The sequence below is a fragment of the Sorex fumeus genome, unplaced genomic scaffold, assembly GCF_029834395.1.
Source record: "Sorex fumeus unplaced genomic scaffold, SorFum_2.1 ptg000014l, whole genome shotgun sequence".
NCBI classification, from domain to species: Eukaryota; Metazoa; Chordata; class Mammalia; order Eulipotyphla; family Soricidae; genus Sorex; species Sorex fumeus.
Window position 1 is genome coordinate 705,543 of NW_026606071.1, and position 144,179 is coordinate 849,721.

Consider the following 144,179-nt stretch of genomic DNA (forward strand, 5'->3'; position numbering starts at 1 on the left):
TGTCTTAGGGGTAAATAAATTTGTGGTTGTTAGCTGTTTTGGTCACTCCTAGTGGCATGTGGAGGCTTGAAGGACCCTCGTTGAGAGGTTTGAGGGGGATGCTTTTATTTTTGAGGATTTATGTGCTGGTGGGAAATAAGCATATGGAAATGTAGCATTTGGCTTTATGAAGAGGCATAAAGGTGACAACTGATGAGACCATAAAAAAACTAAAGAAGAGAGAGAATAAAGACTTTATTAATAATATGTCCAGGTTAGAATGAAGTACCATCATCTGTGGAGGAACTCCTAGCAAGGAGTAAAACACTGTTAGAATACAGGGGAAGGAAACACTTTAAAGGAAACACCTAAAAAAATGCCCTTGGAAATAGATCCGAGGGCTTTGCATACAGGAGCCCAGGGTACAATTCCCCACACAATATAGTCTCCCAAGTGCTTTGGAGAATGGCCCCCAGGTGCAGAGCCAGACCTGAGCACTGGGCTGGAACTAATCCTCCGTCCATGCTGGCTGTGGTCCCCAAGCAGCAAACAAACAATGCTGTCAAAGCTACTGAAAATGCAAAGGAGAGAGAACTACCCTGGCAATTAGAGAATTGGGCGGCAATACTTTTAGTTTGTTTGGGGGGGTTACACCCTTTTTTGGGGGGCAACATCTGCTCATGGCTTACTCCTGGTGGTCTTGGGGGACTATATAGGGTGTTGGAAATTGAACATGGATCAGCTGCATGTAAGACAAGCACCTTACCAACTGTACTATCACTCTGGCCCTCTACTTAATTTTTAAAAATTTAACTTTTATTTTTGGGGTCTCTTAAGCAGTGATTATGGGGCCTGGAGCCACTCCTGGTGATAGTTGACCTGGTTATGCACGTCAGATGGTTTAGTGCATGGCCAAGTGATGCAGTGTTGGTGAGGTCCAGCGGTGCTGAGGGTCATCAGAGCCTTATCCAGAGGTGCCCTGCAGAGTGTGAGGTTCCAGTCCTGGTGTTTGGCAGGGATGTACTTTAGCACTCTAAGCTGCCTCTCCAATTTTTTCTCCCCCCCCCCCCCCCTTTCGTTTCCAGCATTGCTCAGGGCTCACTCCTGACTCTGGACTTAGGACTTACTCCTTCTGGGGCTCAGGGGATCTTATGAGGTTCTAGGGATCAAACTTGAGTTGACAGTGGTCGAGGCAGGCACCTTACTGGCTGTACTATCACTCGGTCCCCATCGCTCCAGTCCTTTGGGGGATTAAAAAAAAAAAAGCAAACGATGTTTATTCAACTCAGGAATGCAGATGCCTTTTCTGCAACTGTGCTTTGAGGCTGGTAAGGTATATTTACAGAAGTGGAATTTCTGATTTGTATGGATGCTCAAATACTAGCTTTTTTTTTTCCCTTTTTGGGTCACACCTGGTGATACACAGGGATTATTCCTGGCTTTGCACTCAGGAATTACTCCTGGCAATGTTCGGGGGGCCATGCGTTGGGCCATGCGGGATGCTGGGAATCGAACCTGGGTAGGCTATGTGCAAGGCAAATGTCCTGCCCGCTGTGCTATCGCTCCAGTCCCAATACTAGGTTTTTTTTTTTTTTTTAAGGAATGTTGATATTGCAGTGCTATTCACAGTATCCAAAATTTGGAACCACCCAAATCCTCAAGAACAGACAAGTGAATAAAGAAACTATGGTATATCTGCAGAATGAAATACTGCATAAACTTTAGAAAAAGTGAAGCCATGAAATTTGCTGATACATGGATGAACGTGGAGAGTATCATGCTGAGTGAGTCAGAGACATTCATAGAATGATCACACTAATTTGTGAGAGATAAAGAAACAGTAGGAGAAAAATACCTAAAGACAATACAAATGAAGGCCAGGAGGACTGGTCCTTAGCAGAAAGTTTGCCAAAATTGGGAAGGGAGGTCAGATCAGAGAAAGGACCACTATGACAATGATAGTGGGAAGAGATCACTCTGGACAAAAACCTGGTGCTGAAAGGAGGTAAAATGATATGCATGATACCCTTTCAGTAACAGTACTGCAAACCAGAGTGCCTAAAAAGAAAAAAGTGTCCACCATAGAGGCAGGCTAGGGGGCAGAAAACTGGAAACATAAGTAAAGGGATGGCTCCAACATTGTATGACTGCAACTTAATTACAAACAACTTTGTATCTCACAGTGAATCAATACATAAATTTAAAAAAAAACTATGTTTATTGGGGCTATAGTGACAGTACAGTGGGTAGGTCGATTGCCTTGCATGCAGTGGCCCAGATTCAGTCTCTGGCACAAGGTCCTCTGAGCCCTGCAGGAGTGGTCCCTGAACACCCATCTAGAAGTAAGCCTTGAGCACTGCCAGGTGTGGCACACAAGAAAAACAAAAACAAAACTATTACGTTTATTTACTTTTCTAGGGATCATACCCAGTGTTGCTCAGGTTACCTGGGATCATGTCCAGAGATGCTCCACACAGCAATGTGGGGGTGACAGGAAAACCAGCCCCTGTTGCAATTATTATTTTTTTCATTGGTTCTGGATATGAGATCCGGGGTCTAACAAATACAAGGCATCTTACTTAAACCATACCGCTGTGTGCTCCTGTCTCCTATCCCAACAGTTTCACAACGGAATCTACACAGGAGGCAATACATAATGAATTAAATCAAGCTGGTGAAACAATGGGAACAAATATCTCACTAAGTATCTTGAGATTCTGGGGAGTGACAATGGGACTGGAGCGACAGTGAGGCAGGTGGGGCACTTACTTTGCATGTGGCCAACTATGCTTTGGTCCTCGGCACCCTATATTGTTCCCCAAATACACCAGGAGTGATAGATTGCAGAGTCAGAATTAGCCCTGAACACTGCTGGATGTACTCCCCTCCCCTCTAAAAAACAAAACAAAACAAAACAAAAACAAAAGACAAAATGTGACTGAAATTAGTCTATGATAGCGAAAGAAAGGAGCAAGGTATATCTAGGGAAGATTTTTGAATACGGCAAACTTGGTTGGCATATTGATATGGGCAAAGTTTAATAGCAGTTTTGATCTTCATGTACTCTTTGATTTTATTACTTTTTGCATAAGAAATTATTTCCCTTGATGTGCTGTTGATCTAAAATCACCATCCTGGGGCTGGAGCGATAGTACAGCAGGTAGGGTGTTTGCCTTGCATGCGGCCGACCCGGGTTCGATCCCCAGCATCCCATATGGTTCCCCGAGCACTTCCAGGGGAATTGTAATTCCTGAGTGCAGAGCCAGAAGGAACCCCTGTGCATCACTGGGTGTGACCAAAAAAGAAAAAAAAAATTAAAATCATTATCCTGTGAGTGTAGTGGGAAAATTAGGAGAATATTCAGGTAACTATAAGCTGGACCTCTGAGTGACCCATTATAGGAGCTGGGTAAAGATGATTTATGATCACAAATTATAAAGTTATAACTTGAACAGAAGGACCAGACCAACCTGGTTGCCTGGGCAGAAAGGGAATGAGGCCACAGAAGTAATTGATAGATGTCTATGGAATTTAAACAGAATGTACTAAATACAAAGATTCTTAGCAACAAGAGCCCCCTCTACATCGTCCATCATGTACACCCCCAGCCTCCAAGTATTTGCTGTGAAGCTTCCAATCAGGAAATTCTATTCTTTTCTCTTTTCCTCTTTTTCCCATAAGGTTGCTTTGTTGCTAGAAATTTTCTTATATTGTATCCTGTACCCCTGTTCAGAGCTATAATTTCAGGCAATTATCTAATTGGAGTCTGTCGGCATTGATTAAATTTCCTTCCCTTTTGCCTTAAGATCTCTATGTGATTAAGTGAACACCGTTACAACAATATTTGTAACTTGATAAAGAAAGCCAGTTGAGGGGTGGAAAGATAGTACAGCAGTTAGGGTGCTTGTCTTGCAAACGGCTCACCTGGGTTCAATCCCCAGCACAACATATGGTTCCCTGAAAAAGAATAGGAATGATCCCTAAGCACAAAGCCAGGAGTAAGCCCTGAGCACCACTAGGTTCAGTTTTAAAAACAAAAACAACAAACAAACAAAAACAAAAAGAGAGAGCCAATTGGAAAAAACTGCAAAAAGATCAAAATGCAAATGGAAAGGAAAATTCATGAGTTTTAATTTGAAGAATGCCAAAAATAGTAAAAAAAGTCCAATAATCAGACATTAAAAATTACATAACTAAAGGCTATTCATAAACTCCAATTCATAAATGCCTCTACATCCCTATCATCCCTGTCAAGAGTTTGATAGAAATTGTTTTCCAGCTTATTCCTTTATTTAGATAAGCATTACCTCTTCTCTGAATTTCTATCCAAATATACATTTTTGTTAAAATAAAATAAAAATGATTCCATATCTGTGTTTTCAAACTGTTAATCTCAGAATATTAATCATGGAGACGGTTCCAGGTCACACACATACCAAATCCATGTTGTTTTTATCTGTATAGAGGTGAGAGAATACAGAGGCAGGGTTCTGGCGTTGCTTGTGGTTGACCCAAGGTTCAATCCTGGCATTGCATATAGTTTCTGGAGCCCCACCTGGAATGACACCTGAATTCAGAGGCAGGTGCATCACTGGGAGTGACCCAAGAACCAAAACCCAAAAACAAAGGCATTGTAATATTTTTTCTTTTGGGGGGGGCTGACTTGGGGGGCACCATGATTTACACGAACTTTCTTTCACTGATGAACCTTTCTTGATACCTTTTACACGAACTTTCTTTCACTGATGAACCTTTCTTGATACCTTAATTCTAAATAGGAATTACTGGGTGTGGTTGATTGAATGACCTACAAAAATAAAAAATAAAACACACTATAGACTTTGGAACCCTACAATGCTTGACATGTGATTATTAATCACCAGAACTAGATTTCAAAATAGGGAGATTATCTGAATGGGGCCTAAACACAACAGACACACACCCTAATACTATAGAAAAAACCATGTTATGACATAAGCAGGAAGAAGCAGTGTCAGATCCTATTGGCTTTGAAAGGAGAGGTGAGCATGAATTTAAGGCATATGTTTTGTCTCTAAAAATTAGAAAGGGCAGATTAGAAACAATGCTCTAGAGCTTCCAGACTCAAGACGTTTGTTGACATCTTGCTTCTGAATTTCTTTTGAGGTAACCGATTTTCACAAAAATGAAGTAGCATTTTTTTGTCATTTTGATTTGCATTTCCCTCATAATAAGTCATAAGAATTATTCATGTGTCTATTGACCACCTGTATTCTTGCTGAGTTGTCAAACTCTTCCAATTTTTTATTTTTAAAAATTTATTTATTTTTTAGTTTGGGCGGTGCTCAGCACTTCCTCCTGGCTCTTCGCTCAGGGATCACTCCTGGCAGGGCTCAGGTGACCTTATGGGGTGCTGAGGACCAACCCTGGTGGGCTGCATGAATGCAAGACAAATGCCTTACCTGCTATACGATCTCTCCCACCCCTCTTCCACCCCTTTTCTTGTTTTTAAAATTTGTTATTTTCTGAGTTTTTTCTTTCTCTTTCTTTAAACTGGGGTTTGAATTTAGATATATCCCAGGCAAGGCAACCACTGTTCAGTTTTTGCGTTCTTGTGTACTTTGGGCCCTAGCCCTTTTTTGCCTCAAGTATGGCTTAAGCATACTACGTTCATAAAATTAGTGACCGAAGCTAAACAACCACAGCTGCTGCTGCTGCTGCTGCTTCTTCTTCACCTTCTCCTCCTTTTCTTTCTTCTTCCTCTTCCTCCACCTCCTTTTCCTCCTTCTTTTCTCCTCCTCCTTCATTTAAAATTTTTCGCATTCACGTGAAGTGTGTGTACTTTATATTCGCTTGTATTCTAAAGAAATACAGAATAATAAATAAAGAAATAAAAGAACTGGCAGAGGAACCCAGGTGTGTGGGACCCGGGGCTGTGATCTCCAAGCCTGCACGGTTTGGGACTGGACCTGCCAGTAACTAGACAGTTACACCCACCAACTGCCGTGTAACTACAACAACGTCCAGGATCCAGAGATTATCACACTCAGCTCCCGGGAGAGAACAAGGCAGAGTCTCCTACCCTGTGCCTGACTGTCTCCACCAGGGCCCAACAGGTGAAGACCTCCGGCGCCCAGCCAAGGCCATGCTGAGACCACTCTCCACACACTTGGATGAGCCTCACGCATAAAAGAACTGGCAGAGGAACCCAGGTGTGTGGGACCTGGGGCTGAGATCTCCAAGCCTGCATGGTTTGGGACTGGACCTGCCAGATTATCACACTCAGCTCCCAGAAACGCGCGGCCGCAAATGCGGCCGCGCGACATCTTATCATCTCATTCCTACTTTGGACAAACTGGCAGGCTACCAAATGTAACCTGCCCACACGGCAGAGTCTGGCAAACTCCCCGTGGTATACCCAATATGCCAAATACCAGTAACAATGATGGGTCTCATTCTCCTAACCCTGAAAGAGCCTTGAATATGGCACTTAAAAAAAAAATCTCAGGGCTAGAGAAGACGTTACTGGGGCCTGCTCGAGGCAATTGACGAACAACAGGGTGGTCGTGATGGAGGGGAAGTGGAGACAGTGATGGGATAGGTAGAAACGCAGGGGATTCCCGGGTGAGTTGAGTCCCCGGGTTTATTCTTGGGTTCCGTTACTTAGTATCTTTCATTATACATCGATACATAGTAACGTGTGAGGGATGCATGTTCATGTAAAATGGTGCCTATGTCAAACAATCAAATTTCATTTTCATTTCATTTCATTTCATCATCCTGTTATTCGTCGATTGCCTCGAGCAGGCCCCAGTAACGTCTCTTTCATCCTAGCCCTGAGATTATATTCAGGGCTCTTTAGGAGAATGAGACCCATCATTGTTACTGGTATTTGGCATATTTGGTAGGCCACGGGGAGTTGGCCAGACTCTGCCCTGTGGGCAGGCTACATTCGACAGCCTGCAAGTTTGTCCAAAGTACGAATAAGACAATAAGATGTCATAAAAAAAAGTTCTAGATTTTATAGTCTCTGAGTCTTGGCCGCTGATGGGATTACACGGCGCCAGGGAGCCAGGTGGTGGGTGTGACCCCCGCCTATTGGAATTTGGAGGATCTGGGTGGAAGATGCTCAACTCCATTCCGAATAGGCTTGGAGGTCTCGGCCCCAGAACCCACGTGGCTTTGTCCCTCTGCCAGTACCTTCATGTGTGCGGAGAGTGGTCTCAGCATGGTAGTGGCTGGTCCTGGAGGTCTTCGGCTGCCGGAGCCCTGGTCGGGGTGGGGAGGAAAGCTCAACCCGCTCCCCTCCAAGGGGCCCCGGGAAGGAACACCCAGGCGCGGGGGGCAGAAGACTGCACTGTTCTCGTCCGGGATCTGGATTTTATAGTCTCTGAGTCTTGGCTGCTGATGGGATTACACGGCCCCAGGGGGCCAGGTGGTGGGTATGACCCCCGCCTACTGGAATTTGGAGGATCTGGGTGGAAGATGCTCGACTCCAATCCGAGTAGGCTTGGAGGTCTCGGCCCCGGAACCCGCGTGGCTTTGTCCCTCTGCCAGTACCTTCATGTGTGTGGAGAGTGGTCTCAGCATGGTGGTGGCTGGTCCTGGAGGTCTTCGGCTGCCGGAGCCCTGGTCGGGGCCGGGAGGTCTTCTGCCCCCGCGCCTGGGTGTTCCTTCCCGGGGCCCCTTAGGGGAGCGGGTTGAGCTTTCCTCCCCGCCCCGACCAGGGCTCCGGCAGCCGAAGACCTCCAGGACCAACCACCACCATGCTGAGACCACTCTCCGCACACATGAAGGTACTGGCAGAGGGACAAAGCCACGCGGGTTCCGGGGCCGAGACCTCCAAGCCTACTCGAATTGAGTCGAGCATCTTCCACCCAGATCCTCCAAATTCCAGTAGGCGGGGGTCACACCCACCACCTGGCCCCCTGGCGCCGCGTAATCCCATCAGCGGCCAAGACTCAGAGACTATAAAATCCAGATCACGGACGAGAACAGTGCAGTCTTAAACAATCAAATATTTTAGAGAAAGTAGGAAATATGCCCTGAGACTATGGAGTTCTAAGCTTTAAACCCAGACAGAAAACGAGATTGGGAAGGGACCCGGTTTCAAGCCAACCGGGAAAGGCACGATCAGAAGATCTGACCGAGAGCCGGGTACACTGGACGCTACTTATGAAAGCAGTAAAGAACTTGTGCGTCTGAGAAATGCAAGCGCAGCTCCACCGAGCACCTCTGGGCCCCTAGCGGCCAGCAGCGGGCACTGAGGCTCAGCACCGGCGCGGGCGCCCTTTGCCCGATTCCAAAAGGGCGCGCCGGGGCACAGTTGGGGCACGGCGCATGTCCGGAAGTGACGCAAGCCCCGGGGGCGGGGGCCTCTACCCGTGGGGAGCGTTTCCGCCATTTTTGAAAACTGGGACCGTCCGGTGCTTCTCCTGGCCGCCGAGATGGCAGCGTTCGCCGTGGAACCCCAGGCACTTTCGTTAGGTGAGTTTAAAAAAAAATAAGAAAGTGGAAACTTTTTATTGTTTTTGTATCTATCTGGCCCGACCCTGCGGCCGCCGACTGTGGAAACGGACACTGCCCAGCGCCGTCTTCCAACTCCCGCGGTGCCAGTTTCGGTCGCGCGTCGCGTGTCCCAGAGGGGATCGGAGTGTGGGGGGCCGCCGCGTGGTGTCCGGGCTTGAGTTCGGGGGGTCGTCCCGGGGACCCCGCCCGCGGGCCCGACGCCAGACCCGGGAGAACCCAGCGGCGCCCGCGGGGTGGGCGGTGCCCCGGCTCCGCTCCCGTTTCCATGGAGCCCGGGTCCCGCGGCGCGTGGGGGGTGGGTGGGTGGGGGTGGGGGTGGCCGGCCGGGCGCGTGGAGGTCGCCTGAGAAGGAACCGCGGGGGCGGGGTCCTCGCGAGGGGTCCGGGACTCGGGTAATAGGGACCCAGTGCTGGGGGGGAGGTTTCCCCACTTAACCGGTCACTCTGGCGGTGGGGGTGGGGGTGGGGGGATGCTCCGCGGGGGGCGTGTGGGGCGGGTCCCGGGTGGCGATGGGCCCTGAGGGAAACGCCTGCTGGCCGCGCCTACGGGCTGTGTGTGTGTCTGCCCTCGCCCGGGAGTTTCGGGACCCCCGCGGACCCGCTGAGAAATTCAGGGCGGAAAACGGTTACCAGCCCGCGCTCGTCGAGGAGAAGACCTGGGGGAGAGCCGCATCGGGATGTATTTCCGTAGGAGTTTGAAGCCAACGCCCCCGTCCGTTTCGGGTACAGAGGGTTTTTTTTGTTTTTTTTTGTTTTTGTTTTTTTTTTGCTTGTTTGTTTCTTTTGAGAAATTGACTTGACCCGAACTATCTAATAGTATGAGAGCGCAGGCGGCCAATCTCATCGGTGCAGATAACTCCGTTGCATTTAAACATTTACGGATTTGGTCTAAGGGACCAGTGTTTCTTTTTATCTAAAAAAAAAAAAAAAAGATGAGAAAACATCCATTTCCAGTTCCAAAGTTTAAGTTTTCTCTGCGGGGAAAATCAAGCCGGGGTGCGTATTTCTTGTCATTACAAATGTGTCTATGTATTGTATTTGCTGTCAGAAATCTGACGTTGGCCGATGCTGATTTTTTTTTCAAGCCCACATCCTGAGAAGTAGCATTTTCGAGCCCCTCCCTAATGGGGTATTAAAGCTAAGAGGTTTTGGAGCCCGAGGGATTGTACAGCGGGTAGGGCGTTTGCTTTGCACGAGGCCAACCAGAGTTCGAGCCCTGGCATCCTGTATATGGTCCCCGAGCTCACCTGGAGTGATCCAAGAGGTGGTGCTAGGAGTAATCCCTGGTGTCGCTTGAAGCCAACCAACCAGACAACCTTAGAGGTATTTTCCTTGTGCAGACAACATTACTTAGTGTTTTGGGTGCAAACAGATGAGATTTAAACCTTTCATTATCATCGGTCCAAGCTTTCCCGTGAAGTGAAATGTAGCACTGAAGGTGATGTTACGATGAAAAGGCCTTTTGTGCTTGCCTCCCCTGTGCGTCTTCATAAATGCAAACAGTAGAGCACCCTTCCTTCCTTCCTTCCTTCCTTCCTTCCTTCCTTCCTTCCTTCCTTCCTTCCTTCCTTCCTTCCTTCCTTCCCCCCTCCCTCCCTTCTTCCCCTCCTTCGCTCCCTCCCTCTCGTCCTCCCTCCCTCCCTCCCTCCCTCCCTCTCTCCCTTCCTCCTTTCTCTTCTCCCCCCTCCTCTCTCCTCCCCTCTCTTCCCTTCCTACCCTCCCTCCCTTATGGTTTTTGGGTCACACCCAAAAATGGTGCGATGGTGTGATGGGGCTCAGTGCTTGCTTCTCTGCTTAGGGATCACTTCTGGCAGGGCTTGGTAGACCATATAGGGTGCAGGGTATTGAATCTGGGTCCAGTGCTTGCAAGGCAAACGCCCTACCCCCTCGCGGTACTATAGCTCTGGTTTCCCAAGTGTTTTACTTTTTTAAAAGAACAGTTGGCTTAGTGCTTGAGTTGTGGTGCTCACTGGACTTTGTACACTTTAGCTACCCACTTTTCCTTGTGTGGTTCAGGAGGACAGTGTTGCTGGGTGGCACTGCATGAGTGGTCAGTGCCATGCTTGCAGCTGACTGCAATGTGAGTCTAGCTCCCTGCCCTTTCTACATTTCTTGACATATTCCCACTGGGGTGAAGCACACTGAAGGTAGTTGATGTTGCCTGAAGTTTTTAATTTACTTATGTATTTTTATGGATTTCTAAAATTATTCAGAATATGCTTTTTCAGAATTTTGACTTGGTTGCACTGTATGTTCTTTGGAAGTAAGACTGTCATAACATGGTAATTAGCACCTTAATATAATTGTAATTATAGTCCTTTACAACTTATTGAATTCCTTCCCAGTGTTGTTCTGCCTGTTCCTCTTTTGTACACTTGTTTTATTATTAGATATCTGTTAAAGGAAAATAAGAGAAAGTGTGACTGATAGCATTAATAGCAAGAAACTTGGAGACTGGAGCAATAGCACAGCAGGTAGGGCATTTGTCTTACACACCGCCGATCCGGCTTCAATTCCCAGCATCCCATATGGTCCCCTGAGCACTGCCAGGGGTAATTGCTGAGTGCAGAGCCAGGAGTAACCTCTGTGCATCACCGGGTGTGACCCAAAAAGAAAAGAAAAATAGCAAGAAACTTGTGGACAGCATTTGGATTGCAAGAAAGAAAATTCTCCATTTTCACAATATGATTAATAATAGCCAGTAACATTAACTATTATAAAAGCTTACTATAGCTAATAATTTAGTTAACAATATAAGTCAGTATGAGCTATTAGTAGTTAATACTTAATGGCTAATAGTTTTTACTTTTATTAGATACTTTTAGAATTATAGTAAACCGTTTTCCAAATTTCACTATTTTTTTCATGAGATACTATTAGAATAATAATGTTAATTTTTGCTGAATGCTTACCATATTAAGCACTGTATCAAGTTCTAATCAAAACTATGATTATGCTCATTTACTTTGACTTGAACCTAGATCTCTGACTTCAGAACCTTGTCTTCATCCTGTGAATTATCTTGAAATTCAAGTTATAGTCTCCAGCCTTGAATAAAAGTAATCCTGCTTTGTAATTTGTGAAGATTAATTTTGAAATGTTAGCGTAATGTCAGTTTTCTTTTTAATTGGTTTTATTGGAGATCTTTTCTAATTTAAAAATGAATGCGTTTTAAAAATGATTCAGGCATTCATTTTAACAATTTCAGAATTTTCAAGATTGTTTCATTACTTCTCAGAATGCCAAGAATTCATTACTTCTCTGCTTCCTTTTATTTATTTTTGTTTCGGGGTCATACCTGGCAGTATATGACTTTGTCCAGGGATCACTCAGGAGGGGGTCAGGTAACCATACTGGGTGCAGGGGCCTGGGAACCTGGAGTTGGCCTACTGCAAGTCAAATTCCCTACCTGCTGTACCATTTCTCAGGCCCCTCTGCTACATGTTACTTGCTTCCTAAGTCCTTTTGTATGTGTTCAGACTTTTTATCTCCCTCTCCCTTGCATAATTTGAAGCGTTTGTATTTGAGGAACGAAAGAATGACTTACAATGAGGTAAAATACTTGTGTTTGACTTTTTTCGTGCTTGGTATAAATAATGAGTACTTTTTTTGTCTTTATGCTTTTGATACAAAATGGAAATGCAAAGAAACTTTTCGTTTTGTATTAGGGATTATCTTAGAGCTCGTAAACTAAAATTTAAGAATTTACAACTGTTCGTTCTTAAGCTAGTAAAACAAGGTAAAAATACAATATCAAAGATTAATATTGCTAAATGCAAGATGTTTTTACTTTTTATAGAAATGTTTTTTGATTTATTAAGCATCACTAATTCTAAAATGCTTTAATTCTCAACATTTTTATGCTATAGTTTTGCATTTTTTGTTTTTAGATACTAATACCAATATTTTCCTCCCTTACTCTCCTCTCCTTTAGGATCCGAACCAATGATGCTGGGCTCCCCCACATCTCCAAAGTCAGGAGTCAATGCTCAGTTCTTGCCTGGATTTTTAATGGGGGATTTGCCAGCGCCAGTGACTCCGCAGCCTCGATCAATTAGTGGTCCTTCAGTTGGAGTAGTGGAAATGAGATCACCTTTGCTTGCAGGTGGGTAAATTGCTTTTAGTAGGTCCATAGTAATATCAGTGCTTGTATTAGAATATTAGATAGCTTAATAATGAAGCATCTCATTATTAATGTGCTACTCTTATCAGCAGAGTTGTTAAATAAGCGTTTCCTCTACTTTTCATTTTAAGATGTGGAGAAGATCATGAGCTGTTAGAATTCCAAACACCCACTCATTAAAACTGCATCCCGAGAGAGAACAAAGGGGAATGCCCTGCCACAGAGGCAGGGTGGGAGGGGGGGTGGGGGGAAATGGGCACTGGTGGAGGGATGGGTATTTGATCATTGTATGACCGAAACTCAGGCATAAGGATTTGTAAATCTACAACTGTACCTCATGGTGCTTCACTAATAAAAAAAAAAAAACAACTGCATCCCATTTACTCAGATGCCATTGATAGTAAATCTTGAGGCATTATTATTTGTTTGTTTGGGGATCACACCTAGCTATGATTACTTCTACCTTTCAACTCAGAATCACTTCTGGTGGGCTCTGGGACCATCGGGTATAAAACCCAGGCCATGTACAAGTATCATTTACTCTCTCTCCAGCTGGTTTATTTATTTAATAAATTCAATTTTAAAAAATTTCAATTATATTTTCATAAAGTTGTTCACAATAATTGATTACATTCAAAATTTCAACACCAATCCCACCACCATTACACCTTCCCACCACCATTATTTTGAATTTTCCCATCATCACTCAAGCCTGTGATGCTAAAAGCCTACAGGCAGATGCTAAATAAGTTATTTTGTATTACTTATTACGAATAGTATGAGAAACCACGTGCTCCTGGAATTCTAAAATTTTAATTGGGGTCCGGAGGCCTCTCTGCAGCATGCTGCTCTCTTCTGACATTCATTTGTGAGTCTTGCATCATCTGGTTTAAAGTAGTTCATTTATTTATGATTTAGGGGCCACACCTCTCTGCTCAGGGTTTATTCCTGGCTCTGTACTCAGGAATGACCTCTGGCCTTTCTCAGAGGACCATGTGCAATGTCAGGGATTATATGCAAGACTTAACCTCCTGTACTGTCTCCTTCCCTCTTATTTTTTAAATTTTGGTATCGATCAGTAAGAGTTACCATGTATTATATTTGAAATCACCATGATTCTGAACATATTTAATTTTTTTATTTACTTTTCTTTTTTTGTAACATAAGCCACACTTAATAGTGCTTATTATTAGGAACTACAGGAACATGAGCTGTACTCAGTGATGCTGGATGTAATGGTGGGAATAAGTTGCTGGGACCTAACTTAGCTTGACATGTGTTAGGCATGTGCTCTACCACTTGAGCCGTATCTCTGGCTCTGGAAATACATAAATACATATGTATATATGTGTGTGTGTGTGTGTGTGTATTATACACATCATATGTACACACACAACATATATATTTATTTTTAATTTTTTTTACATTTTATTTATTTTTTTTGGCCATACCCAGTGCTGTTCAGGGCTTCTGGCTCAACACCCAGGGAATCCTCCTGATAGGCTTAGGGAACCATACGGAATGCCAGGGATTGAACCTTTTATGTATTTAATTTATTTTCACTTGTTTTTCTTTCTCAGTATGGGGCCTATTCTGGAGATTGTTCATACATAGTTATCAAAGAAGTGCTGTGTGTGTGTGTGTGTGTGTGTGTGTGTGTGTGTGTAAAGCTCAGCCCTCTCAATTTATTTAAAATTGTTTTCCTTTAAGTTTTCAGTTAGACTGATCTGTCCAGTGGTGGGAGTGAGGTGTTAGTCTGCTTTTAGCTATGTTGCTGTTGATGTCTCTTTTTAGACCTATTAGTTGCTTTATATGTTTTGATGTTACTTTATTTGGAGCATATATCTAGGAGTGTGATTTCTTCTGCTGCGCATCACGATCATGATCACGACCATCCTGTTGTTCGTCGATTGCCTCGAGCAGGCCCCAGTAACGTCTCCTTTGTCCTAGCCCTGAGATTTTAAAAAGTGCCATATTCAAGGCTGTTTCAGGGTTAGGAGAATGAGACCCATCATTGTTACTGGTATTTGGCATATTGGGTACGCCACGGGGAGTTTGCCAGACTCTGCCGTGTGGGAAGGTTACATTCGGTAGCCTGCCAGGTTGTCCAAAGAAAGAATGAGATAGTAACATTTCTTCTGGGAGCTGGGATTTATAGTCTCTGGGTCTTGGCCATTGATGGGATTACACGGTGCTAGGGGGCCAGTTGGCGGGTGTGACCCCGGCTACTGTTCCTCTGCCGGTACCTTCATGTGTGTGGAGAGTGGTCTCAGCATGGTTGTGGCTGGTTCTGAGGTCTTCAGCTGCCGGAGCTCTGCTCAGGTCGGGGAGGGAAACTCAACCCGCCCCCCTCCAAGGGGCCCCAGGGAGGACAGCCAGGCACGGGGGCAGAAGACCGCGCTGTTTTCTTCCGGGAGCTGGGTTTTATAGTCTCTGGGTCTTCGCCATTGATGAGATTACACGGCGCAGGGGGCCAGAACCAGCCACAACCATGCTGAGACCACTCTCCACACGCGTGAAGGTACCGGCAGAGGAACAAAGGCATGCGGGTCCCGGGGTTGAGGTCTCCAAGCCTGCTCGGATCGGGGCTGAGCATCCTCTACCCAGATCCTCCATCTTCCAGTAGGCCAGGGTCACACTGCTGTGCATATCCCTTGATTATTAAAAAATGGCCTTAGCTATCCCTTCTAATCTTTTTCAGCCTGAAATCTATGTTGTCAGGTACTAGTATGGCCACCCCGGCTTTTTTTGTTTGTTTTTTGCTTTTTGGGTCACACCTGGTGATGCACAGGGGTTACTCCTGGCTCTTCACTCAGGAATTACTCCTGGCAGTGTTCAGGGGACCCTATGGGATGCTGGGAATTGAACTCAGGTCGGCTGCGTGCAAGGCAAGCGCCCTGCTCCCTGTACTATCGCTCCAGCCCCCACCCCGGCTTTTTTGAGGGAGCTGTTTGCTTGCAGAATTGTTTTCCATCCTTTGACTTTGAGTCTGTTTTTGCTCTGATTGTTCACATGTGTTTCTTGTAGACAGCAGAATAGAGGGTTCAGTTTTTGAATCCATTTTGCCACTCTGTGTCTCTTAATCGGTACATTTAGACTATAGACATTGAGAGAGATTATTGTCATGGGGTTTTGTGCCATCTTTCTGTAGAGGTTTGTTGTACTTCTAGGGGTTTTTCTTATTTATTTATTTATTTATTTATGCTTTTTGGGTCACACCCAGCAGTGCACAGGGTTACTCCTGCCTCTGCACTCAGGAATTACTCCTGGCGGTGCTCAGGGAACCATATGGGATGCTGGGAATCGAACCCGGGTCGGCTGCATGCAAGGCAAACACCTTACCCTTGTGCTGTCACTCCAGCCCCTGTAGGGGTTTTTCATGTCTTACAGGAGCCCCTTTAGTCCTTCTTTTAAGGTTGGTTTTGAGTCTATGAAGTTCCTGAGCTGTTGTTTATCCATGAAATAGTGTATCGTTCCTTCGAGTTTGAGAGTTTAGCCTGGTAAGTATTCTTGGTGAGACGTTCATTTCGGTGAGTTTTTTTCACTATATCCAACCATTGTCTTTGGGTGTGGAAGGTTTCCTCTGATAAGTCTGCTGTAAATCGAAGGGGTGCTCCTTTGTATGTGATTTCCTTCTTTGACTTGCAGCTTGACTAGCAACTTGGAGTATTGCGTCTCTATTCGTGGTGTCCGTCATTCTGATTATGATCTATCTTGGAGTCTCTTTTAGCTGGTACCTACCTTCAGGCTCCTTGGATCTGGATGCCTGCATTCTCCAGCTCTGGAACTTCCCAGCAATGATATCTTTCACTGTTGCTTTTTCATTCTGGTTGCTTCCCTGTCCTTCTGGTACTCCAATAATTCTTATATTGTATCTCTTGAGTTCATCCCCTAGGTCTCTGTCACACCCTAGAGATATTTTGAGGTCTTTTCCCATTGTATGTTGTTGCCTGCTTTCTGTAGTTCATCTTCAAGCTCGTGGATTCAGTCTTCGGTTGTAGTCATTCTACTTTTGAGGGCACCCACTGAGTTTTTTATTCCATCTACCGAATCCTTTATCAGCGACACTTTCTTTGTAGCTTTCTTATTTCTTCTCTCATTTCTTCCTGTAGGGCTAGAGCGATAGCACAGCGGTAGGGCGTTCGCCTTACAAGCGGCCAACATGGCCGACCCGAGTTCGATTCCTCCGCCCCTCTCGGAGAGCCCGGCAAGCTACCGAGAGTATTCGATATGCCAGACACAGTAACAACAAAGTCTCCAATGGAGACGTTACTGGGCCCGCTCGAGCAAATCGATGAACAACGGGAGGACCGTGACCGTGATTTCTTCCTGTATTTTTTTTGCTGTCTGTCCCACTGTTTCTTTCATGTCCTCCTTTAATTTACTGGATGTCTGCTCCATTGTTTCTTTGAGTTCATTGATCATCCTCAGCATTTCATCTCTGAATTTTTTATCGGAGAGATCGTATTTGTGGGTGATCCCTGTTGAGGCTTCTGGACTCTTCATCCACTCCTCGTGGTGGGGGTTTGCACTGTTCCTTCATGCTGTTGTGGTAGTATGGAGTTCACTATCAGTGTACCCCTCTCGCTGTGAGAAAGAATTCTGGATGAGCTCGGTGGATGGTGGTCACTTTTTTCCTTTTCTAGAAAACTACCTTCCTCTTTGGTGCTCCTCGGTGACTTAGGTGAGGCCTCTACTGAAGCTTCGGATGTTGTGCTCTTTTATATTAGGCTTGTTCAGTTTCTTGAGTTCACCGTTACTTTGGTGAGATTGGCGTAAGCCACTGGACTATTGGCCTAATGTGGTTGGGATAGCCGGAATGTTCTCCTCAGAATTAGGTAACGGAGATTGAGATGTGAGTCCAGAGCACTGGGAAGGGGGAAAGGGGGAAAATAACTGCAGCCACCTGAGCGGCAGCTGCCCCGGAGGCCACACCCCCTCCTGCACGGTACCTGTGAGGGAGTTGGATACATCCGTGCCCAAGCAGAATTAAAATTTCACTTCCGATGCAGTCCTAATGCTTGCCAGGGAACCCCTCTGGGCCCGGTGCTGGGGGCGGGCACCTTGGCGGGGGTGGGGTGAGGAGGGGGTTCTTGCAGTTCCCTGGGTCTGGGCATGTGGCCCCCGTCTCCAGTGCATGTATGTCTATGAGTATCTCTGTCCTTTTCTGTTTTAGCCTTTGTTTGGAATTCGTTTTGTTTGATGCCAGTTTGACCGTCCCTGCCTTTTCTGTGTGGCCATTTGCCTCTTTGTTTTTCAGCCTTTTACTTTTTTCGCAGGGGTAGGGGAGGGATGGTTTGAGTCATACCTGACAGTGCCCAGGGATTATTCTTGGGGACCATATGCAGTTCCAGGGATCCAGCTGGGGTCAGCCGAAGTAGCTATGTGCAAGGCAAGTGCCTGAGCTCCTGTACTATCTCTCTGGACCTCAGCCCTTTACTTTGTGCAGTTTCTAATCACTGAAATTTAAGTGGGTCTTAAGCAGCAGAAGATTGGATTTTGTTTTCTGATGTTTAGATCAGGGTTTCTCAAATGTGACTATATAGCTCCCTGCAACCCCCAAGGGTTCCCAGGATATTCTAAGGGGATCACAGGTCAAAAAAGAGAAAACTTGTATGTGATGCCACAGCATAAGACTAGGGGAGTCAGTCTGATTGGAGGGGGCTTTAGGCCACACCTGGCATTGTTCAGGGCTTATTCTGGCTCTGTCCATACTCTGAAATAGCACCTGGTGGTGTTTGGAAGACCGTATGGGATGTCCAGTATTGAAGCCGAGTCAGCTGCCAGCTGTACTGTCTCTCTACACTCCCATCCCCACTCCCCCAATACTTTTAAATGTACTCAGTGTAGTATAAGGTGCTGGGTATAATGGGATTAAGATAGTGTCCTTTGAGGATCTTGCAGTCTTAGAAAACAGTTAAGTAAATTGAGACACTGAGAGGGAAATGACTTATCCAATGAGCCAAATACTTTGAAATGTGGAGCTGAAAAGAGAGCAGGGCATAATTAACGTATTATAAATAAACCATATTGGAAAGAATGCTTCATAAGACAGATAATACAGAATCTCTTGCAAAAAGGTTAAAAACAATCTTTAATTTTCACCATGACTGAATTCCATGTCTTGAAATAAAGGAAGTCATTACCTGAGGCCTTTTTTTTTTTTAAATATTTGGTCCTAGAGTCTTGAGGCATGCCAACCTCTTCGAACAAAATAACTCTGTAAGAAGCACTTAGAATAATTCTGATATATCTGTTTTAGATCCATGAAAATTTAAGTATATGGTATATCTGTAATACTTCTACATTAGGAATTTGACCAAAAAAACAACTTTAACCTGTATGTAGGGTATTTTAGTAAATTATAGATGCTAAAGAAATGGGTCAGTCATTTTCCATATTTATTGGCTCTACAGTGGTAAAATTTTACTTACGTACCCCTTATGTAATATAAACATTTTACAGATATACACAAAGACATCACATAAATTTTTAAAATTTTCAACTTTTTTCCTGAAAACATAACCAATTCCCTGCCCCCCCTTTTATCGAATCATTTCAAGATACACAGTTACAAAGGTTTAAAGATTTGAATTTCAGTCAATTTTCCAACACCTATCTCTCTACCAGTGTGCATTTTCTACCACTAATGTCCCCGTTCACTCCTTTTAGGCATCAGTAGGTCCCTTGGTGATTCCCCATCATTGTAGGTGAACCTCCCCATTTCTTTGAAGACTGGTATTGAGGTCCATGTTAGAGTCACAAATTCCAGAAACTGACTATGGCTAAAAGTTTGTGTGGTGGGAATGACCACTGGGGATTTGTGATCTCAAGTGCCCTGTGATATCTAGCATCATGGTTGTATGAGTCTGTACTGCAAACCAATTTCTGGTGCCTGGGTCTGATTATGTTGTCTGAGTCTGAGTCTTGCTGGCCTGTATTTGGTTCTATTTGGATCTGTGTTTGGCCAGACTTAAGCAAGTGTTGTTCATTTTTCAGATAACTCAGCTATTTGGTTGGGGTGAGTGGAGCTCAAATTAGGAATTGGTCCTCAGATTGTTTTTAATGAGATCAAAATGAAGTCTTCCAGCAAGATTGCAGGAGACTATGGAGATGATTCCTGCTTTTGATTATGACTCTTACATATATCTATAGTCTCTTGCCTCTTATTCTAGTGTTGTGATTGTTGGATTGGGGAGTTTAGTGTTTTGGATAACTTGCCTGTTTTCCAGGCCAGAGTTCAGTTTAGCATCTCTTCCTGAACCTGTTACTACACCACTTGTTTCAAAGCCCTCTATTACTCAGGGCACTGCTTTTTTTTAATCTTGGGTTTCATTTCTGACTGCAACTTCTTATGCCATTCTTGGATTCCTATTTGGTGAGGACATCCCTTGAAAATTTTCTTGTAGACTTTATTATAGATTGTGACATTATTGCAGGAGAATGCTGAAACAGTTCCATTATCAGGTGCTTTAAGCGCTGCTTCCATCTGTAGGAACTTTTTTTTTTTCTAACTTGCTTTTTTTTAAAATAGGCTGGCAGAAGTGAATTGGAGGAGCCAACACACTATCATTTGTACCTGACTAAAGATGCAGTTATTTTATTCTATTCTGGGTATTTCCATGAAGTGGGCTATTTGTGTTTACTTTTTTCTGGAGAGGAATGAAGGATATACTTTGTGAGCAGTAGATTCTTCTTGTTACTGATACACAAATTTCTAGCCATTTTTAATTGGATTATGTTAATTTGAATGTATCCAGTTAGGGATTTGTAGTATTTTCTCCTACTTTATGTTGCCCTTCATTTCTGATGGTTTTTCCTTACAGAAGGATTTTGGTTTGATATCCCACTTTGTTTTTGTGGTCTTTGTTTCTGGTACTAGCATGTATTCTGTAGCAACTAATAAAATTTATATTCTGGAGTCTAACAAAGTGTCTTTTATGGATCCACCAGCGTTCGCATTACCTGGAGCTTTGTCAGAAAAACCATTATCTGGTACTGGAGACAGTCTTGCCTGTGTCTAACCCAGGTTCAATTGCCAAAGCCACATATGGTTACCCTGGCAGTGATCCCTTAATGCAGAGTCAGGAGTAAGTCCTGAGCACCACTGGGTATGGCCCAAAAGACAAGAAAAGAAATGGAAAAATAAAGAAAAAAAAATTTGTAATGTAAAGCTCATTCCCACATGTTTTGCATCCAAATTTGAATTCTGACATGATCCCCAGATAGAAGTTTGAGAGGCACTAGGTGGTAAGATTTTTAAACCAAGGCTTTATATAAATGAAAAATGATGTTAAGAGAAAGATAGAAAATGTCTTTGTTTTAAAAAATACCTAGTTGAACCGGAGTGATATGGTGTGAAAAAATTTGGCTGCCTTGCATGCAGCTGATGTGGGTTTGATCACCAGCATCCCATAAGCACTACCAGGAGTGATTTCTGAGCATTGCCAGGTGTGGCCCAAAAACTAGAAAAAAAAATAAAGATATACCCAACCTTTTTTTTTTTTTTTAATATATTGTAGGTGGATCACCGCCACAACCTGTTGTACCAGCTCATAAGGATAAAAGTGGAGCTCCACCAGTCAGAAGTATATATGATGACATTTCCAGCCCAGGACTTGGATCAACACCTTTAACTTCAAGAAGACAGGTGATCTGTGTACTGTTACCATAGTTTTATCACCATACAATGGAAATTAATACTTTCTTTGGGTGGGGGTCATTCTAGGAGTTGCTCCTGGTAGTGCTCTGGAGAACATGTGGTGCCTGGGATCACACCCAGGCTTCCTGAATACAAAGCATGTGTCATTGGGCTGTCTCTCTGACCCAGGAGGTCAATAGTTTAAGATGTTTCCGTAAGTTTAATGTATCTGTGTTGCATACAGGACGTTTACTAAAGAATATCACCGTCACGACCATCCTGTTGTTCGTCGATTGCCTCGAGCAGGCTCCAGTAAGTCTCCTTCGTCCTAGCCCTGAGATTTTTAAAAAAGTGCCATATTCAAGGCTCATTCAGGGTTAGGAGAATGAGATCTATCATTGTTACTGGTATTTGGCATATTGGGTACACCATGGGGAGTTTGCCAGACTCTACCGTGTATAGAATATACTGAAATTATATTTATTATGAAATGTTAAAAAATGTACTGAAATTCCAGAACTTTTTGAAAAATTGGTTTGGTAATGTGGTTACAGTAATGTTTAATTTACGAGGCCAGAGCCATGGTACAGTGGGTAGGGCATTGCTTTGCCTGCTGCCTACCCAGGTTTGATCCCCACATCCCATAGGATATTCCAAGCACGAGTTTCTGAGTGCAGAGCCCGGAGTAACCCCTGAGCATCTCCAATGTCGCTCCTAAATCTCCCCCACAAAAAACCCTGATAGTGTCTAATTTTATGCTATTGGCGTACAAATTGCCCTACACCAGCAGCAACAGAGTGTCCATAACCCTCCCTTCTGCCTCCTTCCTATCCCGTTCCTTTGTCACCTTTGCTACAGTCTATCTCCACTCCTTGCCACCCCGCTCAGGTGTTGGTTGTTGGTTATGATTTTGGTTCATGCTGAGGTTTACCTCATTTAGTCACCACCTATGTGCTCCAGTAACTGAGGATTCTTTTCTTTAACCTCCCCATCCCCCCCCCCCCCACACACACATTTTTGTTTGTTTTGTTTTAAATCCAGTTAGCAGTGCTCAGGGCTTAGGGAGTCATTCCTGGCAGGGTTTGGGAGCTTATATGGGTGCTAGAGATCAAATCTGGCCCTGAAGATTTTTTAAAAAGAAGCTTAATAGTATTTATGATCACTAATGGTCTTAATTACTTTGTTGCTGGGTAGGCTGTATAATAAAAAAAAGTACAGTACTGAAGTGTTAAGTTTCTTATGTAAAGACTTATTTTTTTTCCCCTCCTTCAGCAAATGTAAGGCGAACGCCCTACCGCTGTGCTATCGCGACTGGAGCGATAGCACAGCGGGTAGGGCGTTCGCCTTACATGCAGCCAACATGGCCGACCCGAGTTCGATTCCTCCGCCCCTCTTGGAGAGCCTGGCAAGCTACCGAGAGTATTCGATATGCCAGACACAGTAACAACAAAGTCTCCAGTGGAGACGTTACTGGGCCCGCTCGAGCAAATCGACGATCAACGGGAGGGCCTTTACCTTTTTACCTTACCAGCAAATGTAATTTGTGCTGCTACTATAGCACATTTCAATTGTTTGAGTTTGTGTGTATGTGTGTGTGTGTGTGTTTTGTTTTAGGTTCACACCCAGTAGTGCTCAGGGCTTACCCTTGTTTCTTTAGCCAGGGACTGCTCTGGCAGGGCTTGCGGGAATATATATGATGCCAGGGGTCAAACTTGTGTTGGCTGTTCAAGGCAAGCACCCTCCTGGCTGTACTATTGTTCTGCCCCCTGAAGAAATGTTTTATGCCTTTCCGCATATAAAATTTGGCATTGTTGGAAAACTTTAAAGCATTAGAAACCATCTTTCAGTCAAATTTAATCATGGCATGTGGTTCTGATGTCTTTGGCTGCTCCTCTTACTGTCTATTTTATGGAGAACTAGCAATCCCAATTTCCCTGCTTTGTAACTTTCTACTGGTAAAGGTTTGGTGTCTTTATAATCTTATCTGAAGTAACAGTATTATATGTATATATAAATATATATGGGCTGGAGCGATAGCACAGCGGGTAGGGCGTTTGCCTTGCACGCAGCCAACATGGCCGACCCGAGTTCAATTCCTCCGCCCCTCTTGGAGAGCCCGGCAAGCTACCGAGAGTATCTCGCCCGCACGGCAGAGCCTGGCAAGCTCCCTGTGACGTATTCGATATGCCAGACACAGTAACAACAAAGTCTCCAATGGAGACGTTACTGGGCCCGCTCGAGCAAGTCGATGAACAACGGGAGGACGGTATGATAGTGACAGTAACTAAATATATGTGTGCATATCTATTTAAAAACAGAACCGTGAGTCCAGAGAAATAATACAATGTTAAAAAACTTGCCTTGTATGCTGTCAACCCTGGTTCAGTTCTCTGCATCATATTTGATCCAGTCCTTAAGTACATGTCAGGGCTAAGCCCTGATCATGCCTGATATGGCCTACTCAGAAGCAGACCAGAGAAGAATAGGTGTTTCTCTTTTACTGTGGGAACTTAGTGATTTAAGTGACTGATACCTGTTCAGATGTTGTGCCTTAGAAACTAATAACAAAAAGTGACGTTGCTTTATTAAAAGTAATGTCTCTTTACCCAATGTAACTTTATTTTCAGTAAACTGTGCTGAAAGCATCTGACGTTTTATTTTATACTGTTCAACTGAAGTAAAAAGAAAGCATTCTTTTGTGATCTAATTAAGTACATTTCTAGTTGTTGTCTGTTGAATGATGCCTTTGAACTTTCATTGTGTTTATGTTATACATAAGTCAGAAATTTGCATTTTTACCTTAATAGTTTCTTCTGTGTTCATGTAGGCAAACATTTCGGTAATGCAGAGTCCTCTTGTTGGAGTTACGACAACTACTCCTGGCACGGGTAAGTAATTCCATTAACACATGATTATTTCTTTACCCTTGAAGTAAAGGCAATATATGATCTTTGCCAAAAGTGTGTGTTGGTTTTTTTCTTTCAAACTTGGATATATTCTCAATATCAGTAACTTCATTAATTTTTAGATATGGTATATTATTCTACCTAAAGTATTAAAAATTTTAGGAAAAAAATGTATTTTAACAGTGTCTTCTGAATTATTAAAAACCAGAAATGCCTTAATTGGGAACCAAAGGAATATGGAGACTGAAAGATAAAGGTGTTTTGTGAGATATTAATGCATAGGTATAAATTCATCTGTTGCCTTAGATGGCCATACTCACTTGGCCATTCTCCCAGCTAAAATTCTTAATATTCTAGGATACTCTCGGTAGCTTGCTGGGCTCTCCGAGAGGGGTGGAGGAATCGGACCCGGGTCAGCTGGGTTGGCCTCATGCAAGGCAAACGCCCTACCCTCTGTGCTATTGCTCCAGCCCATATTTGACTGAATGCAGTGATATTTTGAATCTGTAAAATATTAGTGGCATTTAAAAATTTTTATTATTATTATTATTTTGGTCATACCCAGGGATGCTAAGGGTTCCTCCTGGCTCTGCACTCAGGAATTACTCCTAGTGCTCAGGGGGCCATATGGGGCGCAGGGGATAGAACCTAGTTTGGCTGTGTGTAAGCAAATGCCCTTACGGCTGTACCATTGCTCCAGCCCCTTCAATTAAATTCCTTTTGTTTATTGGTCCGTTCCCAGTGGTGCTCAAGGCTTATTCGTGGATCTCCGTTCCAGAATCACTCCTGATGGGCTTGGGGAACCGTATCGGATACTGAGTATTGAACCTGGGTTGCAGCATGTAAGGCAGATGCCCTGCTTGCTCTTTTATCTCTCTGGCCCCACTCATGATATTCTTAAAATTACCATCAGTTTTATTGACATATCTCTTATATTGTCAAATATTTTTATTTGTTCCTGAGAGGGGTGTGGTTTGGGGCAGTTCTTGCTTTGCCCAGGGCTTAAACTCCTGGCTCTATCCTGAGGGCCACATGCAGTGCTAGGGATCAAACTGAAGTTGCCTTTGTATAAGACAAAATCCTTTTGACCCCTCTGGCCTCAAATCATAGGTTTCACTATATTAAATATCCCTTTAGTAAATATCTGAATACTTGATCTTATGCCAAGTCCTGGGAAACTAAACGAAGTAGGTGTATTTTGCCTTGATAGCACTTAAATTTATTAAAAGAATCAAATTTTACGTGTGGTCCCGAGTCCCACCAGGAGTGATCCCTAAGCACAGAGCCCAGGTAAACCCTGAGCGCTGCTGGGAGTGGCACCAGAAGTAAACAAAAAAAGGAGAACTTTCTGGTCCCTCAACTCTTCTCTTTTGTTTTTTATAATGTAGGGCTGGAGCCTAGCACAGCGGGTAGGATGTTTGCCTTGCATGCTCCTAACTCGGGTTCGATTTCTCCGTCCCTCTCGGAGAGCCTGTCAAGCTACCGAGAGTATCCTGCCCGCCTGGCAAAGCCTGGCAAGCTCCCCGTGACGTATTCGATATGCCAGATACAGTAACAAGTCTCACAATGGAGATGTTACTGGTGCCTGCTTGCGCAAATTCTTGAACAATGGGAGGACGGTGCTGTTTTTGCTTTTTGGATCACACCCGGCAATGCATAGGGGTTACTCCTGGCTCTGCACTCAGGAATTACGCCTGGCGGTCCTCAGGGGATCATATGGGATGCTGGGAATCTAACCTGGGTCAGCCAGTGTGCAAGACCAACGCCCTACCTGCTGTGTTATCACTCCATTCCCCGGAGTTTTAGTTTTATTTAGTTTTAAATCGGATAGTGAATAGTTTTTTTATTTGTTTGTTTTTGGGCCACACCTGGTGATACCCAGAGGTTGCTCCTGCTCTGAGCTCAAGAATTATTCCTGGCAGTAAATGGGGAACTATATGGTGTGCCAAGGAAAAGCTGGCTTGACCACATGCAAGACAAGCCTCCTACCCACTGTATTATCTTTCTGGCTCCTGATTAGTTTTTATTGCTAAAAACTGTACTAGTTTTTTTACTATTTTTTTAGTTATGTTTTTATTGTTAAAAAAAAAACATGACAATGACTGCAGACCTGTCTATTACAGTAGCTGCACAGTTTATAGTTTGGAGATGAGAAGTCAGCAATAGATCTTAGCTAAATGGAAGCTTTGGCCTTCCTTCTTCTTTTTTTTATTTTTTTTAAATTTTTTTATTTGGCTATTTGGGTCACACCCGGTGATGCACAGGGGTTATTCTGGCTCTGCACTTGGGCATTACCGCTGGCAGTGCTCAGGGGACCTTATGAGATGCTGGGAATAAACCCGTGTCTGCAGCGTGTAAGGCAAATACACTACCTGCTCTGTTTTTGCTCCAGCCCCAATAAGCCTTCCTTCTTCATGTAAGTAGACTCCTGACCAGAATTAGTCTTTCTAAGACTGCCCACATTTTTTTTTTTTTTTGCTCTGGTTTCCTTCCTCAATCTTCTACACTGATACTTAGTAACTTTGCATCTCCCTAAGCTTTTTTTTTTTTTGTTAGTTTGTTTTTTCTTTTGTTTTTGGGTGGCACTCAGTAATGTTCAGGGATTACTCCTGGCTCTGTAGGTGTTTGGGGAACCATACAGGATGCCAGAGATCAAACCCAGGTCATCCAGGTGCAAGGCGAATGCCTTACCCTCTGTACTATTTCTCTGGCCCCTTCCTAATCATTCTTATAATAGTTTCTCTCCATTCCTATATTTTTGGGGCTTAGTGGGGCTTTGGTAGGCAGGATAAATGGTACTGGGTATAATATCTATGTCCTTGTACAAATGTAGCATTGAGCCATGTTCCTGGACCTTCTCCTTCTATTATGTTGGGCCGTTCTGAATAATTGTGGATAATCTGTTTTTAGGCCAAGATGACTTATATTTCCATTTCTGTCTGCAAATTTAGATATTTCTTTTTCCTAGAATAGACCATGGGCATCTTTTGGAGGCTGTTATTCTACTTACTATAGAGAATTAGAGGAAAGATAGTGATTACTGAAAATCCTGAACTTAAGTAAAGAGTGGTAATAAGTATTTCAGGCAGGGAAAGTAGCAAGTACATTGACCTGCTTTGGGAATGCCTCTGGGAAGTTTGATTCAGCTTACTGAGGCAAGTGTGGAATGATACGAAGTGAGGGAAAAAACATGGGAAATAAGGTCAGAGGTTACTCAGGTTCACATAAGTCACTGTACTAAATGGTGTTTACCAAATAAGGTGGCAGACAAATAGAAGGCCACTGCCGTGTGGTAAGAATTAGACTTTGGGGAAAAAACGCCAAGGGTGGAATCAGATTTACTGCATTAATCCATGTAAGAGATAATGGTGTTTAGGTATGACAGAAGATGGGAAAGGAGGAAAAGAACACACACACACACACACACACACACACTCTGTGCAGAAGAAATAATTCTGAAACATTTTATTTAAAACTAGCCAAATCACCAGCTGTAGGAACAAAATGTACTAAACACTTCAGTTAAAAGTTTGAGAATCTTAGAATAGTTAACAAAAGCAATGGTCATGACATGTCACTGTTTATACCCCAAGTGTCCATTTTTTTTTTTTGGTGAAGTAAAATAGTTTCATTTAGGAAAATGAAAGAAGAAAGAAAGAACACATTAAAAGTATGAAGCGGGTGGCAAGAGAATGTCAAATCTAGATTTCTTCAACAATGCTAGTCCTTATTAGCAGTGCCCTTAAAGTCTAGATTTCTACTATCAGTTTTCAAAACCTGTTTTGGATCTTTTTGTCATGTTCCCCACATTTTTTCCAGTCTTTAAACCCTGCCTCGTTCCAAAATTATTTCTACACTTCTTTAGCTTTATATTTGTTATAGTAATACCCCACTTGTACCTAAATCTGGTTGGTTTATATGACACCAAAGTGCACTATTACAAACTTAATGACATAAAACATAACAAGTATTTATGTCACAGATTAGTTTGGGTGTTTGGGAACAGTTTTGTTCTTTGAGAGCTCTGATGTCAGTCACAGGACTGTTTTTGAAACTTACGATCAGTTGGCCTCAAAGCTCATGTAGATTATTAACTGAATTCAGTTCTGTGTGATTCTAAGACTAAGATCCCTATTTCTTCGTTGAGTTCATCTAGAGGGTATCATAGTTTTTAGTGACTTACCCTGTTCTTTGACACAAGTCCCCTGCCATCTATAAAGGCATCAGTTGTGGTTCAAGTCTTCTATGTTTTCAATCTCTCTCACCTTCCTCTTTTTTCCCTCTCTTACTTGATTATTTATTCTATCTGTTGCATTAAGTCCACTGGAATAATCCAAAGTAGGTGATTCCTTATTTTATTAGGTCTTTTTTTTTTTTTTTGGTTACATCTCACTATGATTGGGTATTCATCCTTGGAGGTTGAGGGCCACTGATGCTATGATTGAACTGGGGTCAGTCACATGAAAGTAAAAGCCTTAACCCTATATTGTCTCTCTAGCCCTACTTGCCTTAATTCCTTACTTTAGATCAACAGATAGGATAATAAAGGTATTATTTTTATTGTTTAAATAAAGATAACAGTTCTATCTGCAAAGTCTTTCCTCAACTATACCCAGGTTAATATTTGGTTGAATTACTAGTCAAAAGCAGGGTACAGGAAGATATCTTTTGATTTCTGTTTATCACCCAGCTTTTTCATGGTGAAAAATCTGGCATGTCTGCTTTGTTTTGGTTATGTACTTAAGGTGTGGAATGTTCTAAGTGAATTAGTAGATAGATAGCAATGCTTTGTTCTTTGACTATTTGTTATAATATTGACTATTCAGTTACTTAGTTGAGCCAGTGATTCCAGAGACACTGCAAATGAAAACAAATCATGTACTTTTTTGTTTAGAGGGATTTTTTTGCTAGTTTGAAAAGTTTTCATTATAATATCTTACTGTCAAAGGGACACCTACCATGAATTATCTTTTAACTATTTTCTAGTCCTGTAATTTCTTTGAGGCTCTAGTAATTTTAGAAATCATACATACAAATATAAGAATTGTGATAAGAAAATACACCTGTAATAAGTTGGCCACTGGGAGCCACTGCTGCTTCTACTTTGGAGTTTAAAAGAATTTATGTATATAGTTCTTGGGGCACAAGAAGTAGTCCTTGGGGAACAAGGAGGTAAAAATATGCTTAAAATGGTGTGATGGGCATGAGGAACTATCATGTATGCCCCTTAATTAAGTCCAAAGAAGGAAAAAAGGAATTGACTTGAGAAAATAGAGGACAAAATAGACACCTTTACTGATAGCTGTTTTAGTTTCTGTATTTACCACTAAGTAAATAAAATTTTTGGGAATAATTTGGAGATTTTAACTTTTTAAGATTGATGACTTTTATAAGGAGATTCATGAATTTCATACTGGGAGTGACTTTTTTTTTTTACGTTCAGGTCTTTATATTTCGTTTTTAATTCTGGGACTTATTAAAATCTCCTTAGAGCCTTCTTTCTTGCACAAGAAGACTTTGGTTATATGACTGTAGCACTGTCCTCTCGTTGTTCATCAATTTGCTCGATCGGGCCCAGTAACGTCTCTATTTTGAGACTTGTTGTTACTGTGTTTGGCATATTGAATATGTCACGGGTAGCTTGCCAGGCTTTGCAGTGCGGGCGAGATTCTCTCGGTAGCTTGCTGGCCACTCTGAGAGGATTGGAGGAATCGAACCTGGCTCTGCCAGGCCGGCCGCGTGCAAGGCAAACACCCTACTGCTGTGCTATTGCTCCAGCCCTGGTTATATGACAGTGTAGGAAATATGGATTAGAGAATTTCAGAAACTTCCCAATTATGATCGAGAATATTGAATATGTTTCTCCTATCATTTTTACCCCTTAGTGTTATTCTTTCACTGTTTAAATGTTCCCCTTTCTTTTTCTTGAAATTCTTTGTTCTCAAATACCACCTATATCTATTAGGGTTAAATGTTTGTTGGATGTCAGCATATGATTAACAGGTTAAGTGTAACTTTTTCGGGGGGAGTGGAGCAGGGGTCGCTTTCAGTGGTACTCACAGCTTACATTTGGCTCTGTGCTTAGGGACTATTTTGGAGGTGTCCTGGGGACCAGGTGTTGTATGGCAATAGAACAGGGGGCTGGCTTGTGTAAGACAAGCATCTTAACCCAAGTATTATCTTTCTTGCCCTTAAGTTTGCTATTTGGATATAGCGTCTTTTGTCTGCCTTTGTTGTTAGAAACTCAGAATTATTCCAGGAGGAGAGGGGGCCAGTGGGGAAGGACTGATTTGTCTCTGAGGAACCTTTCCTGACCCTTCCTTATTGCTCAGGTTTATTTGTTCTTTGAATATGCTTCTACAAAGCTTCCTCTGGCTCTTCTCATTGTCTATTACTGTATTACAAAAAAATCCCTGATCGCCTTTTTTTCTTATAGTTTCAGTATTTATCTCTTCAGAGTTAGATACAAAAGTGGGCTCAGTAAATGCTGACTGAATAGTTAGGTGGTTGTATGAAATGAATTAAATAGTGACTTCCAAAATGTTACATCTGCACCCCAATCTGGAACCTGTGAATATATGTTTTGTTGCCAAAATTTATGATGAGACTAAAGATTTTGAGAGGAGGAGCTCTCTAGTGTTATGGAGAGAGTTATGGAAAGATGTACAGGTGATCTTGATGGGCCCTAAACTCAACCACAGTTGTCTTCATAAGTGGTGGACAGAGTTTTGGCACATAGAAGACATTTGAGGAAGAAAAGGTGATGTGAAAACCAAGAGGCAGATTGGAGTGTTTTGCGCCAAGTCACCGAACATGGGAAGATACCTGGAGTAGAAGCTACCAAACACAAGCAGTAGACCTGTTTTATTTTTATTGGGACACATAGTGCTCAGGACTTGCTCCTGGTTCTATGATCAAGAATCACTCAGGGTGATGCTTGGGGAGCCATATGTGATGCTGGGAATTGAACCATGGTCTGGCTGCATGCAGGCCAAGCACTGCTGTATTATCTCTGGCCCTAAATTTCTGTTATTTTAAGTCATCTAATTGTAATTTGTTATAGAAGATTTAGGAAATAAATATGTAGTTTTCAGGTGATGACATAAATAAAAGGACTGAAATAATGGAGTATTTGTATCAGACTTTGGAAGGCAGTTATTTTTCTTTTAAAAATAATACTAAGTATATCATCCTAGATTTTATTACTTTTTCATTGCTGGTAAAGTAGATTTTCATAGAGAAGTAGTTTAAAAGAACTTAAATTCTGGAGGTCAAAAGTCTGAAATGGGTGTCAGGGGTCCAATATTTAGAAATTTGGAGGGCTGCATTCATTTTTGGAGCTTTAAAGGATAGTTTCCCTTTTCCAACTTCTAGGAGTTGTTCTATTCCTTGGATCCTGATTGCCTATCATCTTCAAAGTGTGAAGTGTTTATGTGACTCCTACGTCTCTCTTCTCTTCCCCCTTAAGGACTCTTGTGATTTTATCAGACTGCTCGGTTAATGGTTAATCCAGAATAATCTTAAAATCATATTATAATTTAATGTACATCCTTAATTCTTCTTTACCATTTTGTGTATTAAGACATTGATATCTTCTTTGAGCCTGCTGAATAGATATTATGAGCAAAGCTCACCCTCTGGACCTGAAAAAAAGTTACGGACAAGAAATTATCATTGAAATTCAGTGGTGGCAAACATGTCCAAAGAATACTTCAGGGATTTGATCACTTTATGAATCTTATGATAGGTGAATGTGTGGAGATGGTAACAAGTGCGCAGAAGAGTCATACTGGAACGGTGATGATACGAGGATATGTTAGAAACCTTGGAAGGAAGCTAATGTATTAATAGTGTATACATAATGTCTAATGGTTCTTCAGAAACCAAATGCTTTCACATGTTCCTTGCACTGAATCTTTTTTACTGATGTGAAATTGGATTGTATACATTTTCTTAAATGTTTTTAAAGTTTTTTTTAATGTTGAAAAGTAAATGTCATTGATATCTTTGGGAGACCACCGTTTTTTGCTGTCATATAGACTTAAAATTCAGTTACCATCATAAAGTAACAAAATAGGAGACTAACACCCAAGAATGGCTGAGATGTACCAGGAATTTTAACTCCATGGCTTGGAGGCCAGCCACACATGCTAGGGGAAAAGGGAGCTCAGATAGAGAAGGGAGCACCAAATAAAGGGTGTTGGGAGGATCCTCCCGGGATGGGAGAAGCATGCTGAAAGTAGACTATAGACCAAACATGATTGTCACCCATTGCCTCTTTTGCAAACCACAACACCCAGTAGGAGAGAGAGAACAAAAGGGAATGTCCTGCCACAGAGGCAGGGTGGAATGGGGGGGATAGGGGGTGGGAGGGATACTGGGATCCATGGTGGTGGGAAATGGGCACTGGTGGAGGGATGGGTATTTGATCATTATATAATTGAAACCCAAGCACAAAAAATTTGTAAGTCTACAACTGTACCTCATGGTGTCTCAGTAATAAAAATTAAAAAAAAAATTCAGTTACCAGAATTTACTTAGTTTCTTATACTTCTCTAGCTATCATCATTGAATTTTTTCTAGTTATGGTGGGTGTATTATAATTTTAGTTAAAATAACAAGTGCATATAGTTTAATATCATACTTAAAATAGACTTTTTAGATTTAGTCTTTCGAAACCAACCATATTAGATTTTAGAATTCTTTTTAGAATAAACCTGTTATACATATGTAAATGAGATAGTTAAGTTTCCTGTTGTCATTAAAAAAATCACAAATTCAGTGCTTAGAACAATTCAGATTTATTATCCTAATAGTTCTAAAAGTCAGAACTTTTATGTTAATTTAATTAGGGTTCAATCAAAGTATTGGTAGGATTATTTCCTTCTTGAAGGCTCTTGGAAAAAAAAATCTATCCCCTGTCTCCCCTTGCAACTATCTGTATTCTTTGGTTTGTGACTCTTTTTGTCTTTAAAGTATATTGCTTCAATCTTTGTGTCACCTCATTCTCTCTCTGGTAAAATCTCACTTTCCCCCTCTTTTAACACACACTGGATATTGAAGGTCCACTTAAGTAAAACTGGATAATCTTCTCATCTCAAGATTTTTTTTGGGGGGTCACACCGAGAAATGCACAGGGGTTCCTCCTGGCTCTATACTCAGGAATTACTCCTGGCAGTGGAGACCATATGGGATGCTGGGAATCGAACCTAGGTCAGCCACATGCAAGGCAAACAAATGCCCTACCCACTGTGCTATCGCTCTAGCCCCTCAAGATTCTTATAATAATGTCTGTCTGCAGTGTCCCTGTTGCCAATAAGGTAATATTTACAGGTCCTCGAGAGTAGGATATTGTCATTTTGATGGGCTGTTACAGTTAGCCATATATGATTTTTTTTTAATTCTTTATTTCAAAATTTCCTTATATTTATCCTAAGGTAATTGAAGATACTGTATATTCAGTTTCTCATTTCTGAATATATCAAACTGCATTCCTTTGCCATTATTAGGAATATGTAAGCACTGTTTACTGTTAAAGCAAGTAATAGTCATAATTTGTTGTTTTTGGACCACAATTGGCCATGCTCAGGGCTTATTCTGGCCCGGGACACAGGGATCACTCGTGTTGGTGCTTGGGGGACCATATGGGGGCCAGGGATATGAACTTGAGCCAGCTTCATGTAAGCCAAGTGTCTACCTGTTGTACTAATGCTCCAGACCACTAATTCTTGATGTCAAATTTTAAATAAAAATAAAATCTCCCGATTTATCTTTTTTTTCAACATGCTATTTGTTCCTTCTAAACAAATACACTATTGTTATGATGTCATATCTTTCTACAAATACTCAAGCACAGTTTTGAAGCCTTCTGCACAATACTCTGGGACCTGTGGTGTCACTCACTGTGATACTCAGCCATAGTTTTGTAGTAAGGCCCGATGATGCATGGCACTACTCAGATCCAGTGGTATTGGGCTCCTCAAGGATCACCTTGGCAGTTTTCAGAGGCTGCCAAAACTACCTGGTGATGAAGGGACTTTAATTTTAGTTCTAGTATGCAGTGCATGTGCCCATCAGCCCTGAGAGATGTCCCTGGTTCAAACACTTGTTTTAGGGTCTGGGGTCACATATCGTACTCAGGGACTTCTGGCTCTGTGTTTATGGATCATGATGATCCTTTGGGTGGGAGGAACTATATGTAGTATAGGTGATCATACTGGGGGGCGGGGAGGTCAGCCATATGCAAGGCACAAGGTACAAGGCCTGTACTGTCTTAGCACTTTTTGTGTGTGTGAATCAAGTTTCTATTGAAACTTATTTAGAAAGTTAGGGGAGAGAAAGGGAGAAGTACATGTTTGAGAGAGAACATAGGCTTTTCCAGAGTGGAAAAAGACAAGCAAAGAAAAAGAGACAGGCAAACAAGATGTGTTCAAGGGAGAAGAGAGGCTTGAGGAGCAAGCCTCCAACCAAATATTTTAAAACTGAGACATACTCTCTTTTTGCAGTTTGCTATTTCAATATAGTATGCAGTTATTTCTAGGGCTTTCCTTAACAAATTTTGAAGAGTTAAGCTATTTCCTTAATTTTCTTTTTCTTTTACTTATTTTTTTTTTCAGTTTATTTTGGTAAAAAGCATAATTGCAGCGATAGCACAGCAGTAGGGCGTTTGCCTTGCACGCAGCCAACATGGTCGACCCTAGTTCGATTCCTCCGCCCCTCTCGGAGAGCCCGGCAAGCTACCGAGAGTATCTCGCCCGCACGGCAGAGCCTGGCAAGCTCCCCGTGATGTATTCGTTATGCCAGACACAGTAACAACAAAGTCTCCAATGGAGACATTACTAGGCCCGCTCGAGCAAATCGACGGGAGGGCCTTTACCTTACCTTTACCTTAGGGAGGACTTCCTTGGGAATGTGAGGGCTCATGTCTGAAATATTTTGATTTTCTCTCTTCACAGTGTTGCTAGTTTGATCATATTGGAGTACTGGAGGTATCATTCTATTGCCTTAAGCTTCTAGTGTACTGTCAAAGTCATTTGTAGTGATGCCACTAAGCTTTAGTTAAATGTCACCTGATTTTGAAAAATTTGCCATCTCTAGTGTTCTAAATTTCACACAGGTACTTTTCAAATGAAATTTTACCTTTAATTTTGATTTTTCAACTATTTAAAATATTATTTAAGTATTTAATATATTTAAAAAATACTATTTAATAAAATAAAGTATTTTAATTGAATCACTGAATTATGAAGTTATACATGATCTGTTTTAGGCATATAATATTCCAACACCAATCCCTTTACCAGTGTTCACTTATCTCCACAATGAGCCCAGTTTCCCTGCCATCCCCAGCCTTGGCAGGCATTCTTCTTTTTCTTTACTTCTTTTAGGCACTGTGATTTGCCGTACTGTTACTAATAACTGCATATCACTTTACCTCCTTTCAGCATTCAGTTCTTTGAATTCCAGAGTGACAACTTTTCCTAGTCATTGTCCTGGTGATCCCTTCCCTGACCTACTCTTTTCCCTACACACCGCAGGCCTTCCACTAAGTACCATTTCTCTTGTCCTGTTATCTTTGGTATTAGTTATTCCCCACTTTTTATCCTGCATATGAATGAGATCATTCTGTGTCTGTCCCTTTCCCGCTGATTTGCTGATTTAAGTCAGCATCACATGTATTTTGGTATAGGTCTTGCTTTTGTTTTGCTTTGTAGAGGACACTCAAGACACCTATACTTCAGTTCTGGGAGACGTCCATCTATTAGTTCTTTTGTTCTCACTGGAACTCCTTCTGTATGTGTGTTGGGTCACTACAGAGATTTGTAATATTTTTTATTTTTTCTCCCCTATGTTGTCTCCTAAAATTGTAGACTTTTTTTTTTCTGAGAGATCTCCTCAATCTCTTTTGCAACTCATAATTTTTTTTTAATTTTCTATTTCAAAATTAAATGTTTTTTTGTTCTTATCCTCTGAATGTGTCCTTGTTTGATTGATAATAAAATATCTTAGTGAAATTCCTTTTTCTATGTATGTTATTTGTTCCTTTCTAGTTCTTTTACCTCTCCTATATTTCTTTTTTTTTTAATTTTTTTTTTATTAGTGAAACACCATGAGGTACAGTTGTAGATTTACAATTTTTTGTGTTTGGGTTTGATTATACAATGATCAGATACCCATCCCTCCACCAGTGCCCATTTTCCACCACCATGGATAATATCCCCCCCACCCTCTCCTATATTTCTTGGTTGAGGTATAGTTATGAAATGAAGGGGGGATAGAAGAGACCGAGAGAGAGTGAGAGAGCACTGGCGAGAGTGCCTTATCAAGAATGGGGAAATGGTGAAAATAGACTTTTCTGGAAAGAGATTAGACGGCTAGATCTTTGTTGATTAAAAAAATTGATTCCAGTATGTGCAGATCTTATTTAAAAATCATAAAAACAATTATTTAATAATTGACCTTACTATCTAAACTGTCTTAAGTACTATAAGATGTTCTTCTAAGGTATTCTGACATAGAAAGTGAGAAGTCCTTTTTGGTGTGCAGGTTTTTACTTGATTTCCTATAGTAGTTCTCTGTGACTAGATTTATTGAGTCTGTGGCCATTTATATTTCTTTACAGACTAAATTCAAGATCTCTGTTGGATGGGTGACTGCCTGATAGCTAACTAAGATAAGATGGGCTCTGCCATTTTCAACCCTTTTTTTATATGTTTAAACTCGTTTCTCTTGGTATCAACCAAGATCCTTTTTTTTCTTTCAAATTTTTTTTCTCCTGAGACTCTGTAATTTGTAGTACTATTAATGATGGTTTCTTATGCTCATAATTATAATGTTATACCCAACATCAGTATACCCACCTTCCTCCCTTTCCCAAGAACCCCAAACCCCACTAACTCAGCTGTGTGGATTAATTCTCCCATTACGTTTTTTTGACTCTTGTTGCTACCTTTCTTTGTATCTTTAAATCCCATATAAAAGAGGTCATTCTGTATCTTCTGCCTGATTTTACTTAGCTTGATGTGCTCTAGTTCCATCCATGTTGCTGCAAATTGCATGGTTTTACTTTTTCTTACAACTGCGTAGTTTTCTGTTGTGTATATACATACATCTTTTTGGTCCAGTCATCTTCCAGGATCTTCTTTCATAGTTCAGTGTTTTACAAGATTGATATAATCTAGGATTACTATTTATAGGTGTTTGAAAGGAGTAGAGAGAGAGAACGAAAGCATTTTATCATATTTGATTGCATGTTGTACCCACAGTTGAATTTGCTTTTGGGTATAATGAGCTTGCCAAACTGAAAAGCCTGAGGAAATCATTTCTATTATAATACTTTTCCTTTAAGGTATCCGCTGCCAATTTGGGGCCCCCCAAGGCTACTCTTACTTCAGATCAGCTAGCTGTATGTTAGGGGCTCTCAAATTTACCTCTAAGGTTTGATACTTCACTGAGAGGACTTGAAACTCTGTGAATTCTTAGGCATAGTTTATTATTATAGCAAAAAAAGTTGTAAATTAGAACCAAAGAAAGTTGTGTTGGGTGATGTATGGGAGAATTTGAAATACAAAGTTTTCAAGATACATTATTTCCTGGCATTGATATATGGTATAACCTACAGACTATTGCCATAGAAGGGAGCTTACTGGATCAGCCATGTCCAGAGTTTTTATTTGGATTCATTATGTAAATGACCTACAAACCTCTAGACTCTATCCTTTACCTAAAGGTAGGATGATATGGATTTCAAAACTCTGTTATTTTTATCACTTGGTTTGTGCTTATGGCATAACCTGCTTTCACCATGAGTCATCTAATAAGTTTAATTTACTGGAGAGCCCGGCAAGCTACCGAGAGTATTCGATATGCCAAACACAGTAACAACAAAGTCTCCAATGGAGACGTTACTGGGCCCGCTCGAGCAAATCGACGATCAACGGGAGGGCCTTTACCTTTACCTTTACCTTTACTGGAGACTACTCTGAGTCATGGTGCTAGCATAAACTATCAGGTACAGTTGAGGGGTTCGCCATCAGTTGATCACTTGATCACTTGACATCCCATTACTCATCGATTTGCTCGAGCAGGCGCCAGTAACATCACCATTTGTTCCTGTTGCGTGCTAGTGTAGCCCAATGGCATCTTCTCACTCCAGGAACATGAAGAGACTCAAACTGTTTGTTCAGGGTCTTGATGAAGAAATCTGACCATCTTATAGGTGGGCGTCCACGCGATCTTTTGATATCCCGTGGAATCCAGTTGGTAACGGCTCTAGTCCAGCGGTTGTCTCCAAATTGCATTATGTGTCCAGCCCATCTGATTTTAGACGCCTTGGCAAAGGAGACAGCATCCCTGATTCTCAAATCATTGACAGAGGTCAGAACTACGGATTCCTTCTCTCACTTGAGTGAAGCATGATACACAAAGCATAGCTTTTTCTATTCCTCTTTGGGAGACCCAAATAGTGTTCTCATCCTGTTTTCGTAGGACCTAGGTCTCTGAGGCATATGTTAATGCAAGAAGAATGGTGGAGCTGAAGAGATGTACCCAGAGCTGGAGGTACTTCATCCTCTTAATCACTTCTTCGATGCTCTTGAAGGCGTTCCATGCCGCTCTCTTCCTCCTGTGCAGCTCAGCTGCCAGGTCTTCGTCATGTTGAGTTCTCGACCTTGGTATACATAACTGCTGCATTTGGAAATGTTCATTCCGTTGGGAGTGAATGGAACGTCAGGAACGAATCTGTTTCTCATGAACATTGTCTTTGTGAGATTAAGCTGCAGTCCGACCTTTCCTCACTCAAGGTCAAAGTCAGCCAGCATTTGTGCTGCTTGGCTAATGTTTGATGTTATTAGAACAATGTCATCAGTGAAACGGAGATGATGTAGTTGCCAAATATCTATCTTCACTCCCATTCCTTCCCATTCCAGTTGTCGCATGACATTCTCGAGGATGGCACTGAATAGTTTCAGTGAAATGGTATCACCCTGCTGAACCCCTCTCGATGTCAGTGATCACTTTCTTGTAGAATGGTGAAATCCTGGTAGTGAATCTGTAATACAGCTCACGGAGGATCCTGATATATTGAGTTTGAACACCCTGTTTGGCTAGGGCTTCGATGACTGTTTCCCTCTCAACAGACTCAAAGGCCTTATTTATTTATTTATTTATTTATTTTTATTAAAAATTTTTTTAATAGTGAGACATCATGAGGTACAGTTGCAGACTTACACATTTTTGTGCTTGGTCAAAGGCCTTCTTTAAATCAATGAATGTTAGACAGAGTGGCATCTTGAACTCTCGAGAAACATCAGTGAGCTTGGTTACCTTGCACATATGGTCGATCGTGCTGAATCCTTTTTGGAACCTGGCTTGCTGGCATGGTTGTCCTTCAACAAGTGTTCTGCCAATCCTATTTAGGATAATTCAAGTGAACAGCTTGTAGACGACAGACAACATGCAGATCGGGAGATTGTTGCCAATGTCGTGGATGTCTCCCTTCTCATACAGTAGAACGGTCCTGCTGGTTTTCTATTGGAACAGAACCTTGCATTCAGACAGGTAGCGTGTGAAGAGCCAAGCCAGTGTATTGATGAGTACTGATGGCAGGTTCTTCAGGTGTTCGTGCTGTTTGCTTCTTTACCGACGAAATGGTATGTTGGATTTTGGAAGGGAGAACATTGGGAATGACATATCCATCCTGCAGAGTTTGGATGTGGGCAGGTGGACGTGGCTATTGAAGAGATCTGAGTAGAAGTCATGGATAATCTTCTCTATTGCCCTTCTGGAAGATGTGATAGATCCAATATGACGTTGGAGGGCAGTCATCTTGGTCTTGTAGTTGGCAAATGACAGATGAGCATTGCGAATGATTTTCCTGGCTTCCACTGCATCTGCCAGCACTGCTGCCCTTCTCTCTTTGAAGTCTTCCTTTATCACTTCTCTGCACTGCTTTGCAAGCTTGGATGTTTGCTTGTGGTTACCTGAGCTTGCGCCAAGGCACGCTGGCGAATGAGCTCGAGAGTTTCTGAAGACAGGCTTTCTCTCTCTTGGTGTTCTTTACACAATCATGGAGATGCTGAACCAGTTGATTGTATTCTTCCTCAGTGTTGTCATTAACGATGTTGCTGCAATAGAGTCAAGAGCTCCCAGTTGGTGGTCATTCTGGGAGTTCTCTTTTTAAACTTTGCCGCCCTTTCTCCCTGCTCTGTGAAGTAGAATTTTGCACGAAGGACACGATGGTCTGATCCCATTTGGAATTTTGGGACAGCAGCGACATTGTTCAAGCAAAATCATTGATTGAATATGATGTGGTCAATTTCATTGTGGAACTCTACACCGGGAGACTCCCATGTCCAATGTTTAGATTCGGCCTTCTGGGTCTGTGAGTTACCATGGATGGTCTTGTTTGACATGATGAACTCAGACAGTCTCTCACCCTGTTCCTTCCATTCTAGGCCATGGGTCTTTATGTGGAGTTCCTTGGCTGATTTTCTCGGTCCTATCTTGGCATTAAAATCACCAACAATGATCTTGTAGAAGGTGTGGTCTTAGACATAGAAGGACTGCATTCATTGGTGGAGTATAAAACAGCATAACATGATGCTGATTAAGGATAGTAGATACACAGGACAGATTGCTGGAAGCCTGCCTCATGAGTAAAGGGGAGAAGCCAGCTGGAATAGAGAAGGGATCACTAAGAGAAAGATAGCTGGAGGAATTGGTCGGGACGGGAGATGTATACAGAAAGTAGATAAAGGAACAAACATGATAACCTCTCAGCGTCTGTATTGGAAACCATAATGTCCAAAAGTAGAGAGAGAGATTATGGGGAATCATGTCTGCCATGGAGGAAGGGGGAGGATGAGAAAGGGGGGTCATACCAGGGATATTGGTGGTGGGGAATGTGCATTTGGTGGAGGGATGGGTGTTTGATCACTGTGTGATTGTAATCCAAATATGAAAGATTGTAACTATCTCAAGGTAATTCAATAAAATTAAAAAAACCAAAGCATGGTCTATTTTATAGAACTTATCCAGCTCCATGTAGAATTTCTCAATTTCTTCTTCATCTCAGTTGGATGTTGGTGCATAGATGACAAAGATAGAAACTGCCTGCAGTGAGCCACATCTGTTCAAGCGTAAGAGTCCGATTCGGGATGTTAGGCATTGGAATGAATCAGAGCTCATGGCCAAGTTTATGTTGACAAGGACACTGACACCACCAATGCCTCTTTTGTCACATGTTCCTCAGAACAGTTCTTCTCCAGGGTCAAAAGTGGCATGATGTGGTTGATGCCTTCTCATCTCGGTCAGACCAGTGCTGTCATACTTGATCTTCTGCGCTTGCACCATCAGGTCCTCGATGGCTGCTTCCAATGTCAGTATATGTGTTTTGAAAGTACAGTCATTTTAGTCCTTCATTTTGGCAGCCGAGTTCGGCCCTGAGATTTTATCAGTCTCTCTTGTTCCTCCTCCTTAACGCTGCCGTATTGAGGGCTCTTTCAGGGTCAAGGGAATGAGGCCCATCGTTTTTACTGTTTTTGGCGTATATAATATGCCACGGGTAGCTTGCCAGGCTCTGCCGTGCAGGCAGGATACTCTGTAGCTTACTGGGCTCTCCGAGAGGAATGGAGGTTTTTAGGGTGGCCTCTAATCATCCTTATAGGTGTTCCCATGGTTTACACCATATTTGAACCCATCACATATGGCGTGGTAATCTTGGAAGATGGGTGTTAAGTGTCTTATGATGTGTCATGTGATTGCAAAGCTGGCAGGAAAGCGGCCTGGAGCGTGGCAGCGGAAGGTTAATGGAGGTAGTGGAGGTCGGCCGATGAGGTATTTATCTGGAAGCGGCAGGGTGGGGCTTCTTGGTGTGATCTCTGGGTCACTGGAGATTGGTGGGAGCAGACAGAGAATCTGTTTCCAGGTCCTCTTGAGCCTGGAGTCCTAGGTCATAAAGTTCCGCTTACCTGATTCTGTGGGGTTTCACTTACGCACTTCCAGAAAGCGGCCTGGAGCGTGGCGGCGGCTGGGTAGTGGAGGTAGTGGTAGTTTGCCATAAAGAACAAAAATGCTTCTGTTGCTGGAGAAATTTCTGGGGCTTGGAGGTTATCTCTTAAGAATCTATAAATAAGCCAGACCCCACCTCACCTCACCGTGGTTGGAGGCCAAAGCTCTGTTTGTTTCATGTTAAGAAGGTAACTATAGAATGCCAACTGTGTCCCATTTCATATGTCATGTAAGTTTAAAATTTACCACCTTTTGATCTCATTTTCATTTTTTAGTAGTCTGTTGAAATAATCTGTAACTGGCTGTGATCAGTTAATTGTAATTGATGCTGGAGCTGGAGCAATAGCACAGCGGGTAGGGCATTCTTGCACGCAGCAAACCCGGGTTCGATTCCTCCACCCCTCTCAGAGAGGCCAGCAAGCTACCGAGAGTATCTCGCCATCACAGCAAAGCCTGGCAAGCTCCCCGTGACGTATTCCATATGCCAAACAGTAACAACAAGTCTCACAATGGAGACGATACTGGGCCAGCTTGAGCAAATTGATGAACAACGGGAGGACAGTGACAGTGACAGTTGAAATAATAGAATATGTGCCGTTGTTCCTCCTCCCCCCTTTTTTCCCCTCTCCTGAAGTGTTTTTGGGTTATACTTGGCAGTTCTCAGGGCTTACTCCTGGCTTTGCACTCAGGGATTACTCATGACAGTGCTTGGGGAACATGTGTAGTGTTGGGGAATCAAACCTATGTCAGTTGTATGTAAGGCAAGCACCTTACCTGCTGTGCTAGGTCTCAGGCCATAGAATATGTTCTTAATTGAAGACTTTTCATAAGGGGCAATAAAATCTTTTACCTTCCACTTTAAGTTGCTCTTATGAAGTGTTTGAACAGTGATTACCAAGTGAGTCTTCTTACAGTCCAATTTAAGATGATTTGATAGGTACACTTTATTTTCATTCTGTGAAGCATAGCATGTGGATACCAGAGTCTGATTGAAAGGAAGTAAAATCAGTAGAGCAATTAAACATTAACAAGGTGGGGGGCGATTATGCTAAAGTTATGTAAATAGTTTTAGATTATGTAGAAGTAATTATATTTTTCAGAGTAGTTGACAGGGCAAAAATTAGATTGCTTATTCATTTGAGACTTAATTCTGATTTATTTTATTTTTAAAGGTCATAATGGTTGTCTCATTTTGAGCCTTTATTTAATTTCTCGCATGAAGGTTATTACATGATGTAGATAAGTAAATTGTGCCTTCTTAATGGCAAAGTGATCATAAAAATTTGAATTTGCTTCAAATTTTAAAGTGTCTTACATAAAACATCTTTTATGTTTTAAATACTTTTTTGTAGTAAGAATTTAAGACTTCTTCCTTCGTTTTTGTTTGTTTGTTTGTTTGTTTGTTTTTTGAACCACACTTGTCTATGCTTAGGGATTACTGTGCTCAAGGATCACTCCTGACAGATTTGGAGAACCCTATGGGGTACAGGAGATCATGGCTTGAGTGCAAGGCAAATGCCCTATCCTCTCTGAACTATGCCACTGACTCCTATTTAAGAATTTCTTTTCTGTGCTTTTTTTGGGTATCCTTTAGGGATCAGTTAACAAGAATTTTTAAAATATAGATCATTTTGTTACAGTGCATATTCCATTTAAAATTAATCTCGTTTTAGAAATTTATTACATCTTGATTATGCTTTCCATTTTTCTAAAAGTGTTGCTGAATCAGTTTGCTAGTATTTTATTGAGAACTTCTGCACCTTGTATTCATCTGTAGATATTGGTCAGTAGTTGCATTTTCTCATAGAATTCTTATCTTTTTATATTAGTGTAATGCTGACCTAAATGGAAATGGGCATTTACTGAACTTAAGCATGTTACCTCAGTTTGTCTTAAACTATGTTAGCTACGTATTCTATATGTATTGTACTCCTCGTGTGTAAATGAAGGGAGTAGTTTCTCCCTGTAGAATTGATCTTTGCATATGATCACATGCCAAAAAAAAAAAAGTCAAAATAGCATTCTCTGTGTAGTATTGCTGCTTAGTACGGGCCAACCATCATTAACATCATCATTATTAAAATATACTGCATTTTTAGGGATTAGGGATATTTTTAAAATGAAGGTGGAAACAAATCTAATCCAAGATATTTGGATTTTATGCTGTGGGTAGAAGAAAGGAGTTAAAGAATATTTTTAAGAAAGGGGAGCTATAATAAATGTAGATTTGGAAGATGAACCAAAAGATGTTCTGGAGTTTTATTGGATATCCTTAAAGGTATAGGCATAACCAGATACAGTTTCAGATTCATAAAAAAACATTTGCAATCTAAAAATAAATTATGCTCAGTTTTTTCTTAAATTGAATAGTATAAAGAGTTAATTATTATAGTTGCTTAGAATAAGAACTTTAAAATAAAATACAGTAAGATGTTGGTAACTAACTTTTAAAAATATACCAATACAGGACAAAGTATGTTTAGTCCAGCAAATATTGGCCAACCACGGAAGACAACATTATCTCCTGCCCAGTTGGATCCTTTTTTTACTCAAGGAGATTCTCTGACTTCGGAGGATCATCTGGATGATACTTGGGTCACTGTATTTGGGTAAGGTTTATGGGTTATTTATATGAAAAAAAAAAGTCCCCAGTATTTTATAATTAGTATTATTATAAAAATTTTAAACCAAAATCTCATACACATCATGGAGATTCTACAGTTTAAATTTTGCTAGATTTATATATATCCTTGTATTCTTTCATTATTTTATCTCTTTTTTTATTTGTGTATTTCAGATTAAGTTGCAGATAAGTATGTTAATACACATACTTCAGTATATTTTTTTGGCGGGGCAGTAGGGAGGTAGCCCCAAAGCATGATTGGAGAGTTCACAGGCTCCAGGTGACACTAGGCTAAACCAAGGAAGATGTGCTAGAGCTGGTTCATGCTGTGCTCCTTGGTACCTTGAAGGCTAGTACCTTGTATGCTCAGGGGGCCATGCTGTGCTGGGAATTGAACCGAGGGTGATAGCTTGCAAGATGTGCAGTCCTGATCTTTGTGGTGTCTCCAAGATCCTATTGTTTTGATTCATACTGTTTTTCATCTATATTTACCTCTTATAAGAGTTTTTTTTTCTTGACATATTTGCAGGATATTGAAATAAGGTTGCTTTGATTTTGGGAGCTCCAGTATAGTAGGTGCACGTTTATGTGCACATATCATAACAGTTGTTACTTATTCTGTACTTAAAGAATATTGGATAGATTAGTAGTAGTAGTACATGCAAGTCCTAGATGTATTTTTAACAAGCTTTTAAAGCTTGTTAGAGCTTAGAGATCATATTGCCTCACTTATGTATGAAGAAACTGAGGTATAAACAGGTTGAAATTAGGAGGTCTGTTATATCAAGTTTTTAGTAAAATTTGATCAGAAAACCCAGTTTTTGTTTGTATTGTTTTAGTTTTTATTTTCAAGCTGAACCTGTTTATTTACTGTTGCTTCAAGTTTGTTTCTGAAACAAGACTAGGACATTGGGTCCTTAATAGGAAGTCTGCCACAGTGTGGAGGGCAGAGGGGGGACAAGGTCATGGAAGGGACCACTGTGACAATGATAGAGGACAGTGGTTGCTGTGGATGAGAACTGAGTGCTGAAATGAGGCCAAGTGATATGCATGATACCTTTTTTAGTAACAGTATTGCAAATCAGAGTGCCTAAAAGGAAAAAAGAAGAAGGAAAAGTGTCTTCCATAGAGATGGGTTTTGGGGCTGGAAAGAAACTGAGGACATTGGAGGAGGGAAGTGGATGCTAGTGAAGGGATTGGTGCTTGATCATTGTATGGCTGAAACCTAAGTCATTTCTGGAACTTCCAAAAGTGTGACATGTTATACTGATATTGGACATTAGTATGTTTAGTTTTGGAGTTAAAAAAAAGATTAAAATAACAATAGCATCTTGAAGAAAGCTCAAAGCACAATACACAGTATCTGTTAGTGGCCTTTGTGTAGTTTGTGCAATTGAAATTTGAAATTCAAAAAGCAAAATAAAAATAATAAATTATCATGGTCACGGTCCTCCCGTTGTTCATCGATTTGCTTGAGCGGGCCCAGTAACGTCTCCATTATGAGACTTGTTACTGTGTTTGGCATATCGAATATTCCACGGGGAGCTTGCCAGGCTTTGCTGTGCGGGCAAGATACTCTCAGTAGCTTGCCGGGCTCTCCGGGAGGGGCGGAGGAATCGAACTTGGGTTGGCCATGTTCGCTGCGTGCCAGGCAAACACGCTACTGCTGTGCTATTGCTCCAGCCCAATAAATAATAAAAATAAATAAAAATGTTTTCTTAACCACTTTTCTCAACTTTGACAATAATTGCTGTCAGTGTTTATGTAACCTTAAAGACAATGTGTTTTTGATTATGTAAAAAGCATTGAATTCACTGTTTTTGTTTTCCAAAAATTTATACTCAGTTCTGTCCCTAGGCACTGGACTGATTTCCTGTGGGTTTTTTTTAACTTTAAAAATTTTCTTCTGAAATGACTGTATGTTTTTGAACATTGATATCCATTCCCAGGTTTGTTTTGTAGACTCAGTAGTAATTAGCATTCCGCAGTAGGGGCTGAAGTGATAACCTTGGACATAGCTGACCCTGAGTTTGATCCTGGGCACCCCTTACGGTCCCCCGAGCACCACCGGGTGGGGCCCAAAATAAAAACAAACAAGAATTACTTCTGAATGTGATATTTTTTCATGTAGGTTTTAGTGTGTAGGGTTTTTAGTTTATTTTTGTGTAAATTTTTCTTTAATGATTTAAGTTTAAGATTAAAATCACTTATAACAGAAAATCCTGTTTTTCAAGTTGCAAATAACTTTATTATTTGAATTACAAAAGTAATTCTGTCTCAGGCTGGAGAGTGGGATAAGGGGCTTCCTTACCCATTGCATACATGCAGCCCACCCAGATTCGATCTTCAGCATTCATATCGTCCCCTGAACACCACCAGAGTAATTGTTGGGTGCAGAGCCAGGTGCTACCGTTGAGCATCAATGAGTGTGGCCCCCAAACTAATAATGCCTCATTATTAAAAAAAAACAGACATCACGTGTGGGGGCGTTAGGAGCAAGGAATCTGCTCAATGCCCAGGAGAGCTCAATGCCCAGGGTGCTTTCAGAATCTGACCCAAGCGGATCTATAGCTGGACAAGCGGCTGACCAGGGCAGCACCAAGGTCAAAGCCCCGAGGCTTAGGAGAGCTTGGCTAGAGGCAGGTCAGGAGAGTCCTAGCACCTAACACCTAGCACCTAGCAAGCACAATGTGGAAACGGCTTTGTGACTGTGGTCACCCTCTAGGGCTGCAGGTTGGAGACATGCCTGGGGCCGAGGGGTCTCACGCTGGGTCCTGTCTGGTGCTGCAGCCCTGGTCTTGTTGGGGAGGCGGGTCGGGACTCTGCAGGCATGAGAGGAATGGAGGGAACCAGTCAGGCTGGAGACGTGTGCAAAGAGTCCGGGCCAGGCTGTGGAATGGCTGACGGTCACCCCAGCTTTCTGCTCTAGTGTCCAGAGGGGGACAATGGAGGGCGGTGGTTGGTGAAGCAGAATGAGGAATGCCCGGGGCTGTTTTCCTTGGCACAGAGCACCTGTGAAATTGCTATTGCCCGCACAGAAGCTGGTGGGGGGGACCTCACCCATTTCCACAGTGTGGTGTCCATACCAGACGGGCTTTTAAGAAATAAAAAGCGCAGTCATGGCTCAGGAGTCAGGGATCCGGGCTAGTCCAGGGGTCAGAGGAGTGAGGTTCCCCCATGCTATGCTGGTCTGAGTCCCCTGGGCTTCGGAAAGGGAGCTGGAGCCCAAGCCTGGCTTCAAGACAGCAGCATCGTTGTGGCACACAAAGACACAGGCTTGAGGATTGCTCAATATTTTCTCTCAAACAACTGGGCAGAATCACAGGAAGTTGTAAAAATGTTCAGTTAGGGAACGGCATTCCCTTCATCCAGTTCCACTCAATGGCGGTCTGTCTCATGACTGCTGTAGATAACCAAAGCCAAAAACTAGCCCTGAGACTTTTTGGAAAACAATATGGGCATTCCTTTGAAAACTAGAAATCGAACTGTCATATGACCCCTCAATACCACTTCTGGGAATACATTCCGAGGATGCAAAAAGCACAGTAGAAATGACATCTGCACCTGTATGTTCATTGCAGCACTGTTCACAATAGCCAAAATCTGGAAACAACCCGAGTGCCCGAAAACAGATGACTGGTTAAAGAAACTTTGGTACATCTTAAAATGGAATACTATGCAGCTTTTAGGAGAGATGAAGTCATGAAATTTGCTTATAAGTGGATGGACATGGCGGGCATGCTGAGTGAAGTTAGTCAGAAAGAGAGGGACAGACATAGAAGGACTGTACTCATTTGTGGAATATAAAATAACATGGCGCCGTGTAATCCCATCAGCGGCCAAGACTCAGAGACTATAAAATCCAGATCCCGGAACATCTTATTATCTCATTCCTACTTTGGACAAACTTGCAGGCTATCGAATGTAGCCTGCCCACAGGGCAGAGTCTGGCAAACTCCCCGTGGCCTACCAAATATGCCAAATACCAGTAACAATGATGGGTCTCATTCTCCTAAAGAGCCGTGAATATAATCTCAGGGCTAGGATGAAAGAGACCTTACTGGGGCCTGCTCGAGGCAATCGACGATTAACAGGATGATGAAATGAAATGAAATTAAAAAAAAATTAGGGGAGGCACACTGATTGACAAAGTTATTTGTAATAGAGTTTCAGGCATACAGTTTTTCCACCTCCAATTCATTATTAAAATACCCAAACTACATAAAACTTTATATAAAGGGTAAAGTAAAAATTAGAATTCTTTTGTTTAGACATATGCAATTAAAATTTCTGTGATTCATCTTTTTAAAAAGATACTTCGGTACTATTGATAATGAGTACTGACTTTCATTTTTGTTTCAGAATAAAATTTTTATGTGCTCACTGTATGTTATGCCTTTAGTTAAAAATGTTTTCCTTTTTTTTTTTTTTTTTTTTTTTGCTTTTTTGGGTCACACCCGGCAATGCACAAGGGTTTCTCCTGGCTCTGCACTCAGGAATTACCTCTGGAGATGCTCAGGGGACCATATGGGATGCTGGGAATCGAACCCGGGTTGGCCGCGTGCAAGGCAAATGCCCTACCCGCTGTGCTATTGCTCCAGCCCCAAATTTTTTCCTTTTTAATAATCATAGTATTCCTAATTATCTTCTATACATGCATACATAGCAGTAGGGCGTTTGCCTTACAAGCAGCCAGCATAACCGACCCAAGTTCGATTCCTCCGCCCCTCTCGGAGAGCCCGGCAAGCTACCGAGAGTATCTCGCCCGCCCGGCAGAGCCTGACAAGCTACCCGTGATGTATTCGATATGCCAAACACAGTAACAACAAAGTCTCCAATGGAGACATTACTGGGCCCGCTCGAGCAAATCGATGAACAGCGGGAGGGCCTTTACTTTACTTTTACTTTTGAAGTAACAGTATTATATGTATATATAAATATATATGGGCTGGAGCGATAGCACAGTGGTAGGGCGTTCACCTTACAAGCGGCCAACATGGCCGACCTGAGTTCGATTCTGCCGCCCCTCTCGGAGAGCCCGGCAAGCTACCGAGAGAGAGTATCTTGCCTGCATGGCAGAGCCTGGCAAGCTACCCTTGACATATTCGATATGCCAGACACAGTAACAACAAAGTCTCCAATGGAGACGTTACTGGGCCCGCTCGAGCAAATCGATGAACAACAGGAGGACCGTGATGCAACATGCATACATAGCACTGAGCTGTAGCACTGTAGCACTGTCCTCCCATTGTTCATCAATTGGCCCGAGCGGGCCCAGTAACGTCTCCATTGGAGACTTTGTTGTTACTGTGTTTGGCATATCGAATACGTCACGGGGAGCTTGCCACGCTTTGCCAAGCGGGCGAGATACTCTTGGTAGCTTGCCAGGCTCTCAAAGAGGGGCGGAGGAATCGAACCCGGATCCGCAGGGTTGACTGTGTGCAAGGCAAACACCTTACCCGCTTTGCTATTGCTCCAGCTCATGCATACATAGAGTTGTGAAAATAATTTACCAGATTATCATTTCATTCATCTTTTCTAAGGGCTCTCATGATGGCAGTGAGAATTTTAGAGATATGAGGATGGAAAATGACTTGAATAAAAATCCAAAAATATAATTTTAATGTATTTGCTTTTGGGTGATGGGCGGCCATAGGTTTAGCTGATACATGAAAACCAGATGATCAGGGATCTCCTATTAGTGGCAGAGAGTAAAAAAGGATTTTCTCTCTTTTTTAAAAAAAAATCTATTTTTATAAAGTTGTACAATAACTTATTACATTTAATATTCCAACACCAACTCCACCACCGTCATATCTTCCCACCACCATATTGTGAATGCTTCCATCCCCTACTCCCAAACCCTGGCCCAAAGCAGGATTTAAATGATTTATTTTGTATTACTTGTTATTAATAATCTGCTAAAAATGATCCAAAAATGTTTCCTTAGAGGAAAGTGTGTGAATGGTTATATTTTATCCTTGAGCCATTAAGCTTTTGTATAAGAGATTACTAACATGTTATTAAAAGTTTAGCGTCATGTGCTTATATATATATGTATATTTATATATTTATAAATATATATATATATATATTTTTTTCCCCCTCTCCAAGATTGGTTGCTTTCTGCTCTAGATCCCATCAAAGTAGTAGTGTGCTACTCTTGGTACATCAGTGGTATAGAGTGTGAGATGTTGCTTCAGGGATTCTAAAATTTTAAATACAATGATACAGCTGAGGTTAATTTTTTTTTTATTATTATTATTTTTTATTTATTTATTGAATCACTGTGGGAAAGGTTACAAAGCTTTCAGGTTTATGTCTCAGTCATGCAAATATCAAACACATTGCCCTTTACCAATACTTATTTTTTAAAACATTTATTTAAATACTTATTATTATTATTTAAATACTTATTTAAACTGGATGGTGAATTTGGGATCTGGAGGCATCTCTGTTGATCTCATTTTCCTCTTTTCTGAGAGATTTATTTGCGAGTCCCTGAATTAACACCAAGAATGAACTTGTATGGGGCCAGAGGCAGTTCAAGAGCATGACTGCCAGGCTACCAGAAACACAGAGAGATGGGTCGAGGTTGCTTATTCCCAGTTCTGTGTTGGCCTGGAGATTTCAGTCATGGGTCCTGCATGCCTGGTTTTTTCAGCAGATTCACTCATGGATGAGGCTTGTCCGAGCCCGTGAAGATTGGCTGTGCTTAAGCATGGCAGTGATTGAGTTCTAGAGGTTTTCCACTGCTGGGTGGGGTGGGGAGGGGATGTCACCCATCCCCCTCTAGGTTGCACCAGATGAGAAAGCCTAGTTTGGGGTGCAGAAGATTTTCTCTTCTTTAATTGAGGAAAATAATAGTATCATAGTATAGTATTAGCTCGTTATAATGTTTTAGTATGTTCTTTGTTTTCTCCTTTAAGACTCAATTTAGTATTTCATGTAATAATTGTATAGCTGTTACTACATTTCTTCAGTTCTTTTTTCCGAATACTATTTTTTAATAGAACTATAATTGGCATATAACTTTAATTTCAGATATACAATATAATATTTCAATTTTTATTTGTATTGTTTCAATTTTTATAAAGTTGTTCACAATATTTGATTACATTTAATATTCAAACACCAGTCCCACTAGCATTATACCTTACCACCATCATATTTCCATCCTGAACCCCAAACCCTTCTCCCCAAGCAGAACTAAAATAATTTATCTATTTTTTAATACATTGTGAAATGATCACTTTAGAAGATTCAGTTAATGTCTGTTAACTTACATAGTTACAAATACTTACCTTGCAGTGGAAACTTTTAAGGTTTACTTCCTTAGCAACTTTTAAATATGCCATCACTGTATCACTGTCACTGTCATCCCGTTAATGTTAGATTTACTGGAGCAGGCGCCAGTAACGTTTTAATTGCTCCAAGCCCTGAGATTTTAGCAGCCTTTTCTTACTCGTCTTTTCCCAACGATTGGAGGCTCTTTCAGGGTCAGGGGAATGAGACCTATTGTCATATGCTATACAATATATTTTAGACACCATGCTGTACTCTATAAGGAGGGAATTTACTTTAAAATATTTGTGTGTTCAACATTTGTATTTCTTGTGGAAGCTGACCACTTGTACAACTTTTTTTTTTCTTAAGGTTTCCTCAAGCATCTGCTTCCTATATATTACTACAATTTGCACAGTATGGAAATATCTTAAAACATGTGGTAAGGCTTACCTTTTACTTTAAGATTTTTTTTGTTTGTTTGCATATTTGTGTCTTTGTTTATGTGTCACTTAGCCATGCTCAAGAGTCACTCCTGGCTATGCTTGCCAGGTGTCTGAGGTCTCTCTGTGGTGTCTGAGGATTAAAATGGGGTTGTCAGTATGAAAGGCAGATGCATTAACTCCTTTTCTATCTCTCTGGTCCAATAAAAGAAACTTTGCTAGTGAAGTTTAGATTTTTGTGGGGACAAGGGGAGAGTTGGTTTTATTCAGCGATGCTCAGAGGCTATTCGGCTCTGTGCTTGGGTATTGTTCCCAGTGGTACATATTTGCTGGTGAATTTTGCCTATTTTTTGCTATACTTCAGTGTTTCTTTTCTTTCATTTGTTAACTTTTTATAGAATGTATGTGTTTTGGATTTTGAAGGAGTGGAAGTTGCATGGTGGTGGCTGGTCCTGGAGGTCTTCGGCTGCCGGAGCCCTGGTCGGGGTGGGGAGGAAAGCTCAACCCGCTCCCCTCCAAGGGGCCCTGGCCGCGAGGACAGTCAGGCGCGGAGGCAGGAGACTGCACTGTTCTCGTCCTGGAGCTGGATTTTATAGTCTCTGAGTCTTGGCAGTTGATGGGATTACACGGCTCCAGGGGGCCAGGTGGTAGGTGTGTCTTATCAGGACATCTTTTTATGACATCTTATTATCTCATTCCTACTTTGGACAAACTTGCAGGCTATCAATGTAGCCTGCCCACAGGGCAGAGTCTGGCAAACTCCCTGTGGCGTACCCAATATGCCAAATACCAGTAACAATGATGGGTCTCATTCTCCTAAAGAGCCTTGAATATAATCTCAGGGCTAGGATGAAAGAGACCTTACTGGGGCCTGCTCGAGGCAATCGATGAATAACAGGATCGAATAACAGGAAGTTGCATAGTGTTAAAGAGAAAATAAAGGTAGGGCTGGGGAGAGAGTTCAGTGGGTAGAGCACTTGCCTTGCGTGCATCTGACCCAGGTTCGATCCCTGGCCCCCAGGTAATTCCTCTGGTAATTCCAGGAGTAATTTCTCAGTGCAGAGCCAGGAGTTACCTCTGAGCACCTCTAGGTGTAACCCCAAAATAAAAAAGAATAGAAAGTAAATGCAAGAGAATGAAAGTTTTAGGCTTTTTACTCCCTTAAGTAGTACAAAATATCTTAAAATAGATAATTACAAGCATTACTGTTTTTACAGTTCTGACCTTGTTTAGTTGGGGATAAAAGGAAAGGAAGAAGTTATTGATATGAATTTCTTAGGTCTATTCTCCAAATTCACTTTGAGGGATGGAGAAGTGGGGTGGCATTGAGGAAGGTTTGAGCAGAGTCTGATCGTACTTCAGGGCTTACTCCTAACTCTGTTCTTATGCCCATTATTTTCCCTTGTTAGGAAGTTTTTATATATGTTAGTTACCTTGTACAAGTCATAAACAATTTTTTATTGTTATTAAAGAGAGACTTATTTAACTCATGTCAATTCAGATAAATGAAAAGAGTTTTAAAAAATTTCTTAATAAATGTTGATTTGAAGACTTTTTCCCCCTTTGTTTTTGGGCCACACTCTCAATGCTCAGGGTTTATTCCTGTTTTTGGGTTGTTTTTTTTTTTTTTTTTTTTGCTTTTTGGGATCACACATGGCAATGCTTGAGGGTTGCTTCTTGCTTTGCACTCAGGAATTATTCTTGGCGGTGCTTTGAGGACCATATGGGATGCAGGGATTGAACCCTAGTCAGCTGCTTACAAGGCTAATGCCTAACCCAGTGTACTGTTGCTCCAGCCCAGCATTTATTCCTGGATCTGTGCTTGGGGATCACTCCTGGTGCGGCTTGAGGAACCATATATGGTGCCGAGGATCGAACTTGGCTAGGCTAAGTTCGTGGCTATGCAAGACGCCCCCTGCCCTCTGTTTTTTGGGTTTTGGGCCACACCTGGATGTACTCAGGACTTAATCCTGGCTCTTCAATCAAGGATTCTTCCTGGTGGGTTTGGGATATCATGGGGTACTGGAAATCGAAACTGGGGCAGCTGCATACAAGGCAAGTGCCCTATCAACCTATCAACTGTATTTTTCTCTCCAGCCCCTTGACCTTAGCATTTTATAAGAAGTTATCTTTAGAGAGTTACTTAACTATCAGGATATTTACTACCCCTGCATATTCTTTATATTAGAGAGCTGAGATCTAGAAATAACTTACATTAGGATTGGAGTGATGGTACAGTTGATAAGGCACTTGCCTTTCACATGGGTGACTTGGGGCAGGAGAGGTAGGGATTGATCCCTGGCATCCAATATGGTCTCCTGAGCCCTCCCAGGAGTAATACCTGTGAACAGAGCCAGAAGTAAACCCTGAACATGCCAGGTATGGTCCAAAAATCAACAGAAAAAGAAAATTACTTTGATAGTTGATAGAGTTTTTGTTGAATGCTACTTAACAGCTTTTTATAGACCATCAGATGAAAAGTGGCAATTATCTCTACAATTTACTGTTTTGATTTTATCTAGTTTATATTTTTGATATTCATTCTTTACAGATGTCTAATACAGGAAATTGGATGCATATTCGTTACCAGTCTAAATTGCAGGCCCGGAAAGCTTTAAGCAAGGATGGGCGGATTTTTGGAGAGTCCATTATGATTGGTGTAAAACCGTGCATTGACAAAGTAAGTTATCGCTGATATAAAATGCTGAGTAAAGGAGCTTAATGTATGTGAAGAATGCAAGATTTGATACTTTCGTATTACCACTTTTTTCACTGTCCCTTTTTCTTAAATGTGATAATTGTAACACTCCTCATGGAAAAGCAAAGTTACTTAGACACAAAAGTTTTAATTTTAGGGATAAACCATCTGAATCCCTTTATTTTATAAAGTAGAGGCCTAGAGGATTCAAGTAATCTATTTAATGAAAGGTGAAGCCTAGATTCTAGTACTTAAAACTTCTAACTTAGACTTTGTGCAAACCAATATCTTTTTCTTTAACTACTTTAAAGGAATGGTAGCTAAGGCTTTTTTTTAAGTTTTAATTATCACCAAAGTTCATGGTAAGTACTAAATTTGGTAACATCACTAGACACAAGTGCCAACCAGACTTATTTCTTGGAGCTTAACCAGTGGAGTGGATTTTCCCTCTTTGTTTTTGTTTTCAAATTCACTTGGAGTAGAGGTCAAATAAGGCCAAACACCTGTAAGCCAATTTCGGATTTATTATTTTTTCACCCCACTTTTATTGGATGATGATAATGAATCTTAAGTTACGTGGAATTATAAGTGATATGTTGTTCCTGAACCACCTTTTCTTGAAACTTGGAGTCTGTAACTGCTGGTAAGTCTATGCTGAATGTTCATTTATTAGTATGCCAATTCCCATCTTATCTCGAGATAGATCTGATACCAAGCCAGGTTTATTATGGTCACAATTGATTTACTGTGATACTGAATATATGGTACTAAGTCAGTTTCAAAATACATGTATTTTAAGTTTTGTGGCTACCTGCTAATGCATGGTGTGTGTATATACAGATTCGTGCACAAAGCAGACATGACTCTTGTTCTCATAACCTGATATTGCCAGTTGTACAGTTCCATTAGCCTATTGTGCTCTCACAGATATTCACGGTCTAAAGGAGAATTTAGGGTTTCTAGGTACTAGATTGTATTTGGACCATGGTCCTCTACAGTCCCCAAATTCCCCCAATTTCCTTCTCATCTTTGTGGCTTTCCCTAATGTTCTCTTGGAAGATTTCTTTTTGGGGGCAGGAATAGGGAATTCTCCCTTGTGGTGCTCAGGAGGTTCGAGAACTTCACTGGCGGTTCTTGATCTGCTGGGCCGGTGGTTCCATGCCAAAGCTAGAGGATATGATGCTACTTGGACCTTGCAGGGCAGGAATAATCTGTGCCACTCCAGTGGTGCTGGAGATTGTTGGAAGATTCTTTTGTGAGTTTTGCGAATGTTTGAAGTCACTAAAATGAGTTTCTAGCTGAGTGTGTAGTCTCAAATACTAAAGAAGACACCTACTTTTTCTTACGTTGGAAATTACAAAGTATGTATCTCTGAATTAAGTATTATTTGAAAGAACAGTAGAGTGTATATTATATTTATTAACTGAGAATTTCTTTACCTTTTTTCTCCAGAGTGTGATGGAAAATGGTGACAGGTGTACTTTATCATCTCCATCTCTAGCCTTTACACCACCAATAAAAACCTTAGGTACACCAACTCAGTGTGGAAGTACCCCCAGGATCTCTACCATGAGACCTCTTGCTACAGCATATAAAGCTTCTACTAGTGACTATCAGGTATTTGAGGGATTTTATAAAATGAGTATACTTAATTTAAATACTGAAGAAATAAAATTGCATGTTTACTTTTTTCTTTTAATTGGCTAGCTTTTTTATACTATTAAGTAGCACTGTCCTCGCATTGTTCATCAATTTGCTCAAGCGGGCCCAGTAACGTCTCCATTGTGAGACTTGTTGTTACTGTGTTTGGCATATTGAATACGTCACGGGGAGCTTGCCAAGCTATGCCATGCGAACGAGATACTCTTGGTAGCTTGCTGGGCACTCTGAGAGGGGCGAAGGAATTGAACCTGGCTCGGCCAGGCCAGCGGCTAGCAAGGCAAATGCCCTACCGCTGTGCTATTGCTCCTGTTTCCTATTTATTATTTGGAGCCCTTAAATTGAATTTTATTATTGTTATTATTTAGTGAAGGGCCATACCCAGTGGTTCTTGGCGACTGTTTTTAGCTCTGTTTTCACACTTAGTGTTGCTTGGGACATCATGTAGTATCGGGATTAAACTCGACCTTTTCTCTGCAGGGCATGCACTCTGTCCACTAAAGTATATCTTTGGCCCTAAACTCAACAGTTCTCAAATTTGCTGGTCTAAAACTCAGAACTCATGACTGATTAATAGAATACTTGAATTTTTGCATATTTTGCCGTTGGATTTGTTCATTTTTTTTTGGACTTGTTTTTTGGACTTGTTCACTTTTTGGACTTGTTCATTTTCTTCTATTGTATTTGCATACTTAAAAGGTTTCTCTTGTGACTCAGTTGCATGAGGAAATATGAAAGTCCTATTCATAAATTCGATGACCTCAGGTTGGAGTAACTTTGGTTATCTAAAGAAAACATTGAGTAGCTTCCATTTCAGTTTCTCATTGTCATGTTTAAAGACTGCTTTTAAAATATAATTTTAGAATATTTTTATTATTTTTATTGAACAGTGACAGTATGGTGAATTTTATTTATATATTATTGCCCCTACTTAATTAAGAACTATGAACTTTTTGGGCTGTAGGTACAGGCCCTGGAAAATGCATAAAAGACTTGTGCTTTATAATAAGATAGGCAGTAAAATGGAATACTTCCTCTGACATTTAGAGATCATTTTAGGCCTTTCTTTCCTCCCTTTAGTTTTTCTTTTTGTTTTACTGACATTTAAAATCCCTTTTAGTGTCTTGCATTATTTTTTTTTGTTTTTTTTTAACTGACATTTAAAATCTATAGCTTTTCTGTTCTTTTGTTTCCTAATTTTTTGAGCATATATAATTTTCTTTGCCAACAGAATAAAGTTCTACCATTCTTAAAAATATAAAGACATTGTAAGTCCATATTTTAATCTTTAAGCATATAATTCAGTGCTAAAAAATCAATTTAGAATTCTGAGTTTTTAAAATTAGCCATTAACTCTAGAATTTATTAGGCCTAGGCCACTAAGTAAACCATAACCTAACTTTTTTTTTTTTTTTAAATAGGTTGTTTCTGACAGACAAACGCCAAAAAAAGATGAAAGTCTAGTATCCAAAGCAATGGAATACATGTTTGGCTGGTAGCATAGTAGGAGGAGACTGCTACACTAAGACTGTTAGCAGAGTGCTGCTGGGTTTCCTTCGGTTAGTTATATAACCACGTTTGGCAATATTGGATAGCTCTCTCATATTTCCTTTTTTATTTAAGGATATAGCATATTTGTAGCTCACACTTCTAAAATGCTTGAGATCCCTTTTAAAGAATACTAATAATAAAAAACCCTGAAAATAGGACTTTGTAATTTCTGTTTATTAGTGCATGCATATGGACAAGAAACTCAGGATTGATTACTATAAATTTTATAGCTGAGTTTGTTGTGAGGCTTTGTGGTATTCATGAGTTATTGGAGTAAATTTCCTGTTACTTCTAAAGGTCACAAAGATTATAATTAATAATTTGAATTATGGACTTTAAATTTAGATAGTATTAAATATATCTCCTTGTTTATATGTCCTGTCATGAATTGTTACCTTTTAGAATCTGAAAACTGAAATCTTTTTAAAGATCTACTAAAGTTTCTTGATAATAAAGTTTGTTATTTATATGTATGGACTGTTTCTTGAGTGATTTATTTTTTGATATTATGATTTGAGCCGTGCTCAAGGCCATTCTACATGCTCAGATGAGCCTCACACATGAGCAAATGGGCAGAAGAACCCAGGTATGCGGGACCTGGGGCTGAGATCTCCAAGCCTGCTCGGATCGGAACTGGGCCTCCTCCACCCAGATATCCCATTTTCCAGTAGCATCACCCACAAACTGCCCCCGGTGCCATGTAATCCCATCAACGACCAAGATCTAGAGACTATAAAACAAAGCTCTTGGAAGCACGCAGCTGCATTCACAGCTGTGCAGCCTCTTATAGTCTAGCCCACTAATGTACCTAATATACATTCTCTGTCCCTCTCTAAGAGCCCAGCAAGTTATCCTGCCTTTACGGTAGAGCCTGGCAAGCTCCCTGTGGCATGTTCGATATGCCAAAACCAATAACAACGGGTCTCATTCCCCTGACCCTGAAAGAGACTCCAATAAGGCACCATTGAGAAGGACTAGTAAGGAGAGGCTGCTAAAATTTCAGGACTGGGACGAATGGAGACGTTACTGGCGCCTGCTCGAGCAAATCGATGAACAACGAGATGGCAGTGATACAGTGATGATTTTATTAATTTGCATATTTTTTTGCTTTTTGCTACACCTGGGTGTGCTCAGGGTTTTCTTTTTTTCTCCTTTTTTTAATTCACTGTGGTTTACAGAATTGTTTATAATACATTTGTTATAGGCATTCAGTATTCCAACACTATTCCCACCACCAGTGTGATCTTCCCACTACCATTATCCCCATATTCCCAGCTACCTCCCAAGTTGGCAAACAACATAATTTATTTTGCTTCTTGAAAATAAATGGCTAATGAAATTATTGAAAAATACTTAAGTAAAAGAAAATATGTGAACATTTTATATCTCATCATGGGGTCATTAAATCCTTGTCTGTGGGTTTGCCAAGCTGTTGCTAGTTGAACCTTTTGTGTTAATATTTTTGTTTATTGAACTTAGTTGACTTCTTTTACTTCCCCCTGTAATTTGGCATGCTTCTCCTGGGTTGTCGGTATTGTAGAATTTGTCGTGCGGCCATGTGCTCCAGAAATTCCAGAATAGTTCAGTGGGCCATGAGTTTACATGACTCAGTTGTGGGATGTGGGTGTGGCTGCCAGGTTTCTGGAAGTACATAGGGTAGTGTGGGAAGGCTGTCTTCTCTGAGAAGACCCCGGAGTTCTCAGCCTGAAGACCCATGTAACTGGAAGTTTTGGCAGTTTCGCCCATCTGCAGATTCTAGTCATGAGGCCGTGGAGTAGGGCTGTTGGCATGGAGGCAGCTGTGGGGCTGCGAGTGTTGCTGCCGGGGCTTAAGCAGGTGGAAATTCTACCCCCCCCCCCCCCCCCATGTGTCTGCCTTCTCCTGGTCTTGTGATCAGTGACCACTTCCTGGAGGGCCTCTGGAAACCATTTGTGGTTTTAGAGATCAAAGAGCATTGCATGCAAGGCAGTGCTCTATCTGCTATACTGTCTGACCCCTGAGACAGTTAATTCTGATTGCTCAATGTATAATGATACTGAGGTCATTGCGCACGCATAGGCAGAACCTAACATCATTGAAAGTCCTTGTAAGCTTTTTTTTGGGGGGGGCATTTTGTGCTTATTTTGAGTTCATTTTGTTGAAATGTTTTTTGTTTTTTTTTTAAGACATGCAGGATTACACGAGGCTATACCTGGGTCATTCCTGATCTCAGCAATGGCACCTGGCCATGCTTGGGGGATCATGTATGATGTCCAGAATCACATTGGGGTTGGCTACATGCAGGCTAATCACCTTTATCCCTCTTTTAACATCCATCCCCATCGTGCTTTTCTCAGTAGATAAAGAGTATAAACATAATTTATAGAGTTTATAGAGTATAAACATAATTTTTACATACATTGGAAAACAAAAAAAATTGACTGTTTTAGTTGAGTCAATAGCTGGTGGAGGTGGGGGTTGGGGGTGGGACACAGAAGTGCTTTGTGACAGTGCTCTGGGCGCCATTTGCTACTGAACCCAGGCCTTTTGCATGCAAAACATATATTCCAGTAAACTATTCAGCTATCTCTTTGGCCTCTGTGATTTTATTTACTCTGGCGTTTTATTACTACAATTTAAAATAAATTTATAATAAGCCTTTATTCTTTTAAGCTTTGCAACATTCCTTTTTTCGTTTATTTGCTGGAATTCTCGAGCAAAACATTGTTTCATCTCCTAGGCTTATTTGGTTATCATAGAATACTTTCATACTAGAATAGTATGATAAATATCTGATCATTTCTCTATCAGCTTTCAGAACAATTGGGTTCTCGAGCAGTCTCAAAATTGGTGTCTTCATTTATATGCTCAAGACTTGCTCCTGACTGTATGCTCAGGGATCACTCCTGACAGTGCTAGGGTCGGGGGAAGGGGGATCATAAGTGGTGCAGGTGATCCAAATCAGGTATGCCTGTGTGCAAAGCCTTACTTACTGTACTATTTCTCTGACTTGCAATAAGTGTATTCCCCTTCCCGCTCCCCATATATTCTCATGTACATATAGCTTTTTTTCTTAGTGTTCAAGTCATTTGCAATTATTATTCTTTTGTTCAAATTATCTCTCTTGTCTGATGTGATTATTATTGGCTCTTGTGTGAAATGGCAGTTTTTAATTGAAATAATATTTCACCTTGGTATGTATTGAAGTAATCTTCATCTTTTCTTTAATACATATTTATAAAGGAGTAATATTGCATATTGAACATAAGTTCTTGATAAGCTTTTAAAATCACAATGAGCTACCCTTGAGACTAGTTTTCTGGGATGAAGTGATGGTAAAGAAAGTGCTAGCATGAATGAAAAACTATCATTACAGAGTAATTTTTTATGTGAAACATTCATATTGAAGTCTTTCTCTTCTAAAAATAGGGTTATATTTTCTATTTCTTAAGAACTCAATTATTCAGGGCAGAAATAGCTACTAAATCATTGCACTCCTGCATTTGTATTTGAATTACAGCGTTCTCTTTTGGAGGATGAAATTTGCTTTCCGGCTTAAAAAGCTTTCTTTCTTTTTTTTCATCATACCCAGTGATGTTCATGGTTTATTCCAGAAATTACTTCTGTTGGTGCTTGAAGAATCGTATGGGATGCTGGGGATAAAGCCAGGTCAAGGGCATGCAAGGCAAACTCCCTATCTATCTAGCCCCAAATTATTTATTTATGCATTGGTTTGGAGGCCATACCTGATGATGTTCAGGGTTACTTTTGGCTCTGCACTCAGAAATCATTCCTGGCGATACTCAGGAAATCATTATGCTGAGGATTGAATTCGGGTCAGCTACTTGCCAGGCAAGCACTTTACCCACTGTACTATCTCTTTGCACCCTCCCCATTTCTTAAATATTGTTTGACATTTTTTATTTGCTGTTTCTTCACTCTTTGCTTTTATTTTGTTTTGATTTTTGGGCCACACCTGGCAGTGCTCCGGGCTCATTTGTGGCTCTGAACTCAGGAATCACTGCAAGGACCATATAGGGTGCTTGGGATCAAACCCACTTTGGAAGTATACAAGAAAAATACCCTACCCACTATACTACGGCTCTGGTACCATTGAATTTTAAATAAAATTTCAGAGCCTGGAGCCATAGTACAGTGGGTGGGGTGCTTTCCTTGCACACGTGGCCAATCTGGGTTTGATTGCTGGCACCTGAAATGGTCCCTGAGTACTTCCAAGAGTGATTCCTGAGCATAGATTCTGACCACCTCTAGGTGATGCCAAACCTTCCTAACTCCCTCCCAAAATTTTACCTTTTTAAAAAATTTTTTAAAATTTATTTTTGGCTTACAACATTGTGAATAATGGTTTCTCGTGGATGTCATTCCAAAACTAAACCTATCACCAGTGTATCCATCTCCCTTCCCCAAGAGATGTCATTGCATCCATCACATAATTTATTTTTAAAAGGCCAGAAACCATATAAATGTATCAAACCAAAACTTTTCAAACTTAGTCATGTTTATTATATCCGAATAAAAAAATTTAAAAATAGAGCCAGGAAAATCACAGAATGCAAAGCATATGCAGCTAGAAAAGTTATCATGAACCAAGCTGCATTCAGCTTTGGAATAACCAATTTCACATAATAACAAAACTAGGTAAAGGTAAAACTAGTCATACCAAATTGTTAACAAAAAGTATAGGATAAGGAACAAAATGTCATCCTGTAGTCTACAGAGCAAAGTAAAAAGATGCCCTTATCAAATAGTTATATACATATACATTATATGTATATAACTAAAAATTATATACATATATGTTATTAGTGAAACACCATGAGGTACAGTTGTAGACTTAACATATTTTTGTGTTTGGGTTTCAGTTATACAATGATCAAGTACCCATCCCTCCACCAGTGCCCATTCTCCACTACCAACGAACCCAGTAGCCCTCCCACCCCCCCAACCCCCCCACCCTGCCCCACTTCTATGGCAGGGCATTCCCTTTTGCTCTCTCTTTCCTTTAAGGTGTTGGGATTTGTAATATGGGTATTGAGCGACCATTGTGTTCGGTCTATAGTCTACTTTCAGCACGTGTCTCGCATCTTGAGCGAGTCCTTCAAACACTCTTGTTGTTCCCTTCTCTGTCTGAGCTGCGTTTTCCCCCAGAATGTGCTGCCAGCTTCCAAGCCATGGAGCAGACCTCCTGGTACTTATCTCAACTATTCTTGGGTGTTCGTCTTCCATTCTGTTACTTTATATTCCCCAGATGAGTACAGTCCCTCTCTTTCTGACTCATAAAAATTATATTTTTAAATGATGGTTTGCATATGACAAAATAAGAGTACTAAGGTTGGAGAAATAGTACAGGGGAAAGGTATGTGCCTTGCACTTAGTCAACCCTTTTTAAACCCTGGCATCACACATACCACTTGAACACTGCCATGAATGATCCCTTAGCACCACTGGCCATCTCTTCTCCCCCTCTCCCAAGTGTCACAATACCAAAAAACAAAACAAAAAAGCGAAACAAAACAAGGGAAAAAGAATTCAGATCCAGAAAAATCATTCTGAAATGGAGACAATTCAATGCAAAACCATAACTGCCTTATAGAAAATAGAATACAAATGAAGAAATGCTTCAGAAATGAGAAAGAAAAGCAGCACAGGATTATAAGAATGACAATTTGGGGGACAATACAGAAAAAAATATAAAGAATACATCTGAGAAAATTATTTGAAGCTATATGTTGAACTGCTCCTGCCTAGGAATAATATCCCAGTTAAATACTTTGTGTTTGGCTATCTAGACAAATACAGCAATTGAGGTGGGATGTAGGGATATTGGAGAACCTGCCTTGCAGGCAGGTATCTGAGGATATAATTCACAGCAACACCTCACCATGTGCCATCACAACAGCAAATGGCTTGTGATCCCTGGTGTCTCAACCAAGTATATGATCTCTGGTACACTGAAACCATGTGTTTGGAAACAATACAGCTGGTGTGTCATCCCAGCAAGCACCACAACTAAGTGTATTAACACCACAGCCAAATGTGCAAATCCCATGAACTATTTTCTGAACTGCGTGGGGATCGCCCTGGTTCCCAGGCAACCTCTGATTTGGGAAGTCATGCCCACAACCCGCCCCCAGCGCCATCTCACAGCACACACAGCAAAGAAAACTGGCTGGTGGGCTCCACAACTTCCAGAGAATTCTTTGGGCCCCGTACTGAGCCAATATCACTGGGAGGTACCAGATGGGGTAGGTGTTGTTTCCCTGCCTTCTCCCGATGGAATCCCGGTGACCATGAACTTCTACAAGCATGGCTCTGGCATGTGGGTACCAGGACTATTTTTCGAACCGTGCAGCCACGTAAGATATTTCCTGATATGCTACGTGATCAGTGGAACGTAAATGATCTAGTGTTCGTCCCTGAAAAACAGGCTCGAAGGTGGTGGGAAAATCTGAGCAAAATATGATGCCCAACTGAAATGCATCTGGACTGTGCATTTAACTATGGTGCTATGCCGCCGTGGGAGGGGAAGGGTGTCTGTCCCTCTGCCTGTCCCCCCTTGTGGCGGCGGCATGGTGGCCTGCATCCTTTGGAGCCTAATGTACAGCCAGGTATGAGACTGCATTGATGAGGCACGAGGGGCCTTGTGGGATAGGGGGTTGAATCGGTCCTGCTCCCCGCCATGACAATGCTCTGGGTTGCCACCCTCAAATGCCTCCTCTGGCTTCTGAACGACCATGATCCCAGAGGCACACACACCAATCTCGGAACCCAGAGGCTTTTGGCAGTAATCCCTCTAGGTTTATTACTAAAATATCAGAAGTCCAAATTCGCATGCCAGGATTGTGGCCACCCGACATCATACGTTCTTCATAATCAGCAATAGAAAACAAATTAATGATTTCTTTTTGGCAAGTCTGAATATTGGGGAAAATTCCAAATAATAGTTTTGGGTCTTGTGTCATAATACTGAATGTGATCAATGGAGAGAGAGAGAGAGAGAGAGAGAGAGAGAGAGAGAGAGAGAGAGAGAGAGAGAGAGAGTAAAGTGGAAATCTGCCACACAGGTGGGGGGTGGTTGGGAGGGGGGTATACTGGGGTTCTTGGTGATGAAAAATATGCACTGGTGAAGGGGCGGGTGTTTGATCATTGTATGACCAACTGAGACTTGAACTGAAAGGCTTTGTGACTGTTCTCATGGTGATTCAATAAATTTAAAAAAAAAAAGAAAAAAAATTTTCAAAAACAAAAAAACCCCCCGAAAACCAAACAAACAAAGCGACAACAACAACAAAAAAACCCAGCCCCACCATCTGTTTAATTAGTGTTGGTAAAACTAAGTGATCATATGCCGAAGAGTAAAATTTAACCATTATCTCATACCACAGCTGGAGCGATAGTACAGCGGGTAGGGCGTTTGCATTGCACGCAGCCAACATGACTGACACAGGTTCGATTCCTCCACCCCTTTTGGAGAGCCTGGCAAGCTACTGAGAGTATCCTTCCCACACGACAAAGCCTGGCAAGCTCCCTGTGACGTATACAACATGCCAAACACAGTAACAAGTCTCACAATGTTACTGGGCCCGCTCGAGCAAATCACTGAACAAACGGGAGGACAGTGACAGTGATTTCATACCAAGTAAAAACCACTCAAAATAGTCAAATATAAGTTCTGAAACTATAAAATTACTAGACTAAAACATAGGGAAAAAACTTCTTGACCCTGGTCTTGGCAATGTAATTTTAGCCATGAAATCAAAGTACTGGCAGTAGAAATAAAAATAGACTAGTGAGATTTTATCAAACTAAAGGCTTCTACACAGCAAAGGACATAGAGAAAAAAATAAAAAGGCAATCTGTGAAGTGGGAGGAAATATTTTTAAATCATATCTGATAAGGAGTTAATATCAAAGTAAGGAATTCACAAAATTCAATATAAAAATAACAGCCTGGGGCCGGATAGTACAGCGGCCATGGTGCTTGCCTTGCATGCCACAGACCCAGGGTTGATCACCCATATTCCATATGGTCCCCCAAACCCTGCCAGGACTGATCTCTGAACACAGAACCAGGAGTAAACCCTCAGCACCTTGAGGTATGTCCCAAAAGAAAACGAAACAAAACAAGGTGGAGGGTGGGGAGGAACTCACCCAAATAAACTAAATAATATGACTTTAAAAATGGGCAAAGAAGCACCTTCCTTCCTTCCTTCCTTCCTTCCTTCCTTCCTTCCTTCCTTCCTTCCTTCCTTTCCTTTCCTTTTCCCTTCTTTCCTTCTTTCCTCCCTCCCTCCCTCCCTCCCTCCCTCCCTCCCTCCCTCCCTCCCTTCCTTCCTTCCTTCCTTCCTTCCTTCCTTCCTTCCTTCCTTCCTTTCCTTTCCTTTTTCCTTTCCTTCCTCCCTCCCTCCCTCCCACCCTCCCTCCCTCCCTCCCTCCCTCCCTCCCTCCCTCCCTCCCTTCCTTCCTTCCTTCCTTCCTTCCTTCCTTCCTTCCTTCCTTCCTTCCTTCCTTCCTTCCTCCCTTTTGTTTTTCTCTCTCTCTCTCTCATTCATTCATTCATTCATTCATTCTTTTTAAAAGATACTTTCTGTTTTCATTTTTCTTTTTGAACAACTTCCAACAGTGGTGCCCAAGGGCTTGTTCCTGGCAGGGTCTGAATGACATTATGTGATGCTAGGAATCATGTGATTACAGGGATCGCACCAGATTTGTGTGTAAGGCAAGCATGTTACCTGTTGTAGTGTCCAGTCCTACCAGATATTTCTTAAAAGAAGATGTATATGTGGTCTGCAGGTATATTAAAATGTGTTTACATCTCTATTCATGGGAAAAATTAGTCAAAATCATGGTGTGCTATAATTTTACATCTGTTAGACAAAAAAAGGTAAAGATCAGCAGAAATAAAGAGTGAATTCTTGTGCACTGTGGTTATTAAAAATATTAGAACTACTGAATGATCTTGCAAGTTCAATTTTCAGTGTGTCTTAAAAGGAAATGAAGACAGGATGCAAAGAGATATCTGTACTACCCTTGTTCATTACAGCATGAGACCAGTAGTTAAAATACAAAAGTAAGCTACATCATTGTCAGTTGATGAATAAATAAAATGTGGAGTATGTAATGGAATATAATTCAATAACAACAAAAAGGAGATCCACCAATGGCAATGTGTGAATAGCAGGATATTAATACTAGCTAAATAAAATAGCTGGAAACAGGCACATATAGTATGCTCTCTCGAAATTGTGAAGCCTAAAATAGTAAACTCATAGAAATAAGTAGAATGGTGGTTGCTAAGGGCAGAGAAAAAGGGAAAATGAGATGATAGTCGGGATAAATTTTTGTAATGCAAGATGAGTGTTCTGGAAATCTAATTAATGTACACTGTGACAACGAAAATTAACAGTACTGTTTTATGTACTTGACATTTGATGAGGATAGAGGGTATTAGTACTGTGCAGCACTGTTTCCCCATTGTTCATTGATTTGCTTAAGTGGGCACCAGTAACATCTCCATTACGAGACTTGTTACTGTTTTTGGCATATTGAATACGCCACGGGGAGCTTTTCAGGTTCTGCCTTGTGGGTAGGATACTCTAGGTAGGTTGGTGGGATTTCCGAGAGGGGTGGAGGAATTGAACCCGGGTCAGCCGTGTGCAAGGCAAACACCCTACTCTCTGTGCTATTTCTCCAGCCCATGAGGATAGATATTCTTATAAAACAGATAGAAAAATAGAAATGTGAAGGAAGAAAATGCTAACTGGTAATGCTTATATTAACTGGCTTTCATGTGATTACAATGTGTACATATGTCAAACTCTCAAGTTGTAATGTTAAATATACAAATAAATACTAATTCCTGTGTCTATGTCAAAGTAATTATTCATTTATTCTATGTATGTATACATTAAAATACTAATCCTACTTCTATTTATATGGTTTTTGGAAGTGGTTAAAAACACCTCTCTTTTTTCTGAGCATTTTCTTATCCCCTTTTTACAATATATCACTTTTTTTTTTTTTTTTGCTTTTTTTCGTCACACCCCGGGTTAACTCCTGGCTCTGCACTCAGGAATTACTCCTGGCGGTGGTCAGGGGACCATATGGGATGTATATTTACAGTATATTACTTTATCTAATTTTTTTTAACATTTGGTCATTAATCTGTTTTCAGTTCTGCAAGTAACTAAAAATCATGTTTCTTCTGTAGATACCTTCCTATTTATTTTGGGGCTGGAACTCATCCTCTTTAGTGTGTGAATTGTTATATATAGATTTTTTTCTCTTATACTTGAAAATTAGTAATGCTAAATGTAAAACTTTTATAATTTCTTGAGTATCTTAAATATGTAACTTCATTCCTTGTGGTTTGTAATACTTCTATCAAAACACCTGTCACTGTCACTGTCCTCCTGTTGTTCGTCGATTTGCTCGAGATGATATTCTATTTTTTATTATGTCATCTGCTGTTTTTGCTTGAATAAATTTAAAATCTTTAAACTTAAAATTAAGTAATTTTACTGAAATATATCTTAGTATTTGTTGATTGGACCAACATTTCAGTATGCAGTGAAGTACCTTAGAATTCTGACCCAGCATCTTTATTATTGTGTGTATAAATACTGTCTTGAAGGTTTTCATATGTAATTTCAAGTTGTTTTAATTTTAGGGAAATTTCCTTAATTCTTATCTTTACTATTTGTCTTTATCTATAGATTTGACTTAGTTTTTCAGGAACCTGATTATACATCTCTTGGATATTCTTTATCTTCACTGTATTTGTTATTTTATCTTAAAATCCATCTTAATGTATGAACAGTATGTATTTCAATTATATGCCACTTATACATGTGCTCATCTTCAAATTGTTTTGTGTTTTTAGAGTTTTTTGTTATTAATAAATAGATGGCAATGTAGTTTTCTTCTAAACCTGAATAATCAGAGTAAGAGTGATTTTAAGAAAGTTTATTTTTTGACCACTTAAGCACATTAATGGCTAAGATCCAGAGACTCACAAAGGAATCTGGGAACAGAGCAGCTCGCTGCAGAGATGTCTACGAACCTTGCCTCAGGCTGACTACACCAGGGTGCCTCGGAAGGGAGCAGATATAATCCCTCTGCCTGCTCCAAATGAACCCGAGGGGCAGCAAACCTCCAGAACCCAAGAGCAGGACCCACATGGCCAATCTTCACAGGCAAGAGAATGAATCCGTTGAAAAACCCAGGTATTTGGGTCAGTGACTGAAAACTTCAGACCTCAAAGAGCCACAAACGGGCTGTCCATCTCCCCACAAATGGGCTGTCCATCTCCCCACCCTTCCAGGGTCCTGACTGTCACACTCACGAACTACCTCAGGGTGTCATTTAAGCACATAAAGGGATCCAGAGAGTCACAAAGGAATCTCAGAACTGAGCAGTTCGCTGCAAAGATGTTTCCGGATCCCAATTATTTAAAATTTTAGAATTCCAGGAGCATGTGGCCACTTTTGAGGTGGTGCAACATAGCATACTATTTTTTTTTTTTTACATTTTTGTTGAATCACTGTGAGATAAACCCTTACAGATACTTCATACTATTCATAACAAGCAATGCAAAATAAATAATCTAGCATCCATCTCTGGATGGGGCAGGCTTGAGTGGTGGTGGGAAAATTCGAAGTGATGGGGGTGGAAGGTGTAATGATGGTGGGATTGGTGTTGAAATATTAAATGTAATCAATTATTGTGAACAACTGTGAAAATAAAATTAAAAAATTTAAAAAGAGAAAACTTATTTTCTTACACACATTTGTTCTCTTTCAAAAGCATATGAATAAACGGAAGGACATGGACGAATGTGCAATTCCCGATACTTCAAATTGTGAGAATTCAAAATGAGCATTTCCCATTAAAACTTTGTGTGGGTGGGTGGTGGGGAGGCTAATTGGGCAGATTGGTGTCATATTGGTGATGGGATTGGTGTTGGAATATTGAATACCTGAATCGACACTATAACAAATAGCTTTGTAAATCAGAGTGTTTAAGTTTCAAACAAAAAGAATGAATGTAGTAATGAGCTTTGACCTAAGCTTTTTTTTTTTTTTTCATGGCTGAGAGATAGTACAACAACTAAGGTGATTGCCTTGCAAGTGAATAACTGACAGGAGTGATCCCTGAGCATTTAGTTTGGAGTAACCCCTGAGCATCGCCAAATTTGGGCTCCACCTCCACCAATAAAGTGCTTTATTTCAGAGTTGGTTTTATTTATTTATTTATTTATTTATTTATTATTGTTTATGAGGGTGGGAGGGCACCCGTTGGTGTTCAGGGCTTATTCCTGGCTCCCATTCAGAAGATCACTCCTGGTAGGGTTCCCGGAACAATATAGGGTGAGCTATATAGGGTGTTAGAAATTGAACCTGGGTCGGCTGCCCTGCTGTACTACCTTTCTGGCCCTCTGAGTTGGTTTTATAAAGTAGATGTTTCAGTTTAATTATTTGACTATCAGTGTTCGGACAGAAGTGGTTAGAAAGGAATAGTAATAAAAATTTCTCTTATTATTTATTAATCATGGAGTCCAAAAATGTTCAACAAAAGACAAAATTGTGGATGTCTTAGGAACATTGAGAATATGTACTTTCATTCACTTGAAAAAGAGAGGAATAAAGTTGTAAAAACAGAAAAGGTGTGAGAAGCTAAATACTTTCTAAGTATTTTTCTTTTTGGGTTTTTAGTATAGTTCTTTTTATTTTTTTAATAGTTAAAATTAAACAGTTTTGTTTCTTTTGGTGTATTCTTGACATGAAGAATATTATCACTCACTATTTTCAAATTTTAAATTTAATATTTTGTAAACAAATATATCATTTACTTTTCTAATTCTGATTTTTGTTGTCCTTTCAAACTTATAATTTCCTTGGTGTCTTTTAGCTCAGTTTGAAATAGTTACAATTTTGATCTTTTTTTTGAGGTCATGTCTTTCTGCCATGCTTTCATTGTCTATGGAGGTGTCACTTTTCTATCTTATAAAACTTTATATGGGATTTGACCTCAATACTTGGCACTTGCTCATTTTTATATGAAATTAGTTTCCTTAAACTTTTAGAAATGATAAGGTTCAAGGGAAGCTATGCTATCTTCACCATTCCTTTTATTTTCTTACTGTGTTAAAAATATGGGCATCTTGCTTTTTGCTATTTCCCAACTGTTTCACTCCCACACTTTTAAAGAGACTTTCTTTTACATTTCCATTGTCATTGTACTGCTCAATTTTTATTTCACAGTCCTTTCTCTTCCAAGCTTGCAGTGTTTCTTCTGCACCCTCTGTTTCAGAGTTTAATATCAAATCTACTGAAGTGGATAAAGTAGCTTGCAAACCCCAGCTTCAATATGACAGACCAAGGGAAAAGGTGGTTTTGGAAAGGAGAGAGAATAAATGAATGTTCACAGAAAGATACTGCTTTGAAGAGTAACATAAATTTTAATTGAGATCCATTCACTTATACATTCTGGGCTGCTCTGTCTGCACATACACTCCCCCCCCCCCCCCATTTTTTCCCACTGTCTTGTAGGAATTATCTAAAATTCTCTGAAAAGGATTAATCTTTTGCTCTTTAATACTATGTTTATGTTGATGTTTTCTATATTTACTACATAGACTATTCAAAAACAAAGAAAGCAAACATATTTTTTCCAACTATTGAATCTGCATTTCAAAATCACCCCCACCTTCACTTCTTCATAGTATTGTTATGATTGAAAGACTATACAAGTCATTTAAGATAGTAACTCACATGTACTATGCATCTATTAAACATCAGTTCTCATTTCTTTGAGTTAGCTAGCAAGTTAACTTTTGTTACTTAACCTCGTTAAAAACCAAATACGTGAAAGATGAGACATTATAGCAGTTTTGACACTGAAAGACAGCATCTTTTTCCCTCTGTTCCCCTCCCTACTTCTCTCCCTGTAATTGTTCATGTCTTATAGTAGGATGCTATGTTAGTACCAGATGCTATGACATTTCTGTAGACTGTAAGAGAACCAGCAACTTCGATTCTGCTTGTTGGATGTCTTGATCTGTAACCTTGAGGGAGAGGTATACAAAGAGCCTCAAATTGCGTGGAATGGAACAGGAACTTGCTTAAACTCAGCCTTCTACTTCACCGGGGTAGCAAGTATGTGAGTGAGGCTGTCACTAACCCTTCAGCACAGCCTAGATGCCTGTTCAATATTCTCATCAAAAAATCCATTCAAGTCTTTTTTGATGGTGATGCAGTCGGCACATCTCTGGGGCTAGCTCTGGCTACTAACTTACCACTATTCTCTTCGATGAAGGGCTATGGCCTTCAAGGATACCAGGAAGACGCAGGTGGAGTTGAAGGTGGCGGTCCACCGCAGCCGGATCACCATCACCAGATGCAACGTAAAACCCCTGGAGAAGGTGTGCGTAGATCTATTGATGCGGGGTACCAAGGAGGAAGAACCTGAAAGTGAAGGCCAGATGCGGATGCCCACCAAGACCTGTGGGTCTCCACCAAAAAGACCCCGAGCTCCAAGACTTGGACCCACTTCCAGATATTCATCCACAAGCGCCTCACAGACTTGCACAGCTGGTCGCGGATCGTGAAGCAGATCACATTCATCAGCTTTGAGCTGGGCCTGTGGAGGTGGAGGTCATTGTCGTGGATGCTTAAGTCGCAAAGGAAAAAAAAAAGGTCCATTCAAATTACCTGCAGCAGAATTACACAATCAGGCCTACCTGAATTGCAAATTTGTGGAATGTAATAAAACATTAGCTGTTCCAGGCTACTAAAGGGAATAGTTAAACAGGAATTGAAACATAAGGTAAGAATAAAGAAAACATAAAGATCTCATTTAAGATAACAAGACAAGTTCTTGCTTTGGCAGCACATATACTAAAATTGGAAAGATGCAGAGAAGATTAGCATGGCCTCTGCGCAAAGATGACACGCAAATTCGTGAAGCGTTCCATATCTTGTGGTGGAGGGATGGGTACTCGATCATTGTATAACTGAAACCCAAGCACAAAAGTTAGTAAGTCTACAATTGTACCTCATGGTGTTTCGCTAATAAAAAAAAATTAAAAACAAAAAAGGATAACAAGACAAAAACCTAGATTCTTTAGAATGCAATTTTGTGGATTTATAATTTTTTTATTCTTTAGTATTTAGGCTATTTGATTTTTAAAATAATTTAAATTTATGATGCACTGAATTGAGAAATATCTTCAGTGAATCCTCTGGATTCTAATTATAGATCTAGCATTAACCTATGTAAAAGAATATTGGAAAACAACATATCAAGAATAACATGAGGCTAACTAAAGTATTTTTTGAAATATAGAATTTACTTAAAAAGTCAACATTATATTAACAATATAAACTATCGTCTATATTATATTATATTATAATATATAAATATTACATATTTTATATTATACTTATGTTTATATTAGATTATAGAATACATTATTATATATTATATATTACATATGATACAATATGCATCATATATTATATCATATATAATAAATAAATGTATGTTATATGTTTATATTATATTAAATATTTATATGTTATATAAAAATGTCAACATTATATTAACAATGTAAACTACTGTATACATTGTTAATTGTGAATATTTATGAATTAATCTGTCACTGTCACTGTTCTCCTGTTGTTCATCAATTTTCTCGAGCGGGCCCAGTAATGTCTCCATCATGGGACTTTGTTGTTACTGTGTTTGGCATTTTTCTTGTTTTGGGGCCACACTTGGCAATGTTCAGAGGTTACTCCTGGTTCTGCATTCAGGGATCACTCTCAGCATTGCTCCGGGGATCATATGGGATGCTGGGGATTGAGCCCGGGTCGGCTTCATGCTACACAAATACCCTACCCAGTATGCTATTGCTCTGACCACAACATTTGTTAATTTTAAACATTTAAGTTTTTTTGCATTCTTTATATTTTTTACTTGTATGTACACTTATTATATAAAGTTAGGGGAAGTTCTTGCACTAAAAGGACTTATCTCTCAACCTTGGAGGTCAAATATGTGTCCTTTAACTCCAAGTGCTATAAATTGGGAGAAAACTTAGGGCATTGTGACTTGAAGTCAGAGAGTAACCTGGGAAGAAAGGCAGGACTTTTTTGCTATGAGGTAGCAAAAAAGTGAGACAGGTTTCTTTGGAGTCCTTGAGGCACTTTAAATTAGCAGATTCTTATTTGGTAACGAGTGGAAGACATTTAACATATGTAAGCCATATATCTCTTCCTTATTGTTTTAGGTAGCTGCACAATCTTGAGGAAGAAATTTATGAAGCATAATTTTCAAATTGAATTTAATTAAGTATTCTATTATTAAAAACTCAGAAACATCTAATTCCGACTACAGATGTACTCCATCTTGTGGTGATCTTCAGAAGTACCCAAAATGAAAAGATTTTAAAGAAAACTTTAGAATTAGAAGGTGAAATATCTGAGATAAAAAGTAATTGCTGTATTTAAGCATTTGGAAATCTTGACAATTTTATTTTTTACACATTATATTTTTTATCTTTTTATAAATCTTGGTTTTAGTATTATTAATATATATTTATTATAAAAGGTAAAAATATTTGGGGGTTCAGACAGTTACACATTATTTTTCTTCATTTTTTTGTTGTGAGCAAGAATAAGAGAAATATCGATCTTGATTAAATTAGATGTGGAAACATTGAGTTATGCCATTTACTCCATGGTCAGCACCTGCAGACTTTTCAAAGGGTGGGCAATTAGCAAGGTGACCCATTACTGTCATGTTCCTCCTGTTCAACCCCTGTGAGGACAGGGCCTCAGCCTTTGTCTAAGCTAACTCCTCACAATTGGTTTCCTTGTAGTGTCAGTACCAGGTGATCACTAGGTGCCTTGCCACCCAGGTCTTTGGAAGGTGTTGTATAGGGGCTTCAGGGCATTTGAGATCTTGAAGCCCAAACACCCCTAGATCTGTGTAAATTTAGGACACAGCTCTCACACTGTTCATTGGGTTGCCTTTCAGGTCTGTTTGTGCATCCAGACACTGAATCAGCCCACAGCCCTGCTAAATGACACACAGGTGTTCCAAACACTCGAGAACTTGTGACACATCTTCCCAGTCTCTGTGTACAGGCGCTTCACTGATGTGTGTCTGATGCGGGACAGCAACGAAGCCACAAAGAAGCTACAAGAAGCAGCCGGAGTGCTGGCAAAAACCGCATGTTCATGGAAACTGCTGAAAATCTGGCTCCTCTGCTGCCCCCCAAGATGGGTCACCACTTCCATGGCATCCCTAAGGCCTCTCGAGCTGCCAAGGCCAGACCAGCTAATCGCGTCCCGGCTTTGCTAGGCATTAAGGTGTTCTTAGCAGAGTGATGCTTTTTCCAGGCTGGTGCTTCTGTCCACCGTCCATGGGGCTCAGGTGGTGGTGGGGAGACTTGGTGTTTTCCACCCACACTCACAGTCTTGGGGGATTTATTATTTCTCAGTTGGAGAGGAGAATAAGGGCACAATGTTCCATGTTCTGGCAGTTTGAAAAGCCTTTTGTGAGAGAGAGAAAACAAGGGATCGCCCTGCCACAGAGGCATGGTGGGATGGGAGGGATGGGGGTGGGAGGGATATTATCCATGGTGGTGGAAAATGGGCACTGGTGGAGGGATGGGTATCTGATCATTGTATAATCGAAACCCAAGCACAAAAAAATTGTAAATCTACAACTGTACCTCATGGTGTTTCACTAATAATAATAATAATAATAATAATAAAAAAGAAAAGTCTTTTGTACTTTCTGCATTTCCCACATTAATAAAATTTCTTTTCCAGGAAACTCAGATCACCATGCTATGGAACAATAAAATGAATTTAAAGCCATTTAATTCATTTCGGAAGAAATACCTATTATCCACAGCAAAAGCAAGCCTAAAGTATCTAATGACCTTTTAAATTTTCTACTTGCTTCCCCCATTTTTTCCTATAAACCAAGTTTTTGTAAAATGTACTTAAAGGTGAATAGTCACTAAGGTTGTATCTTAGTTTCTGTTTACTTAAGGTTTCTAAATATCTTACATATCTATGCTCTTATTTAATGTTTATTGAAGTTTGTAGGGGCTGGAGCAATAGCACAGTGGTAGGGCGTTTGTCTTGCACACAGCCGGCCTGGCCGAGCCGGGTTCCATTCCTCCGTCCCTCTCGAAGAGCCTGGCAAGCTACCAAGAGTATCTCGCCTGCATGGCAAAGCCTGGCAAGCTACCCGTGTCGTATTCAATATGCCAAACACAGTAACAACAATGGAGACGTTACTGGGCCTGCTCGAGAAAATCGATGAATAATGGGAGGACCGTGACCGTGAAGTTTGGATATACTTTCTACTACATTCTACTCTGACTGCCTTAAGCAGAAGCAGTACATGGCTCTGGGAGTTAATCATTAACAAATAACCACCTTATAAATCTATGTGCAATAGTCATGCAATCAAGTCTAATTTCCACATTTTGGCTTGGGCCCATAGAGACTTTTGCAATCAAATGTAAAAGAATAAAACAAAGAAAAACTGTTAGAAAAAAAGCAGACTTAGCAATTACTAATAGAATAGGCTCAAGTTTTCTTCAAAGTCATCTGTATTCAGTATAGTATACACAGGGCTGGAAGGTAATCCTATATTGTGCTTCGATGTTGGAAAATAAATTAACCCAACATTGTGCACTCAAAAGGTCACTCGCTAAAAATATCACTTTAAAGTGATAACTTGTAAGCATTCTTTCGGAGAAACTTCTATTCTTCTGGAGAGGAAAGAACTTAATCTTCTTTGTGGTAAATGCTGAGCATAACAGATTTTCTGTTTTCACAGTCCTTTCTCAAGTGAAACAGATAATGATACTTTGCCTATGATTAAATTAACTTATGCACTGTAAATTTCACCAAATACTAAGACAATTGGTCCTTCATGGGTCAGTTTAGAATCTTTTATGTTCACACAGAATCTTTAGCATAATGCCATTTCTCACATCAGTCAGTTCCTATTTCAACTGAAACCATGATCCAAACGCAACATTGTCACATTTAAGTTAAACCTTTTAAAATATTAGTGATAAGTATTACAACTAATTTTGGAAAGAAAGTTTTTGCACTGTGTAGTACTGAAAACCAAGAAAAGTAAGAACTTATAAAGTATAATATGAATGTTCAAAATGAGTGAGGAGGCTTCACTTTGGGAATTACTAGGGAGACCCAGATTTTTTTTTTTATAATTTATTTCTTTATTGAATCACTGTCGGAAAAGTTACAGAGCTTTCGGGTTTAGGTCTCAGTCATGTAAATATCAAACACATTTCCCTTTACCAATACTTATTTTTAACCACGAACCCCAATGGAACCCCACCTCCCACCCCTCCCGATTCCTGTGAGGCAGATGAGTTCTAGTTAATACTCTATCTACTTTGACTAGATACATTGTTTCGATAGAAGATGCACCATTATTGTTTAGAGTTTATGACCCCACCCCCAATCAGACATGCTGAAACAACGTTGTGAAATGATTTGCTTTCTACAGCTGGGTTTTAAGAATTAAATGTTTTGGATTTCTGCTATTTTACTTATTAACCCTGGAAGTATTTCTATTAAAAGTTAGATAGTTAAGAGATTGGTTTCTGTGCTCTGGAGTCGTGGCCGTGCCGGAGAGCTACTCGTGGGGAGCAGCTGGTGACCTCGGTCGGGCGTGAAGGACGGCCCATTACGCCCCCCTTCCCATGAGGTCCCTGCCGCCCCTACCCGTGGCTCAAACCTGCTGTCCACAAGGCTCCCGTGCGGCCGCCATCTTTCTTTCCAGAGAGGAGCGGGCGAGTGGGTCAACACCCTTTCCCCTCCGGGCAGGCATGCTGGCGCGGTTTAACACATAGTCCATTTGCTTTTCTGCTCCAAGCGGGTGGCTTTCTGTGCTAAGTCCTTGTGCTTCCGGGGCCGTGGCCGTGCCGGAGAGCCGCTCGTGGGGGGCAGCTGGTGACCTCGGTCGGGTGTGAAGGACGGAGACCCAGATTTTTTTATGTAGTCAGAACCTTTTACTTCAGATTGAGACATCAGTGGCTGCTCATTCAATTCAGTTCTAGGAGAACTATGATAAATTACCTATATACAAAAGATATCTATGTGAGTCAAACTTCCATTAATGCTTTGGCTCTACTACCCATTATTGCAGTTAAATCAATCTATATTAACCTTGCCTTTGGCAATTGTGTATTTTAGCTTTGTTCCTACCAATCAATCCATCATTATTCCTAATTGAATTATGGAACCCAGTTCAATGGCAGCTATTTCCTCTGTATTTTCTGCTTTGCAGAAGACAGCCACCTAGAGACAGAAAAATGCTGGAGCTGTATTCTCTAAAGTCCACTGATTCTCAAGGGAGCCAATCAATTGCAACACAAGATAGTAGGGTGAGAAAGAGCTTTATTGACAGCAAATCATCTAATTGGAACACAGCAGATCCTTGTTCCTGGAGAACCATTTTCCCTTCATGATCACGAGAAAAAATATTGACGGGAATTGAAATAGGAAGTATATATTTTTAGAAAGGGTAAATTGCTGAGTGGGGGGTTCCTGTTTGTCAATTAATTCCCTTTGTAGGTGGTCATCTGAGTATAAGCCTGCACACTAATATCTTTGTATAGATATAGGTTTTTGGAGGACTGACTAGAAAAGGAAGTGTACTTTACAGTTTCAGTGGCCCAAGCTCAGTTGAGTTACTTGCTTTGTTTTGCAAAGCTCGGGTAAAATGTGTGTCCTCTGAAGTTCTTCCATTTTTGCTAAACTAATTAAATATTATTTGCTTTTTCCATTTTTAGATGAGTATATTGGAGCTTTTCAGAGGCCACACAATGTTATTATATATATTATTAAATTGTCTTATGGCATATATGCTTATATAGGTATGTACAAGTTTTAAATATACATATTTACATACACATATATGTATTTATATATACATATATATGTTTTAAATCTGAGTGCAAAAGTAGGAGTAAGGACAGCTGAGACCAGAACTGTCAAGCTGACTTACTGAGAAACAATAAGTTGTTATTTTAAGGCACTAAGTTTCAGGATAAGGTAAAGGTAAAGGCCCTCCCGTTGATCGTCGATTTGCTCGAGCGGGCCCAGTAACGTCTCCATTGGAGACTTTGTTGTTACTGTGTCTGGCATATCGAATACTCTCGGTAGCTTGCCGGGCTCTCCGAGAGGGGCGGAGGAATCGAACTCGGGTCGGCCATGTTGGCCGCTTGTAAGGCGAACGCCCTACCCGCTGTGCTATCGCTCCAGCCAGGATTGCTTATTATACATTATCACGATAACAATGTTACACGCCAAGGCTAAATTTTATTACCCAAAATATATTTACATGAAAATATATAGACACCAAATGTTATAAAACCATTCTGATAATCACATTCAAGTTATCTCAAATTTTGGTTATTTTTTTCAAAAGGCACATATTTCCCTCATATTCTCTTGATCACCAATATTCATTAAAAGTAATAAACATACTTTATTTAGTTATGCCTCTATAAAAATAGACATTTTCAAGCATAAATGAAAGTTAGTTTAATTTAATGATTAGGAGGATATTTTTATTTCCCTAGTTGTGGTATCTTGGGAGATGTTACTAGTGTCTAGACATAGGACTGTTGGAAGATTTAATTGAATTAATTTCCATAAAAGTTTTAGAATTCTGTACTCATGCAAAATAATGTAAATGTAAAACATTATCTAAGAACTTATTATATAAGTAAATATTCTTAATATTGCATTTTTTTGTTTCGTTTTGGGGCCACTTCCGGGGCATACTTCTAGCTCAGTGCTTGTCACTCCTGGTAGTACTTGGGGGGCATTGTAATGTTAGGGATAGATCCTGGGCTTCTCAATGCTAAGCATGTGCTCAGCTCAGTGCATTATCAGTCTGTCCCGTTAATATTTTTAAAATGTACATGTTGTATGAGTGGGAGATAACAAAGCTTATGGTCTGAAGAAAAAACACTTCATAAAGAGGTTACTCTTCCAGAAAATTGTTTTACTGAGTTGGCTAAATATTACTGTGTTTGAAATATTTTATTACTTTCACTTACTCAAAATGCTACTTAGGCTTTTTTGTTGTTGTTGTTGTTGTTGTTGTTGTTGTGGGCCATACCAGGCAGTTCTCAGAGCTTATTCCTGGCTCTGTGCTCAGGGATGATTCCTGGCAGCCTGAGCGAACGATATGAGATGCTTGGGATTGAACCAGGGTGGGCCTCATGCTAGGTCTATTATAGTAGCAAATGTTCATTTTTTTAATGTTTTCTAAAGAAGACTTTCCTGAATGTTGCTTGGGATTATAGAAGTTTTAGGTGAATGATTTCATAATAGTACAAAACAGCTTTAAGTCCCTTTGCATTCTGCTAAAGATAGTAACGCTGGGACTTTTACAAGAATTACTTGTATATTTTTAAAAGCTTAATATATTCTGATTTAACGCTTTTATTTTAAAACATGGTCTGTGAAAAAGAGGTTTTTCTGAAGTAGGCAAAATTTCTTTTATGGATATTAGAATGTCAGAAGGAAAGGGACAGATATAGATTGACTGCATTCATTTATAGTATATAAAAAATACATAGTAGAAGAATAATATCCATGGCCAGACAAAGCAGGAGTTAGGAGGACTGTTCAATGGTTGGAATTAATCACAAGTGTGTGTGGGGCTGAGGTAGGTAAGATAGAGAAGAAACCAGTATGACAATAATAGGTGGGAATGATCACGCTGGACAAGATCTGAGGGTTAAAAGTAGGTAAGGGATACTGATAATCTTTCAGTATCAACATTGTGAACCACAATGCCCAAAAGGGGGAGTGGGGGAGGAGAGAGAGAGAGAGAGAGAGAGAGAGAGAGAGAGAGAGAGAGAGAGAGAGAGAGACAGAGAGACAGAGAGACAGAGACAGAAACAGAGAGAGAAGAAAAGCCCCTGCCATAGAGGCAGGCAGGGGGTGGAGGGTGGGGGGTGATAGGAGGGAACCTGGGGACACTGGTGCTGGGAAATGTACACTCGTGGAGAGATGGTTCTTGGAGTATCATATGACTGAAATCCAATCATGAATAGCTTTGTAATGATCTACCTCACTTCTTAAAATTTTATTTATTTATTTATTATTTATTTAATTTTTTGTTTTATTAGTGAAACACCATGAGGTACAGTTGTAGACTTACAAGTTGTTGTGCTTGGGTTTCAGTTCTACAATGATCGAGTACCCATCCCACCACCAGTGCCCATTCTCCACCCCCACCAATCCCAATATCCCTCCCACCCCCTATCCTCCATTCCACCCTGCCTCTATGGCAGGGCACTCCCTTTTGTTCTATCTATCCTTTTGGGTGGCAATCATGTTCGGTCCATAGATTACTTTCAGCAGGCATCTCTCATCCTGTGCAGATCTTCCCAGCACCCTTAATTTGGTGCTCCCTTTTCTATCTGAGCTGCCTTTAGCCCTAGAGTGTGCGGCTGGCCTCTAAGCCATGGAGTGAACAACCTGGTATTTATCACAGCTGCTCTCGAGTGTTAGTCTCTTATTTTGTTACTTTATGTTACCCAGATGAATGCAGTCTTTCTATGTCTGTCCCTCTCTTTCTGACTCATTTCGCTTAGCATGATACTTTCCATGTAGTACCACTTGTATGTAAATTTCATGACTTCATCTTTTCTAACAGCTACATAGTACTCCATTGTGTGTAGATGTACCAAAGTTTCTTTAACCAGTCATCTGTTCTTGGGTTATTTTTCAATAAAAAAGTTTAGAATCATTAAAATATTTTCTATAAGTATATACATAGACTAAGAATTTATTATGATTATTTGTTTTGGGGGCCACACCCAATAGTACACAGGGCTCCTGGCTCTGCACTTAGGGCTCAGGCGATGGTATGGGGTATAGGGGATAGGATGCAGATCTGCTGCATGTAAGGCAAACACCCTTCCCTCTGTACTATCTTTCTATCCCCAAACTATTTATTCTTATAAAAGACATTGCTTTGCCATTTGTACTTAACCTCTAGCGTATTTGTAGTTCAGTTTCAAATAGACCATTTTCTCACATCACAAAGCCACATTGAGCTCCTCAGATGAACTGACTGCCTCCTTCATAAAACAATTTCATGTGATTAACAAATTAGTTTCTTAAAAATTAAATCAGAAAAGAATAATCAATGGAATAAACATTTCTGATCCATTAGGCACAATGTTAGTTTTTCAAGGAATACCTTTTTATTTTCATGTAATGTTTTTAGCGTGTTATTTGACAAGAAATAAAGTTCTCACTGTTATAGTATTAATGAGCACTGAAATTCTAACAGCATTGGCTGTCAAACCTGTGTGCATTAATATGAATTAATTAGGTTTCCTTCCCCCAAGAGGGAAATAGGTCATTATAGGTTAAACAATGATGAGAAAAACACAGGAAATGCCAGTTTGACAGAAAGCCTTCAATTTAGAGGAGTGACCTTTAAAAGGGAGTACATAAATAATCTCAACATAATCACTTGGCACAATGTTTTGGGTTTACAAGTTTAGATAGCAGTAAAACATACTTATTGATTTGATTTTTTTAAAAGTTGGACCCTTTGGGAAATTATTTGCACAGAATAAAAGCAAAAAGGATGTTGATTATAACAAAGCATGAGCAACTCCAACTATCAGAATAAAATACTGATATGAAAAATTCACCCTTACTATTGTGGAATTTTAGATATTTTAAAATTCATCACCAAGTGAAACAGAGCAAGTGGAAAATAATTGTTTGTTTGGAATGGATATTACATTAGGGCTATTAAAATGTCATTTTTAATAAACCCTAGTTCTTTTTTTTATGTAGGAGTACTGCTATTTATTCAGCCACTGATTAGTTGATTGAATTGTGCATAAACTTCACCTAAATTTTTTCCCCATTTTTTATAATTTTATTTATTGAATCACCATGAGAACAGTTAAAAAGCTTTCAGGTCTGTCTCGGTCATATAACGAAACACCCGTACCTTCACCAATGCCCATTCTCCACCCCCAACAACCCCAGTATACCCCCATGTCACACTCTCCCACTCCCTGTGGGGCAGATGATTTCCACATTACTCTCTTTCTACTTTGATCACATTCAATATTTGACACCACACTCACCATTATTATTTGAGATTTTACCCTAACACTCAGATCTGCTGAAAAGGCAACAGTAGACAATTTGTTTTCTATTGCTGGCTATGAAAAACACATGATGTTGCGTGGCTGCAGTAGTGGCCGCGCAATTTTGAAATTCGAAATTTTAACACTTAAATCTGGAGGGATTTCTGCCAAAACCTGCTGGGTTCCGAGATTTGTTCCTGAGTCTCTGGGATCATGACCATTAAGTAGCTTGATCAGGAGCCAGAAAGGCCATTCGTGGGCGATGACTTGGGGTCTAGTTGGAACAGGACCAGCTCCACCCCCATCCCGTGAGGCCCAAAATGTCTCATCACTGCGGCCCCAAACCTGACTGTGCAATGGCCTCTGGAGGATGATGGCCACTGAGCCACCAGGGTGAAGCAGGTGGAGGGACAACACCTTTTCCCCCCCTGGGGTGTCCTGGTTACAATATCCTACTGCGTGGTCTGGACGCATTTCTGCCAAAAGCCGCTGGGTTTTGAGATTTGTTTCCAAATCTCTGGGATCATGGCCGTTAAGCAACTTGATCAGAAGCCAGAGAGGTTGTTCGTGGGCGATTACTTGGGGTCTCATTGGGGTGAGGAGGAAAGGACCGGTTCCACCCCCATCCCATGAGGCCCTGCATGTCTTGTCACTGCGGGCCCAAACCTTACTGTCCCGTGGCCTCTGGGGGATGGCAGTCACCGGGCCGCCAGGGGGAACAGGCCAAGGCACGAAACCTATTCCCACCTGGGTTGGCCCAGCACCAGTAGCCTACTGCAGGGACTGGATGCATTTCTGCCCAAAGCCGCTGGGTTTCAAGATTTGTTTCTGAGTCTCTGGGATCATGGTCATTAAGCAGTTCAATCAGGAACCAGAGAGGCCATGCCTCCAATTATATAGCTGAGCCGGAGGTGGTTTGTGGGTGTTTCCCACCTACCTAACTTTTGGCTGTTTACTTTCTTGGTAAACTTTGCTCCAAGTTTTTGGGGTCTGGCCAAAGGCACAGCAGCAATTTTGGGGTATCTGGAAGTATGAAGGTGCCATCAGGCTGCTGATGCACTCGCCTCACAGGTACAGAATAATCCCTAGTTCTAAGGTGACCCACAGTTTATTTTATTTAGTCTAATGCTATGAATACTGGTATCACATGTTTCAATAATATAGCAAAGTTAGTTTTTTTTTATCATCCTGACTAAGTTATTAGACTTTTATCCAAAAGTGAAGAAAAACGATCAAAGTCCTGAAGGTTCTGGAAGACTTTGTCAAAGGAAAAAGTGAAAAGGCTGTTTCTTCTAGGTAAAATATGTGGAAAAGAGGCAGTCAGTCTTCTGTGTCTAACTTTCCTTCTCTAGTCCAATACATTTGCAAGAAAGCAAAAATAGAGTAATTTTTGTTCTGTTCTAGAATGCTGGCATGAGAATAATGCTTAAGGAGGTCCTGTGTCAGTAATCTATTCTGGGTTCTTAGGGATGATGGTCTGTGAGATTATCACACTGACACTTGTGTGTCAGTGTGATAATAAACATAAAAAAATTAAAAATAATAAATGCCCAGAGGTATTTAGGGACTATTCCTGGCTCTGTGTTCAGGGGTCACTCTTGGTACTGCAGTAACTGCTCCGGGGATTGAACGAGGGTTAGCTGGCAAGTACCTTAACTCCCTTACAATCTCTCTGGCTTCCATACTTTTTATGAATTCTATTTCAATGTTGGGTGACAATGTTTAAGAAGTAGAAGGTGGCTGTAATTTTCTAAAGATAGCATTCATTTCATATCTAGAGTAGGTGAGGTCTAAATTTATTTACAGGAATCCTTATGTGGACACTGCAGAAACAGCATACTGTTTCTTTGATGGGTATTTAGGGGAGTTTTCAGTGTTTCTCAGAAATATTCTCAGTTTTATACACAGTGAATAAAAAGTGAGAGACCCCATGCAGATGCCTATACTGTCTCCACTATTTAAATTTATGCTTGCTGTAAATTCAAGTTTATTGTCTAGTTATGTATAGAGTGAGAAAAGATCCCAGAGAAGATCCATATTATTTTTGTTGATTATATTTAAAACATTTTAATTTTATTAAAGCACTGCAATTTACAAAGTTATTCATAGTTGAGTTTTAGACATACAATGTTCCAGCACTGGCCCCACCACCAGTATCAGCTTCCCTCCACCAATGTTCCCAGGTTCTCTTCTCTATCATCTCCCAATACCTCCAGCCTGCCTTCCTGATAGTCACTTTATTAAGTTTGGTTGTTAAAGTTTGGGTCTCATGATTTCAGTGTTGCTGGCTCGTTTTTGGAATTGAGCTCTGTCATTCCTTAACACCACTGATGTAAATGAATCCCCTTACTCACTTCCCCCTGTTGTTTCTTATCTGATTTTTTGCCTCCCACTCCACTCCACTCCACTCCACTCCACTCCACTCCACTCCACTGCATTCCTTCTTCCTATACTTTGGGACCAAAGGTGATCTAGGCCTCTTCCCTTTAAACATTGCATTCCCTCATCCAGTTATTCTAAATATCACACTTATATTATCCTGTGTTTGTCATTATTCTTCTGGCTTACTTCATTTAATTTGATATCTTCCAGTTTTATCCACGTTGCAGCAAATTGAATGATTTCATCTTTCCTTATAGCACAAAGTATTCATTGTGTGTATACACACATGTGATAATACGTATGTGATATCTATCTATCTATCTATATAACATCTTTTATGATATATAGGGTCCACTTATCTGTCTTTGGACATATGGATTGATTCCAAATATTAACTATTGTACTAAGTGTTACAGTGAATAATGGTGTGCATATATCCTTTTAAATGAATGTTTTTCTGTTCTGGACATAGATACCCAAAAGTGGAAATGTGGAGTTGTATAGAAGCTCAATTCTAAGCTTACTGAGAACCTTTCAAATTATTTTACACAGGGAAATGAACCAGATAGCATTCTCACCGATAGTGGATGAAAGTTCCAACAGCGAATGAGAGTTCCTTTTTCACCACATCCTGACAACACAGATTGTTTCCAGTATGTTTTATATGTGCCATTCTCACTATAATCTCATTGTTGTCTTGATTTGGATTTCCCTAATAATAAGTGAAAACGAGCATTTTTCGTGTGCCTGTTGATCATCAGTTGATCTTTCTCAGATAAGTGTTTGTTAATTTCCTCTTCTTATTTTTTGATGGGGTTTTAGATATTTTTGTTGCTGTTATTCATTTTGTGAGTACTTTACATATCCTGGATATCAACCATTTATCTGATGTTGAAAGCAAATATTTTCTTGTACTTGATTAACTGTATTTTAGTTTAACTCAGGTTTATTTTGCTTTACAGAAAAAATTTTATTTGATGTAGTTCCATTTGTTTTTGATTTGGTAGCCTTTATCAATGGAAGTGTATCATTGAAGACTTCTTTGAGGTACAGGTCTTAGAGCATTTTTCCTACATTTTGTTCTATAGATTCTGGTCTGATATCAAGATATATGATCCACTTTAAGTTGACTTTTGTTAAAGCGTGAGAAATAGGTCTAATTTTAATTCTTGCATGTGGTTATCCGATTCTTCCATTACCATTTGAAGAGACTGTCTTTTTTCTACTTTGCATTCTCATTTCCTTTGCCAGAGATTAGCTGACGATATATTTGGGATTTGTGTTTGAATATTCTAATCAGAAAGTATCTTTATCTCAGTACCACAGTGTTTTGATCACTATGGCTTTATAGGATAGCTTCAAGTTAGATAATTAGATGCCACCCAGTTTCTTAATTTTTAGTATGGTTTTCACTACTTGGATTTTTATATGGTTCCACACACACTTTTCAGTTGACAATTCTAGTCCCTGAAGAATGTTGTCTGAATTTGGATAGGGATTGCATTGAATCTATATAGTAGTTTAGGTAGGATGGTCCTTTTTCAATATTAATTATTCCAACCCATGAGTGTGGAATGTTTTTCCATTTTCTAAGGTCGTTTTCAATTTATTTCTCAAGTGTTTTTGAAGTTTTCATAATATAGGTCTCTCACCTCTTTTGTTGATTCTTATGTACTTGATGTTTTGGGGGCACTATTTTAAATGGGATAGGCTTTTTGATATCTTTCTTCTGTGATTCATTATTTGCATATATGAATGAAACTGATTTTTGTGTATTGACTCTGTAGCCAGCCACTTTGTTGAATTGGTTTGTTGTTTCTAGAAGCTTTTTTAAATGAACTCATTAGGGATTTCAATGAATATCATGTCATCTATAAATAGAGATAATTTGACTTTCTCTTTTTCAATTTGGATCCCTTTGGTTTCCTTTTCTTGCAGTTGTTAGGAGTTAAAATGCAATGCTGAATAAGAATGGAGATAGTGGACATCCTCGCCTTGTACCTGATCTTACTGGGAATGTTTTCAGTTTTTTACCATTAAGAGAGGGACAGACATAGAAAGATTACATTCATCTGGGGAATATAAAGTAACAAAATGGGAGACTAACACCCAAGAATAGCCTAGATAAGTACCAGGAGGTTCACTCCATGGCTTGAAGGTCAGCCACACATGCTGGGGGAGAGGGCAGCTCAGATAGAGAGGGGAGCACCAAGTAAAGAGTGTTGGGAGGATCCTCCCAGGATGAGAGATGCATGCTGAAAGTAGACTACAGACCAAACACGATTGTCACTCAATTCCTCTTTTGCAAACCGCAGCACCCAAAAGGAGAGAGAGAACAAAAGGGAATGCCCTGCCAGAGGGGTGGGGTGGGATGGGGAAGCGGGGGGATGGGAGGGATGCTGGAAGCATTGGAGGTGGGGAATGGGCACTGGTGGAGGGATGGGTACTCAATCATTGTAGAACTGAAACCCAAGCACAAAAATTTGTAAGTCTACAATTGTACCTTATGGTGTTTCACTAAAAAAAATAATAATATTGACAATCTTGGTCTTATAGTTGGCGAAGGACAGGCGGGCGTTACGAATACTTTTCCCGGCTTCTGCCGCATCTACCAGTACTTCTGCTCTTCTCTCTTTGAGGTCTTCCTTGATCGCATCTCTGCACTGCTTTGCGAGCTCGGACGTTAGCTTGCGGTTGCCTGAGGCATGCGCCAAACCACGCTGGCGAATTAGCTCAAGAGTTTTCGAAGATAGGCGACTTTTTGTGGCTATCTCTCTCTTGGCGTTCCTCGCACATTCATGGAGGTGCTGAACCAGTCGATCGTATTCCTAGTCAATGTTGTCAACAATGGCATCTTCCCATGTTGCCGCAATAGTACCAAAGAGTTCCCAGTTGGTGGCCAACTATAAGACCAAGATGACTGCCCTCCGACGTACTGATGGATCCATCACATCCTCCAGAACGGCAATGGAGAAGATTATCCATGACTTCTACTCAAATCTCTTCGATAGCCATGTCCACTTGCCGACATACCAAATTCCACAGGATGGGTATGTCGTTCCTAACGTTCTCCCTTCCGAAATCCGACACGCCATTTCGTTGGTAAAGAAGCAAACAGCACCCGGCCCAGACAAGGTCAGACCTGAACACCTGAAGAACCTGCCATCAGTACTCATCAATACACTGGCTCGGCTCTTCACTCGCTACCTGTCTGAATGCAAGGTTCCGTCCCAATGGAAAACCAGCAGGACCGTACTACTGTTCAAGAAGGGAGACATCCATGACATTGGCAACTATCGCCCGATCTGCCTATTGTCTGTCATCTACAAGCTGTTCACTCGAGTCATCCTGAATAGGATTGGCAGAACACTAGATGAAGGACAACCATGCGAGCAAGCAGGGTTCCGCAAAGGATTCAGCACCATCGACCATATCCACACGGTAACCAAGCTCATTGAGGTTTCTCGGGAGTTCAAGATGCCGCTCTGCTTAACGTTCATTGATTTAAAGAAGGCCTTTGATTCTGTTGAGACGGAAGCGGTCATTGAAGCCCTAGCCAATCAGGGCATTCAAGCCCAATACATCAGGATCCTCCGTGAGCTCTATTGCGGATTCACTACCAGGATCTCACCATTCTACAAAGAAGTGATCGTTGATGTCAAGAGAGGGGTGCGGCAGGGTGATACCATTTCACCGAAACTCTTCAGTGCCACCCTCGAGAACATCATGCGACGACTGGAATGGGAAGGAATGGGAGTGAAGATAGATGGTCGGCAACTACACCACCTCCGCTTTGCTGATGACATTGTTTTAATAACACCAAACATCAGCCAAGCGGCACAAATGCTGGCCGACTTTGACCGTGAGTGTGGAAAGGTAGGACTACAGCTGAATCTTACGAAGACAATGTTTATGAGAAACAGCCTTGTTCCTGACGCCCCATTCGCTCTCAATGGAACGACCATCTCCGAATGCAACAGCTATGTGTACCTAGGTCGAGAGGTCAACATGACAAATGACCTGGCACCCGAGCTGCGCAGGAGGAAGAGAGCGGCTTGGAACGCCTTCAAGAACGTCGAAGAAATAGCTAAGAGGACGAAGAACCTCCGGCTCCGGGCACATCTCTTTGATTCCACTGTTCTTCCTGCATTAACATATGCCTCAGAGACCTGGGCCCTACGCAAACAAGATGAGAACGCCATTCAGGTCTCCCAAAGAAGAATAGAAAGAGCTATGCTTGGAATAACACGTTTCACTCAAATGAGAGAACGAATCCGGAGTTCTGACATCCGTCGACGATCAAGGATCAGGGACGCTGTCTCATATGCCAAGGTGTCGAAAATCAGATGGGCTGGTCACGTAATGAGATTTAAAGACGACCGTTGGACTAGAGCTGTTACTGATTGGATTCCACGGGATGTCAAGAGACCGCGTGGCCGCCCACCTACCAGATGGTCAGACTTCTTTGTCAAGATCATGAACGATCGGTTTGAGGCCCTCCATGTTCCCGGAGCGAACAGATGCCATTGGGCTACACTAGCACGCGACAGGGACAAATGGAGACGTTACTGGCGCCCGCTCGAGCAAATCGACGACTAACGGGAAGTTAAGTGATTAAGTGATTAAGTGAATATTGACAATGGGATTTTTATAGATAGCTATTACTATCTTGACAAAGGTTCCTTCCATGATGTTCAATATTTTTAGTGATTCTATAGACCAGCTCAAGCAAATTGATGAACAATGGGAGGACAGTGCTACAGTGCTATAGACCAGCATAGATGTGAAAGATGTGTCTAAGTGAGGGTAAAAATCCACTGGAAAAGGCAGGGTAGAAAAACTAGAAATTGAGCTTCCATATGACCCAGAATACCACTTCTGGGAATATACCCTGGCGGGGGGGGGGGGGGGCAAAACTACACAGCAGAAAAGCTATCTGCACTTCTATGTTCATTGCAACACTATTCACAAAGCCGGAATCTGGAAACAACCCAAGTGTCCAAGAACAGGTGGCTGGTTAAAGAAACTGTGGTATATCTATACAATGTAATACTATGTAGCTACTATGTAGCTGTTAGGAAAAATGAAATTGTAAAATTCGCTTATAAATGAATGGACATGGATAATATCATACTGAGTAAAATGAGTCAGAAGGAGAGGGATAGACATAGAATGATTAGACTCATTTTTGGGAGATATATATATATATATATATATATATATATATATATATTCGTCGATTGCCTTGAGTAGGCCCCAGTAACGTCTCATTTGTCCTAGCCCTGAGATTTTTAAAAAAGTGCCATATTCAAGGCTCTTTAAGAGTTAGGAGAATGAGACCCATCATTGTTACTGGTATTTGGCATATTGGGCACGCCACGGGGAGTTTGCCAGACTCTGTCGTGTGGGCAGGTTACATTCGGTAGCCTGCCAGTTTGTCCAAAGTAGGAATGAGATAATAAGATGTCGAGCAGCCACGAATGCGGCCACGCACTTCCGGGAGCTGGATTTTATAGTCTCTGAGTCTTGGCCGTTGATGGGATTACACAGCGCCAGGGGGCCAGTTGGTGGGTGTGACCCCTGCCTACTGGAATTTGGAGGATCTGGGTGAAGGATGCTCAGCCCCGATCTGAGTAGGCTTGGAGATCTCAGTCCCGGGACCCGCATGCCTTTGTTCCTCTGCCGGTACCTTCATATGTGCGGAGACTGGTCACAGCATGGTGGTGGCTGGTTCTGGAGGTCTTCGGCTGCTGGAGCCCTAGTCGGGGTGGGGAGGGAAACTCAACCCGCTCCCCTCCAAGGGGCCCTAGCGAGAACAGCCAGCGTGGGGGCAGGAGACTGCACTGTTCTCTTCCGGGAGCTGGGTTTTATAGTCTCTGAGTCTTGGCCGTTGATGGGGATTACGTGATGGGATTATATATATATATGTATATATATGTGTGTGTGTGTATATATATATATATATATATATATATATATATATATATGATGAGACCAATACCCAAGGACAGTAGAAACAAGGGCCAGGAGGATTGTTCCACAGTTGGAAACCTAACTCAAATGCTGGGGGAGGAGACAGTTGTAATAGAGAAGGGACCGCCATAGCAAAGAGAGTTAGAAGCAATTACTATGGATAAGAACTGCATGCTGAAATCTGGTAAAGGAACAAACATGATAACATCTCAGTACCTGTATTACAAACCATAATGCCCCAAAGTGGAGACAGAGAGATAGAGGCAGAGAAGAGAAAGAAGAAAAGTGCCTGCCATAAAGACAGGCTGGAGGGAGGGTGGCAAGAAGGAAATTGGGGACATTGGGAAATGTACACTGGTGGAGGAATGGGTAATGGAACATTCTATGACTGAAATCCAACCAAGATCAGCTTTGTAACTCTGTATCTCATGGTGACTCAATTAAAAATATAAAAATTTATTTAAAAAATGCAAATATTTCCTGGCTCTGCTGTCAAGTGGTCTGAAATGAAATATTTGGTGTCAGGTTTGGTAATCTGCTGTTTGAACTGGCTCCTGTGGTGATTTTTGTTTTTCTTTTGCTTTTTGCTTCACACCCTGCAATCCACAGGGGTTAATCCCGGATCTGCACTCACAGCACAGTGTGTAGGACATCTTCCTTGCACATGGCTGACCGAGGTTCAATTCCTCTCTTCTTCTCGAAGAGCCCGGCAAGCTATCGAGAGTATCCCCCCAGCACGGCAAAGTCTGGCAAGCTACCTGTGATGTATTCGATATGCCCAAAATAGTAACAACAACCAAGTCTCACAATGGAGACCTTACTGGTGCCCGCTAGAGTAAACCTATGAACAAGACAATATTACTAACACTGCTACTAACCAGTGCTGCACTCAGGAGTTACTCCTGGCGGTGCTTGGGGGACCATATGGGATGCTGGGAATTGAACCTGGGTTGGCCTCGTGCAAGGCAAATGCCCTACCCACTGTACTATCGCTCCACCCACTCCTGTGGTGATCTTGAAACAGGCAGCCCTTTTCCTGTCCTTTATGAAACACCATGCATTCTTTATTATTACTGTAGATTGATTTACATAGAAGAATTTCTTGAGAATTTAAGTTTTGGCAGACATTGAAGGATTTAGGAATCCAGAAGGCATTCTTCTTCTTTTGTTGTTTAATAAGATGAGAAAATAGAGGAGCTACAAAGTATACTTCTGTCAAAACTCTGGATTTCACCCTCTGTCTCCCTGTTTATAAAATTAGAGTGATGGATTCCTATCAGAGGACTAAGCTTATTTTACAAATACCAAATGAATGTGTTTGACTGAAAGTTAGAGCCCTATCAAGACAATATACGAGATGGAGAGAGAAATTTCTTGAAAAGACATAAACCTGGACATTTTGCAGTTTGAGTTAAAACAAAGCACCTTAGTGGAGACTATTTGTGAAATAACAAAGCATCAATCCTTTCTTTTGTCCAATTTTTATATACAAAAAAAATGCAGTATTTCTAAAAGTAAAATAATTAAACTCACACACTGACAACTAAGAAAATAGATATAAGTCTTTTCATAAATATTGTAGTTTGTTGTATTTAGTACTTGTATAACGTAATTTTTATTGTGTAAATAAAATATTTTGAAAATAAAATGTTAAAAATATTATACAGATTGTCAGAAGGGAAGTATTATAATTAATATGAGTTAGATAGAAGCCTTCATAAAGAAATGAGGGGTCAAAAAATAGTTGAACCTGAATGTTTTTTATGCTAGGGTTATCAAGAGTAAAGAGTTATAGAAAAATGTGCACTGTAGCACTGTCGTCCCATTGTTCTTCGATTTGCTCGAGCGGGCACTGGTAACGTCTGCATCGTGAGACTTGTTGTTACTGTCTTTGGCATATCGAATACGCCACGGGTAGCTTGCTGTATTGTGATGGGATAAAAATTTTAAAGTGTATGAACAAGACATAGTAACTGGAAAAACAGCAAGGTTTGTTGTTCAGATATATCTTGGGGTTTCTTGTGATAAAAATGTTCCTTTCATTTGGGTAGGACCTTATGTCTCAACTGAGGGTTTTCTGACCTACAGCATAAAGTTCAAGATGAGAAAGTTTTGCATACATGCCATTCTCTCTAATTCTTAGCTTAAAATATTGAATATGCCATGGTGTAATATTTTAAGGTAACATATCCTGGGCCCTGTCAGAAACATTTAAAATTTCCTATCTCATCTAAACAACTAAGAGAGCATATTTCTTATCCCAGCTAACTAACTTTCACAAGTCATTCAGTCTGTCTAGACCTCTGTTTGCTCATCCATGAAATTATAAAAACAGATTACATAATCTATTTGAAACCTTTACCTTAAAAACAAATCTGTAATACCAAAACATGCATCTTTAAAATTAATTCCCAGCACAGACTTTCAGTACATTTCTGGGTTTTTTTGGTCAATAAACTTTAAAAAAAATATAATGCTCAATAAGGTGTGAACTATTGGATATTAAAATTCCAACAGTATTTTTTAGGTTAAATCTATATCTCTTACCTAGAAAAAATATTTTTGGCCTTAGCTTGTTATTTTGTTGATTTTGAATTTTCTATTATGCTTTTGAACACTACTTAATTCTGCATATTCTTTTTGTAGTCCAATAAAATTAAACTAAGTGCATGTCACTTCTTATGTAGAAACACACAGGCAAATAAACAGTATATAGCTCCATATTTCAGTAGTTTAAACTGAGTTGAAATTATACCTCATGCTGGCACTGTAATAGGCTATTGATCTCAGATTGCGTTTTCTGTTTCTTTATAATTGAATTTTGTTCCCAAATGAAAGAGCATGTGCATTTTCAGATTGCATTTAGTGAAACAGAACTGCATCTGGGATCCATTTTGTCATGTGCTCAATGGAGGACTAAACATTTCATACAATCATATATGGAACACTGATTATTTTTGTGAAAAATTGTCCAAACTTTTAATAAGATATTTCTTTTCCAAAGCTCCTACATTTTGTATCTTAATTGTTCAAAAAATTCCACATAATATCTATAAGTCAGAATATATTCAGAGCTGTAGTTTTCTGCTATAGACAATAACTTATGAATGATATTCTACAATTATAGAAGTAATCCATTTTATGGGTTAGGAGATAGTACAGTGGTTATAGTGCATACTAACTTGCACCTCTCTGGGTTCAATTCTGGGTACGGCATGGTTTCCTGAACGTCACAGGTTGTAGATCTGGATGCCTCCTACCCCCATCAACCCAAACACACCGCTGGGTATTGTCCTGGAGAATTTTTTTTTTTTTTTTGCTTTTTGGGTTACACCCGCCGATGCTCAGGGGTTACTCCTGGCTTTAAACTCAGGAATCACTCCTGGCGGTGTTCTGGGGACCATATAGGATGCTGGGAATCTAACCCAGGTCGGTGGCAAACACCCTACCCAGTGTGCTATTGCTCCAGTCCTTGTCCTGGAGAATCTTAATACCACCAGGCAGCCCAGGTATTCCTGGCATGTAGTGCCTTCCTTGCGCTGGACTCTAGTCCAGTTGGCCCAAAATTGCCTGTAGCTACCCTCCCTCTAAGTCCTTCCTTCCACAAGACTTCCTCAGCACCACTTGAAAGACTCCCTCAAAACAAACAACAGAAGGACAGAGGGCTTAAAAGATACATCTTCAAACTTGGGAAAGGAGGGAAATTACTTAAGATTTACTTGCTTTACATTCTGTAGGGACTGGAGCGATAGCACAGCGATAGGGCGTTTGCCTTGCACACAGCCAACATGGCGGACCCGAGTTCGATTCCTCCGACCCTCTCGGAGAGCCTGGCAAGGTACCGAGAGTATCTCGCCCGCACAGCAGAACCTGGCAAGCTCCCCGCGATGTATTTGATATGCTAAACACAGTAACAACAAAGTCTCCAATGGAGACGTTACTGGGCCTTCTTGAGCAAATTGATGAACAACGGGAGGACAGTGATACATTCTGTAGAGTCTATGTGCTCAGAATTCTACAGGTAATCTCAAGACATGTTACATTTCATGGTAACATACAAGCAAAAATGCTTTGAAGGCAAACAAAGGCAAATGGAATCTAATTACTATCAAAGTACAAAAGGAGAATAAGAAAAGACCTAAGGAAGACAAACTTCACAAATAGCTAGAATCCATATGGAAAGATGACAACAAAGTCCTTATTTTCAATCATTTTACTAAATTTTATTGCTCTGAAATTTTATATATATCACTACAGTGTACAAGTATAAGCCAAAATTGTGATAAAGGTAGAGTCTGAATAGGAAAAATATGCAGTCTTTCAATAAATGATCAAGAACATTTATTATCAGGGCAATGCAAACCAAAACAACTATGATATATTACCTCACACCAGAAAGAATGGCCTATATTTTTTAAAAGAAAGAAAGAAAGAAATGAGAAGAAAAGTGTGAATAGCAAAGTGGTAAAAGAGGAATCCTTATTCTTTATAGGTGGGAAAATCATCTGGTTCAACCCTATGAAAAATAGCATAGTACCTTCTCAAAAAAATTAAAAAGAGAACTCCCATATGACTCAGCAATTCATCTCCTTGTCACCTATCCCAAGAATGCAAAAGCATTGGTTTGAATAGACATTTGCATTTACAATAGTCAAGATCTGTTAACAATTCAGATGTCCAGTGAGAGTGGAGTTGATCTCTTTACCTTCTTGAGATCTTCTCTTTCTTTTTTCAACCTCCCACCAGTCTCCTTTTCATAAAGATGGAGATAGAGATGAGGAGGCTTTATGAAAAAAAAAAGACTGGTGGGAGGCTGAAAAAAGAAAGAGAAGGTCTCAAGAAAGTAAAGAGATCAACTGCTTTAACGTAAGAGGGAGATTGAGAAGTCTTCACTTGGTTAGGCATAGAATATCACTGAATATGTTACTAAGTTATTCAACATTAAAAAATAGCTTCTTTCCAAATAATTAGTAACAGAAAGATAAAAGCCCAAGTTTTAGCTGAGCAAAAGTGAAGCTCTCACTGCTGCCAGTTTCCACCTTTCATTCAATTTGCAAAACCTTAGCAATTGTCTTCTGCTCCCAGTAATTTCTGTGTTCCTCTGTCCTCATTTCTTTCTCCCTCCCTGTCACTGCATTCTTGCTTTAGATTCTATCATAACTTTCTCCATTACTTTTCAGTGGAAATTCTTAAAAGTGAATATGATTTCAACTCATATTTCTTCATCTTCTCAGCTCATTGCAAATTGACATTTGACCTCATCTATCTGCTGAAATGGCTCATACAATAGAGACTTTTCATAAAAATAGCAGAGTAGTTGTTTTTTTTACTCTCCTCATAAATCTCTTTAATTTTACATCATGACACAGTGCACAACTATTTACTATTTCATTTGGTATTAGCCAGAGAAAATTAAACCTGTCAGTCAAACTGAATGGAATAACAAATATTTTCTTTAGCAGTAAACAGAAACTTGTACACTAATTTTTTTTGTGCTGCTTGCAAATTTTAAAGCGATGCAAAGTGTTTTCTGTTTCTATTTTAGATGTAGACAGCTTGCCATTTTTCCTTTTTGACTTAGTCACATTGAGTAAAAATATAATGAAATTTTGCTCAACTTCAGGCTTGCTTATAACAATACAAAAGTATTGCAAACATTCTCCACACACTGTGACAATGATAGTTGGAAATGTTTACTCTGGACAAGATCTGGGTACTGAAAGGAGGTAAGTGATATGCATGGTACCGTTTCAGTAGCAGTATTGCAAACTACAGTACCTAAAAGGAAAAGAGAAAAAAAAATGAGAAAGATAAAAAAAAAAGTGTCATAGACTTGGAGGCCAGCCACACGTGCTAGGGGAAAAGGAAGCTCAGATAGAGAAGAGAGCACCAAATAAAGGGTGTTGTGAGGATCCTCCCAGGATGGGAGAAGCATGCTGAAAGTAGTCTATAGACCAAACATGATTGCCACTCAATGCCTCTCTTGCAAAACACAGTACCCAAAAGAAGAGAGAGAGAACAAGGGGGAGTGCCCTGCCAGAGAGGCAGGGTGGGACGTGGGGATGGGGGGTGGGAGGGATGCTGGGATCCGTGGTGGTGGAGGAAGGGCACTGGTGGAGGGATGGGTACTTGATCATTGTATAACTGAAACCCAAGCACAAAAATTTATAAGTCTATAACTGTACCTCATGGTGTTTCACTAATAAAAAAAAAGTGAGGCAGGCTCGGGGATGGCAGAAGTGGAGATGGGGGCACTGGAAGGGGAGAGGGGCAGGAGGTAAACTGGGGACATTGGTGATGGGAAATGTACACTGGTGAAAGGATCGGTACTGGGACATTGTATGACTTAAAATCACTTTGTAACTGTATATCTCATATCTCTGTATATCTCATAGTAATTCAATTAAAAAATTAAAAAAACAAAATATTCTCCAGACATTTCTTCTTTAATCCTCAGTTTTTGAAGGGTATGACCTTATTCATAGATAAAGAGATTGAAGCTTAAGAGAAGATAAATTGCCACATTCACATTGCCACAGATTGCGTTTGCTCAAATCTAGGTTTTCTGACTCCAAATTTAGAGCTGTTTTTGCTATTCCTCAGCAGCATATGTACACAGTAGCAACATATAGTGATTATTAAGTTCTTTAATTTAATATTTAATTTAGTATTAATTTAATTCAAAATTCTTTAAAAAATGATGGTTTTGTTCTAAAATTATTGGACCATAAATTTCCATACTTTAAAGATATTTTGATGCTTGGGGCTGGAGTGATAGTACAGTGGACAGGGCATTTGTCTTGTTATGACCTCCCCAGGTTTAATCCCCAGTCACCCAATATGATCCCCTGTACTATGTCAAGAGTGATACCTGAACACAGAGTCAGGCATAAGCCCTGAAGACTGCCTTGTGTTCCCCCTCCCCACCCAAACAGAAAAAAAAAAACTCCAAAACAAAACAAACACCTCCCCACCACCAGATATTACATATTGTGAGACCAGTGAGATAGCACAGGATACAAAACACCTGCCTTGCTCCCCTGAACACTGCTGATATGGCCTCCCCCAGACGAGCCCTACAGTGTTAATGCTGAATGAGTTTAGATACTGAATTTAGGTTGGCTATAAGGGTCACCATACACTTCAATATATTTCACACTCTTCTGCTTTGAACCGAACCAGGTTCAATTCTTCCGCCCCTCTCAGAGAGCCTGGCAAGCTACCGAGAGTATTCAATATGCCAAACACAGTAACAAGAAGTCTCACAATGGAGACGTTACTGAGCCCGCTCGAGCAAATCGATGAACAACGGGAGGACAGTGCTACAGTGGACAATGCTGCTTTGAACAGATACAATTCCATTATCTTTACCATAGAGAGGGGTGTGTATGCTCTTTGACAATATGGGAGATCAACAGGCTTTGAGTGAAAATCGGAGAAAAAGCAATTGCAGATGATTGTTATCTTAAATATAACCAACAAGCTGTTGACTCAAGTTTTAGTCCATCCTAAAATATTCATAATAAAATTCCCAGTGTAATTTATACATAACAAAATTTTGCACATAATAAAATATTTACATAATAAAATATATACATAATAAAATATATACATAATAAAATTTTGTAAGTTCACAGATACTAATTGATCAGTATCTGTGAACTTACAAAACATCTTGCTCTAAGACTGAACTAAAATTTAGCCTCTCTAGCTACCTTTCAAAGTTAAAGTAATAGATAAGTGAACATTTAAAACTTGATTTTGCCTTTCCCAGCACAAATTTGTTTTAATGAATTTTTCCCTTAAAAGCAGCCTCTTGAGGAGACACACAGACTTCTGGAAGTAGTCAAGACAATGAGACTACTAAGATAAGTTGACTTACTCAATAGGAAAAGACATTCAGGAAATTTAGAACTAGAGCAGTGCAACAAAATGATTCTCTGCCTATTGAAATTAATAGGATTTTCTAGTGTGATATATATTTAAATTGGCTAAAGAGTGAGTTTTATTTTTTTCAGAATTTGATCATGATCAACACCCTGGAGATGAAAGAATAGTTGATATAGAAGAAAAGGAGGCATTTTCTCCCTTAGGGCAGATGGATAAGTACAATCAGATGAGTTTTTTTAAAATATTTATTTATTTTTAGTGTTTGGGCTGGAGCAATAGCACAGCGGTAGGGCGTTTGCCTTGCACACATCTGATCGGGCCGACCTGGGTTCGATTTCTCCGCCCCTCTCGGAGAGTTTGACAAGCTACCAAGAGTATTTCTCCTGCACGGCAAAGCCTGGCAAGCTCCCCGTGACATATTCGATATTCCAAACACAGTAACAAGTCTTACAATGGAGATGTTACTGGGCCCGCTCGAGCAAATCGATGAACAACGGGAGGACAGTAACAGTGACAGTTTTTGGGCCACATCTAGCAACATTCAGAGGTTATTCCTGGATCCTTGCTCAGGAATCACTCCTGGAAGTGCTTGGAGGGGTTATTGGGAATGCTGGGAATCCAACCCAGATCGGCTCTGTTAAGGTAAATGCCTTACCTGCCGTATATGTCTCCGGCTCCCAATAAGATGAGATTGTGTAGTTGCTGTAGATGTTAGAATTTATGTTGACTATAGAAATGGAACTAATTGAGATTTCTTTTATTTTCTATTAAAATATATGCCTATGGTAGACAACATTGTATAAGTTCAAGGTGTATAATATAATGATATGTTAGAATTAATACATGTATTGATTCATCCATATATATGTATTATGAAATAATCATCAAATAGGCTTACTTAGCATCTGTCACCTCAGAGTTAGCACATTTATTCCTTGGGTTGACAACATTGGATGATATAGTTGCTCTCTTATTAAGTTTTAAAAAAATATATGGTATTGTTAGCTTTTGACATTCTGACATTGTAACCATTTGTCCTGGTCTTGGGTTTTCAGCGGGGCATCCACAATTTTAATAAAATTGGAATTTCGAGAGAAGTTAACCAGAGTCAGAAAGAACAGCTTTTATTGTTTTGTAGAAGTTTGGATTTCTTAGACGAATACAGTATCTAAAAAAGTTCTTGAGGATAACATGTAGTTCTCAACTATTCATTTTCTAAGGAAAGATGTTCAAAAAATAGCGAAAATAATAACTAAACTGCCACATACTATCTCCATTGTAATGTCAAAAGAGTACATCATAAGGCAAAAGGCCATATTCTCAGAGTCAAGGATAGATTTTTTTTTTCCCTCCAAGCTGTGCTCAGGAAGCCAGGGGGATTCTTGACTAAGCATGTAGAAGACACAGTGATGCATAGGGGTAGGGTGCCAGGATTTACCCAGGCCACTCAGATGGTGCTGGGGACTCTTCAGAGCTGTAACTAGTAATACTCAGGCGGCCATGTGATAATGGTTTTGAATTGAAGTTGGTCACGTGCAAGGCATATCCCTTAACCCTTGAATTCTTTCTTCCAGCCCAAGAATGGAATGTTAAGGTGCGAAAACTCGATGGTTTACTGAATTGTCCTTATTTTCTTAGTTTCATCTGTACCAGTAAAACTCAGTTATACACCTGCATATTTCCTTGAATTGAGGAAAACTAGTAAAAAATGTAACTACGTAGGATTAAGATGATAAGATTCTGGGAAAGGAGCAAAAAGAACAAGTGAAAGAAAGAAGTTGATGATGCAGTTGGTGATATATCAAAGGCAGAGGGAGTGAAAGGTACTATAAAAATTATATTGTGACCTGATACAGTTATAATTGTTGATATCTCACCAATTCATTTTACAAAATATTCTTTGGGACAGCCTATGAAAAGGTTAATGTCTTGCGCTCTTTATCAGTATCAAAAGTCAGATTCACCACTTGCTGAAATCATGTTTTTATTAGTGATTGATTTCTCCATTTAAAGCCAAGCCAATATCGGTTAACATTTTAAAGGAGGCAAGAAGGCTGATTTTAAAGGAGGTTGGAAATTTTAGTTGAACAGACCACCATCATCTAGATATATCAAGCTTTTTAAGAAAAATTACCCGGGTTTAAAAAAAGGTTTATTGTAGACGTTTTGTTCTTAACTTAGGAGAAAAACTATTTAGCAATTGTGCATTACTGTTACAGAGTTTCTGATTCTCTTCTCTTTCTTTTCCAATGTACTGATAAAAGTAGTATCACTGTCACTGTCACTGTCCTCCCATTGTTCATCGATTTGCTCCAGCGGGCCCAGTAATGTCTCCATCGTGAGACTTGTTGTTACTGTGTTTGGCATATTGAATACGTCATGGGTAGCTTGCCAGGCTTTGCCATGCGGGCGAGAAACTCTCGGTAGCTTGCTGGGCTCTCCGAGAGGGGCAGAGGATAAGATCTGTTATTTTAAATTGCAGTAAAAAGAGCACAGATGCTTTGTGACTTTGGAGATGATATTTCAAAGTTATTCTCAAGATGATGCTTTGTTTAGCAAGGAAGGTGAATTGTTTTCTTTCAAACAGGACATGTGTTCAAAATAGTTAATGGCAAATGAGTTCTTTGCTGAATGTTAATCTACAGAACTAATTTAAGATGTTCATCTATGCTTGTAGACTTCTTTTAAATGTTAAAACTAGAAAGGCAAAACTGGCTCAGTATACTACTAGGTAATAGCTAGTATTGTCTTTGTTGCAAGACATTTAAAATTAATTCTAGAGGCATATTGGAAGAAATTATCAGTTCACTTATTATACAATAACTTAGAATGTGAATATATGAAATAAGAAAAATCAAGTAAATGACTGTGGAGTTATTTGCTGGAATTTAAAATCTTAGAACAAGAAAAGGTTTGCAGCTTTGATCGCAAAAGAAATGAGTCATTTAATTTTCTCCTTAGTGCTGGCACACAGTTTTAGCACCCAGTAAGAAATCTGCATGCATTTAAATATCTTAAGCGATTATTAAGAGGAACTTGCAAGAAATAAATGGCACCTATATTAAAAAGAGATTGGGTTCAAACTGGTAGTGCTTTAAAATTTCCCTGAGAGTAAATCCTAGTTCAGAACAGTATGTAGGATTTAGTAACAGTTAAAGGGATTTCAACTCTTTAGTCCCTTTGTGACAACTATATTACTCTTTTGACCATTTTAAAGGGAAACTAATACATTTTTGGCATGAAAATGCTAATATTGATTCCTATCAGCACTTATGACTGAAATTTATAATAAATACTTATGAGTCTAAATAGTTATTTTATTTATAATTGGGTATCAATGTAAGAAAAAGTATTTTAAATATGTAAAAGGTATTTTTAAAAGAAATTACTGAACTGAATTATAAATCAGGAGTCAAGTGAAAATGCTTACTTTCTTGATCTTTCAAGAATGCCAAAGTATAAGAATGCCTTTTTTTTTTCATCTGATGTCTCCAGATATCTCAAAGGTGATCATTTTCTAGGCTCATCCTAGTTTTGTAAAGGAGCTCTAGCTAGAGATTTAAAGACATGATTAACTTATAAAATAAGTTTCAAGCTTTTCATTATGTTTTACCTGGAGCAAAAATCTCGTTAAACTGTATAGGGAGTTCCCAAATAAATAAACAACAGAAGATTTTTAAGAAGATAGCTCAGTGTATGTAAAATAACTAATAAAATAGTAGTTAATAAAATAAAATGTCAAAAATCATGAAAGTAAAAAAATTATACTTAATGACATTGTAAATCGTTGTTCATTGATTTGTTCGGGCGGGCCCAGTAATGTCTCCATTGTGACAATTGTTACTTTGTTTGGCATACCGAATACATCATGGGTAGCTTGCCAGGCTTTGCCGTGCGGATGAGATACTCTCGGTAGCTTGCTGGGCTCTCCGAGAGGGGCAGAGGAATAAAACCCGGCTCCACCCGGCTGGCTGCGTGCAAGGCAAACACCCTACCGCGGTGCTATCGCTAAATATTAACTTCAATTTTCCAAGATTGCCATATGGAATTGTTATTATTTGAAGTAAAACAAAGCATGAAAGATATTTGACATTTTACAAGTCTCAAAATGGAGATGTTACTGAGTCCGCTGGAGCAAAATCTATGAACAACAGGAGGAAAGTGCTACAGTGCTACTTAATTTCACTAAGATTTGTATGTGTTCTGAACTATCTATGATATTTGTGGGACCAGTTTAAGTACTCATGCATGTTGACATTAAATACTTAGATACTTATTATGTTCTGGAAATTCTAGTTACTCATCTCACATGTAAGTCAAGTACAATATAGAACTCCAAGAGGATAAAGTACTGCTGTTAACTCAGTGGTTCAGGACTGAGTCATGTCATTTGAAATATATGTTTCATGCTTTTTTTCTTATCTCCTGTGGACGTTTGTCACCATGTGCTATAGTTTAATAATTTCTTTGGGTTGTTCTTATTTTCTGCACTTTTCTCAACTTGTTCCTGAATGACATTTCTTAGTTCAAGGGATCTCAAACATCAAATTGAGGATGTATGATAGAATTTTAGCATCCATCTCCTAATCTATTGATATAATTATGGGCTTCAAAAGGTGTTTCATGTGAAACACTTATTACTTGTATACAATTGTAGGAAACACTCTGTGGTAATTTGTTAGTTCTTTGTAACCTTCTGAATGATCACCTGAGTCTGCTTTTGTTCTTTCCAATTTGTTCTCTTTTATAAAACAACCAAGACAACTATTTTTGAATGAATTGTTACTTCCTTTGCAAAATACTTCCATGCTTTCTTCCGCACTTAGACTAAAGTCCACCCCCCTACCTAGGACTGTAGAACAGTGTATTATCTTTTTCCTGCTTGCCTCTTTGATTTTTGTGTACCTTTTTCTTTGTTACTTGATCAGCTCCTTTCAATTGAGAGGCGAGAGGCGTTCTCTAATCCACCCTGCCGAAGCATATCCTCTTGCTGCTCTCTTCTCTGATACTCAGTTCTTTTCTTTCAATGTTCATGGCTCTATATTCTTTTGTCCCAACTATAAAACTCATTGAGGGCAAGGACCCTGTCTGCTTTGCCCACCAATGTATTTTCAGCACTTAGAGACGTAGTGAATCTGACGTAGCTCCTGTATGTGGGTCCTTGAGGATTGTATGTCTGATGAGCATCCAAACTCAAGGTGTTTATGATGTTAATTTTTTCATTTTGCCTTTAAAGTAGATAGGTATGGATCCCCCCAATGTCCTGTGTCCAGGGTTCGGATCTTGTCAGTGGATGAGCTTATGCCTTGATGACCAGTACTCTTTTTTTTAATCACCGTGAGATTCAGTTACAAAGCTTTCATGTTTGAGTTTCAGTCATACAATAATCGAACACCAGTGTACATTTTCCACAACCAATGTTCTCTGTATTTCCTCTCACCAATCGCACCCCTCCCCCTGCCTCCATGGCAGACAATTTCCCTCTTACTCCCTCTATCTCCTTTAGATGACCAGTACTTTTTATGATTTTATCTCTGATGAACTTGTCCCATGATGAACATGATGTGTTCCCCAATATTCACCTCATGCCTGGTGCTCAGACAACTGCTGGTCTGTAGTTGGTGCTCTGTAGTCTGTCGGTGTCCACTATTCTTTGCTCCTTGGATTTTCCTTTGATTTCCAGGCATATGTGAGGGCATTGTGCTTCTCTGCCACCTGTCCAGGAAACAGGTGAAAGATTAAAGGGAAAGTTACCTGACCTATAACTCATTTCATGTGTTTGCTATGTCTGCCCCTATTCATTTCCATTACATATTCGACCTGATACATCCCTTGTAGGTGAGGTTCAAAATGACCAGTTGAATTTATTAGATTATCAGGTACCCCTTCTCTGCCTCCCTCCACTTTCAAAGTAATATTAGCATAGTCTTATGTACATAGTAGATTTTGAATAAATATTTGAGGAATATTATAGCATTTTAATGTGTTCAATAATGGCATCAGAATTGTGATCCCAAAACATTAACAAACGTTGCATCTTTAAATTTATTTATTTAAGATGAATTAGAGATAGGAATACAAAAATCTCAAAAATGGTGGAGGTAAGAGCCAGAGTAATGCTACAGTGGGTAGGGCACTTAACTTCCATGTGGGTGACCCAAGTTCAATCCCTGGCAACTCATATGATCCCCTAAGGCCACAGAAGTGATCGTTAGGAGCAGAGTCAGGAGTAAGCCCTGAGTACTGCTGGATATGACCCCAAAACAAAAACAAAATAAATACATTTTTAAAAAAATGGTGGAAGTAAAATCATGATTATGAGAAGGATGAACTTCACATTTCTGTTCCCTTCTAGTTAATTCTCTCTCTCTCTCTCTCTCTCTCTCTCTCTCTCTCTCTCTCTTTCTCTGCCTCTTAGCTTAGGGACTATTTCTGGTACGGAGGTTGGGGCTAACCTTTAAAAAAAAATTTTATTAGCGAAACACCATGAGGTACAGTTGTAGACTTACAAGTTTTTGTGCTTGGGTTTCAGTTATACAATGATCGAGTACCCATCCCTCCACCAGTGCCCATTCTCCACCACTACTGATTCCAGTATCCCTCCCATCCCCCATCCCCCCCTCCCACCCTGTCTCTGTGGGGATACTCTTAGAGGTGCTTGGCAGACTAGGTAGTGCCAGGGATTTAACCTGGGGCTACTACATGCAAAGCATGCACTCAAACCCTTTGAGTCATCTTGCTGTGCCTGTACAAATTCTTTTATATAGGGGTAACATTGACAAGAAGTGATCACATAAGACACAGGACTTAAACATAAACAGAATTTATGCAAATATCAATGATGATATTAATATCATCAAAAAAAGGGGATCAAAAATTCAACAAAATGCCACCTTGTACCAAGATAGATGTGCACAAATATGGCTTTCTAAAATAACCCTTATTTTCTCTTAGTTTCCCCTCAGTTACTAACCTTCAGTTAGCCAGTGCCATTGTTTTGTTAATTCTCTACAAATTAACTATCCTTTGTTAAAGTGCCTGGGTAGAAACACATCTATGGATTTCATTCCTTTTCTGTGAAAAACTCTGTAAAAAAATCAAAATATTAAAATCAAATAAAATTTGTATGACTTTTCTTCTGTGATCTGTCTTTTGTCAATTTAATTCACAGACCTCAGGTGCTAACACTAAGTAGGTAGAAGAAAATATTCTTTTTCCTTCCCTAAAATAGTCTTGAATGACCTCCAGCTTGGTACATATTTTCACTATAAAGAGATGACAGCTTGCCATCTTTGATCTTTTGCCTGACAGCCGGACTTTTAGTCTTGTACGTATTGTGCTGGGAACTTTCCAATTACATTTCTTTCCTGTGCACATGTGTGCCTTTGCCAGGACCTCCCAGGCTTTAATTTTTTTGTTTGTCTTCTTGCCTAATGGGCACATATGGTTATTTAAATTTACATTAATGGAAATTGGCCAGTGGCTACCCTAGTGGATATAGCAATTATTGAACACATCCATCATTGCAGAAAGTTTTATTGGGAAGATTGTCTTAATTTTTTCCTAAAAGATTTAAGTTGTAAGTAGACATAATAGTACACCTTCTCAGCATTGAATTCATATGTATATTCTATCTGTCTATAATGTTTTTGACATTTTAAATTAAATTTACAAGTATGTAAGATTAGTTAACAAAGTAATAATCCATAATTAATTGTATATATGTTAGTGTTGTTACTTTTATTATGTTTATTACCCCTATGTAATTCATTGAGAGTTGGTGAAAGGGTCTTTACTGGAGTGACTTGGCAATGCTCAGGGATTACTCTTGGCTTTGCACTCAGGAATTATTCTTGGCAGTACTCAAGGGACTATATGGGTTGCTGGGGATTGAACCCATTTGACCACATGCAGGGCAAACACCCTACACACTGTACTAACTCTCTGGCCCCAAGGCTCTCTAAAATTTTAATGTTTTACTCTCTAGTTTTTCATATGTGGACTAGGCACCAAACTTAGAGCCCCCAAATCAATATTTAACACTCCCCCCCAAACTAGAAAACTATAAAAGCTTCACAGAAACAGCATTTTAAGAACTAGCCTCCCTGACCTCAGATCTAGATTTCTCCCTCTTGAATGATTTTCCTTTTCACAACAAAGTCCACAAACTTTGAGATTTGTTCTATGATACAGTTTTAAAAGGTACTAAAAATGGAGAAAAATTAACTCTAGAGCACAAAAGAACTGAAGTTGTTTGGCTGAGACAAAAAGAAGTTGAAATTAATGTAGTGTTTAGAAGCAGGGAGATCAGCTTCACGCCTGTCATTCTAGGGTTGAATTGGTTGATAAGGAAGGCTTCATTCCTCCTATGATTTTTTTTTATATTATTTTTTTTTTATTAGTGAAACACCATGAGGTACAGTTGTAGATTTACAAATTTTTGTGCTTGGATCTCGGTCATACCACGATCAAATACCCATCCCTCCACCAGTGTCCACTTTCCACCACCAGGACAACATCCCTCCCCCCCCCCATCCCCCCATCCCCCCCTGCCACTGTGGCAGGGCACTCCCCCTTGTTCTCTCTCTCCTTTTGGGTGTTGTGATCAGCAAAAGAGGCATTGAGTGGTGAACATGTTCAGTCCAGTCTACTTTCAACCTGCATCTCCCCTCCTGGGAGGATCCTACAAACACCCTCCACTTGGTGTTGCCCTTTCTATCTGAATTGTCCTTTCCCCTAGAATACCCGGCTGGCCTCTAAGTTATGGAGTAATTCTCCTGGTGCTGATCTCAGCTATTCTTGGGTATTAATCTCATATTTTGTTACTTTATATCCCCCAGATGAATGCAATCTTTCTATGTCTATCCCTCTCTTTCTGACTCATTTCACTTAGCATGATACTTTCCATATTGTACCACTTGTATGTAAAGTTCATGACTTCATCTTTTCTAAGAGCTACATAGTACTCCATTGTGTAGATGTACCAAAGTTTCTTTAACCAGTCATCTGTTCTTGGGCACTCAGGTCTCTTCCAGTTTCTGGCTACTGTAAAGAGTGCTGCAATGAACAAACAAGTGCAGATGTCACTTCGGCTACACATTTTTGCCTCTCTGGGCCTCCTATGATTTTACTGTTATCTACTACAGAAGAGATTTAGATATCTTCATGTCTCACCCTGAATTTGAAAAATTCTTTTGGCAAAGATCTAGAAGTTGTGATTGTTTTTCAGAGTATCAGGTCAATATAAATAAGGGGTAAAATGATAGTGATACTTGCAATTAATTTTTGTTTTGAGAAATGAGGTTAAATAGCAGCAAAATGCCTTGGCTTTCATGAGGATGGGGTGGGCTTGACCCTGGTTTGAATCTTTGATACCACATATGGGCCCATGAGCATGGCTGGGGGTCACTCCTGAAGCATAAGAGTCAAGTAATACCCCTTGAGTGCCATAAGGTATACTCCCAAAATCAAAACAATAAAACAATATCCTCTCCTACAAAATATTGCATATAAAATATGAACTTATATAGTAAATTGAAGTAAACTTAACAAGATATATGGCTTAGACTCCTCTCAACATCCTTTCTTCCATCATTGGAAATAAGAATAATCCTTTTCTCCAGGTGAAGAAGAACAACTCTCAATGGGTGTTGCATGACTTGCTTCAGTAGAGAGAGAAGAATCAGTGTACCTTCAGCTTTAAATCTTCAGCATGCTGGTGTCTGAGTGATAGAAGAGTGGATATGACCCTTTCCTTGCACTTGACTGACCTGCATTCAATCCCTGGTACCTCAAATGGCTTTCTGAGTGGCCAGGAGTGATCCCTGAGTACAGAACTAGGAGAAAGCTCTGAGTACATCTGAGTATGAGCCCAAAACAAACAAAATTAAAAAACACTTGATCACTTGACTTCCCGTTAATCATCGATTTGCTTGAGTGGGCGACAGTAACGTCTCCATTTGTCCCTGTCGCATGCTAGTGTAGCCCAATGGTGTCTTTTCGCTCTAGGAACACGAAGAGCCTCAAACCAATCGTTCATGATCTTGATAAAGAAGTCTGACCACCTGGTAGGTGGGCGGCCACGTGGTCTTTTGACATCCCGTGGAATCCAGTCTGTAACAGCTCTAGTCCAGCGGTCGTCTTTAAATCTCATTACGTGACCAGCCCATCTGATTTTTGATGCCTTGGCAAATGAGACAGCATCCCTAATTTTTGATCGTCGATGGATGTCGGAACTCCGAATTCTTTCTCTCATTTGAGTGAAACTTGATATTCTAAGCATAGCTCTTTCAATTCCTCTTTGGGAGACCCGAATAGCATTCTCATCCTGTTTGCGTAGGGCCCAGGTCTCTGAGGCGTATGTTAATGCAGGAAGAACAGTGGAATCAAAGAGATGTGCCCGGAGCCGGAGGTTTTTCATCCTCTTAGCTATTTCTTTGACGTTCTTGAAGGCGTTCCAAGCTGCTCTCTTCCTCCTGTGCAGCTCAGGTGCCAGGTCATTTGTCATGTTGACTTCTCGACCTAGGTACATATAGCTGTTGCATTCAGAGATGGTCGTTCCATTGAGAGCGAATGGGGTGTCAGGAACGAGACTGTTTCTCATAAACATTGTCTTCATAAGATTCAGCTGTAGTCTGACCTTTCCACACTCATGGTCGAAGTTGGCCAGCATTTGTGCCGCTTGGCTCATGTTTTGTGTTATTAAAACAATGTCAACAGCAAAGTGGAGGTGGTGTAGTTGCCGACCATCTATCTTCGCTCCCATTCCTTCCCATTCCAGTTGTCACATGATGTTCTCGAGGGTGGCACTGAAGAGTTTCGGTGAAATGGTATCACCCTGCCGCACCCCTCTCTTGACATCAACGATCACTTCTTTGTAGAATGGTGAGATCCTGGTAGTGAATCCGCAATACAGCTCAGGGAGGATCTTGATTTATTGAATTTGTATGCCCTGATTGACTAGGGCTTCAATGACCGCTTCCGTCTCAACAGAATCAAAGGCCTTCTTTAAATCAATGAATGTTAGACAGAGCGGCATCTTGAACTCCTGAGAAACCTCAATGAGCTTGGTTATCGTGTGGATATGGTCAATGGTGCTGAATCCTTTGTGGAACCCAGCTTGCTCGTATGGTTGTCCTTCATCTAGTGTTCTGCCAATCCTATTTAGGATGACTCGAGTGAACAACTTGTAGATGACAGACATTAGGCAGATCGGGCGATAGTTGCCAATATCATGGATGTCTCTCTTCTTGAACAGTAGTACGGTCCTGCTGGTTTTCCATTGGGACGGAACCTTGCATTCAGACAGGTAGCGAGTGAAGAGCCGAGCCAGCGTATTGATGAGTTCTGACGGCAGGTTCTTCAGGTGTTCAGGTGTGACCTTGTTTGGGCCGGGTGCTGTTCGTTTCTTTACTGACAAAATGGTGTGTCGGATTTCGGAAGGGAGAACATTGGGAACGACATATCCATCCTGTGGAATTTGGTATGTCGGCAAGTGGACATGGCTATCGAAGAGATTTGAGTAGAAGTCATGGATAATCTTCTCCATTGCCGTTCTGGAGGATGTGATGGATCCATCAGGATGTTGGAGGGCAGTCATCTTGGTCTTGTAGTTGGCGATGGACAGGCGGGTGTTAAGAATACTTTTCCCGGCTTCTGCCACATCTACCAGCACTTCTGCTCTTCTCTCTTTGAGGTCTTCCTTGATCGCATCTCTGCACTGCTTTGTGAGCTCGGACGTTCACTTGCAGTTGCCTGAGGCATGCGCCAAACCACGCTGGCGAATAAGCTCAAGAGTTTTTGAAGACAGGCGTTTTTTGTGGCTATCTCTCTCTTGGCATTCCTTGCACAATCATGGAGGTGCTGAACCAGTCAATCATATTCCTCGTCAATGTTGTCAATAATGCCATCTTCCCATGTTGCCGCAATAGTGCCAAAGAGCTCCCAGTTGGTGGTCGTTCTGGGAGTTCTCTTTTTAAACTTTGCAGCCCTTTCTCCCCACTCTGTGAAGTAGAATTTTGCAAGAAGGAGAAGGTGGTCCGATCCCGTTCGAAATTTTGGGACAACAGCGACACCGGTCAGGCAAAACCGTCGATTGAATATGATGTGGTCTATTTCATTGTGGAATCATCCACCGGGAGACTCCCATGTCCAACGTTTAGATTCTGCCTTCTGGAACTGTGAGTTACCATGGATGGTCTCGGTCGACATGATGAACTCAGACAGTCTCTCATCCTGTTCGTTCCATTCTAGGCCATGGGTCCCGATGTGAAGTTCTTCAGCTGATCTTCTCGGTCCTATCTTGGCATTAAAATCACCCACAATGATCTTGTAGAAGGTGTGGTCTTCTTTATAGAACTTCTCCAGCTCCATGTAGAACTTCTCAATTTCTCCTTCATCATAATTAGATGTTGGTGCGTAGACAACGAAGATAGAAACTGCTGGCAGTGAGCCACATCTATTCAAATGTAAACATCTGATTCGGGTTGTTAGGTATTTGAATGAATCAATGCTCATGGCCAAGTTTGTGTTGACAAGGACACCGATGCCTCTGACACTTCTTTCATCGCATGTTCTGAGGAACAATTCTTCTCCAGTGTTGAAAACGGCATGATGAGATTGGTGCCTTCTTGTCTCGGTCAGACCAATGATGTTGTACTTGATCTTTCGCGCTTGTACCGTCAGGTCCTCGATGGATGCATCTGATGCTAGCGTACGTGCATTGAAAGTACAGACGATCATTTTTGTCTTCCTTCGTTGTGGCAGCCTAGTTCGGCCTTGAGATTTTATCGGCCTCTCCTTTCTCATCCTTCTCAATGCTGCCATATCGGTGAAGCCTTCAGGGTCAGGTGAATGATACCTATTGTAATTACTGGTTTTGGCATATCGAATACACAACGGATAGCTTGCAAGGCCATTAAAAATTAAACATACTGAAAAAAATATTTTCAGATTGTGTATTCAAGAACTCCTTCATGTGCACTCTCTGATCAAAATACATCCTTGAATATTCAGTCTCTTAAATATTTTTTTACTGAATTATCAGGAGATACAGTTACAAAGCTTTCATGTTTCAGTGTCAATCATTTAATGATCAAACACCCATCCTTCCACCAGTGTACATTTTCCAAGATCAATGTCCCCAGTATCCCTGCCTCCCCATCCCACCCCTCCTCCTTTTTGTCTATGGCAGACAATTCCCCTTTTAGTTTCTCTCTACTTTTGGGCATTATGGTTTGCAATACAGATACTGAGAGACCATCATGTTTGGTTTATCTACTTTCAGCACACATCTCCCATCTTGAGCAATCCCTCCAACCATCATTGACTTAACGATCCCTTCCCTATCCCAGCTGCCTTCTCCCCCAGCTCATGTGGCAGCCTTCCAACTGTGGAGCAATCTTCCTGGCCTTTGTCTCCACAGTCCTTTGGTGTTATTCTCATATTATGTTATTTTATATTTCACAAATAAGTGCAGTCATTCTACTTCCCTCTCTTTCTGACTCATTTCACTTAGCATGATACTCTTCAGGTCCATCCACTTATAAGCAAATTTCATGATCTTCAGTATCTTTTGCCTTTCTTACTTGGTCTGTATTTCCCCCAAAGGTGTTTTCCTAGGATGTGATCTTACAGTATACCTACTTCCCTTCACTACAGGAGCTAAATTCTCATGCATTTCTAATGACGGAAACCATGGATAGTATGAAATTCTAAAAATATTTTTCCCCCTAGACATTCATACCTAAAAAAAGTTAATGTATAAATTAAACACAGTAAGAGATAAACAATAATAAAAATAGTAAGGAATGATTAAAATTGTTAATTGCACTGATAAATTATGTGCATGTTTGCTCTCACTCTCTATAAGATACTTTAATGTAAGTAGCTTTTTCAAACTGATTGACCACCAGTGCTGAAATGGCAGAAGAGTGACTAGGGATAAGGCAGGATGATTATGTTTATAAGAACAGTTTAAATGCAAAATAATATTGAGACCTCAAATATTAAATATTGGTGGATATTTCATAAATAATAAAAAGGTCCAGTACAATATTAAATTTGACATAAAAGCTGTGTTTACTTTCAAGTTGCTCTTTACTACTAATAAAACACTTTTCATTCAACTCTAATATTTTTCTAGCTGTGAAAATTGTTTGAGTATCTTGTGTTAAGACAACACACATTACAATTTTCCCATTAAATCTAATAGAAACATTTTTTTTAAATCTAAAAGCTCTTAATGGCAGGGTTATCAGGTACTAATGAAAGTCATTAAGCGAGGGATAGGGGTACTTAAAAACAATGCTTTGACTGGAACATATGACACTTCAGTCTGTACAAGATCCTGTGTTTTGAGAAGTTACCATTGTAAAAGACATTTCTTGATAATTTTGCTGCTGCTTCTGCCTAAAATTTATCTAGATTGCATTTTTGCCATAAAGCTATCAAAATCTCCAGTCTTTTATTTATTACTTCTCATATACCCAAATATACGAGCAAGTTAGCAACATTGTCTACTTTTGCTAACAACATTTATTCTCACTCAAATTTGCTAACATTTATATAGTAATTCACATGATTGAGATTTTTCCCACATGAAATTATTTCATACAATTCTGGTTTATGTTTTGTTTTCTTTTGGGGCCACATCTGTGGGTGCTCAGAGTTTAACCCTGGCTCTGTATTCTCTGGCTTTCTCTTTGGCTCCAAATCTTTCTTTCTTTCTTTCTTTCTTTCTTTCTTTCTTTCTTTCTTTCTTTCTTTCCTTCCTTCCTTCCTTCCTTCCTTTTTTTCTTTCTCTTTCTTTCTCTCTCTTTCTTTCTCTCTTTCCTTTTTTCCTTCTCTCTTCCTTCTTTCCTCCTCCCTTCCTTCCTTCCTTCCTTCCTTCCTTCCTTCCTTCCTTCCTTCCTTCCTTTCTTTTCTTACTTGCTTGCTTTCTTGCTTGCTTTCTTATTAATTTGTTTTTTTATTTACTAACCATGAGATAGCCCATTACAAAGCTGTCCACATTTGGGTTTTAGTCACACAGTGTTCCAACACCCATCCCTACACAAGTCTATATTTCTCAGCACCAGTGTCCCCAGTATCCCTCCCACCACCCAAATTTGTGTTTTCTATGTATTCAGTTAGTAACAAGTTTTTCCTTAAAACTTTAAAAAAATGCATTTGAAAATCTGAAGCTAGTACTCATTTTTAAAAAAATTATTTTTGGGCCACACACACTAATGCTCAAAAGATACACCTGGATCTGCACTTAGGAATTACTCCTGGTGGTTCTCTGGGGGACCATATTGGATGCTGGTGATGGAACCTGGGATGGCCACTTGCAAGGCAAACTCCCTAACTGCTGTATCATCTCTTTAGCCCTTCTCACTCATTTCTTAGTAGCTTATTTCTCAAAATAAAGTAAGAACAATTTGGATACTATAAATCTGAAACAATATATGTAGTCATATGTACATAAGTATGATTGTATATATTTAATCTTTAAGAATACATTACAAAATTTTAGGCCATCCTTTAATATTTCTTTTAATAGTGCTTTTGATGTATGCAAATATATCTGTCTAAATTTGGTTGTCTGAACATGAATTTCAACACTAAATAAGTTGAATGTGTTTTTTCTGTGGGTAGTTAACAAATGCAGTGCTTTCCATATATAATTTTTCTTGTACACAAAGGAATAACTTTATTGACCTGGGGTGGTGGTCATTATATTGTTTATTAACTTATACCTCTAAGTTAGCATTTAAAGAGAGAAAGACAAAGAGAAAATCAGATTATCTTTCTCATTTTTTTTTATTGTAGTTGTAGCACTAGGGTTCTGTAGTGTAGTTTCTGGTACAGATGCAGTTACTGCTGAGCCTGCCACCTAAGTGCCTAAGACCCCCAGTGATATTATTATTATTTTTATTATTGTTATTATTATTTTTATTTTTGGATCATACCCAGTGATGCACAGGGATTACTCCTGGCTCCGTACTCAGGAATTACTCCTGGTGGTGCTTGGGGAACCATATGGGATGTTGGGGATTGAACTTGGGTCAGCCATGTGCAATGCCCTCCCTGCTGTACTATCGCTCTGGCCCCTCATTTTTTTTTTGATGGGAGAAAAAGTAAAAGTTAATTGACAGGATACATTGCTTTTCTAGATCACTGAACAACAATTTTTAAGTTTAAAATATGAGACATTAATTTTATAAAAATTTACCTTAATGATTATGCCTTTGCACTAAATAGGCCTTCAATAAATAACAATTTATGACACAAATTTAAATATTACTTACTTTAATAGAAATTTTACTTATTGAATTTATGTACATAATGGTGTGAAAGGCATTAGTGAGTTTTTCAGTTGTGAAAAACTATCATATTACTATAAATTTGATTGTTTAATATGTTCTCAAGTAATTTTATCCAATTTATTAGTTGGGTAAAGTAACTTTAATTGATTAACAATTTCCTCAATTAATTAATTGATAAGTAATTGTTCAATGTGTCTTCAAGTAGTTTTAACCAATTACTTTTACTGGGGAAATTTTGAAATGCAATGGCTGTGTTTATAAGTACTTATGATGTCTTACATGAGCTAACTAACAAAAGGGAGAGTCTAAAATACTTTGGTTTTTATCTGTGTAACTTTAAGCCAATATGTGTTGTTAGGGATTTTACAGTACCTACTATTTAGGTAAATGGATATTCTTGATAGCCTTTCAGTGTCAATATTGCAAACCACAATGCCCAAGAGAGGGGAAGGGGAAGAGAGAGAGACAGAGAAAGAAGAAAAGCACCTGCCATAGAGTCCGGCTGTGGGGAGGGTACCTGGGGACACTGGTGCTGGGAAATGTACACCTGTCCTACCCCCAGGTACTTTTGTATGGAGAGAAAGATGACTGAAGACAAAAGGTAATGAGTGGCTTCTGTTGGAGGGATGGGCGTTGGAATACTGTATGACTGAAGTCCAATCATGAACAGCTTTGTAATGGTTTATCTCACAGTGATTCAATAAAAAAATAAAAAATACCTACTATTTTAGGGAATATGTTGACAGAATTTTCTGTCTAGTTCTACATTTATTCATTGTCATTATACTGTAAAGCAAATTAACTGGCTGATTAAGCATATATAAAGTTTAATAGTTCTAAAATTTGTGGGTGTTATTTTTCTAGAGCAACATTTTAAAAAATTCAAGGTTATTCAATAATAACTCAAACTATAATTATGTAACTAACTATTGTGCAATTATAAGCTAAGTAAAACATTTACTCAATTTATAAATTATAAATTATAGTTGCTATAAATCTTGACATTTAAAAATAGAATTATGTTATTTCTATTAAACTGCCAACATATATCATTAAGAATTTCATAGCATTTGGATATCTTCAAAGATTTTTTTAAAAAGTAAAGTATATTGCTTATTATCTTTAGGTAAGGTAAAGTGAGAGAAAGGAGCCAGAGAGAGAGTAGAGTGGGTAGGGCATTTGCCTTTAATGTGGCTGACCAGGGTTTGATCCCCAGCACCATATTCAGTTCTCTGAGCACCTGAAGTAGCGAGCCCTGAGTACAGATAGGGATGGCCTATAAACAAAACAAAGCAAGAAAAGTGAGAAAGGGAATTACTGACTGGCTCACAAAATGAGGTCAGTATCATGAATTCCTAAATTGTTCCCTGGATGAAGTCTATGGAAGAGGTGGGAGTTAGCGAATAAGGGAGAAAGAGGAGGAAGAGGAGGAGGAGGAGGAGGAAGAGGAGGAGGAGGAGGAGGAGAAGAAGAAGAAACATACACACACAGAGAAAAGAGAGAGAGAGAGAGAGAGAGAGAGAGAGAGAGAGAGAGAGAGAGAGAGAGAGAGAGAGAGAGCTACTACCTTTTGTCAGCCACACTCACCTGCAAGTCACGGACATTATTGTCCCACCAACCTTACATAGCATCTGTCAAGCTGTACTTGAGATTCACTTGATCTACAGGGTGTGGGACTTTATGCCCCCCTTGTTTTGAGTTTTAGTTTGGGAACAGTCATGGCCTTAGGTTAGAACAAGGGATTGCTTTTACAGGAAAGATAGGAAAGGAAGTCAACCCTGATCTCTGATCACGTTTCCCAGGTTCATTGTCTACTCTTTCAGAAAAGAATTTAAAGAGAATAACAAAATAAGACTTTTATTTAGAAAATAAATGAAATAGAGAAGAGAGAAAGAGAATGCATTCAAGAGAGAATGTGGGCTTTTCCAGAGGCGAGAGAGAACAGAGGGTAGCCCATGAAGTAAAAGAAAGGTATTACGTATCCTAATCTGAGATGTGGGTGACTTTTGAAGGGGGATGCATGCTGCTTGCTTTGAAAAAAAAATTATTGCCAAATTGGTTTTTATAGGATTGTCCCTAAAGGGCTGAACTTGGGGCTTTTTACATGAAAAGAATGTGTTGGTGGTGTGATGTGAAGGGGAATGGACTTTGAAAAACCATTAAAAAGGAGTTTTTTTTCCAAGTTCTTATTATGGCCTTTTATTTTTGCTTTAAGTTCTCTTCTTCTTAGGGGGTCCAGCTTACCCTGGGCTTTTGCTTGATGCCAGTTAGTCTTATCAGATTTCAGTTTCTGTTTTCACAAAGGGGGTTGCACTTTCATGCTTTTGGGCTATGCTAGTGCTGGTTACAGAGTAATTTCTTTAGAACGCATCTTGGTTTTATTACTTCCTGAGATACTCATTACCAGGACCCTCCTATTGACTTGCCTGCTTAGAATTGACTTTGAATTGAGAATGAGAGTGTATTAGACGCTATGCTTTAGAGCCGTATTTCTCACCTGGGGCACCACATGGACCCCTGTGGGTCTCCAGGATATTTCTAGGGTGCCACAGGTGAAAATCATGATACCCACAGCATGAGACGAAGGGTCTCTCACTGGTAGGGGAAGAAGGGCACAGGAAGAAAAATGTTGAGAAAAACTGCTTTAGAGAACAAATTTATTAAATCTTTTCAGTAGTGATTTGAGGTGATTATTATCTTCATTTACATGTGAGAAAATTGAAAGCCTGTATGGTTAATTATTTTAGTCAAGGTCACACAGTCAACCAAACTTCAGTTTAATATTTGGAAGCAGAAATATCTGATACCATGTTTTTGTTTGTATTTTGGCTTCTCAAGCAGTGATTAGGGGAACTGGGGACCACTTCTGGCAATACTTGGCAGTGAAGTTTATTGCAAGGGCCTGAGGATTTGATATCATTTAGGCCCTGTGAACCCAGGATGACCAAGGTTACCCTTGGTTATATTCTAGAGGCCATGATGTACTAGGGATTAAACTAGGGCCAGGAATATTTGCATGCACCCTCTATCCCCTGTGTAATCTACCTGGCCTTAGTATCATGATTTTTGGTTTTGTTTTGCTTGGGGGACCACACCTTGTGTGCTCAGGGCTTACTCTTGATTTGTGTTCAGGGTTCACTCCTAGCAGGTGACCATATACAATGCCTGGGACTGAACTAGAGTCAGCTTCATGCATGTTTCTTGCCCTTATATTATCACTCTAGTGACATGATGACATGTCTTTCACATCTTTTTAATATGTTACCTTCATTTTTATTTTACAGAAAGAAATTTAAGAAAGCAAGGATTGGGACAGAGTCATAGTACAGGGGGTAAGACACTTGCTGTGCTTGTGGCTGACCTCCCGTTTGATCACAATATTATCTGGTCTCCTGAGCACTGCCAGGAGTGATCCTTGAGCACTGATACAGGAATAATTCCTAGGCATCATGGGAGACTGTCCAATCCTCTCAAAAAAAAACAGGATTGTATTAGGAAATATTTTATTATTGTTGTTTTTAAATTTAGAGTTAAATTTACTTCATAGAAATAATTTACTTCATAGAAAATATGCCTTTTTTGTTATCACAATTAAGAGTATCTCTATTTTTATTTATTTTAAAATTTTAGGTAAGGTGATTTACAAAACTGTTAATGATAGGATCTGATATATACATTGTTCCAAGACCACACCCTCGACCACAGTGTCCCTCACTCAACTCTACAACTTCCCCTCATCCTGTCCCCACCATGGTCAGCTCAGTTCTGTAGAACAGTTGTCAGATTATGCTGCATTTGATCATTTGTTATTCCCTAAATATGTTTCCATATATGAGAGAGGTCATTCTATATATGTCCCCAAGAGTATATGTAAAATAAAGAGTAAATGTCTCCTTTTTAAAAACATTAGACAAGGCTATCTATAGTCATAACCATAATAAGCATTTTTCTGTAACTACTTTCTTAGATATATAAATGTTGGAATTTATTATGTTTTTTTTGTTTGTCATATGTCCACGTAGATAAAGGTCTTTTAAAGAAAATTATAAGAATTTGATGTGGATAGTAGGTTATATACCAAAATATAAAATTAGGTATAATTTTTTTATCAAGTAAAAGTATTTACCAGCTAAGCATAATGAAAAATGAATAAAACACATTTGTTAGTACAGAACATATGCTATTTACAAGTAGCTATAGAGTGAATTTATAAAAGATAGATATAAAAAAAAGAGTATAAAATCTCCCTCGGTAATAGAAAAGGAGCTTTGAGCAATTAGATAAACTGAGATTACAGAAGGAAAGATTCAGTTCATCCCAACTTAGACAACCAATTAAATTTTCTTTTAACTTATTGCGTTCTGAGAAATCAAAATAATGAGACAGTGTTTTGAATAGCCATATCAATTGCTAGGTTTTCAAGAAAAGAAAAGTAGGTCAAACCATGACTGCCCTACATAGCATTGTGCATAACCAGAAACAAAATGGTAGAACTGTCAAAGTATAGTTAGTTAGACATGCTACTTGCAGGAATTATTTGGTAGCAATTTAAAGCAAACAATATCTTGTGGTAATAAAATAAGAATCTAGGAACTTTTCCCACAAATAATATGATGGCTTTTTGGAAGCAGAGATAAAATTTACATCATCAGATGACTACTATAGGTACTCACAGGTAATTGCTAGAATAGAATAATGAAAATATCAATTTAAAAAGATTATATATTAGAATATACCTAATCTATCAATATGTGGAAATCTTGGTTGTCATTTTGTTTCAGTTCTTTTTTGGGGGGGGGGAGATCACACCTGGAGATGCACAGGGGTTACTCCTGGCTCATACACTCAGGAATTACTCCTGGTGGTGCTCGGGAGACCATATGGGATGCTGGGAATGGAAAGTGTGTTGGTTGCGTCCAAGGCAAAGCCTTACCCACTGTGCTATTGCTCCAGCCCCTTGTTTCAGTTCTTATTGTAAAACCCTTCATTGTTGCTGGCCGCTCTTCTGGTCAGACACATGACTGACTGTGTTGCTTGCCGAGGGTCACACTGGTTGGGATGACTTTCACTTATATTTTGCTTGGAGTGCTTGCTGGGGGAGTTCCTGGGTGCATGTGCACGTGCGCTTGTCATGGTCACACTTCCTGGCCATGGCATTTGCATACCCAGTTGGTTGATCCACTCTGTTTCATGTCTATGATCTCTGCTGTGTTCAGTGTAGTCCTCCTGTAGCACAAAGTGAACTGGCACTATTTCTCTTTTAGAAAGTGGACAAAGGAGGAAAGAGACAGGGAGAAATACTTAAGATAATACATAGATAAAAGGCAGAGGACTAGGTCTTTTATTCTCATCTCAAGACCGATTATTTTCTTTTCTTCTTCTTTTTTTTTAATGTACGAGTACTGCTATTTATTCAGTCATTCATTAAGCTGAATAATTTTTTTTTTTTTGCTTTTTGGGTCACACCCAGCGATGCTCAGGGGTCATTCCTGGCTCTGCACTCAGGAATCACTCCTGACGGTGCTTGGGGGACCATATGGGATGCCGGAGATTGAACCCAGGTTGGCTGCGTGCAAGGCAAACGCCCTACCCACTGTGCTATCGCTCCGACCCTAAGCTGAAGAATTTTTTACTTTTACTTTTTACTTTTTTTTTTTTAACGACATTGTAGTGATGCTACTTGGGAGAAGAAACCTAGGTTTTAGGTGGATTAAAGATCGCCTCAGAAATCCAACAGATGAAATAAATGGTAGATTAGTGAACAATGATGATTGTAATATAATGACATAAGTTAGCATTTGCTCATTTTGCTACTCTATAAAATATCTCTCCCATCACTTCTCCCCTAATATTTACAACAAAAATATGATTTCCCCATTATGTAAAGAAAGAAATTTTATCACTTTAACACACAAAAGAATAAGTAGCAAGGTGGCTCTAAAACTCTTAAAAGTAATTGAAACATATTTTATTATTGATAAAATAAGTTATCCTTCTAATAATCCCTTCTATCAAACCAATAGCAGTTAATTTAAAAATATATAATGCTAAATTTGTATCTTTATTTTGAAAATATTTTCTTTTAAAAAAAAATTATAGTTTATCTCACAACAAACTTTAAGTTTCCCACAAAATTGCAAATGTCTGAATAAGCCAAAGGCCTTTGTACCCTCCTACCCCAGCTTGTTAAAAGGGCGAATCACTTGTGATCCAGAGCTCAGATAGACAGGACCGTGTTTGGGAAAGCAGTGATTTCAAAAGAGTATGATTGCACTGGAGAGGTTTAAAGGCTTGCTAGGAGCTTAAAGGGTTTATTTTAAAATTCTATTACATTTGCTTTTAGTCTTGTTAATAGAAGACTCTAAACTAATGAATAGTAAACTAAGCCTTCAACTCTTTTTCATTCAAGCACCATCAATAAAAGTATTTTTTATAAAAGAAAAGAAAATATAAGCAGCTGGAAAGAGGGAGATAGATAGCAAACAAAGAAACATGTAAAACCAAATTCCAGATTCACACTTAGGAAGCTGTATGATTCTAAAAACTCTGGAGCTGGAGAGATAGTACAGCAGTAAGGTGTTTGCCTTGCACTAGGGTGGGTTCAATTCTTGGCATTCCATATGTTGCCATATGGGTCTCACCAGGAGTGATCCCTGAGAGCAGAGCCAGGAGTAAACCCTGAGAATTTTCAGGTGTGGGCCCCCCAAACAACCCCAGCCCACTCCCAATATATAGCTCAGGAGTTCCAGAGGCCTGCCTCATAATTTTTGGGCAACTTCCATGTAAAGATCCAAGGATGTGGTGCTGCTCAGATCCTGTGGTTACAGGGATTACCTGGACAACCCTAGTGGTGCTTAGAGGCCTACAAAACTATCTTCTGTGGCATATATGATTTATTAAGGATTGCCAGGAGAGATCCCTGAGCACAGAGCCAGAAGTAAGCTATGAGCTACTGCCAAGTGTCACCATACCCCCATATCCCCCTCAAAGAAAAAACACCCTCAAAAATAAAGCTTCAAACTCAAAACTGTAGTATAAAGTTATGATTAGATGTTTGTTGTTTTTGTTTTGTTTTGTTTTGGGGCCATGCCTTACTATGCTCAGGGCTTACCCTTGACTCTGCACTCAGGGATCACTCAGGGCTTGGGAGATAATGTGAGGTGCTGGATATTGAACTTTGGTTAACTGCATGTAAATCAAGTGCCCTAACTGCAACACTATCACTCTGGCCCCAGGATTGGTTTTGAGCTCTTTAATTTTCTCATTTTATTTGTCTTATTTAGAAGGGATTGATATTGCACACATTCTACAAATAAATCATAAAGAAAGGCTTATATAATACATGTGAAGGCTTTCAGCTGCCGTGAACCATGCATCTAGGACAGCATTTACCTGTTGTTATCTATTATTTAATTTTCTTACTTTCCTGCTCCCCCTCTGCTATATTGATGACTGAGGCTAGCACACACACTTGCTTGTGGTACTCACACATTTGGTTTTGGTGCCTCCACACACATTTCAGTTGTGAGAATCCTATAGTCCATATAATCATAGAGTTGTGGCACTCCAGAGATTGCCCACTGTTGTGGTACTGGGAATTCCAAGCAGTAGAGCTGCCAGGACAATGCTCAGTGCATGGGATCTCAGTATTTCAAGGTTGGCACGTAGCCACTGAGCCATTTCCCAGCACCATTGCTCCATTTTCAACAGCCACATACATTGTAATGGCTTTTACTAATACTGATAGCACAGCGGGTAGGGCGTTTGCCTCACAAGCGGCCAACATGGCCGACCCAAGTTCGATTCCTCTGCCCCTCTCGGAGAGCCCGGCAAGCTACCGAGAGTATTCGATATGCCAGACACAGTAACAACAAAGTCTCCAATGGAGACGTTACTGGGCCCGCTCGAGCAAATCGACGATCAACGGGAGGGCCTTTACCTTTACCTTTACCTTATTTCCCCAAAAAGAGGACTTTTAAGAAGATGGACAAATGAAGGTATGTTGGTTTGATCAAAGAGTATTTAAATTGTTTTGAAGACTTTCATATGTACAAAATTAGGAAAATAATTAAATCCTACCCCTTCCCAGTTCCTATCACTCAGATGATATGGAGTTAAAAAAAAGATAGCAGTTTATTTCTCTTGGTACAATTGTAAAGGTAGGGAAATCAGAGCTGGTATGGGGTCTCTGTACATGAAGTTCTCAGGGATTCGGAGTTTTTTCAGAAATGTTTATTGAGACACTGTAATTTACAAAGTTATTCATAATAGAATTTTTTAAGGCATACAACATTCGAACATTCTTACCACCAATGTCCCCTTCCCTCTACCAATATCCCCATTTCCCTCCACCAACAACTTGTTCCCTTGGCAGGCATTTAACAAATTTATTTCATATTACTTGGTCCAATAAAATAAAGAAATGGCAAGTAGAATTATCCAAAATATATCAATAAAAGTCAATTTGTGATGACAAATTACCATATTTTTTAAACTTTTTTTTAATCTAGTAGAGGACAAACATATACATTAGTGACTGGCATACTCAATGCTACATGATAGGAAGTTTTGTCCTTTAAAGGAACTCTTTTAATGCTTCTTGCAAAACTGGCCTCAGGTTTATGAATTCCCTAAACTGTTGCCTGTCCATGAAACTCTGTACAGTTATTTTACATCTGAATCATAATATAACTGGATAGAGTATTCTTGGTTAGGTGTTCATTTCATTGAGTTTTTGCACTGTATTTTTCTATGATATTCTGATTGGTAGAATCTCATTTGCTACCTCTGCTGTACAATTTACAAAATTTTCTTTGAAAATAAATTTCTTTTTTGATCTTGTTGCATTTAATATTCTGTTGCTATCTTTGTATTTAAAAAAATTTTTGAATATGATGTGTCTTGGAGTTTCCTGATTGGGTCTATATTCCCTGGGACCTTTTGAGCCTCATATTTTGGTGCCTATAATTCTCAACTCTGGAAAGTTCTTATTGATGATTTCTTCAACCACTGTTTCCACATCACATTTGCCTTCCTGTTCTTCAGGGACTCCAATGATTCTGATATTCTTCCTCTTAAAATCATCCCAATTGTTCTTAAGTATGCTATTCATTTCTTTTCATACTATTTTCCACCTTTTGCTGTTTCCTAGGGGTTTCCTCCTCATTTTGGAGCATGTTGATCTTTTGATCAACTTCTGTTACTCTGCTGTTCAGAGCTTCTATTGACTTTTAAATATCACCTATCATTTTATTCATTTCTATCATTTCTGACTGAAGTAGTTTTTTTCATTTTGGCTCTCCTACTTGTGCTTTGCTGACTACCTGTGCTATTGTTTCTTTGAACTCATTGAGCCTCCTCATCATAGTGTCACTAAAGATACTCTCTGAGGAATTACTGATATTGTTTATGTCTTTGTGATATTGTTTCACTACTTAAGTTTAGTGAGCTTCTGTGAGTTTTCCCAACTGATTTTTTAGTGTTCTTGCTGTTCTGGGGGGTGAGTCATTGTGGTTAACTCACTTTGAAGATGCTGAGGGGCTCTCTGTCTACTCTACGGATCCTCACAGGATAACAGAGAGAGTAACTGTGTGCAGCATGTAATTTCTTGAATAGATCTGGTGCATGGTAATATCTGGTGTGTCTCTTAATATGATTCAGGTTGGGTGTGGAGGTTTCTGGGACCCACCCAGTGAGTGGGGCTTCTGCCTCCCATTCAGAAAGGCCCAGTGATATCAGCCAGAAGCAAACCTCACCTGGGATGATAAAGCAGCAAGCAGAAAGTCAGGAGATGGTCAGGAATTTATCATATTTGCATCATCTACTTTCCCCCAACCCATTAATTTTGTTTTTTTAATTTAGCTTAAGGCAAATTCCACATCATATCAATTTACCTCCAGATTTCAATATTAATTTATGAAAGAAGAAACCCATTTTCTCAAATGGGTTTCTAGCAGCACAATAAACAATTAGAAGTAATTGCTTGACTTTACTAGATAAACGGTTCATGGTTGCATTTCCCCAACTTTAAAAGTCTCTTTATATATAGATTTTTTTTGTGTGTGTGTATATGTGTGTATGTGTGGGAGCATAGGGTTGGGAGAGTTTTGGGCTACACCCAGTGCTATTCCTGGCTTTGTGCTCACAATTGACCCTTGGAGGTGCTTAGCAGACTGTCTGTGGTGGCAAGGATTTGAACCAGGGTCAGCAGGATACAAGGCTAGCATCTAACTACTGTACTATCTCTCTGGACCTCATATAAAATTTTCTAAATCTCTTTCATATAAATAACTCCCCCACGATACTCCCTCTACCATCGTTTCATTGAAAGTACTTGTGCAATGCTCATGTTCTGGATTTGTCTCTTTGCTTTCTTTTAATGTTGGAATTCTCCTTCCTTTCCACCAATTTCCTACAAATGAAACTTAGTTCTAGGTGTCTGATTAGATTCACATTTGATCTTTTTAAACCAGACTGTTTTCCATTTTTTTCATTTCATTTCATCATCCTGTTATTCGTCGATTGCCTCGAGCAGGCCCCAGTAACGTCTCTTTCATCCTAGCCCTGAGATTATATTCAAGGCTCTTTAGGAGAATGAGACCCATCATTGTTACTGGTATTTGGCATATTTGGTACGCCACGGGGAGTTTGCCAGACTCTGCCCTGTGGGCAGGCTACATTCGATAGCCTGCAAGTTTGTCCAAAGTAGGAATGAGATAATAAGATGTCATAAAAAGATGTCCTGATAAGATGTCGTGTGGCCGCGAATGCCGAGTAGGCTTGGAGATCTCGGCCCCGGAACCCGCGTGGCTTTGTCCCTCTGCCAGTACCTTCATGTGTGCGGAGAGTGGTTTCAGCATGGTGGTGGCTGGTCCTGGAGGTCTTCGGCTGCCGGAGCCCTGGTCGGGGCGGGGAGGAAAGCTCAACCCGCTCCCCACCAAGGGGTCCCGGCGAGGAACAGCCAGGCGCGGGAGCAGGAGATTGCACTGTTCTCGTCCGGGAGCTGAATTTTATAGAGATAAATAATTTTATCTCTATAAAATCCAGCTCCTGGACTGTTTTTCAGGTGGTTTTATTGCTTCACTTTTGGGGACAGGACTACAGGTTTCCCACTCTTTCTAAAACTTACATGTACAGTGGGTTCTGCTCATGAGAGCCTGTTGCTTCAAACTGGATTTAACACCAACCTGTTATCTGTTTCTATGATGAGCATTCTTTAAATCAATTTTGCAAGGTTGCAAATGACTGATATTTTAAGATTATCATTCATTTGACATATACAAACTGGAATTCTTTTAGAAAGAAAACAATTTTTATGATCTTTTTCTTTCCATTTTTTTTTTTTTGTTTTTGGGCCACTCCCAGCAGTGCTTAGGGCTTCTTCCTACCTCTTTGCTCAGGGATCACTCCTGATGGAACTTGAGGGACTATGTGGGGTTCTGGGGATCAAACTCAGGTTGGCCATATGAAAGACAACTGCCTTACATCTTGCTCTACTATCTGTCTGGATCCTTTCTCTTATGATTAAACAGAACTCTAATAAATATTTAGAGTATTTTAATACAAAAGTGGAGAAAACAATGTCTAATACTTTTATTTCTATGAATGTCTATATATTTTGATCCAATAGTGAGACATGTATTAGCATATTAGAGATTTATCATTAATTCAGATGTACATTATTAGCATTTAAAATATGTATAAAGGGAGAATATAGTTTGGCTCCTTTGTGTAGCATTTTCTTTCTATCCAAATTTTAAAATTGTTTTTAAGTTTTTGCAAGTTATCACCTTTCTCTTCTTTGATGCAAGGTGAAAAGTAATCATCCTTAGCTTATTGCCCTAGAACATATACAAAGGATATAGAAGCCAGATTAATTGGTTAGATTAGCATTTATCATTTTCCTGCTTTGTCTACCAGCTGGCTTCTCATGGAGGGTGATCTAGCATCTTCACACTGCTGCTCCTAAACCGGCTCTGCTAGCAGATGGTGACTTGGAAGAGTCCCATAGTTCATCATTAAATGTGGATGTCAACATTTCTGAACATGTTGGAAGGAAATTGTTTAATTTTTTGTATCCTTAGGTATTAACACAGCGAAAAAGAAAGATGTGTTAAAAGCTAGTACTGAGAGCATTTTAGGGTAAGAACATTCACCCAACATCTGTTCAGAGGCAGATTTTATTTTCCTTGCAAGGGTTGTCACTTAGTCCTCGTACATCTAAAGTCACACTTAGATGAATCTCCACTATTTTTTAGTATCATCAACGTCCTTAAAGACAGGTGAATGATGTGTGTCTGAAGTAATCTCAAGGTTTTTATAGATAAGTGGATATTTGAGATTGGATACAAATGTCTTTATAAATGAACATAATAACTATCACAGAAGTTTTTAGTGCTGGATTCTCTGTGATCTTATATGTGTGAGCTGTATGCTTGACCACTGAGACATGTCCCTCACTCAAATGAATGCTGCCTTAAGAAGTTAAATCCTTCCAGCAATATAGAAAGGCTTCAAATGTAAGTTCATGGTATAAACTGAGTTTCCTTCTGTGGCAATGTCGACTCTCCCTAATTCACTAGGTTTTTTCCCCCCTGGATGCTTGTGGACTTTCAGTAATTTCAGGTACTTTTTGCTTGTTTTATAGAGTTATATATGCCATTTCTGCTGTTAGCAGTGAGTTTATATTTTAATACATGAATTTGTTCCATATTTATTAAGGTTAAATGTCACCTCCTTAGAGAAATTTTACTTGGGTATGTCTTACCTTTCATTTTCTTCTAACTTTGATTTTCTGTTCTTTGCAACACTTAAAGTTTTTCATGATCTTGATGTGGAATATTTTTTACATAAGAATGAAATTTTCATAACTACATTTACTGTATTCACAGAACATATATAAGTACCTAAAGCACATATATGACTTAGAATTGGCTTTTGGTTCTGAATGATAGAAAATGAATCCAGGAGAGCCTTAGAAAAGGTAAACCTTTTCTTTTTTTTTTTTTTAATATATTTTTTTTTTATTTACTTATTGAATCACTGTGGGAAAGGTTACAAAGCTTTTAGGTTTATGTCTCAGTCATGCAAATATCAAACACATTTCCCTTTACCAATACTTATTTTTTCCCATGAAGAACCCCAATAAAACCCCACCCCCCACCCCTCCCCGTCCCTGTGAGGCAGATGAATTCTAGTTAACACTCTATCCGCTTTGATTAGATTGTTTCAATAAAAGATTCACCACTATTATTTAGAGTTTCCCACCCCCCCCAAATCAGACATGCTGAAAAAGCATTGTGAAGTGATTTGCTTTCTACAGCTGGGTTCAAGAATTAAATGTTGGTTTTGGATTTCTGCTATTTTACCTATTGACCCTGGAAGTATTTCTACTGAAAGTCAGATAGTTAAGAAATTGGTTTCTGTGTTCTGGAGTCGTGGCCGTGCTGGAGAGCCGCTCGTGGGGGGCAACTGGTGGCCTCGGTAGGGCGTGAAGGGCGGAGCGAAACGCCCCCCTTCCCATGAGGTTTTAGTCGCCCCCACACTCCCGGCTCATACCTGCTGTCCACAAGGCTCCCATGTGGCCGCCATCTTTCTTTCCAGAGAGGAGAGGGCGAATGGGGCAACACCCTTTCCCCTCCGGCAGACTTGATGGGCTGGATCAACGCATAGTCCGTTCACTTTTCTGCTCCAAGCTGCTGGGTTCTGCATTAAGTCCTTGTGCTTCTGGGGCCATGGCCGTGCTGGAGAGCCGCTCGCGGGGGGCGACTTGTGACCTCGGTAGGGCGTGAAGGACGGACCAGAACGCCCCCCGATCCATGAGCTTTTAGTCGCCCCCACTCCCCCGGCTCATACCTGCTGTCCACAAGGCTCCCATGTGGCCGCCATCTTTCTTTCCAGAGAGGAGAGGGCGAATGGGGCAACACCCTTTCCCCTCCGGCAGACTTGATGGCCTGGATCAATGCATAGTCCGTTCACTTTTCTGCTCCAAGCTGCTGGGTTCTGCATTAAGTCCTTGTGCTTCTGGGGCCGTGGCTGTGCTGGAGAGCCGCTTTGGGGGCAACTGGTGACCTCGGTAGGGCGTGAAGGACGGACCGGAACGCCCCCCTTCCCATGAGGTTTTAGTCGCCCCCACACCCCCGGCTCATACCTGCTGTCCACAAGGCTCCCATGTGGCCGCCATCTTTCTTTCCAGAGGGAGGAGGGCGGAAGGGAGCAACACCCTTTCCCCTCTGGGCAGAAATGATTGCCTGGATTAACACATAGTCCTTTCACTTTTCTGCTCCAAGTTGCTGGGTTCTGCATTAAGCCCTTGTGCTTCTGGGGCTGTGGCCGTGCTGGAGAGCCGCTCGTGGGGGGCAACTGGTGACCTCGGTAGGGCGTGAAGGACGGACCGGAACGCCCCCCTTCCCATGAGGTTTTAGTCGCCCCCACACTCCCGGCTCATACCTGCTGTCCACAAGGCTCCCATGTGGCCGCCATCTTTCTTTCCAGAGAGGAGAGGGCGAATGGGGCAACACCCTTTCCCCTCCGGCAGACTTGATGGCCTGGGTCAATGCATAGTCCGTTCACTTTTCTGCTCCAAGCTGCTGGGTTCTGCATTAAGTCCTTGTGCTTCTGGGGCCGTGGCTGTGCTGGAGAGCCGCTTTGGGGGCAACTGGTGACCTCGGTAGGGCGTGAAGGACGGACCGGAACGCCCCCCTTCCCATGAGGTTTTAGTCGCCCCCACACCCCCGGCTCATACCTGCTGTCCACAAGGCTCCCATGTGGCCGCCATCTTTCTTTCCAGAGGGAGGAGGGCGGAAGGGAGCAACACCCTTTCCCCTCTGGGCAGAAATGATTGCCTGGATTAACGCATAGTCCTTTCACTTTTCTGCTCCAAGCTGCTGGGTTCTGCATTAAGCCCTTGTGCTTCTGGGGCTGTGGCCGTGCTGGAGAGCCGCTCGTGGGGGGCAACTGGTGACCTCGGTAGGGCGTGAAGGACGGACCAGAACGCCCCCCTTCCCATGAGGTTTTAGTCGCCCCCACTCCCCCGGCTCATACCTGCTGTCCACAAGGCTCCCATGCGGCCGCCATCCTTCTTTCCAGAGAAGAGAGGGCGAATGGGGCAACACCCTTTCCCCTCCGGCAGACTTGATGGCCTGGATTAACGCATAGTCCTTTCACTTTTCTGCTCTAAGCTGCTGGGTTCTGCATTAAGTCCTTGTGTTTCTGGGGCTGTGGCCGTGCTCCAAACTTAACTCTGACTTTCAGGGAGAAAGTTTGGGTGGTTTACTTCTCATTGATCACTTTGTATATAGAGAGATGTCATGCGGCCGCGCGGTTTTGAGAAAAAGTCCTCGTTCCCGCATACTCGAGCTGTGTTTGTAGAGGCTTCTGGTCACCGGGGTTCCATCTGGGGGAGGCGGGATGCGGCACCTACTCCATCTGGAACTTGTGGGTGAACTCGGCTCTTTTTGGAACCTGTTTTTTCTTTTTTTTTTTTCCTCCGGGATCCCGCACCCTCCATGTGTTCTTTCTCTTATGCTTAAGGTAAACCTTTTCTAAGAAGCTGTGTTATTAACTGTTGGGTTGAAGTAGGGTCTCAGTTCACACTGTTATCTTTTAGCATGTAGTTCTTTAGTTCTTATGTTTTTAATTCTCTACCCTATAATAATTACCTCAGTGTCAGCCATTATGTTCATAATATAATTTGGAAGGGGGGGATGATTAGCAATATTTGTGAATTTTAACAGGCAGAAATGTTATCAGCTAATTTTGTTAGTAACAAACTCTCCAGTGATTGATTTTCACCTCATTCACTAGAGCTGAGGTATAAAGTCACTTTTAACGGCTATAGAAAGCAGAAGTTGAATATTCAAACTTTCCAAGTGCATAGCATAAGTGGGCCTTTAGTAATATCTTGGGATTGGGCACTGTACAATCAGCTAATAATACCTATTACAAACACTCAACAAAAATTTCATTGAGTTAATGTCAGCTAAAATCATGAGCTTTTCTTGATGTTGTTTGTTTTGGGTTACTTTTGGCAGTGTTCAGGGGACCATGTGGATGCTGGGGATTAAACCCAGGTTCGTGCATGCAAGGTAAGTGCCCTTCCCACTCTATGTCTCTCCAGACCCCATCATGAATTGCTTTAGAAGTATAATAGATTTCTTGCTTATTAATATTAGATAACAAAAAAGACAAAATTTTTTGTTGTTTACAAAACATAAAGAATATATAAGTTCCTGGACTCAAATACAGTGAAAAATAATAAGAAATGAAATAAAATGATATAGAAGAAAATAACTAATAAAATTACAGGATCAATTTTTTATGAAGGAATTTTAAGGGAGGTCTTACATCTTAGTGACAAAATGAATTAGTAGATCTAAGTTTAGATTTTACTTCATCAAGATGAGTTATTTGGTTTCTATAAACTTAAATTTTTTAGTCTTTAAAATAGGGATTATTTCATAAGGTACAAGGAAGAAAATGTAGGCAAAACTCTCCACAATATTGAAGTTAAAGGTATCTTCAAAGATGAAACGCCACTGTCCAAGCACATGGAAGCAAAGATAAACAAAGTGGAACTATTTTAAACTAAGAAAGTTCTTCACCTCAAAAGAAACAGTGGCCAAGTTATAAAGACAGTCTTTGGAATGGGAAAGTTTATTCACTCAACACACTTTGGATAAAAGGTTAATATCAAAGATACATGAGGCACTGGTTGAACTCTACAAGAAAAAAACATTCAACCCCATCAGAAAATGGGGCAATAAAATGAACAGAAATTTTCTAGAAGAAGAAATTTAAATGGCCAAAGGCACATTAAAAATGCTCTTCATCACTAATCATCAAGGAGATGCAAATCAAAACAACAATGAGATATCATCTCATGCTTCAGAGATTGGCACACATCCAAAAGAACAAGAGCAACCAGTACTAGCATGGATGTGGTGAGAAAGAAATTCTCCTCCATTGTTGGTGGGAATGCTGACTGGTCCAGCTTTTTGGCAAAACAATATGGACATTCATCAAAAAACTAGAAATTGAGCTCCCGTTTGACCCAGCAGTACCACTTCTGGGAATATGTCCTGGGGTTCAAAAACACACAGCACAAACATGATCTGTACTCCTATATGTTCATTGCAGCACTACTCATAATAGCCAGAATCTGGAAACAACCTGAGTGCCCGAGAACAGAGCAATGGATAAACAAACTATGGTACATCTACACAATGCAATACTATGCAGTGGTTAGGAAAAATGAAATCATGAAATTTCCCTATAAATGGATGGCCATAGAGAGTATCGTGCTGAGTGAAAAGGGTCAGAAGAAGCACTGTAGCACTGTAGCACTGTCCTACCATTGTTCATCGAGTTGCTTGAGCGGTCCCAGTAATGTCTCCATTGTGAGACTTGTTGTTACAGTGTTTGGCATATCGAGTACGTCAGGGGTAGCTTGTCAGGCTTTGCCATGTGGGCGAGATACTCTCAGTAGCTTGCTGAGCTCTCTGAGAGGGGAGGAGGAATAGAACCTGGGTTGGCCCTGGGTTGGCCATGTGCAAGGCAGACACCCTACCACTGTGCTATCGCTTGAGGAACATACATAGAATGGTTGCATATATATACGTATATATGCATATATGTATATATACATCACGATCACGACCATCCTGTTGTTCGTCGATTGCCTCAAGCAGTCCCCAGTAATGTCTCCTTCATCCTAGTCCTGAGATTTTTTAAAAAGTGCCATATTCAAGGCTCTTTCAGGGTTAGGAGAATGAGACCCATCATTGTTACTGATATTTGGCATATTGGGTACGCCACGGGGAGTTTGCCAGACTCTGCCGTGTTCATATGTATATGTTCGTATGTTCATATGTATATATACATATGAAGACTAATATCCATGGTCAGGGAAAACAGAGCCTAGGAGGACTGGTCAATGGTTAGAATCAACCACAAGTGTGTATGGGGCAGAGGGTAGGTATGATAGAGAAGGAAATAGTATGACAATAATAACTGGAAATCATCACGGTGGACAAGAACTGAGTGTTAATAGTAGGTAAAGGGATGTTCCTGATAACCTTTTAGTATTTTAACATCTGTACTGCAAATCACAATGCCCCAAAGGAGAGAGATAGAGATGAGAGAGAGACAGACAGATAGAGACAGAGAGGAGCGAGCAAAAGTAGAGAGAGGGAGGGGAAAGAGAGATAGATAGATAGAGAGAGATAGAGAGAGATTGAGAGAGAGAGAAAGAAAAGTGCTTTCCATAGAGACAGGCTGGGTGGGGGATGGGGGTTGGGGGAAATGGGAAAGAAACTGGGGACACTGATGCTGGGAACTGTACACTGGTGTTGGAAAACTGGGTGTTACGACTGAAACCTAATCATGAACAGCTTTATAAGGATCTATCTTACAGTGATTCAATAAAAAATAAATTAAAATAATAGAGATTATTCATGTCTATAAAGCTTAAGTTAAAAAATACATACAAATGGTTTGTTAGAGTATGCTATATACATATGTACACACACACACACACACACACACATATATATATATGTGTGTGTGTGTGTGTGTGCGATAGCACAGCGGGTAGGGCGTTCGCCTTACACGCGGCCTGGAGCGATAGCAGGGCTGGAGCGATAGCACAGCGGGTAGGGCGTTCGCCTTACACGTGGCCAACATGGCCGACCCGAGTTCGATTCCTCCGCCCCTCTCGGAGAGCCCGGCAAGCTACCGAGAGTATTCGATATGCCAGACACAGTAACAACAAAGTCTCCAATGGAGACGTTACTGGGCCCGCTCGAGCAAATCGACGATCAACGGGAGGGCCTTTACCTTACCTTTACCTTATATATATATATAAACTAGGCTAACACTTTACCAAAAAATACCCAAAAGTTAAATTTAAAATTAAATAAAACAACATATTATTCAGATTTACTTTTCATTATCCCAATTATTCTTTAGAAAATAAAAACTGTTTTGTTCTATATTTTCAGCTTCTTAACTAGAATCTTCATCATATTTACATTGTCCTTTAGAGACTCACTTTCAGAATTGAGAGAATGTTGGGATAAATTATTAGAGAGATTAAACATAATTTGGCTTAAAAGAACAAATAGGTTGAATAGTTTAAATTATGAAAGTACAGAAGACTAATGTAAAACTGTAGTCTGTCCTTAATTTTTCTGTGGTTCATTAGTTACAGTACTTAGAAGTTGACTGCCATCTGGGTAAGGACACATTAGATTATTTTCTGCAGGCCTGTCTATCCTGATATAGTGCTGACTCTGTTATTCTTGCATCTAATATATTCAAGTTGGCCTAGAAGTGAAAGACATAATTCTCATTACATGTGGTAAGCCAGGCAGCAAGGGAAACAAGCCTGACTAAATGCTTGGATTTCACCCAATGGTGCAGCAAACTAATGTTGTTTCTGAAAATGAAAACCGTGTCTGTATTTGTCAGCTGGAAATGTCTGGGGTTTTAGAAAAAATATACAGTAAATGGAGGACATTGTTCACTAAGTTAGACCCCTTTAATTCAAAGATATTGAGATAAAGTTTTCTATGAATAATAAAGGTGGTGATTATTAATAATATGTAACACTAGTGATTTTATGCAAAGCAACACTTGGTATGACTTTTTAAAATTTTAGCTTGCTGCAACCTTTGGCAACTTAAGCAGGTAAAATTAGATTTTTAAAGTGTTAGGAACTGTTCTAATAGTTCTTGTAATTGTCAATTTTCAGTAGTTTCTGAATTGCATCTTTAAGAGTTTTTGTTTTCTTAAGGTTTATTTTGACTTAGAATATAATGTATTTTTCTTTTTTTTCCATCCTTCATTAACTACTTCACAGATGCTTTTTTAAATTAATTTTTATTAGTGAAACACCATGAGGTACAGTTGTAGACTTACAAATATTTGTGCTTGGGTTTTGATTATACAATGATCAAATACCCATCCCTCCACCAGTGCCCATTTTCCACCACCATGGATCCCAGTATCCCTCCCACCCCCATAACCCCCATGCCACCCTGCCTCTGTGGCAGGGCATTCCCTTTTGTTCTCTCTCTCCTTTGGGGTGTTGTGGTCTGCAAAAGAGGCATTGAGTGGCAATCATGAATATAATGTATTTTCTATAATTAAAGAAATGATCCCACTATATTTGTGGTTAGAATTACTTTTAAGTACTCACCTTATTTTAAAATAATTGCTTCACAATTGGTCTGGAGCGATAGCACAGCAGGTAGGGTGCTTGCCTTGCAAGCAGCCAACATGACTGACCCAGGTTTGATTCCTCTGCCCCTCTCGGAGAGCCCAGCAAGCTACTGAGAGTATCTCGCCCGCATGGCAGGGCCTGGCAAGCTCCCCATGACATATTCGATATGCCATACACAGTAACAACAAAGTCTCATGATGGAGACGTTACTGGGACCACTTGAGAAAATCGATGAACAACGGGAGGACTGTCACCTACTTCACAATTGTGCATTTCTATTTTCTTCTTTGTTAAAAAGCTTTCCCATCTTTTTTGTTTGTGTATAAAGTAAATTCATCATTGAGATGCATTTTAAATCTGTGATGCTTCCTATGTCTTATTAACTGTTTCCTATGTAAAAACCAGAGGTTTCATTTATGACATCACAATGAAAACTTATTTTCATAAGAATTCTTATGTTTTCCAAAAATACGGAACAATGTGACACATGAATAATATGTGAGAATAATTGATTAAGCATGAGTTGCAAACACTGCTAGCAGAATTAAAATTTAACCTATTTCTTCAGACAGTTTTCATTTTATATTAATATATTAAGTCTTCATTTTTGGATCACTCATGGCTTTGCTTACTCTTGGCTCTTACTCTTACTCAGGGATCATTCCTGGTGGGTTCAGGGGACCATATGTGGTGAAGGGAGTCAATCTTGCATCAGCTGGATTCAAGGTTAGCATTTACCCTCTACTATCACTTCAGCCCTAATTAAATTATTAAATTAAAGGCCCTCCCGTTGATCGTCGATTTGCTCGAGCGGGCCTAGTAATGTCTCCATTGGAGACTTTGTTGTTACTGTGTCTGGCATATCGAATACATCACGGGTGGCTTGCCAGGCTCTGCCTGCGGGCGAGATCCTCTCGGTAGCTTGCCGGGCTCTCCGAGAGGGGCGGAGGAATCGAACTCGGGTCGGCCATGTTGGCTGCGTGCAAGGCAGACGCCCTACCCGGTGTGCTATCGCTCCAGCCCTAATAATAATAAATCTTCAATATAAGTCCTATATGAATAAGTAATTCTGAAACTTTATATATAATTACAAACATAGGACACTGCAATAATGGTGGGAAAAAGTGGCCACTTTGATGGAGGGTTTGAAACTGGGATATGTTATGCATGAAACTGTATCAGTAATAGTTTTGTAAACCATAGTGTCTAGAAGTTCTTAAAAGTGCCTGTCTTAGAGGCAGGTTGTGGAATGGTATGGAAATTGGGGTTATTGGTGGGGGGAAGTTGACACTGATGATGGGATTGGTGTTGGAACATTGTGTGTCTGTCAAACTGTCTGTCAAACACTGTCCTCCTGTTGTTCATCAATTTGCTCGAGTGGGCCAGTAATGTCTCCATTTTGGGACTTGTTGTTACTGTGTTTGGCATATCGAATATGTCATGGGTAGCTTGCCAGGCTTTGCCGTGCAGGCGAGATACTCTGGGTAGCTTGCCGGACTCCCCGAGAGGGGTTGAGGAATCGAACCTGGCTAGGCCAGGCTGGCTGCATGCAAGGCAAACGCCCTATTGCAATAATGAATAATTTTGTAAACCACGTTGTCAATAAAAAAAATTCTACCTAGAATGGGAAAGACACAATGTTCTTTGGCATCTTCAACAAGTCCCAAATTTAATCTTTTTTTTTTTGACTATCATAAAATATTTGTGGTATTATCACAACAGGTTGCTCTTTTATTCTGGAAGTTTCCGTGTAGCAGTATGGCAAAATAAATAGAAATTGTTGAAAGGCAGATAAATGTGTCTGATTTTTGATTTGCAGCCTGAGAAAAAAATTTCTTTTAGAAAATACTCTACCTGTAGTTTTCCGGCTCGTGCCAAAGTTCATTAAAATGATATCAGGAATGAATGTGAAGAGCCAAGTTTCCAAGAGCCTGTGATTGTGCAGTATATGCCAAAACAGAGCCTTTTAAGTGAAACAGATTTATTTAATAATAGGATGAGCAGAACAATAGAAGTCCCAGTAAGAGACAAGTGGAGAACAGGTGGCACCGATCTGGATAAGCGGAGCACCAAAGGAGGGTTGGCAATGTTGGCAGATCAGAAAAATTAGTCAGTGCAGGAGCCCTAGTGACTCATCACACTTCTTGAAGGAAAAGGCCTGTGAAGACACCCTTGTAGGAGGTGTTACTCACTTGCTTTATTTTTTACACTTTGACTATAAAATATTGACTATAAACGAGTGTTAGTATGAAGGCTGGTTACTAGTGCTTTTGTTTCTCTTAAACAGCTTTGTTTTGATATGATTTACATGTCATATATTTTTATCTCCTTGAAGTGTAAACTCAGTGTAAGTGTAAACAAACTCACTTTTTGTTATGTTTTTATTACATTATAATTGAAAATTTGTAAGCATGTAATCACAATTTCCTCCAATTTTTGCTGCTATAGACAGCCACTAATCTGAAGTGATACAGAAGCAAACCAAAGAAAATTAAATGTCTTGGGTTTCTTAGCATTCCCAAGGAAAGTTTTGAAAATTCTACAGGCCAAAAAAAAGTTCTGATGGAAATTATCTAAATCTTTAGTTTCAAGAAGACCTTACGAGGCATGCAAGGTCCATAGTGATTAATTTTATGTTATAAAATATGGTAAAATTTTAAAAGTGTATTTTAAAAAATGGGGTCATTTTACACATCTTTTTACTTATTAAAATTTTTTAAAAAAATAAATGTAGGGTTTTTAGCAATGTGGACTCACTCGCTTTCAGTCACAAACCCACTTGGACTGTGCTCTCTTTCCTCATCTGTGTTAGGAGTCTCTAAAAAGGCTGGCCTCAGATTATTCTACAAAAACTTGGCAATAGGTATGAGAAAGTCAACTTGGTGACAAAGTAGGGTAAGAGATATTGATTGTTTTAAGTTTGGGTCTTACCTGTAGGGAATTCTAGCAGACATGCCAAGGAACCTCCATGGTGAGGAGAACCCCACCTGGTCTGTAGGGAGAAAAGGGAATCTGCACCTGAGGTTTTTCAACCACAAGCTGGCTCAGCAGTTTGATGCTGTCATATGAATTGACATTCAGGAATCACTGTATCACTGTCTTCCTGTTGTTCATCGATTGCCTCGAGCAGGCCCCAGTAACGTCTCCTTTGTCCTACCCCTGAGATTTTAAAAAGTGCCACATTTGAGGCTCTTTCAGGGTCAGGAGAATGAGACCCATCATTTTTACTGGTTTTTGGCATATTGAATATATTCAGGAAACTCTTAATAAATAAATAAATAAAATGAAGCTTTATGCATGAAACATTGGACATTGAGCAACTCTAGCATCTTCCTACCTGTTCATCATCATCCTTACTATCATAATCAATCATTGGTATGAATACTTTTGCTTAACAACATGTAGAAATTGAAAACCAGAGCCATCATGGCTGAAATAAAGAAATTGCAGTTCTCTGCCTAGTGTACTTAGAGTAAAATTTAAAGTCTGTGACTCATCTACATATCTATAACTGTTAGCTGTCATCATTTCTGTTCCTAACCACAGTAGACATTTTGTAATGTTGTGCAGACACAGCCAGAGAAAACCTGTCCATCCTACTTGTTTTGTCATCTTATTTTCTTCTTTCATTCACTAATTGTTCCCAGCTCGAAAGAGCCTAAAGAAACAGGTGGCTGATGGTTCTGGTGTACTGGATATGGAAAAGGAATTCCAAGTGAGACAGCTTTCCTTTCTAAAACTGGCTTTTCATCTTTGTAATTGCTTGCAAGACTCTGAAGATAGTAATTAGAATTTTTTTTAAAAAGATTGCATCTCGCCATATATTTTTTCAGTCCAAGTAGGGTAAGTTTTTCATTTCATTCTGTTATTTCTCACTAGATATCTGTTGAGTTTGGTTGAACAGTCCTAGTTTTGAAACATGTAGTATATTGATTCATTTAAGTACCCACTATAGAATTTACTCTGCATAAAGGCTAGCCTGAATGGGATGATTCAGTATCTTGAGGTTTCATTGGTGGCAATTCATAGGTTAATTCTGGAGACTTCAAAATATTCATAAGCAAGGGAGATATTACTTGGGGCTGATATGGTAGTGACTGAGTTTGCTATAGCTACTATACAGACTGGGTGATTTAAAAAACAGAAATTTATTTTCCTATAGCACTGTAGCACTGTTCAATTTGCTCGAGTGGGCACCAATGATATCTCACAACAAATTGTGAGACTTATTGTTGACTTATTGTTACTGTTCTTGGAATATCGAATATGTCACGGGTAGCTTGCCAGAATTTGCCATGCAGGCGAGATACTCTCAGTAGCTTGATGGACTCTCTGAGAGTGGTGGAGGAATCAAACCCAGGTCAGTCGGATGCATTCAAGGGCAAACGCCCTACCTGCTATGCTATTGCTCCTGCCCAGGAGGTTGACTTTCAATATATTGAAATTTATTTGTTGACTTTCTTCTCAGGAATAATTTCTTATGTTGTCTTTATTTTCTTTTGTTGGTGGCCTTCTTTGTCCACATTCTAATTCCCATTTCTGAGATATCAGTAAGATTGAATTAGGTGCAGTGCCATCCTAATGGACTCATTTTAACTTAATTACATTTTTCAATACTCTGTCTCCAACCTATGAGTTTGTGGTACTGGAGTTAAGAATTGGATTTAGGGAGGACACAATTCAGCGTCTATTCAATCTTCAGTGACTTTTAAAAATTTCTTTCTGGGCCATATCTAGTGGTGCTCAGAGTTTCTGCCTGGCTTTGTGTTCAGGGGTCACCTGTGGTGCTGGTGGACTCAGGGGACCATATGCAGTGCCAAGGATTGAATTGGCAGCCTACCTGTACTACCTTCTGGCTCTCTAATCCTTAGTGAATTTAGGATTAATTCCTTAGAAAACTGTCATTACTATTTTATTCTTCAGATTCACTAAGTGATTTTGGAGTCCAGTAGGTTTACTTTGTAACTATGTCCTCATCCAAATTCCTACATTAGTAAGTCTTCACAAACAAATCTTTTGCAGATTTTAGTGTAAACTTCTTGGGCCTTCAGGAAGTCATGAATGTTGTAACCTCATGAATATGCATCTGTTTCAACAAAAAGACAGCACCTTTATTATAGTCCTCTTATACAAGTAAGCAAAACTGTTTTGGTTTTGCAAGACTGGGTTTACAAACATTGCTTTGAGTTTTCTATCCTTCTGAAAGTTGTGAAATATTAAAATATTATGTCTGTAAATGACACCCTCTCAACTTCATAGTACCATAATTTACTCCTTATTTTTTGAGGTTGGTGCATCTTTTTTCTGTATCATAGGAAATACTAGAGAGAAGGGAGGAATATATGTGCTTTGCAGGGCACATTGAATTAAAAAATTACACATTTTAGCTTTATTCTTTTTGTGGTTTATATGGAAAGATTTATATGCTATTTTTTAATCCTCAAGAAAAAAATCTGACCTAGCTGACTTGAATCCTGACCATTGAATTGATACAGTAAAGATGATGAAGATTTGAAGCACTGTTCATAATAAGCAAAATCTGGGAAAAACCTGAGTGCCTGAGAACAGACAACTGGTTAAAGAAACTTGGAAGCCTGCCTCATGAGCTGGAGGAGAAGGCAGCTTGAATAGAGAAGGGATCACCAAGTCAGTGATGGTTGGAGGGATTGTTTGGGTTGGGAGATGTATGCTGACAGTAGATAAAGGACCAAACGTGATAGTCTTTCAGTATCTATATTTCAAACCTTATTTCCCCAAAGTAGAGAGAGACTATGGGGGAAATTGTCTGCCATAGAGGCAGGGGAAGGGTTGGGATGTAGTGGGGGGATGCTGGGGACATTGGTGATAGAAAATATGCACTGGTGAAGGGATGGGTGTTCCATCATTGTACAACTGAAACCTAAACATAAAAGCTTTGTAACAGTGTCTGATGATGATTCAAAAAAAAAAAAAAGATGATGAAGAAGATACCAATCTCACAGAACATTTAGGATAAACCAGGTTAGGAATGTAATATAGATAGAGCACCTGGCACATAGCATATTCTCTAAAAATATTTAGCTTATTTATCCAGTACTAAATCTTGTAGCATTTTCAGGCTGTAGGCAATTATGCCCACAGCCGTGACATGCCCATTTATTTCTCTGCCAGAAGTGCTTTTGTGTATTGCTTCCTATGCTGTTGGCTTATTTTCAGTTTACTAGTTTATAAAATTTCTCTCTTTAGGATTTACTTCATTAAAAAATTAATATAAGTTCTGAGATTTGTTCCTGCAGGACACTGAAAAATTATGTTCTAAAGTTTTCTCCTTGATTAAAGGTACTATTTGTGAGCATTGAAAATGGGAAAAATTCTCTAAAGTTCTTAGGTTAGTCATATTGATTCATATTGTTTTTTTTTAATTTTTTAAAAAAATTCAAACCGTGCTCAGGGTTTACTCCTGGAAGTGTTCAGTCGACCATCTGGGGTGCCAGGAATTGAACCCATGTTGGCTGCATACAAGGCAAGCTTACAGCCCTCTGTATTATCTCTCCAGCACTGATTTTTAATGTGAAGGGGTTTCAGAAGACTGGAAGTGTCAATTTGCTGTTAACATGAGCATGCAATAAAATCTTTGCAATGCTATTCTGTTACTTTGATTTCGCCTCCCACCTATTTTATTTTTTTTTCTGTTCCCACTTACTTTCTCATATGTCTCTTAGGTTTAGAATAAACATATGACTTTACAGTACATATTTGGTTCTTCGATCTTTTTATGTGCCCAAGTCACCAGTCTGCTGCAAGATGTGACTAGTGTTTGCAGATGGACTCATAATCTTAAGGAAGGAAGAGATCAGTGTTCAAGGCCACTGAATTTCACAGGAATGGAGAATTAGATGAAAGAGCAGAGCACATTAGCTCACCAAGATTTTAAAACCTTGAGCATTTCAAGGAAACAATCCATATGTATCACATATGTTTATGACTTTTTTAAATCAAAATGTTATGGATATGAATTTGTTTTTTTTTAGTGTGTGTATATATAATGTAATTGTGAATGCGTGTGTGCATGCATGTGTGTGTATGTATGTATGTATGTGTGTGGTGCTGGAGATAGAACACAGGGCCTCACACATGCAAAGCATGTACTCTAAGCACAAGATCTTAAGTGAAGCATTTATTTTTTTATCTTATTCAATCATTGTGAGATACAGTTACAAGCTTTCATGTTTGAGTTACAATCATACAATGATCAAACACCCATCCCTCCACCAGTGCACGTTGCCCACCACCTATCTCCCCAGTATACCCTCTCCCTTTCCCACCCTCCCACTGCTTCCATGGCAGACAATTTTCCCCACGCTCTCTCTCTGCTTTTGGGCATTATGGTTTTCAATACAGATACTGAAAGGTTATCATGTTTGGTCCTTTATCTACTTTCAGCACACATCTCTCATTCCGACCTATCCCTCCAACCATCATTTTCTTAGTGATCCCTTCTCTATTCCAGCTGTCTTCTCCCCCTGCTCATGAGGCAGGCTTTCAACTGTGGAGCAATCTTCTGGCCCTTGTGTCTTCTGTCTTTGGGTGTCAGTCTCACATTATGTTTTATACTCCACATATGAGTGCAGTCCAAGTGAAGCCTTTTGAAGGCTTGTTTGATTTTTCTATCAGGTAATCATGTTTTTCACAAGTGAAAGAGGTCTCATGTCTTTTTTAAGTCTCCATTTCTCAATATTTAGTTGTTTTTAATCATTCAAGAATCAAGATATGTAAGCCATATTTGAGAGAGAGAGAGAGAGAGAGA

At 40.1% G+C, this 144,179-nt stretch overlaps 1 protein-coding gene, 1 non-coding gene and 1 pseudogene across 2 annotated transcripts; all 3 read left to right on the forward strand.

Moving 5' to 3' along the window:
• The first annotated feature begins 8,336 nt into the window (after positions 1-8,336).
• On the forward strand, positions 8,337-58,896 carry NUP35 (nucleoporin 35). The gene is made up of 9 exons (XM_056111774.1): positions 8,337-8,445; positions 12,421-12,591; positions 21,132-21,259; positions 24,078-24,138; positions 44,633-44,774; positions 52,445-52,514; positions 55,067-55,195; positions 56,666-56,830; positions 58,294-58,896. The coding sequence occupies exons 1-9, from the start codon at positions 8,406-8,408 to the stop codon at positions 58,369-58,371; spliced, it is 984 nt and encodes a 327-aa protein (XP_055967749.1). The 5' UTR covers positions 8,337-8,405; the 3' UTR covers positions 58,372-58,896.
• A 13,846-nt stretch (positions 58,897-72,742) lies between these two features.
• LOC130021107 (40S ribosomal protein S20-like) lies at positions 72,743-73,097 on the forward strand (annotated as a pseudogene).
• Positions 73,098-73,299: 202 nt separating this feature from the next.
• On the forward strand, positions 73,300-73,402 carry LOC130021251 (U6 spliceosomal RNA). The gene has a single exon (XR_008792140.1). It is a non-coding gene; the product is annotated as a U6 spliceosomal RNA (small nuclear RNA).
• Positions 73,403-144,179: the final 70,777 nt, after the last annotated feature.

Coding starts and splice junctions, on each gene's coding strand:
- NUP35 (XM_056111774.1), top strand. CDS start 8,406: ATGGCAGCGTTCGCCGTGGAACCCCAGGCACTTTCGTTAG. Junction 12,592..21,131: donor GAGATCACCTTTGCTTGCAG/GTGGGTAAATTG, acceptor AATATATTGTAG/GTGGATCACCGCCACAACCT. Junction 56,831..58,293: donor CTTCTACTAGTGACTATCAG/GTATTTGAGGGA, acceptor TTTTTTAAATAG/GTTGTTTCTGACAGACAAAC.